Raw genomic sequence first — 143,368 nt, 5'->3', positions numbered from 1 at the left:
TTCTAAGTTCCAATTTTCCTGTTCCAGGGTAATGATCACAGGCAGCATATATATACCGTTAGCAGGAAACAGTCAAATGTCCATATGGCATGCACTTAAATAAATAATATTGAAGAAAAAAAAAGTAAATGGAATGTGTGTATGGATCTATACAAATATTCACCTTCGTTTTCAGGGATTTTCCTATGTAGCTGATCACAACAATTCTGCCAGTTGTTAGTTCTGCCTATGAAGGAACAGTCCCTGCCAGCTGGGGTATTTCCCACTTGCCTCTGGACTATATAAACAAGCCCTTTGCCACACCTATAAAATTGCACTGGAACAGACCACTTTTCCTGAGCTTGCTCTTAATTCCACCTCCCCCTTCTGATGTGTGACAGACATTCAGAGCCACTCACTTGGCCATCTGATTCAGTTCCTCAGCTGCTGGGCACCCTGGCTTTGGCTGGAGATGCTCCTACCCTCCTGGGACTCTGGAGCACCACCCCCAGACAGCAGGGCCCGGGCTGTGCCAGCTCTCAGAGGGAAATCACACACACAGGACAGAAGGCTCCCTGAAACCCATTCGGATTTCTAGTGCACCTATTACTCTTGTTTGGGTTTATCTGCTATTTCCTGCCTATTTTCTTCCCCTTACCACACAAATGCTTTTCCTTCCTCTCTGTGTGATGTGGAAAAGCAAGCTGGCTTTGGAGTTTGCAAAAGCTGCACAGACTCTCTGAACTTAGCTTAGCCCTCATGTTTACCAAGTGTTGTAAAGCAGGAAACCATCCAAATGTGGTTCCTAAATTCTGATTAAAAACACTGCCCTGAAAATTTTTACTTGTTATGAATACATATACATAGATACTACGATTTTCTTTATCTTGAGAAGCCTGCAGTGAAGGTAAGGAAGTCTTAAATTTAGACAAGGACTTTCACTTTGTTTTTCCAGTAATAAAAAATATAGGGTGACAAAATTGATTCATGGGACAGCAGAGCAATAAGTTTTTCCCTGTGAAGGAGATCAGGAAGAAGTTGAATACTCAAGTTAAAATATCAGAGTCAGAATTAAACAGTTCCACCAAATGGGATTTTACTTGCAATGAAGTTATTTTGCAGCTAATGGTGCTGTTCCTTCCTGGACCAAGGTGCTATGGGGTCATGAGCTTTCAGACAGGGGACCAGTGCCAACGTGACATACAAGCATCATGTTATGTGCTTCTCTTTCACCAAATGTCCTACAGCTTGCTGTTGTTCTATCATACATAGTGTGGATAGTAGCCTTGGTTTATTTTAAGAAATAAGACATAGGTTTTTTCTCCAAATTTTTAAAACCTCCATTTTTTTCCCCCTTAACACTAGCCCTAAATCCTGAAGTAGTAATAGGAATTACTTGGGTTTCAATGTTCTCTCCTTTCTAAACAACTGGAAAAGACATAATTAAAAGAGTTTCCATAACCTTCTATCTTATTAAGTATAATTAGATTCTTTAGTATTATTTTTCTCTCTTAAAACTTATTTCACCTGCTTTGTTTTTATAGGTGTTCTTGGGAGAACTGTGTTTTAAGAAATTATTTTCAATAAATCTACTTAAGAAACTCATCAGACAGTTTGAACTACAAAACCAGTAGCAGCAACCACATGAGTCAAATTTCACTTCAAAGAAGCTTTTGAAACCATACTGTGGATTTCTAATCTGTTTTTTGTCCTCAAAATTGAATCTGACTTGAATGCAAATTAAAAATAGCAAACTATATGACTGCAAAGTTCAAAACCTACACCACAGAATTACTAAGTCTTTCTTTCAGATCTATTGTCTCCCTAAATTTAGAAAGAATTGAAAACTTCCTTTTTCCCCACTGAAAACTAGCACTGCCAGTAGATCATCTAGTAAACTTAACATACTGTGAACCTTTACTTCACCTTTCTCATGGCCACAATGATACTAGAAACTCTGGAGTACATGCATGTTGCAGTATAACAACACCAACATTAGGTAATAACACATCCAAACTATCTCCATGTCTCAGATTCAGTAAACTGAAGAGGCAGAAGCTTCTGTTTGCTCTTGCCAGTAGCTCAGGAGGTTCTTCTCTATTTCATAATTCTGGAGATCAGTGCAGGTTTTCTGTTAATTATGGGAGAACATTCTTGTTCTTACCCAGTCTTCACTGCTACCTGCCTCTCAGGTCTCCTGAAAACATGGTTATGCCTATTTTCAGTAAGGAGAGTTTGCTTAAAAATCATCACTGGCACTGTTAGCTAAATTCTGTGCTCTAGGACTGGGGTGAGCACCTGGAGGTCTCTTCAGTTTGGTTAGGTCTGAAAACTGGCAAAATAATTCTCCTGCATTTTTCAGGAATTCCAAATAATTTCCATCTGAATGATGGTTAACTGAAATCTCTGGCCTCCTCACAGCTAGTTTCTGTTTCTCTTCCTGAATTATGGAGCTCTCCAATGTCCCAGAAATGGAAATTATCCTGGGGAAGAAAACTGTGTGTAGGTTTCTGTCTGAACCCATAAAAAAATGTGAAAAATGCTTTCAAGTAACAAAAGGTAGCTTTCTTACAGCAGGAGGCATAGCCACGTATCCCTTCATGGCAGCCTCTTCGTTAAATGATGGATAGTTGGGAGCTATTTGCTACCTGGCACACTGCTGAGCCAGATTTCCTCCCCTATGGAACAAACCACACTGCACTTCTTAAGAAAGTTTAAAAATACATTTTCCTGAGGTTTGTGGCTGAGTTTGAGTATAGGAAATATTCTATTAAAAAAAGAAGAAAAAGAATTTAAAAAGACATCTAAGATGATTCAAAATTACAACAAATGCTTTAAAATTACTGCTTGCCTTTCTCTTATTTCTATCCTCAATATGTTACAAACACAGCCTATATTTAATTCCTGTATACAGCTTCAGAACCATCTCAGTGCCAGCTAAAAACATAGGATTTGTTTACACTGGTCATAAAAACACTGCTCAAAGTACCCAAAACCTCAGTTTGTCAAGAGAACATTAATCTGTTCAATTTTCCACCATGTACATGATCAAAAGAAGCAGAACTCTGCTAGCCCTTCATGCAAATAAAATCATGTGCACAAGGCACACTGTTAGTATTATCACCAGAGACATACTGTGTATTCATATAAGGCTATTTTAATGTGTTTCTGGTGTATCATAGCTTTTTATAGACATGGTTGCCGATTTTAAAACAAAGACATTTGTGTTAGCTTGCTAAAAAACAAACCTAAAGCTCAGAAATATAACTACTATTTCTGTGTATGTATTTTTGGCACAAATACAAATTCTTTTAGGGTACAGTACTTGGTATTCTGCAGATGAAAATGAGCCTGGTCTTTGCATGTTTTCAGCTGACTGGATGCAAATCTTTGAAGATGCAGAAGCTACGTAACAATATTTAAGATGACATTGTGTTTGAAGAGGCAAGTCCACCTCAAGTACAACACCACACTATTTGGAAAGCTTGCAAGACTTATTAACCTGACCACAGCACCGTGTTAAATGTGGCTCTGCCATTTCTTATTTTGTTCTGAACATATTCAGACATGAGACACCCTGGACAGCTACATTTTGAAATCCAGTTGTGAATATACAATGCTCAGATAGAAGGAAGGCATAAACAAATCCACTCTAAGTTGTTGTCTGCTCAGTTTCTACAGTCAACCAACTTCAGCAAAACAAGCAGCAGGGTGAAGCTGCAGAACCTGAACCTGTTCCCTCCTTCTGGAGCACAGTGAAAGGCTGCAGTGACTGCCACGAAGAAGGACTGGAGATATATTTTGAAACTGTTTAGATGCTCATCCTGAATATGCCACAACATAAGGGAGATCTATATAAATTTCTTTCTGGGAAGTAACCACTCTCAGAATAATAAAGGGGTTTTATATACATGTATTTAGAAGCCAGTTTATTTCTGAACAGACACTAGAAGAGCATACTTTTAAATATGAGAAACATCAAAACTAAAAGGGAAGACAGAAGGTAATTTGAGGATGTTCCAAGTATCGCAGCAGAAGCAGCCTTCACGTCCAATCTGGATTTCAAACTCACTTTCCAAGTGCCCACACTGCCCTCTTTCAAACCTTGGGGAAGGGTGATTTTTTAGCTCATCTCCTGTTTTGGCTGCGATTTTGATGTTGTTCTCTTCAGGAACCACCCACCCATGTTTGCTGTGCTATTTCCTTGTTGGATCTTCCATTTATCCTTCTGTCTGCCCTGCTCTTCAGTTTTGAATCCTCCCTTCTCTGATCATGTTCATGAATTTCTGGGGAAGGTGGCAACTCCAGAAGGCAGAGGAAGACCTAGTGTGTGAAGCTAGGACAGGGCAAAGAAACTTCCTTTCCACAGACCTGCCACACACTTTTAAAAGAAATTAACTGACAAACTTCTGATATACTGATATACTCGCCATATAGCCTAAATTTCCTCTAAACCTTATAATAATGCATCTTTAAAACTAAAATTTAAAAAAAAAAAAAAAAATTAAAAATATATCTAAGATGATACAAAATTACAACAAAGCTTAATGTAACTGAGCAAATGTGCCATGACAGTATGTACTGGTACATCTAAGAGATTCCTTCTCAGCTGGAGCACAGAACAAATGGAGTGAATAGGCAGGCAGAAAAAGCAAAGATAACTCATTTCCAAGCATCATTACATTCCTCCTCTCCCCCACACATGTGCACTCTAAAGCAGAGTTTCGTGGGCTGTGCTCATGTCAGGCTCTGAAGGTCTCAAAGTTTTCATGTCTGCATGTCCCACACATGATACCAAGTGCCTGGTGCAGAGGATATTTCTTATGTGCCTCATTCAGCATTTCAGTGGCACCTACTCAGCATTTTGACACATCAGCGCCCTGCTGAGTGCTCTGTTCATGCCATCTGGAGCAAGTCCTAGGTCATACTACCAGGACAAGTCATCTATACCAAGCCCTACAGCTCTGGGCCACGGCTAAAAAAACCCCAAACCCAAATAAAATCTTCAAACCTACTGGAAACCAGCTCAGCTTTACCAGGTGTAAGGACATGGTGGTCTTCAGAACAATGTTCCATGAATAGAAGAGAGCTCATCTGTTTAAGAGCTGTGTTTGAGAAAACTTCTTGTTAAACTGTGTGACTAGGGACCATGTCTGGGGAGAGACTGAGGTTCTGCTTCACACAGCCAGATGCATTTTCTCCACTTGTATTCTGACCAAAGCAAAGCCATCCAGGACTGAAAATAATATAGCTGGTGGATGTGGGCTGATCCTTGCTGCTGAGACAAGCCCTGAGGGGCAGGACTAAATACTGTAAGTGTAGCACTGAGCAGGTATCCACACACACAGACCTGCCTCGCTTCAGGCACAGGTTTGTTGTGGTTCAGCTGGCTCCTGGCACTGACTGAGCACAAATAGCACTGCCTGCTCCCTGAAGGTCATACCCAAAAAGAATTTGGCTTGTTTAACATAGAATAACAAAAGCCAAGAGAACATTTGTCTTCTAAGTATATAAACTATGTAAACTCTGGAGGCAGACATCTGCTTAAGTTTAAAATTAACCTTTGATCAAAGACAGGCATAGTCTGTGCTCAGATAAACTTGGGTATAAACATGTGAACAGTGAGGGTCTGAACCAGCCTTCTGGTGGGAATTGCAGGCAGCTTTGGAGGGGAAGGCAGGAGAGCACAAGAGGAGGACAAAGGTATATTAAAGCTGCCTAGGGACTGTAATTAGGGGTGAATCACAAGCTGTGAAGGAAAAACAAACAACCCAAACCAACCATAAAACCAAGAAGAAAGTAAAAAAGATGGTAATGGTTAAGCTAACAGAATACCAGCCTGTAAACTGTTTACAGTCTGTCTGCTGTAATCAATAGAGAAATTTTGCTGAGATTGGAAGCCTGAAGTCAGAGAGATACAGAACTGGTGATTGCATAAATGTCAGTCTGTGTAAGAGTGTGAGGAGCCAACGACTGTGCAGGGAACAAGTTACTCAGATGCTGCTGCCACTCAGAAAAAAGTAAAGCTTATTTGGCTAAGAGGTAAAGGTGGTGTTTTCTGTGTACACATGATGGTACCAACTATTTCACTCTTCCAAAATCCTTGTTTCTTTTGGTTATTCAGGGTTCTATTCCTTTGAAAATTTTCAGTGGTTAGTTTGCAAATACCTGATTTATGCTTCTTTTTTTTGGTTTGGTCTGGGTTAGGTTGGGTTGGGGTTTGAGGGTTTGGTGGGGTTTGTTTAGTTGGTTGGTTTTGGTTTGGTTTTGTTGTTGTTGATTTTTTTTTTTGAGGTAAAAGCTTGAATTTTGTTGTGTGAGGGAAATAAATCAGTTAGGGTAACAGCACAGCTACTCTGAGAACCTTGTTCTCCCTTACAGTTTTGAGGAGCAGTTAGGAAGATCACCAGCTCTCTCCCAAAGACACAGGACATACACAGGGAAAGAAATTCAGTGGGGATAAATGTGGGGAAGGGATAGCTTCTGCCGTTGCTGTTGTGTTAAGGTTTTACTTGTTTTGGACTTAGTCTTGCTGGTGGTGAGTTCTGGGGTTTGCTGCTTGGAATTTTCTTCTTTGGTTTGACTTTTTGATGAAGCTGCAGCTAGGGAGTGGCAGCCTCTCTATGGCTCACTGGCAGCCAGCTGCTCTTTCTGCAATCTATCACTTTGCAAAGAAATATTCTCTTAGCTGACAAGACAGCTAGACCATTTCCATTGTTTTGAAGAGCCTGTGGAAGCTTGGAAGTGGGCAAAGGCACTTGGTGTGGTCACATGAATGTTTTTATATCACTTATCATACTTTCTGAAGTAGCCTTAAGATAAGTAATGACATCACTGAACTAGCAGAGCTACAAACCTGTCAAGCACTTGGGAGAAGCATGGGAGATGCTTCCCACTTTAGGCTGAGACCTTTTGAGAGTGCAAGTGGGATTTGTCTGAAACAACAAAGAGGAAGAGCTGGAAAGATGGTGCAAATATGCCAACAAACTTGAAGACTTTTTTTGTCTTTGGCCAAATGGTTTGACAGTTTGCACTATGTCTGTGAATGATGAAGTGCTTGGAAAGTCGTTGCTGACCTCTTTCAAGTCTCTCCAAAAATGTGCAAAGGGGTTACCTTTGTAGATGCTCTGTAGTTACCTCTGAAGGCCTCCAGGACATCCCAGTAATCCACCTCCAGCAGGAATAGCGATCCTCAGTGAAGTACACTATATTTGCCTTTCTGTGATGGAAAAACAGATACTCTGTCAGTCCTGCTGACTTCTGCAGTTAACCCAGTGCTTCCTAGATAGTGTTTTGGGGCTTTTTTTCCCCTGAAATATGTTACCATTGTGCATGTCTGTGATAAAATATATTACCCTTGACTGGTCAAGTGGTCCTCTCTGATTCTCTGCAGAGATGTATTGTGACATTGAACCACCAGGTACTGCAGGCGTAGTGCTCAGATACTAGAATGGCAGGGAACTTAAATATCTAGAAAGATCCCTGACAAATGATACACTCTGCAGACAAACCTCTGCCAAATTCTATTCAAATAGCAAAGGGATAATGTGAATATGACTCTAATGAAGGAAGGCTAGAGTTGCCATAATGCATGCAGGTGCAATTGCTCCAAATCTCTCTTAAAATCCATTTTCCTGCCAGTGCTCATTCTTCCTTTAAACAGAAGTTAATACTCTGCTGACATTACTGAACTCCATCATGCTCATTATCTCAGGCTAGCATTTAGATCAGGTTTTTGGAGGTGAAAGACCAATTCATTAACTCTATTGTGTCACTCAATGACATCCTGTGGAGAGATCATAAGTCAGATGGGGGTGTCACTGCTGTAAGATAAAAGACAGCTATAAAGTAGGAAGACAACTGGTATAATTCACAAAAATGAGGGAAAAATTACTCTATAGCCTTTAATTTCTATTCATAATTCAGGTTTTAAGTATGTTATTTAGATAACAGTGCATCTGAGGGATTTTTTTTATGAGTTTCAAATATGGAATGGAAGAGGTTATTGGTTGGTTACTTGTTTTTGGTTTAAAGGAAAAAATAAATAGAGGTAACAAGTAACGCAGTAATCCCTGTTTAAAAAAATAATAATAAAATGGGTGCTTTAAATCCAGATGTGTTGAAATGCCCACATACATTAATTTGTCTTAGCTTAAAGGGGGAAAAAAAAAGTGTTCATAAAATTATTACTTTCTCAAAAAGAAAGTATTATGAAATTGTTTTAACTGTTGATAAAGAAAGAAATGGCTGCCAGGAATCAAAATCCACCTATTTGATTAAAATAAAATCTCCATACTGTTTCTTAAGGTTAAAGAAAATGTTTATTTTTAGAATACTCTCTGGAGTATTCTAAAATAATTTTTCTCTCTGAAAGAGAGAAAAATTCTCTCTGGACTTTTATATAGAAAGTAGTTTCCTACTGCTACTACTTATGACTGAACATGAAGTTTCTTAGTTTGCACATGGGAAATTAACAAGCAAAAATATTTTTTGTGCTTGTAGTCGAGTTTTTCCCAGAAAATTTTCAAACATGAGCTTTTACCAGTGTAATTAACAACTATTTAATGTGAAGAAGCAGGGTCAAATAAGGAACGGCTTTGCCAGAGAGCTCTGGAGCCTCTATTCAGCTTCCCTCTACCTGTTACTCAATAAAACTGTGGGAGATCATAGAATCATGGAATGGTTTGGGTTGGAAGGGACCTTAAAGATCATCTGGTTCCAAACCCCTTGCCATGGGCAGGGACACACTCCATTAGACCAGGTTGCTCAAAACCTCATCCAACCTGGTCTTGAACACTCCCAGGGATGGGGCATCCACAGCTTCTCTGGGAGAAGATGGGCAACCTATTCCAGTGTCTCACCATCCTCACACTCAGGAATTTCTTCCTGAACCTAATCTAAACCTACTCTCTTGCAATTTAAAGCCACCTCCCCTTCTCTTACTGCTACAAGACCACAGCATGTTCTGGTACTTCAATACCTTTTGGTAAACTCCCTCCTTCAGCTGATGGCACTGGGATTTCCAGCAGGTAACACAGGCCGAGGGCTGGGAGCAAACACAAAACCAGCAGCTGTTCATCAGTCACTGCATGAAAAGCAACAGCACCACTCTCACAACTTTTATGGTCTTGAGCTATCCAAAAAAAAAAAAAACCACCCACAACTTGGGAAACCTAAGATGTTCTTCAGTTTCTAATGTATTCACAGAATCACAGAATGGGTCAGGTTGGAAGGGACCACAGTGGGTCAGCAGGTCCAACCTCCCTGCTCAAGCAGGCTCATTCTAGAGCACATGGCACAGGATTGTGTGCAGATGGTTCTTGAGTATGTTCAGTGAGGGAAATTCCACAACCTCTCTGGGCAATCTGTTTCATTGCATGGTAACTCTCACAGTAAAGAAGTTCTTCCTCATACTCAGGTGGAAATTCCTGAGCATCAGTTTCTGTCCATTGTCTCTTGTCCTATTGCTTGGCATCACTGAGAAGAGCCTGGCTCCATCCTCTTGTCACTCTCCCTTCAGATACTCATATATTGATGAGATGCTCAAACCCTCTTACCCCAATAAATCCTGGGATTTGTTTTCCTATTTTCCCCTTCATATTCATTATTGATAAAAATTAGTGCAGTTTCCAAGCTGTACATAAAAGTAGAAATAAGTTTTCCTTTCTCCTAGCTGGTTTGGAAACAGCTACCTTCCCTTCCTCCCCCTGCCCCCACTTCAGCTGACTTCCTTTAATGCTAAGATAAGTGAGAAATCCCTTTTTCAGATCCTTTAAAAATTAAAACCACAGTTGAAAGGAAACATAGAAAAAAAGAAATTCTAAAGTGGTATCAATCTTCCTATTATTAATGCAGTTATTTATTGATCAATTTGGTTCCTCTTTACTGTGTTATCTGGGAGAATCCTTTGTTCTATTTTCGTCTGGATTGAAGCGCTCTTCACAAAACCTTTCTTTATGTTTCATCCATGTTATCTCTTTTGTCCCCCCTCCCCACACCCTGCAACTTTAAGCTGCAGTCATTTGCAATATTTTCTGCTATTAACAGACAGGTTGAATTTTTTTTTTCATCTGGTAGCAGCTCGGTAATTGGAAACCTAAGAGTCACTTAATATAGAGATCACTGAGAATCATAAACCATTTTCTTCTTGACCTTTTCCACCAAAACATTAGCTTCTGAGTCAGCCTGCTTTGAGGCTACAGAATCACTACATATTGTTATGTTGGTTTCTGACTTCAAGCAATTCTTTTCTTTCATTTCCTCCTATTTTTAGCATCTGAAGGCTGAAATTTTACAATATGCTATTGCTCTTTTTTTTCCCGGGAACAAATGTCAGCGCATCAAAAGCTCACCACTTTTGTGTGGTGTCACTTGAGATCACTGGGAAAAAATACTTTGTAAGCCTCCTTTTTGAATCATTAACTGTGGGCGCTACTATGAATAGTTTTCACAAAACTTCTGGGATCAGTTATTTCAGCATCACTTCACTGCTAAGTAAAATCCATAAAGACTCTCAACACTGAACAAGGGGGCAAAAAAATAAACATTATCCCAAAGGGGAAGGGGTATGAGATCAAAACATTTCTCTCGTATGTAGCTTTTGTATGGGTTTTGGTATATGCCTCGTGGTGTTTTTTCTATCAATTACATAGTATTTGCAATGAAAATAACTGTACACATTCACATATGCATATACTTGAGTTGTTCACCTCCTCTCTCTCTGTTTAGATGCCAGTCCTAAATCTTCCAGACCTGAAATGCTTTCTGTAGCAATCCTATCCTCTCACAACCATACAATAGTTGTTAATTAGGAAAAGAACTTTGAATCTCTAGGAAAATGGTTCACATCATCTTTCTGATCTATGGTTATCAAGGCGAGGGGATTGTGGGGCCACTGCAAACACATTTGGCAGATACAGGAGAAGGCCACAGTAGCTCCCCTGTTGCCTTTGGTGTGCTGCCACAGAAATTCACCTTCAGTGTATGTACATAGTTATGTCATGGTCCTGTAGCTGTGGCTGTGGACAGGGTCAATCTCCTCATGGCATACACAGCTGCAACTCCTATACAGCCTTAGCTGCACCAAGTATGTATTAAAGAGCTAGAAGGACCCTTATTTTTTCTTGATAATCAATAATTACCTTTCCTGCCACCTGGCCAGAGGTGTTCACTGAGTGCTCAGAGGCATTCACTGATGACATAATGAATGTCTGGGAGAGGTATGATAAGCAGAAAGACTTCAATATATTTGGCAGGAACAAACAGTACAGGTTTTCCAGAATTCTATTCAATATGTCATTCCTCAAGCTGGTATCTAGAGCAATAAAGAAATTAAATATATTAAACATTTAAAACAGGGCTACTAAATTGCCACCTAGTGGTCTTGTAATGAAGCTAATGTCTCCAGCCTGCTGATCTGGCTGAAAAAATATCAGTGTGAGTTTTGTATTTTTGTCAGGGTCCCGATGTGGCTGTTCACTGGTGCCTTGTACATAGTGTGGTTGGAGCAGAGGGGTGTCAGGGCACAACTTCCAAGCCAACACAAGACAGAACCATTGGGACTGCTGGGGTACCAGGGGCAGCTTGTACAGGATGTAAGACACCAAAAGGGAATCTCTGAGCCACTCAGCCAGCCTGTGCATAGGGTAAAAAATGCTGCCAGGTAGGAGCCTTAGTCTATTATCTGTACTACTTGTTAACTTTTCAAACAAACAAAACAAGTAAACAAACAAAGTAATTAATTTGATATAAAAGGAAATAAAATATTTTCTGACTGTTGGTAAATTAGTTAGGAATTTTGTTCTTCTGAGGCTCAGTTAGCTCCAGAGAGACGGTTGTGGCCTTTCAGTACCTACAGGGGGGTCTGCAAGAGACCTGGAGAGGCACTTCTTACAAGGAGAATGGAAGGACAGAAGAAGGGACAAGAGCTTTAAACTGAAAGTAGGTTTAGGTGAGGTATCAGGAGGAAATTCTCTACTGTGAGGGTGGTGAGGCACTGGAACAAGTTGCCTAGAGAAGCTGCTGATGCCCCATCCCTGGAAGTGTTCAAGACTGGGCTGGATAGGGCTGTGAGCAACCTGGTCTATTGAAAGGTGGCAGAGGGTTTGGAAGTAGTGGATCTTTAAGGTCCCTCCCAACCCTAACCATTCTGTGGTTCTATGATGATTCCAGTGGAAGAAGCACTTTGCTCTGCTGGGGTGTTCTCCCACCTTCTAGTCTCACTCTGCCTGAGCCATATGTTCATCAGCATGTGCTGTTTACACAGAGCCAAGCAGATGAGGAACAACAAAGAAGCACAAGTGGAACAGTAAGTTTTGCAGTTCTGCTTTTGTGATTAATCTGTCCAGAAGCAACTAAGAGAGATTAAAAATAATTTGCAACATGATGAACTGCATAAGCAAATTCTCTGGGGATTAATGCATAGTCAATCATTTTACCAATAATCAGCTGGGGGAGTGCTGGACTGCATGTTGACAAAGCTGATGCTCACAGGAGGTGGAGGAGGCAGAGGCCTCGTGTTAGGAAGCGTCCTGGAGCGGGGGCTGCTGGCTACATCTCTGGGAGGGCACATCAGTTGTTTCACAGATAAGTCAGAGATAAGTCAGTCCATGGCAGCAGAATCCAAATTATTCATCTTCCTCCTCCATGCTGTCACCTGCTGGGACCTAATACAGTTAGTGGCTGAAGAAGAAACATCATACCTGAAAGACAGACTGAGAACACTTACTGCACCTTTATTGAGGTCCTGGGTAGATAAGGTGTCACATGAATATAGCATTGGTCTGAGGATGCTGCATAAACTGGAAGTTTAACCCTGGCCAAAACACATCCCCCTGCAGATCACTTGCGGATCAATACCTTGATTAAGGTGTTGGCAATTCTTGTGTCTCCTCTCCTCTTGTGATGAACTGAGAGCCTTGCAAAGGTCATTGCTTCCCACAGAATATGAGATGAGATAGGTCAGGAAAACTAGATGAAGAGAAAACAAACATGGATGGGGCATAGGGTAGGACTTGGCAGCAATAAAAACAATCAATCACTGACATGGATATTCTCTTCCTACACTTCAGATTTTGTGATTAAAGTACACCTCACCATATAGAGCACCATACATAGTTCTACTTTTCCTCTCATACCACTTTTGGCCTGGTTGATATTAATCTGTTTTAAGATAAGTCTGATTTTTATTTGTGGACATTTTCCCCATCTTTTTTGTTTTGTTTTGTTTTGTTTTGGTTTGGTTTTTTTTGGTTTGTTTTTGCATTCACCTGTAATTTTTGTCATGTTGTACTTTGGTTTTGTCCAGTAGTGATTCAGGGAAATTTGCACCTCATTTCTCCTTGTTTCACAGATTTGATTTGCACACTATTTTGTTTTAAACAAATATCTATCGTTACACTAATGTCTGACCTCACTCCATAAACTTAATCATATTTTAGTCAATTAAGTTCCCTGGACAGTGAATAGCTATCTAAGCTGATTTACTTATTTCCTTTTTTTTTTTTTTTTGTAAGGCCTCAGCTTCCCTTCCTGTAGTTATTATTCCTCTAGTTATTACGGTTATTATGGAAGCACAGTAATAGAGGAAGCTGTAAACACACTCCACACACTGACGTGCCACTAATCTAAACTACGCAGTATAATAAAAAGGCACTCAATTAAAAGTTAGTTTACTTCTTAATGTACTCTAGGTGATTTGATCTTTAAGGAGTATACAATATAAGGTGAAAGGTAATCAATACAGTACTGTCTGAGAAATTGCAGATTTAACTGCATACCTGTTGTCAATAAAATTATCCAGGGACAGAATGCCCTATAAATGCAACCAGCTTTTTCAAAAAATAAATGCTCTGTTCCAAACCTGAGAAGCTGGTAAGCCACAAAATAGAATCCACATGACAATTACTCATTTCAACTTTAATGTGTGCCATGAGTTTCTGTTTCCCCTAACCTTTTCTGAGTTAGTCTCTTCAGGGCTTATTAGGATTGCCTTTGACTGAAGGATTTACCATAGAGTCAGTCTGTCACTGTTCTGCTATCCCAGTAGCTTCCCGAGTTTCCAGATTCTCCTCAAATTGCCATGCCAAATGGCATCCACGTAACTGTAGAAGACATGCCTTTGATTTCTGGGGCCTCATGCCTGCCATAGGTAATACTGAACACCTTCAAATACATCTCTTGACAAGTTTTACACTTCCCAGGTAGGAAGTTCTAGATCCTCCTGTCTTCATCCCCACAAATAACCAGAGTTAATGGCTTGGGAATGTGCTAGATGGATCATTCAGTACAGTACATTTTTTTCTTGATGTTTATACATTTACAAAACCACTGAATGCTTTCAGGAGGAAGAACACATCATCCAGTGTTGCTGTGCCAGCATCGAATAACTGTTCAGTTGCCCTGTGTAGAGAACATGCAGTGGTGAGAACATACTTGTGTTGGCTCTGAAATGGTATCCTGTCTGTCTTGTCTTCATCTTATAGGCTATGCAGTTTTTACTCAGTTCAGAGCAGTCAGACTGAACTGGTGCCTCCCCTAAAATACCTAAGATGTGCTGTAAGGGGCAAGCTACACTTACTGCTCTGGCAGAGAGCTACCTTAAGACTTTAAAAATTGAAGTACAGTCAGGCACTTAAAAATGGACTGTAGTTTTCTCAGCCAGTTGACATATCTCAGGTTAAATGCCAAAATTGGGCCTTCACAGGAATTTCTTCGAGAGATCTTAGAAGACATGAGCAGAATACTCACAGTAACAGAACAGTTGTGATCTGAAATAAGATTGTTCTCTGAATATATGGAATGGTATTCAGTCAAAGTGATGTAAAAGTTGAAGCACCCAGAATGTTGTGAGGTTTTTAAACAATTTTAAATCAAAATTTTGCATGAAACAAGCTTGACCTTCTACAAAGCAAGAATTGCTCTTATTTATTCGTTGTTTATTTTCACTTTGTGTGTGTGTCTGTCACCTCCAGGAATAAAAACACTGATGTCAATTCCCTTCTGCCTTTCTTCATATGGAACTGGTATTTATAATGAGCCTCCAGTCAGCTCTGTCATGTTAAAATGAACTTTCTGAATTATTGTTGTTCGCCTGATTTCACAATCAGCCCTTTGCAACCCACAACACTGTCACTAACAATCTAACCAAAGGCAAAAATTTCTTTAATGTCTAGATCAGTTTATGTTGAATAATCTCAACACCTTTCAGCAGCAGTAGGATTTAAATACAGCTGGAGTGGAACAAAACAGAATATCTGAATTTTTAAAGAGCCTCATGCGTCCATGCTTCTTTCCTTCCTGCTGGAATCGTGTAAGTTATAAATGTTGGGGGCTCTTTTCTTCCTCTTTCTATGTCTTGCTAATACTTGGTGCTTTGCCTTGGGTGTAAAGGTTGAAAGGTCTTTGCCATAGAACATTAGAAAGCCAGTAGATTTATAATGCTATATATAAATTCCATATTTAACAACTCAGGTCAAGAAAAATTATCCATTCATCTAGCAAGTATGTCTCAAAATGCTATCATTTTGATAGATAGAGCAAAAAATCTACTGTCTTTTGGAAGTCCATTTCCACTTAATATATTTTTCTTTACTTTTTCCATGACTATTTTTAGTTACAGTTTTTCAAAGTGAGACAAAAGATAGGTTTGGAGGGGAGTGTGAGGGGGAAGATAGGGAAAGAGATTGCCCATATCCATTCTCTATTCATCATCTTTTCAATCATCTTTTCATCTCCTAAAAAAAATTAAGATCTTCACAAAACACAAGGTAGATTACTCTTCTTCCTATGTGTTTACCTGTTGGGGTAAAGAAAATATTTACACCATCTGGTTCCAATAATTGTGCTAAAAAAAGACTGAAGTATATTCACAACAGGTGATTTTAAGAAAATGTATTAGGTATATAAAACATTAATAAGATTAAGAAAGTAATTTTAAAACTCTTTTAAAAATAATTTTATACATTTTTATCTCTGACAGCAACAGAACTGTTCAACTTCTATGCTCCAGGCTGAGATGAACTTTGAAAAAATGCTAAAGACAGGCCCCTGTGCTTATTACCAGGGTAAATTCTTTCTTTGCTATATAGTCCTCTGTGTTCAATAAAGATACACAGGAATAAATTCTGAATAAGATATGTGTTTTATTTCTAGTCCTATGGTAGAGGAATTAGGAGTAGTATCTGACTTTAACTCTGCTTCAGCACTAGCAGGATTCTTGCCTCTTCCAAGGGCAGTACCGCTCACTCACGGCAGGGCTGCAGGAGCTTTGTAGCTCTTTGAAGCAGCTCTGAATAAAGCCTCACCACTAACCTCAGCCACTTGCCAAAAGTTATCACAACTGCAGGTCGCTGGAAAAGCTCTGTCACTGAGCTGCAAATCAGAGCAGAAGAGAGGCTGCACATCCAACTGATGATTCCCGTTTTTCCAGTACTTTGACTTGCCATAAAGCTTGTGCGCCACCAGAGGGCATTCCATGCCGCAATAAAATGCAGATCGGTAAACAATTGGAAAGCGACGGGAAATTATTGCTCTAGTCTTCTTAGGATGTTGGACATTTCATACTACTAATCAAAAGCTTACTGCAAACTGAACTATCCCAAGCGCAGCGTCTACCAGGTATTTCTCAACTGCTCTTTCATTCCAGTAGCTCCTTTACTGGGAAAAATACTAAATTAATTAGTTCTCACTTGTAAACAAAGAGGGAAGATAAACAATTAGAACCGAAGACATATTTTCCCTTCAAAACAGATGAATATGAGGAAAAACTTAAGATTATTTTGATTTTTCACCTATTAATTGCATAGTTTTAGGTTTCATTTCTCCTAGTGCTTAGCTAACACACTGCAGATTTTTTCTACTTAGTGAGCCATATGTTTATGTGGATTTTGCTTTACTAGCATCAAGTAATACTGAATTTCATCAGCTGAGGAGCCAGCCTTTTGCATATCATTAGTTATAGAAATACGGCACAGCTGGAAGTACATTTGTCCTTTAAAAATTTTATTTTATTTTATTAGAAAAATATGCTTTCATTTTACAAGTCTGAAATCTTATAAAAGGATTCTGAACATTTTTTTCCATCTCAAAGAGCTTAACATGTAGACAGCCTCTAAATTGATACCTATAAATTCTGATTTTCTATAAATCAAGCAGAATGAATAATGTCGCTAAAACTGAAAGAAAATGACCATGGAAAAGACAAAGAAAACAGCATTTCTCATGCTTTTGTGCAGCTTTTCATTGCAATTGCCTTAATGTTTGCATTCTTTTTTTCAAAGTCTGATAATTTTAGCAGCACTTGTAATGATCCCTTAGCTTCACACAAGAAAACAACTTTATTGTCCATCTCGAGATTCAAAACTAAGTTATCTCACAAACTCTTTTTTTACCAAGTAATGACTTGCAACTTCATAATATTATTGCATTTCTGTTCTTCAGGTAGCAATAGGGTCTTCAGGGAAAGCAATACAACAGGAGACTTCACATATTAATGTAGCAATGCATAATTATATCTTTTATATGTTACCAGATACTCTAATAGCCACTTCTTCAGTGGAGCATACTAGCAATTTTCTAGACTGTTCTTAAAAAAACAAAAGAAAGAAATATGATTAAACAATCTTTTTTTATAAATTCAACCTATCAGACAAAGTTTGGAATCATCTATATTTCTGAAATGCAATAAAACGAAAGATTATTGAATAAATTATGTAAAATAATACATTTCTTTTTACAAAAACACTGAATTGTCATTGAGGTCATTGATTAAACTTTGTTACGTAAGAAAAGAAAAAATCTAAACTGTGGATAAATCATCACATAGTAAGACCAGAAAGTATTTTCTTCAGCAGAACACTTATTTTTACACAAGGATGTAAAGAATATAGCAGCCAATGATCTTCATATTATGCAAAGCATCCAGCTTTTCAGGTTTGTAGATGAGTACCTAACTTTAGATGTCAGAATTTAAACATGGTAATTATTTGTGTGTTTACAAGGCTGGCGTGTGCAGTGACTTATAACTATTCCTTGGATAGCAGAAGCCCATTGGATCATTTTCAAGGTGATTTTCAGAATATCATTACAGAGTAGGATGCACTCACTTGCCTGTTCATCCAGTGGGAGTTCGCTTCCTTATCTGAATACTGGCATAGCCAATTACTGGCTTATAGTAATGTCTATATCAGAATTCTACAATTTGAAAGTACAATGTTTACATATCAGTCCAGTCCTAAAATTAAAATATTATTTTGTTCTGCTTCAGTGGATGAGAGGGAAAATGCCTTTCCAAGAGAAGGATAAATGCCCAGAGGCATGTACACAAATGACTCACTGACACTTTCTGTACATTTTCCTTCTGGTTGTTTCAGAACTCAGCAAGACACTTTGTTGGTCACAGATGAGAGAAGTCCTTGTCCAGCTAAGCCTAAAATGATCTCAACTTTTGGCATCACCTAGGCTGCTCTATGAACAGGAAGGACTGTGCCAGGAAGCAAGGGCTAATTTGTCTGGAAAGCAGATGTTCTGATAGGCAGAATATATATTAATTGGAAACTATGGGGCAATATTAATTCAAACTGTAAGGTTAATAAGGACAATATTTGAGATGTGAAAGTCTCTTAACACAAATAAAAAGTGTTTTGAGTTGAAGTACACTGTGATTTCTATCCACAAAGCCTGTAAGTCACTTAACTAGAACTTGGCTCAAAGCCCATTTCTGGATATGGGCCCTGCAGTCCCTTGCTATGGTGCTATAAAACCTTACACAGGTGCTCTGAAATTTGAGCTATCAAAGTCAAGGAGTCTGCTCTCCAGCATTAAAAAAACCCTCTTCTACTTCATTGGAAGGAATGGGTGGCAGAAATCTTTTCAAAACACCTTCTATTTCTTACTACTTTTGCTGGCACTTTTTTTTTTTAATGTCAGCTGTGTATCACAAACACAGCGTAACCCAGCTGGCATGCAAAGAGGTTAATTTGCCACATGTGAGCAGACGTTCTTACGTAAAAACTTCTGCAGAAATTATAAAGAAAGATTATGTATGCATCCATATCTTAAGCAGTAATTAACTTACTGAAAAGATATGCTCTCTGGCCAAAAGGTTGCCTTTCAATGAATGTTTTGAATCATTGTGGTTACTACATGCTTATTGGATCTATGATTTATGAATGTGTTTGTGGTGGCTTTGTCTGTCTTTCATTTAACACTTTTTCTTTTTGATAAACAATAGATAGAAAGGACTTGCTAAGAGTCATCCCAGATTATAGCAGAGCCTGGAAAAAAGAGAAATTTAGCCTCAATGACATGGGGAAAAATATGTTGCCCCTAATACTGGTGCAAAGAATAAAAAGTGCAGGTCAATGGCAGCAGCTGGAGGGAGTCAAAAAAAGAGCGAGCTAAATGGAAGTCACTTGCATGGTCAAGGAAGAGACGCCTCTGTATCAACTTGTAAACAAGTACTTTAATCATGTTTGCTATTTCATTAGCATCTGAACAATTCAGATTGAAATGTGAAAGATGGTTTTATCTCCCTTCTCTTTTATGCAGGCCCTGGACAGCTTTAAGCAAAACACTTCTCATTTGAATGATGAGGATAACAGCAACATTTCTCTGTCTCAAAGGGCTGATTATGAAAATAAATTAGACGCTCAGATGTTATAGCAATGCATCCCAGTAAATTAAAAAGAATTTTCAAAACAAAATAACCACATTTACATTATTTTTTAGATACCTTAATTTCAAAAATTTCTTTTTTGAAATCATAAGCTGTTCGTATGTAAGCAAGGAATATCTGGATGGTTAATCCCAGAAATGTGAAGAACACTTCTTGGGAAATACTTCAGCTAGTTGACAGCAGAATAGGTAAAGAGGAAGCTATTAAATTAATAAATGACCTACACTACTGCTTTGTACATGCAGTTTTGCAGCTGGAGGAGAAGTGACTGCTAGAATGCTTAGTTTGGTGTCTTCAAAATGTCTACAGTGAGGCTATGGTTTGAAAAGTGATTATGTAAAAATAGCACTTCCTACTCAGCAGATCTGTTCTTGTATGCTTTAGTGGGGAGAGAGTAAAAAAAAAAGAAAAAATACCACTGCATGTCTTCGCTGCTGAGCCACCATATCTGGGGGGTGGGGGGGGAGAAACTGCATTATACTCTAGTTTATGCAACTTCATCAAAATCACCAATTTAAAGCTATAATGTACCTAAGCAAAACCCGTCATTTCAAAATTGTGCCCTTTGAAATCAGACCTGCATAACCTCATTACCTTCAGCTGAATGGAAATGAATGAAATGAAAGGAAATAAACCCTTCAGATTGAAAAATCATGACTGGATTTCCTCCAGCTTCCTACCATCACCCAAACTAATCAAGCTATTTTCTCCCCAGGTGGAAAATGAAAAGAAAGAGAGAGGTGATGATGATTCTTTTTTTAAATATTTGGCAGGTAATCTCAGAGCATGAAGCCCATATAAGTTTCAAGAGGCTACATGAGGACTACAGAAGGCTAATACTATGATAACAGCTGCTAGCACAGGGATGTAAGCAATGCAAAAATCAGATTCATGCAGTTTGGCCAGCCTGTTTCCAGGGTTGTCAGACTCCTAAGTGATGGAGTGGGCTTTGCCACTATCAGCTGCTTCCAAAGATCAATATATCACAGCAAATGTTCCTCTTTAAGCTTTTCAAAAGAAGTCTTCTTTGTCAGTGTGGTTTTTTTTCCTGAAGAAGAGCAGATGAAGAGGCTCTTGTAAAAAGAAAAAAAAAAGTAAAATTCAGAACACGGGAAAATACATACTTAGTATCTGTCTAGAGATTTGAAAGGATACTTTGATCATTCTTGCCAATTACATACCTGTTAGAGGAGAGTATATTTACATATTTAATATTCAGCTAATCTCCAAAAACTTTGATCAAAAAGACATGCCATTTATCCTCAAACACTGTGCCAAAATTTCATCTCTAGATAGCCTAATGTGTGAAGTGATGAATTTGTTTTCAAGTCTTTTACAGAATGCCTTCCATTTTTCACTTCAGATTAAAACACCTACCCTTTTAACAAGTGTACTCCCTCTCCTGAACACTATCTTTAAATATAAAAGAAATCATACCACAATGGTTCCCTCAGGGTTTTGCCTTTTGACATTTCTCTACTTAGAAAACATCTCAGAAAGAAAACTAATGGCATTATGCTTGCAGACACAATCCTTTTATAAATGAACAGAAAGGTCTCCATATTTCTTCTTCTCATCTGTGACACATTTTAGTGTGCCTTATAGACACAGATCCTGAGTGACCTTCACTAAGTCCCTGGACAAGAAGCCTGACTAGCTCTAGAACTGCAAGTTCTGAGTGTGGGCTTGTGCTCACATGGAAAATGGAAAGATTACTGCGTAAATTTGCAGAAAACCCCCCACATCAATTCTGACAGAAGACAGTCCAGCAGCAGAGGTTTTGCAACACACTCTGGACTCAGGTCTGTTATGTTAGATGTAGATATAACAAATCCCAATAAAAAGTGCCATTTTTTCTTTTATTTGTGTTCTTATAGAATGCATGCTTTCTAAGCAATGTCTAAGCTTTTAATTTTCTTCTTTGTCTGAACCAAGATTTCTCCTAAATCTCTTAAAACATTCCTTTCCCAAAATAAAAATCATCCCAAGAGTTCTTTATTCAACAAAGAGATAGATGCAAACGCAACATCACAATTCCTTTATTGATTAAGAATGCAGCGTTTGCTTTGAACCTCAGAGTAGATCTTGGAGATGTTTCAAGCATGGTCTACATGTTTACTGAAGTACCAAGTATTCCTCTTCTTACAGTGCCAAGCATTTTAACAGTAGAGTCAAAGACCTCCAGCAAGCAAGATGTACAGTCTGGTAACAAAACTGTAATCTATTTGGAGCCAGTGCCAGAAGAGCACTACTTGTTTACAGTCCTACAATTGAACTACCATGGCACAGTCTCTCATGAAAAAATAACAATTTTATTTTCAAGTCCTACCAGAAATTACTCTAGTATTTAACCAGAATATTCCTTAGTGTTTCCGCTTTAGGGAGCAAGTGTAGGAATGAAGCTTTGTAGGGAGGCAGCTCTGATCTGTCACACCGTGGGAGGCTGGGGTCCACTCTGGCAGTGTGCCTCACTAGTGGGCATTTGGGGCTTGTAGGAAGAACTGATTTTGTACAATTGTTTTCAGGGTTCAAGGTGCAACTGGACAGACATTGAAGCATGGACTGCAAAGCTCACTAACCTACAAGATGAAAAATAGGCAATAAGAATATGGGAGAAAAACATTTTAATATAGAAGAAATTATCTTTCATAGAGTGTAGCAACCTTTTTATCCTCATCTACCACAGAAATATTTTGAAAGTCATAAAACATTTTTTCTTACCAATGATTAGATCAGTAAACAGTAGAGGATATAAATAATAAAATTTACAAAGATAAAATTAAATAGCCTTTAGCAAGAAAACTGTTTTTCTTTCCCCATCACTAGATTTGTTACTGTTTTTCCCTTTGGTCATAAGACTCATTTTCTTTGCAAATGTTTTTTCTACCTGGGACAAATTTGTAGAAACTGATTTACTGAGAAGAATTCTGACACTTTCCTGGCAACTTGCAGTGATGCCTGATGAAAATAGCTAAATTTTGCTGTAGAAGAAAACTGAAAAAACTCATGAAAACAGCTTTTGAACTCATCCAAATATGATCTCCCTAAAGAAAAATCTAAATAGAAATGTCAGGACTGTAATTTTTTACTCACTTCAGGAACCCCATTTGGTATACTGGCTATACAGCTTAATATTAAGGCTGCATTTTGTTTGGTTGGGTTAAAAAAACCAAAACAACACTGCAAGACTTATTTTTCTTGTAAAGCTGCCTAGACTGGATAGCTATCATACAATTTTGCCAGGAGACTGTTTTGCTTCTAGCAATTTCACCTTGAAGTCTACAAAATCTGGTAAAATCTATCAAAGAATAAAAAACCATAAATGCTGGGTATCCCTGTTTTGCCCAACTCCCCATAATCAGACACAAGGAAGCAAAAGTGGGCCCAAAGAAAAACCAAGAGCTCTGTCCCTGCATGCCATTAATCAGAGATCACTCTCCTTCGCCTTGTGAAAAATGTAAGGCTTGTACTGCAAAAGCTACCAGAGGACACTACCAGCATTTTGGGTTCCCTACAACAGCAGGAAACTTGTTCTTATTAAGAACCACAACCTAGGTATTTCTCCTATATAATGACAGTTTGGGCTTTGTTTTGGTAAGCACTCCAGCCATGAGAAGAAAATCCACAAGAAATTTGCATCCAAGCAAGCAGCATGACAGGGACTTAAAATTGTGTATACCTGGCAAAACTCATCATCAGTGCAATGCTTTTTATATCCCGTCTTGGTAGTTAATTTCCTAAATAAACTTTAGAAGCCTCTAATTTAAATTCTTCATGGATATAACCTGTTAAAGGTGCTTCAGATGACAACTTAATAAAGCCTGATCTTGTGAAAACAGAACAGAACAAGATGACAAAAAATTAGAGCGCTATTCTTGGTTTTCCTTATTTTTTTCTACTTCTGAAAATTTTGTTTAACCTTGTTGTACTTCACTGTAATCAAAGGCTAATGATACATGCTTATTCTACAGAGAACTGGGAAAATAATTATCTTTACATTTCAAAGCTATGGGAATGAATAGTATCATTACTTCACTGTTATTTAATTGTATTAAAAATTATCCTTCAACTTCCATTAAAGTCTTCAGTATTTAATAAAACAAGAGAGCAGAAGTAATGAACACCAGAGTCCCTTATTTCTTCTACGGGTAAAGGTATTTATATGAATTGATTGGCAAAGCCAAGTCTTTTTAGAGAAACAGAGCCTATCTTCTTTCTAAAGGAGGAAGAACCCCTATCAAACTTGTATCACCAGTTTAGTTTAGGTTCTTCACAGTCATATCGTAGTCATCAGGTCTGGGAGCTTTTGGTTTCTGTGAACATTACATTGCTGCTCTAGTAATTACACTGCAAAAAAAAAAAAAAAATCTAAAAATTATCTAAAGAAATCAAGCTCTCTGGTGTTAATGTCCCAGATGGGAAGAGAACAACAACAGGAAGCTGACTAAGCACAAATCTCTATATAGAATTTTAGTAAAATTTCCTCAATACGGTGCTGACTTTAATAAGGTATTTCAGAGAATTTCCTGTCAAATAGAAATTTTATTTTATGACAGATCCAAGGGCTCGCTCACTGAAAATTAGTAACAATTATTAATGCCACATAAATTCCCCCTTCCTTTGCACTAACCAATGACTATATTCCTGAAAAGAACTCTTGCAAAATCAGAAGAGTTGTCAGCAGAAAGTTGACAACAACAGTGAGGTCAGAAGCTAAATTATCTACTAAAAGGGAACATTCTGATAGCTGAGCTATATAGGTGAGATGCAGTAATAAACCCATGTAAAGACATCCCCTGTTCCCAAAGAATTTACACTCTGTTTTAGGCAGAGAAATAGTGAAGATATATTGGATGTTATTGTACTTCACAACACCACCATCTTTGGGTGCTACTGACCCCGTGACTATTGGGGGAAAAAAAAAGTGTGCTAGAATAACCCTAAGAATATTTAGAGTTGTTTAAATAGTAACCATCAAGAAAGAAATTTATCAGAGCTAACTTTATATTTTTTAAATTGATATTTAAAGTTTTTATGGCTTTGGATAAAATGTAGGTATTGAGTATGTTGGTTTGAAATTTTTGAAGCTGGTTATAGCAGGTCAGATTTATATCTTAGCATGCTGAAAGGTTTACATCATGACTCACTGAGAAGGCAACATTATTCAAATCCTGGGTCTTCACCTTTATGTGCTTCCATGTATTTTTTTTTTTCCTATGAAATGAAGAGTGTATTTCATCCTCTAACTATAAAATTATTCAGCCATTACAGTTGCCTGCAGCTCCGAGTCACAAAACAAGTATTTATTACAGTCTGGACTCTCGGTATCTGATTGTGTTTTGATTCCCCAGTTCTGATTGCAATGAATGGTGTCACTCTTCTGCAACAGCTAAATTACTTTTAAATAGCCACACAAACCTACAACCATATACTTAGTTTGTCTTTGTTCTGGAAAACTAATTAACATGTGACAAAATAAATTCTAATGTTTGAAGGGGGTCAGTGAATGAATTAAATGAGGGGTCTGTAAGACTTCTCTTACATTTAAACACCAGAATAAAGATGAGTTACGGTTATCGTCTGAAATGATCCTTCTTGGCTGCAGGTGGAAAATCAGAATAAAGAAAGGTAGTACATTGACTTTATTAATGTCAGTGATAGTGCAGATGATACCAAACAAAAGGCAATAAAAAAAGCCTCAGGGTCACTTGGCTAAATGAACTTGTAACAGCAGCATACCCACATTACATGAGAAACTGAAGCTACTCTGACAGTCAAGGTCTAAAGCGCCCAAGAGTTCCAAGTAGAAAATTTCACAGAAATTTTTAAGTGTCTGGGGAAAAGTAGGATTAAGCAGTCAAAAGCTGCTTCTGTGGCAATACAGAGAAGAAAAATCCTAAACTAGAATCCAAGGAAGTGTGACATTTGTAAAATTATTCAGAAAAACTCTTAGGTATCTAGAATGTATTTTCCACTGTGGCTTTCTAAAATCTGTTTCTTGTGAATTATTCCAGAAAGTAAGATGCTTCTACTCTTGCCTTGTCACAGCTGAGGTTCGGGAACTACGGTTTTTTCTTCTTCTTGTATATTCTAAAACTTCATCTAAAGATTCTGGCAACTTTTGGAAGGCAGAATACTATCATAAAAGATATGAAGAGCTATGCAGTAGCCTTCATCTAATTTTTTTAATGTTAAAAGATATGTATGAACAAAATGGAGCAAGATTAAATAGCCTAAGTTCTGCGGGGTGTTTTTGTTTTGCCATTGTATGTATTGTATACCTATTTTTTAAATATATCTATGGAATTTTACTCTACTGATGTGTTTGAAGAATCCCCATGAATCCAGTTGGATACCAAATAATTTCATTTGTCACACAAGTCTGACCTATGTGGTTATTTACACGCTGGGTAGTGCCTAATGACTTCTATTGCTCTAGAGACTTAAAAAATTTGGTTGTAATTCTATTCATAGGTCTTAATTAACAACTTTGTGTACATTATGTGTTCAGTTTTCTATTAAATTCCAAAAATACAAGTAGTTTTATTCAGGTGAAACAAAACACAACAAGAAAAAGCACCAATTATTTTCACCAAATGCATGAGGTTGGAAGGGACCACTGGAGGTCATTTAGTTCAACCGCCCTGCTCAAGCAGGGCCCTCTAAAGCATGTTACTTAGGCTTGTGTCCAGACAGCTATAAAGTATCTCCAGAGAAGGAGACTCCACAACCTCTCTGGGCAGCCTGTTCCATTCTACACTTTTTCACAGAAAGAAAAGTTCTTGAGCTTCATTTTCTATTCTACAGCATCAACCTTCTTTTCGGAGAACAGAAGCGTCAAATCAGCAAAGTTCCGCAATGAGAACTACTTAGAAGCCAAAGTGAGACTTGAGTATAATCTTTCTTCATTGACCTAAGTCGATGCTGGCCCAATCTAAAAAAGCATGTTTACCTGCCACTGCTACATTTACCTGTGATCTAGAGTATGCTTTGAGTTCTACTTTTTCAATAGGAAATAGTTATGTGAAGCACTGAAGCACCCAAAAATTACCTAGATAGAGACTTTAAAAACAGGAGGTCCAACAGAGATAATTAGTGAGCATTCTTTAACAATAACATGTTGCTACCTATACACTGTAAAACATTTTCATGTATGCAGATTCCAATTAATTATACTCTAGAAATTGCAAAAAAGCACATCAGTTACATACAATTCATACCTTGGGGGAAGAAAATGAGGTTTGTATTACCACAGTCTTTTTATCTGCTTCAGTAGCAGGCTATCAAGTCATTCAGAGGCAAACTTAGCATGTAAAACAAAGAATTGTGTTCTTTTTCTTTAATATACTGAGATTTTAATTGTTCCAGGACCAGATTCTGCCACTATTACAATATACAGTATCCTGTTAGCAGAAAACATTTATACTTTTCTCATATGGGGTCCCCTGAAGATTTTCAAGACACTGAAAGGCTCAACACACACTCAAGAAGGAAGGCTATGTAAGGTATACCCTCACACTTGTGTGTTGCCCTGTTGATTTCAGGCTGTTATTTTACTTGAGAAAACACAGACTTTAGCAGAGTAATTTTCACACTGTCTCGTGTTTTTTCAATACTTTTTTTATTATTTTCATGTAATTGTATGGAAAAAATAGATTGGGTAATACAGTTAAAGGTATATAACCCCTATGAAGATTTATAGTTTTTTATTGCCAAATAGTTGATTATTTAGCTTTTTTATTTCTTTAGGTTAGTAGAAAATTGAGAATTGCCAAGAAACAAGATGAAACAAACATAGAACCATGTAATGGTTTGGGTTGGAAGGGAACTTAGAGATCACTTAGTCCAACTTCCCTGGCATGGGCAGGCACACTTCCCACTAGATCAGGTTACTCAGTGCCCCGTCCACCATGGCCCCGAACAGTTCAGGGCATCCACAGCTTCTCCAGGCAACTTCTTCCAGTGTCTCACCGTGATACAATCTTTCACATGATTTAAAGGGTGGAGATTTAGGCACTCATGCAGATCAGCATGCATCAGCATCACTCATGCAGTACAGAATGTTCAGTCCTGTAGTTGCATGCAAGAACGAGTTGGCTTTAACAAGATCTTCCACTATTACCAGTATACACTAAGGGGAAAACATTAGCCTTCAGCATTTGCTCAAGTCTTAGCACAAACTTACTCATCCTTGTCTTGCATATGAAGATATATGCATTAGGCCAAATTAAAAAAATGAGAGACATCACAAATCTATTTCTTATCACAACAGTAAGACATAATTTTTACAAGAGACCAAATGCCTACCTAAGGCTGGTGAAGCTACCAGAAGCTTTTTAACTTGGCATACCTTGAACATGACAAATCAGTACAATCTTGATCTGGTTATTACACCCTGTAATTATGTATTCACTGCAAATTTTGGCCTGCCAAGTTATGTCATTTAAGAGCTCCATTTGGGCTTGATTAGTTGAAAAGCTCAACATCACGGTCTAGTGCACCAAGAGGCTGTAATGGTCCTGATGAGAGTACACTCACAAGCCCTGACCCATGGCCTGAGAAGATTGATTTATCCTCAGGCTGCTCTATCCTATAGGTGTTACCTACCATCCCCATCCCCACATGGTTGTTCTGGCTTGTTGCCTTGCTTTTGCTCTATGATTTCTCCATAAACTCCGTCATTATTACTGCTTTCCTTTACTTCTCCAGCCCAGGTGTGATCAGACTGTGCCCTGGCAATGAGAACACTACTCATCCTCTGCTGTGGCTGCTCTCAGCTCTCGGTTCACCTTTAGCCTTGGAGTTCTTCTCTTGCTGCTGGCTGATACTCAGTGGCCACTGTTCCTGTCAAAAGGGACTCTCTTCGAAGTGAGGCCCCTGAAAGCATTCAGCATATCATGCAAACAGCTCTGCATGGAGCAGCTCAAATCTACCACTCACTGTGAGCATACTCAGTTACAAGATTTGCCTTCAGTATCTTGCATTCTTTTCCCACTCTTTCTTTAGCCACTCTTGCTTTTAAGAACCTTTCCAAAATGTGCTAGCAACTCTTCCTCCAACATGCACATGCACTTGCAGGATGCTTTGCCTGGAATGGGGTAAAACAGCTTGAACTATTCACAAAGCTACCAGTGGTAAATGAAGAAGGGGCATCATACTGCTTCTGGTGTTGAATAAAGCTGAAAGCAGTCTGACTCATCAATCCCAAAATTAAGCACCCTGACAGTGAGATGAAGATGTGGTAGGACTGGTAAAGTACCCAGATAAAGGAATAAACAAGTGATACTACCAACAACTTATCTAAAGCTGCTGAACTGGCACAGCTGGCCTGGAGACATAAGACTGACAGTCACTCTATACTATAAAAACCCAGTCCCAAATTTTAACGGCAGGGTCTTCTAACACATCCCCTCTTGGAGTGTATGAATCACGAGATTCCTCTCGTGAGTGGAGATGTCCCTCAAGGTTACTCCTCCAGGCTGAGCAAAAGAGACTTGCCCACAGTCATTGGTATGGGTGAGTAACATCAATCCCTACTTAATAATTGTTTCTGCTAGTTTTAATACAACTACTTTAATGCAATTGCTTCAATATTTTTATAATGCACTATATTATAATAGTTGTTACAGCTCCTATACTGTGTAGTAAATAATTCTGATTAAGATCTTTTTGTCTAATCATGATCATAATAAATCATATATATTTATATAAATATATCTGTTCTTCCAACCTTAATCTTGCAGGACAAAGTTCAATTACACATATATACTCCTTTAGACATAAACTGTTGACAAAGTCTGGGGCTAAGATTGGATCCAGCCACACCCAGGCTCCTCTCTAAGAAGGAGTTTAGAGAGCAAAGGGGTCCTTTCTGCACCCTCAGAACCCTGTGACTCAACAGGAGGGCTTCTTTAATAAATTTTGTATGAAGCTACCACTGCCCACAACAAAGGGTCTAGCTGTGCTTCAATCTCTATGGGTTTGTATGAGAATAGCTGAAGGCAGAAAAATATCTTGCCCTTAGTGCTAGGGAAAACAGCTGGAGAAATGGCCAAAGAGAGACTCATGTAGCCAAAAAGAGAAATGCATATTGCTTCCCACAGCCATTGTCAATTAACTGATTTCAGTGATGGTATCTTACCTAGCTAACATCTCAAAAATTTTACCTTTCTCACAATTGCTCCAAGAGCCAGGGGATAAAATGGGAGAATACTCAGGCCATTTAATTCCTTTTACTATATACCTAAGCATGTGGTGTACAACTGCAGATGAGGGACTCTAAGAAAGCACTCTAATTAATTGGTTGAGAATAGATCTGCTCTAGAGATCCTTTGCAGCTCTCCTAACAATGACGTTTCATCTTACTTACTAAATAATGTGCTCCTCAGACACAGTTATGAAGTTTCACTTCTAGTGCCCTTGCCATCTGCACATATATTAAAGACTTAATAATAGCCAACTGCATCATCCAAAAAGGCAAAAAGAAGCAAAAAAAAAAAAAAAAAGTGCTAAACCTCTGCCAATTTGGAGAAAAATAGCAATTGTATTTTTTTTCTTGAAAGCATCAGGAGTTTGGACATGGTAAAAAGAGAAGATTATGTTCTGTTAGAGGACTTTTCAAGAGCAATCTGCATGCTGCATCTCAAGCACAAATCTTTTGGTAAGCCTGTTGGATATAATGCATTATTTGTCCATATCTCACAAAAATTACTTAAACTGGAGAATATTATGTAATATGAACTTAATTAATATTATTTATTTTTTAGTGTCTATAAAATAAATTGTTTCTTTGTCTTTTTGGTAGTCTGTTGATAAAGGATGCTTTTATACAACAAAAAGAAGACTAAGTTTATGTCTCTAACAACTCAATCCTACTGATTAAGAGATTTAAATTCTCTCAGGGGAAAAAAATATATATATAAACATAACCTTCTCACTTTGCCAAAATATTAAATGTGTTAGAAGTGGAACTAGAAGCATTTTTTGACACATTTAACAACATGCAGATAACTTTCCTCATCTTTCCTACTTAAAGATAAAAGTTGCATGTAAGAAATAAGAGTGCTTGGAGCCTATTAGATATCTAGTAATCAAGTTGATCTTAAAAGCTTCCAAAATTATGGTACATAGGCCAGCTGACTATCAGTAACAGCACTAGTGTACACTGTATACACTAATATACTACAGTGTATTATCAGGCCAAATACAGAAGAGAGGCTCCACAAGTTAAATTTTAACTCATATAAATTACATTACATATTGTTCCATATTTGATTAACAAAATCAGGCAAAAATAAAGTGAAAACATTTATTATTTTCAGAATAATATTTCTGCTGTATATTTGCTATAAATACAGCAACGTCCCTTAAATATGACTGTGACAATGACTCATTCAAGGGAAGCTCAGAGACTGTCTTTAAAGTATTAACCATGGTGGTATATAATTTTTCTTGGTTTGAAGGACTGTGTTCCTTCTAAAAAAAGAACATTATAAATTTAGAAAGCACCCTATTGATTTAAGAAAAGGATGACATAAAGAGTATGTTGTTGACTCACTGTCAGCTACATCTAGAGACAAATCAACATATTTCCATGGAGAATGTCTCGTGCTTGCAGTTTACAATCAATAAGGAGGACAGAAGTGATAATATATGACACTTTCTGCTTACATATTCGTTTTGTATCCTAATATACCTCTGAGACAAGTTACAAATGGTTTAAAGCAGAAAATACTGAAGGAAGACTTTTTTTTTCCATCACAGGTCATGGAAAAAATAAAAAGTAATATACATGAAATCTAAATACTGACACTTGCCTTAGTACCAAATTCTAGAAGACTTTTTAATATTTGATTGTGTGACTAGATTTTGTATTATGTCGATGGTTATCTAGATGTGCTCTGTTGTATTTACGAGCAACATTTGGTTAAGCACTTAGCAGTGACTACAGGCCACTGGAACCCTTCTGTTGCTACAACCTCAAGCTTGTTCTTAACAGAGGAAAAAAACAGGAAGGCGCACACAGGAAATTGGAAGAGTAATCTAAAGAAGGCTGAACAGCTGATCATGAAAGACCCATCCTTAAGACCAATATCTATGGCCACAGATTCCATTTAATTTCTTTCTTCATTTCATTCACTCATTTACATCTTAAAATTTCATTTCATTGTTTTGGTGTTTTTCTTTTTCTAGTATGTGCTTTCAAGGTTTTAAAATCTGAACCGAGCTCAGCTTATGTTCTGACAAGTAAAATACTTCTAGCTCTGAAACATGCTTTGCCCACTGCCAGAAGCTCTCCCAAAAAACTGCTACAGAGGGGCTGAGAGTGCTAATCCCACCCTAGCAGAGGATGTCACGGCAAGGGAAAAAAGCCTCCTGCACTCTCCTAACCAGTTGTATGAAGGCATATCACTTTTGAAGATTATCACTGCTATTCCTGCCTACTCAGGCATCAAAAGAAGATGTTTTTCCTACCATTGTATCACATTTCTTGTAATAAAGTTGACAAAAGTTGTGACTCCTTAAACGGTATGTGAGAGGTGGAATGCACAGATAGATTACAGGCATCCCAAATAAATATATGTAACTCAAACCCCAATGCATTTTATTTGGTGTGCTTCAGAGGAGTATGATTGTGATGCACAGCATTAAGAACACTGTTCAATTGCTTAATGGAATCCATGTTTGAGAACGGCACATTTCAAAATTTACAGCAATGAAAATCTCTATCCCTAAAAACTCCAAGTGTCTTAGCAAGATTACAGTAATAAACTGCCTCTCTGAAGGGGGCTAGAGAGGAGGAAGGGTGTGCAGATCTCAAAGAAAAAGCAGGAATGCACAATGAAGTAATCTGGCACATAGACAAGGCCTGTAGTAAATGCTGATTTACTCCTTTTAAAGGTGCTTTTAAAGGTGACTGAAAAGTCAGTCACCTAGCTCTGGAGCTTTGGGAAACGTTGTTCTGATCTAAAGCTCAATTAGCATACAACTACTTTTATCTAAGACAGTAATACTGGGTTTGTTTATCCAAACTGCAGATTAACAAGGTCAAAGATGCTATAGACTGTGTATGTAGCTCTCACCAGTTTTACAGGTGGAATCTTTAAGTCTGACCTGTCAAAGCAACATTGTATGAATGTGACTAAACCGCTTTCAGAGCCAGGCCACACCTGAAAGAAGCGCAGCTGCACAGCTGCCGGTTCCAGAGGACCACATCAACAGCCTCTGGATGATGTTTCACCAGGCTGGTGTTTGGCCACTCCTTGGGACTGCAGGTTACACCTTGACCAGTCCATTACATCTTAGCTACGGGTGCGTTCATCCTGTGCATGCAACCTGAAGGGACACAGCTTGGCACTCTCTGGGGGACGATCCAGTTCCCTTCCTGGGAACTTGACCACTACTTACCACAAATCTTTGGAACTGGCATGATGACTGCTGGGATACAGATGAGAGCTGCAGAAGGTACATTCAAACATCAGGGGGCAAAGAATTCAAAAATAAAACTTTTTAAAAATATGAAAGGTAGGCCAAAAATCAAGGACAAGTTAAACTGCTTTCCAAAAGTTATTTCACTCTTTTTTCTTTTGCATTACCTGTGATGTTTTCAATAGTACAGTACTTTTACTCCCTGAGATAATACATTGATGCAGGAAGATCAAGCCTGCAAGACAGGGGAAGCCACTGCATCACTTCTCCATTTCAGATCCTCTTCGTAAAACAAGCTATGCCAATGGAATGTGTGACACAGCGTGAAGAATGTGCTCATTGTCTCCAATTGCCAGAAGTGGTATCTGTTGTAGAGAGCAGAGGACATCATCTGAAAACTGTAACTGCTACTTCTGTAGCACATCTTTTTTTGTTCTACACCTGTAAAACCAATTGGTCAAAGCCTGTCAGGAAAGAAAATCTACCAAAAAGAAAGGAACAGACAGAAGGCAATGAAAAGAAAAATTAAAGAGATAAAGAAAGAGCTCAGTGAATGAAAGGTGTCAGGAAGTTATGAATATGAGGGAGTATACAAAGTAGATATAGTAAATCAACTATAATGTTAAAATGCTTGATAATTAAAGATGAAACAAAAGTACAGAATGAGATTTGTCTGGGGAAAGGAAACCTAGTAAGATTGTGGAAACTAGAGAAAAAAATTAGTTACATGCAAAATGAATCAGAAAAAAAGCGGAATCGGAAAATGATCACTGCTTCAAAAATGACAGTGAGTTATGACTATTTTTTAAAAAGCTGTGTCAACATACAAATGTATGTACCAAAGTGTGAAATAACTAATAAGAAATAGAGATAAGGTGTAAGTCTCTAATATCCTTATCCTTGCATTGAATTTCCAGAGCTAAACAACCAAGTAAAGAAGCTCTTTACTTGGTATGAATAATCCAAACCTTAAGAAATCCTAAAAAACACTGTACTGTCACAGCTTGATTAAAATTAGACTGCACTGCAGAGTATAAAAAAATATTTTAAATGGTATCATCTTAAGCACCACCAAAAATCTTACAAATTTAAGCTTTATTAGATTAAGAAAATGGCATATGTCTAAAAACAAATGCTAAAGAAAAATACTTTAATACTTGTTCTGTATGTTTTCTGTAGCATTTGAAAATATTTAAAAATGCTTATTCAACAACAGAGAACATAAAGTTGAAGCATTCAAATCAAGGTACCTTTAATGCAATGATATATAAATGGTTTTCATTAATTAGAGATGTACAAATGATGCATTATTTTTTAGCTTTATGCCAACAGGATTGCATTCGGGGAACATAATTTGCTCTACTTTGAAGCTATTGCAATTGTTAGGAGGGCCAATATGCTGCTTTAGTCTAAAGGACAACTTTTTTCTACCTAAATAAGAAGTTAAATATGTCTAATAATATGCCTAATCAGTGTTTATGACATGATCTTTACCGGAAAGAGTTTTAATTATAAATTACTGTGTAGATCCAATTTTCTGTTCATTATAGTAACAGTTAAGTCTAAAAACTTTAATGACCCCTGGTAGCAAATTTCAAATTTATCTAAAAAATGGCAGTCTTGAGCACTTTTCTATTAGATATCTGAATGTTATAACCTTCACCAGAAGAACAGAATGAAATTTCACTGGAGTCTTCAACATTGCTCAGACTTTATCTCCGTGATCATGAAAAAGTGACAAAGTAGCAGGACAAAATACTGAAAAAGTAAATTATGCTTAAATCTGCAGTTAAAATAAAACAACTGCAAACTTGCACAGAATAATAAAGTTTTGGGGGAACTTTAGCCTAACCCATTGTTTCATGAGGGTGAAAGGATGCTCACTGTGCTTCAGTTAAGAAGTGGGTTTCATTATTTCAATTTCATTCAGTTAAGAAGTGGGAAGCAAGGGTTTTGAACTCAGCAAGCTTATATGGAGCTTCGATGGGCCTTTTATGGAGCTTTTATGGACCTTTTGATGGGTCACATAATACTTTAGCTTTTTTTGAGAATATCAACTTACATTCAGATGAAAACAAAAGTTGCCCAAATGATGCATGTAGGAACTCAGAGTGCAGGGAATATTTCTCTGCCTGTTTTAAGGGGTTCCACCCCCCTGAACAACACAGCTTTTGACCTCTGTCCGTGGAAAAAACTGCCTACTATTAAAAAAGAACTAGAAACTACACTACTGTAAATTAGGTGATAGAATACTATGTAAGATTGCCCCAGGGTGAAAAATTTAGAGGTCTTGGGTTTGTTAATGTAGTAAATAGATAAAAGCAAAAAACATCAAAATGGAGGATTGTTGCTGTTCTCCAAACTTTCTTCTTCTTTTACTACTCCATATCCTGCAGTAAAAGTAGTTTGGGATGATGGGACAAAGAATGCCGCAGTTCCTGGCTGTGTTACTAAATAATTGGCAGAAAAGTAAAAATAATGTACGTTTTTAGTAACTATTGGTTAATTTATCTTTAAAAGGCTGTGTAAATCTTGATAATTGGGCTTTCTCCTGCATTCTCTGCTTTGTGCTATGTCTGGATCACACTAGTGACTCTTTTTCTCTGATAAGACTTAATAAACAACTATCAAGAAGCAGCAAAGGCTGAGAGTCCCCGTTTGTCTCTCGAACTCCTGGCAAGGACTTTAAAAACTCTCTCCCATCAGGAGAGGTTTGAGTACGGCACAATCAGCGTCAATGCACATCTTGAATTTAAAATAATGGGACAATAAATATCTTTCACATCAAGATGCAGAAGTTACATACTGCATCAGAAAATACCTTACTTCTTTTTTGACAATGGATGGACAGGAGTTAAAACAGATTTGGAGAAACTGCACATGCTCAAGTAGAATTTTCTGCTAGACCTGAATGCCAAAGCTTCTTTTCAGCTCTGAAAGAAGATTGCAGAATGGCCTTCCTAATTGTATGTCCACGTTCACTGCAAATGGAAAAAAAAAAAATAGTATGGTATTTTACAAATTTTTTTATAAATAAGCATGGTAATTTACAAAGCAAAAAAAGCTATCTGAAAAATTTTCTAAAAACTTCATGAGCAAAACTTGGCCATAACTCCTGTCCTGACTGAATACTGATTAAGTGCACCTTGTCTGACAGGTTATGACTACGTGTTGGTCAGGCACAAGAATATCTAGGATGTGATGTAAAGAGAAGGAATTAACACCAGGAAACCCTCATACATACAAAAGACAGGGAATTATACACACTTACTACATCTAACTAAAAATTCTTAACAGAAGCAGACTTTCAATACACAAAGACAGCAAAAATTATTTGTTTACTGATTCCAATGCAAAAATTGAATTTATGTATTTATTCTCCCTTCTATTTCTCTCATTCAAGGAGCCATCAGTTACATCACTAATCGGGTGGCAATTAGTAGCACTATTTGAATCACTCAGTCCAGCTGACAGGAGACTTATTTCTGAGTCCCAGCCTAACAGAAACTCTCCCCCTTATGTGGCCAATTATCTTCACCTCAGTTGTTGCCATCTACAGCCATTGTATGCGCCAGGTATTAACTAATCCTGCCCCCCAAGAGAGTAATAGTTACTCCTAGCCTCCTACAAGCTACACTTTTGTGTTCTTCAATTCTCAAGGCCTTTACTTACAAATCCTGTTCCGCCACTACTCAAATTTTGGCTAAAGCTCAAAACTTTATGCCTCTCAGCTGCATTTCACAAAACACTCAGTGTTTACAACACTCCAGATTAAATTATCATTGTAAATGTCTACAAGTTATCTAATTAGTTTTATTTTAACATCCACTCCAGATCTTCAGGTTTTCATATCCATTAGCCTGAAATCCTTAAATACCACATCTTTTGCCTGATCATTTGGTGAACATAAACTTACTGTTCCTGAAGTGTGAATGTCATTCCTTTTCTGATACTGACCTCAGGCATTTCTCATTCCTTCCCACAATGAAAACAGATTAGCCAAGTTGCTACAAGTCCTGACACCTGTGTAAGTCTTAATTCTCCCAAACACCAGCCAAGCCTACTTTCCCCACTGACTCTCCAAATCTCACATCATTCCTCTCGGCCAAACCAAACACAAGACAATGCCTTAGAAATCTCACAGGAGACCAGGGCTCAGAATGACCCAACACTCTTCATCACCTTGGGCTTCAAATCCACACTGGGGCCTCAGGCTTCCTTGATTTCCACTTATTCATGTCTATTTCCTTCCCAAGTTCTTAGAATCATATAATATCCTGAGTTGAAAGGGACCCACAAGGATCACCGAAGGCCAACTCCCAGCCCTGCAAGAATCACACCATGGGATTTCAGAGTGTTGTCCCAACACTTCTGTCAGGCTTAGTGCCCTAACCACTTCCCTGGGGAGCCTGTTCCAGTTCTCAACAACCCTCAAGGTGAACAATCTTTTCGTGATATCCAAGCTAAACCTCCCCGACATCTTCACGCCATTACCACAGGCTCTTTATCGTCACTGGAAAAAAGAAATCAAGTGGCCGCCCCTCCACTTCCCATGGAAGCTGCGGACTGCTGTGAGGTCTCCTGCCCAGTCTGGTCTCCAGGCTGAACAAGCCAAGTGACCTCAGCTGTTCATGTGGCACCCCTTCTAAACCTTTTACCATCTTTACAGCCCTCCTTTAGACGTTTTCTGACACTTGTAATTATTTCTCTGACCTTTCCCCGTGATCTCTCTTCCTTTCTGTAGTTTTTCAAACTATCTTTCGACAACAAAGCCCAAGGGCCCTTCTCTCGGGGCGTGGGGGGAACTTTCTGACCCCCCTTGGGAGAGGCGCTACGGAAGGGTCCTGCAGAGCCGCCGCGTCCCCCGAGAAAGGCGAGAACGCCACACAGCGCGGAAGCCTGGGGAAAGCGGAGCTATTTCGGACGGGCACCGGGGGCACCTTGCGCATGTTTTTAAATCCGGGCCTCCGGCGTGGCTGCGTGTCCCCCGCCGCCCACACGCGGTGCCGCCGCCGCCGCCGCTCCTCCCCGTGGCTCGGCCCTTCCGCACGAGAACACGGCGCTGTTCTCCATGCTCGGCGGCCCACGAGAGATAAAAGGGCCGAGGACACGGGATTTCCAGGGCTTCCCAGCAGGCGGGAGGGGGAAGAGGAGGGAAAGAGAGGGGGGAGTCAGCGCGCGGGGCCGCCGCGACCCCAGGGCGACTAGTGACGAGCGCCGCGAGCGCCGGCCGCCCATTGGCTGTCGCGCGGGCGCCGAGCGGCCAATCAGGGCCGGGCGCGGAGCAGCGCAGCGCTCGCCCTCACCCCGCCCGGCGGCCCCGCGCGCGGGGGGCGGGGTCACGTGACGCTCTGTTTACATCCTCTCAGCTGTCGGGCCCCGCCTCCCCTGTCCCGTCCCGTCCCGTCCCGTCCTTCGCACCGGCACCGGCCGCCGAACCGACCCGCGAACCCCGGCCCGTGGCTGCCCAGCGCCGCTCTCCGCACGCTCAGCCGTTCGCCCGCGGCCGGCCGGAGTGCCCTCCTGCCTGCAATTCTCGCCCCCCCAGGCGGTCTCGCCGCTGCCGCCCAGCGCAGGGTCCGGGGCCCGCTGCGGAACGGGTGAGTGTTCCGCATTGTAGGGGGGTGGGCAGAACTGCGCTCCGGCCGCGCTGTGCAGCGCGGAGGCCCCGTCGGGTGGCCGGGACGGTGGGTTGTGGCGGGGGAGAGAGGGAGCGCAGCCCGCTGGCCCCTGCCCTCCGGCCCCTGCCCTCCGGCCCCTGCCCTCCGCTGGCGCCCCGGGCGCTCCGGTCCCCATTGTCCGTGGGCCCCGCACGCAGGCGCGGGCGAAGGGGGTGAGGGGGGGGGCCGGTTGTTTTCGCACAGCCGGGATGGGGCGAGGGCTCGCCTTGGGGAGGGACAGGACGGGCTCTGTGCCTACGCCCTCGGCAGCCCCTTCTTTTTCCTCCTCCTTTGCCCGACCCTCGCCACCCCTCGTGCCGTCTGCGTAATAAATAATCTCTGGCCCAAAAAGGGTTGGGAGGAGGAGATGTGGTTGGTGTAGCTGCCGCGGGCCTGGGCAGCTGTGAGAGGACGGGGACAAGAGAGAAGGTTCCAGCCTCGAGATCCAGGCGGGGGGATGGTGGTACGGGCAAGGTGAGGGCAGCACACGTCCCCCGCTGCGGCTCAGCGCCCTGCCTCCCCCCCATGACGGCTGTGGGTTTGCTTTTTGCCTTTGAGGAAATGCAGTGAGAAGTGGAGCCTGCGTTTTGGGGTTGGTTGGTTGTTTCGCTGTCGAGTCTTTACAATCTCAGGGGCTTGTGGGGGCTGCGTCTTCCAGGCCGAGGCATCGTTGGGTGGTGCGTGAAACAACATTTTGTTTTGTTTCAAGAAAAACCCGTGGGCTAATGAAGGATATTTCTCCCTTTGGGAGTGGAGGAGGTGGTGCGGCTGCAGCGAGGGGAAGATACTTTGTTTACATAAACAAAGTGTGTGAAATGCGCGATAACTTCGCCCGCAAGCCAGGGTGAGTCGGTCTGTGAGCATTCCTGGCGGCAGCCGCCGGGGGAAAAGGAGAAGGCTGCCTCTGCCCCCCGCTTTGCCATAAACGCACATTTTTGTCTCTGTTTACATTGTGGTCTCTGTTTTGGCTGGGAGAAGCGTAAGGGGAGGAGCAGGAACTGGCTCCGGGGCTGCCACCTCCTCCCCTCTGTTGTCTTTGTTGTTATCTGCTTGAGGAGGCGTCCTGGGGTCATGTCTGTAGCTGAGCTGCGGTCTGAGGTGTTAATAGGATTCCTCTTGGGCCCGAAACCTCGGGCCGCCTTCTGCAGTGCATGTGCGGGTCTTGTTTGCCCTCCGTCCGCCCTCCTCCCCCCTGCCTCGGCAGTTGTCAGCGGCTCGCACTGAAGTTGCAGGAAGGAGAAGGGAGGGCAGAGGGGGAAGGAATCTTGGCATTTATTTGATACTCGGTCAGCAGCCTGGGCCTGCTTTGTGCAGCTCTGCTGTTAAAAGAAAAAACAAAAACGACACCTGAGGTGGAAGGGTGAGGGGATGTCTGTTTGAAAACAAGGTCTTTATGAAAGTACTAAACTGCTGCAGTGTGTGGAAAATGCTTGTGTCCTTGCAGTACTTGCCAGTGCCAACGTAGTTGGTGTTCTCCTGGGAGATTTTTTTTTTTACTCCTGTCAAGTAAAAGTCAAGCAGAGTGGAACTGCAGACTTTAGTAAGAAAGTAAGGTTTCTTCTCATAAAGAGCAGCAAACTTTGGGACACGCAAAAAAAATACCCAGAATAAGGCTAGTCAGGACTTCGGCAAATTAATGAAGATACCCAATTCCTCTTGACCATATGACCTCTGTGTTGCAGAGAATGCTTTTTAAGATGCAAGACACAAAAATCCAGTGCTTAGAGTTAGTAGATTACAGTAATACGTGATGAGAATGTCTTTGTAACCTTAATCCATTATGCTTGCAAATTAATCATAATGTGTGATGCATTTTTTTCCCTCAACAGGACCATTACCGTACTCTGGGCAGACGATCTCTAGAAGGAATCAGGCTTGGATAAATAGAGCTGTCTTCTGCAGAACTCCTGCCTGATTTGTTGGAAAAGTTTGAAAAGTATTTTGGATGTGTAGGTGGAAAAATGCGTGAAAGATCTATTGGTATTTTAACTGACTTTGGGTGGATAAATATAATGATAGGAATGTGAGAAGTATGTGAGTGAGGTCAGAGAGCCACAATGAGGGCTTTGGAGATGGACTCCTAGCCAGATGTTCTTTACAACAGTCAGTGTCCCTCAGAAATGCTAGAAAATACAATTGGATGTTGTTGGGAGGTCTGCAGTGAGGAGAATATAATGAAATCGCAGAAACAGAAAAAAGTATGTAATACTGAACAGTCCTGGATGGCCAAATTTTATTACTGTCTGTGCAGGGTTAGGTTCCTTCCCTGCATAATCTCTGATCTTCATTCCAGAATTCTTGTAAAAATCTTCTTACCTCTCTAATGGGCCTTCTCTCTGAATTTTCTTCATCTTACCTGTGTCATGACTTGCTTTAGATATGTGACTGGCCAGTTTCAATTTTGCAGTATTCTATTTATATATTATGAACTCTTGCCATTTTTATAATCATAATCTTGACAGTTTGGTGATTTTTATTGCTTAGTCTTCTATTTGCCTGTCAGTGACTGCCCAAGCTGCAGCTCCTTTTGAAGAGGCTTCTGCCTAATAGGAAACCTAAGAATAGGGCCTCAGTATCAGGCATGTATTGTAGTTTTCCATGCCTGTGCTGGACCATACCAGAGCAGTGACTTAGCTGTGTTTCTGTAAACTTGAAACACTTTGAGGTGGGAAGTGTGTATTCTGAAGCTAAAGGTAGGCTTAGGCATGGTACCAGTGCTGGTGGAAGTCTTAAAAGAGCATGTTGCCCGTGATGTTTTTGTTTTAGGCAAACTTAAAAGACATTAGCACAAATGTTTTTTAATGCTAAAAGACATTAGCACAAAATTCCTACTGCAAGACATAATAGTGCATGGTTCTTGTTTTTTCCCCCCAGAACCCGGCAATAAAATGTCCCCCTGCTGTGTCTCAGAAAGGTTTATGTCAGGTGTTTCAAAAGTTCCCCAGAACAAATACATTAAAAGCAATTCTGAAATATTAAGCATTATGGGAATGCTTGTGCCAGTCTTGGGCACATGGGGAGAAACACCTGAGAATACAGTAGTTTTTTTCTGGATGAGAGGTGTCTTTACATGTACCTGTTCTTGTCATTTCCTGCTTTGTTCCCATTTTCAGCAGGAATGACACAGAGATCTGCTATTCTACCCTGCTGAACTGAAAGTGATGTTCTGTAGCTGATGATTAATTAGCTCTCTGTGTAAGAAAAGTACCTTGAAGTCTACAGCTCTTGGTACTCTTGAATGCAGACATGGTTTAATATAATCTCATTTATTTTATCTACTTAGAATGTAAATTCCTCAAAGCAAAAGTGGGTAGAATGTATGTGTGATCATGTTTTGCAAATGAATAATCAGTTATGTGACTGGCCTAAGGCACTCCAGGAATCTTCCGGTAGGGTCAGAAGTGGATCTGCGTGCTTCATCCTTTCCAACCAACAAGGGTGGGTTTTTGGGATGGAGAATTATTTTAGTGTATCTGCCTTGCAGAAAGGGTGATCATGCTGTTCCGCTCCATCATTTATGGAGTTATAGGGACTAAAGTCTAGTAGTTTATATTAAATATTATGGATATAATTGCATGAGAGCATCAGGAAATGACTACTGTGTTCCAATTCCTTTGGGACCTGTTTGTGTGCACTGGATGTTAATGAAAGCCTTCAGGCCTCCTTCGTGCAAGCTGTTAAAGCAGTTTCTACTGCTGTGTTAAGAAATTTGGGCTGGACTTTCGGTCCTTGAAGAAAGGATAGAATTTATAGTAGCTTAGGATGCTGAATGTATTTTTTTTCAGAACTGAAAGATAGCTGGCTGGCATTTAGAAGAGTGGTGTTGGTACTCTGTCCTTTTTGTCCTGGTATGTCACGCCTACTTCATGTTTTAGAATAGTGTTGCAAAGTTGGAAGTGATGTTAACTAACCTGAAGGAGCTTGGAATACTGATGGAATGTATGTTGTGTGCATTCTTGCTGAATCTACTTCTGATCAGAAGCTTGTTGAAAGTAAGACGAAAAGTAAACCATAAGCAAAGATGTCTTTAAAAATGGCAGTTAGTCCAAAGAAACTTATTTTTGGAAAGGAAAAAGGATTGGAAGCTGTAGGATTGGACACTGATCTTGAGAATGACTGCAGGGTCTTTGTCACTTGTACATTGTGAATACAATTAGTATGTGACATATTTCTCAGTAAATTTTATCAGTCCTTTAAATTGAAGTGCAAAAATACAAATTGTCCTTTATTGTGAGGAAAAGACACTGGTTTAGAGGTCATTACAGAGCACTTAAACAAACAAAAACAGACAAAATCTCAAACTCCACAGCCCTGAAAGAGTATAGGCGTGACATGAGGAGTCACCATGGGAACTCAAAGGCTACAGATTCTGGTGTATTCTCATGTGGTGGAGTTCTAGAGTGGGGAATGACTGCAGAACTCCTCTTCTTAGAGGGGCTGTCTTGTGGCAGAAAAATACTGGAGCCTGCTGCTTAGAAAATGTATTTAATGAAGGCTAATTTTGGAGTTCTGGCTTTGTTTTGTGTAATGTTTAGTGAAGAAAGGGTGTGAAGATCTTCCAGGTGCAGAGTATTGAGCTCTGAGTTGCATGCAATTGGAGATTTGAGATACTGGGAGTGTTGTTAAGGTGACATAACAGGGGAGGTTTGGAATGCCTCTCAAGTACTGCATTTTACTTGATTTTTCTCAAAGTAGTATTTGCTGAGTGTACAGTTGCAAAACAAAGTTGGATTTGCTGTGTTTCTAGGGTGTAAAAGAGTACAGTTGGAATTAATGTTGAAAAACTTGTTTGAGGAAATAATTCAGAATTTGACAATAAAACGTTAAAATCAGGGTTAAAAGGTAACAGGCTTAGATCAAGTGGTTTGATAGCAACATGCGGTGTTCTGAATCCTGAATGAAAGACATTTATATGGAGGTGCTGTAGGGCATCTGAGTTGTTAGCATGCTGTTATATATGAGAGGATTTACTGAAGGTCTACATTATTTGAAGTATAAAAAAACCCCCAGATGTCAGACAGGATAAATCTGAAGCAGACGTAGCTGAGCGGTTAGGGAAGAGAGCCCTTGTCTTGGATGCTGACATGCATGTTTTACTGGAGATGGTGTGTGTTTAGAGACACACTTGCACAAAGAGCACGTGGACAACCAACCAATTCTGTGGCAGTGTGGAGACTGTAAACAGGATCCCTGTTCTGAATGTTTTTAGAACCTGGTGATGACAGACTGGTTACAAGTCACTGTCTCCAGGTTTGCTCTTCTGGTCTCTTTTGGCTAATGATGCCTTTTATCTGGTTGCTTTTCCAGTCCCAGCTGTTAGGTTCCTTTCAACGCAGTCTTAAAGCACACAGAAAGAGCAGCTCCTCTGACTTACTTGCTGACAAGCAAAGACAGGATGTGGGCAGAAGAGTTTTCTGTTTTGTTTTTTAGCACTAATTGTTGCTGTAGCACTGGCCAAGTAGCCAATAGTTAGCGTGTGCACCTAAAATAGCACTAGAGGTCTGTGTTTGAGCACTTGAGTCACATCGCAAGTACCAGAAGCTTGCTGTTTTTATTACAAAACCTTTCCTTTGCATGGTTTCTAAATAGATAAGTCTTATTAAAGCTGTCAGTGATCATAATTATTTCTTCCTTTTTTTTTAACAATTGTCTTGTTAAAGTCTTAAGTGATAGGTGCATATTTCTAATGGCAAATTAAGCAATCTTGAAAACTATTTTCAGGATGAATAGTGACAACTTTGTAATGCTGGATAATGTTCCTCCAGGAGGCATCTGTCACTGGGAAGATTTTTCTTCCAGCTGATGTCTACAAATGTCTTTTTAGATTTAGTGGTAAGAGTTAGAGTCAAATCAGAGTTGTTCTAAAATACTGGTTTAAGATGTAGTGAAAGGAAGTATGCAGTAATATTGTAGACACAAAAGGAATGTAACTATTAAAAGCTTGTATTGGTACCATCCTTCAAGCAAAGCAAATAGAATTTGTTATGAGTTGTCTTCAGGAGTGAAAGGGAACTAGATTTTAAAGAGATCATCTCAGAGATGACGTCTTAATTATTTGCTCATATTTTAGAAAGACAGATCTTCTTCTCCAAAAGGAGATTTCTGCAATATGTGGGGTTTTTTTAAGTGAAGTGATAATAATTGGAATTGTTTATAGTAATAGTCAGCTAGTGAATCACAGTCAGTAATTGATATGCCTGTGGCATCCCTGTCCCAAATGAAAGGCTTGATTCCTATAAATGGTTGTTTTAACATTGAGAGGAATTAGGACCATGTGGTTGGCAGAAAATGAGAAGTGATTACTATTTTGAGATTTTATTATTTCCGTAGCAAATGTTTTTAGCAGATATTTGGGAATTAGCATGTGGTTTTCTTGACATATAAAAGAAAAAGCCAAGTAATACTACTCAACCCAGTCAGGATGACTGTACTGTATCATGGTCTGTATATCAGACTTAGAGATGATTGTGGGAACCACTATCCTCGTAATCATATTTGCAGAACAGTTGTTTTTTCTTGATAGGTACGACTGAAATGAATGCAAGTCAGCTTTGCTGAAAGAATGAGCTCCAAAGTTCTCTAAAGGAGATGCTTAATTTTGACAAATGGTTAATATTTCTGTAGTACTAATAAGTTCAAGTAATCAGGAATGCTGTATTTCTACTGGGACATGAGTTTGCCATTACAGAATTTAATTTTCATTTGAAAATTTTTGCCTGACACTCATGAAGTTCTTGTCTACTCTTGAAGTTCTTGTTGGTTTCTGGTGGATGGGGTTTTGCTGGCTATTCTTCTGCTGGGGCATGTGATCCTGCTCTTTATTTGCAAAACTGTCCCCTTTACCGTTTTGGGAATGAACTGTGATTTTCTTTCCATTCAGTGTAGTCCAGTTTGTTAAGCTCTGCTGTATTCTTCCTTCAAGAAACTCTAAATTTGGCATTATTGCAGTCAGAAGGTCAGTGAAACTGGAAGGACAGAGAAAAGTCGAGTTGCTGAGTTTTTGACTTCTGCTGAGCTGAGATCTGCAGTATTATAAAATCCCATAGGCCTTAGTCTCTCATTATTTGCTTCAGTTAATTATGCATTCATCATGACTAAGACTCATTACTGCCAAGTTTCCTGAGATTCTGTGATGTTTTCTGAAGTAATTCAGTTGTCAGAAAAAGTCAGTGTAAAATTTGACTTCTCCATTCTGGCATGCTCTGGATAAACTGGAGTTGTCCATGATATAACTACATCAGGTTGTGTGAGTGTAGCAGCCTCTTGCGTTATATCTGTAAACTACAGTTCTACCAGGTGAAAACCATGTGCTTTGTATGACTGCAAAAAACCTGATACAGTAAAATTGTGGGAGTGATGATTAACTTGAGCTGTGCAAGTGCACAGCTGCTATATGATAAAAGGTTCTCGACTTCCATTTCTTGCTGAAGTATTTGCATGGATATTTTGAAATGGTTACTGGAGCTTTCACAAATGCTCCAAATCCCTTCCAGACGACATCTGCTGTTGTTGGTACTGTAAGTAAATTATAACTTTGGAGTCAAATTTACAGTAGTACTTAATTCATACCTGAAGAGAAAGAAAAACAATAATTCAGAACCATTTTCAAGTTAAAAATGTGTTTATGTTTTGGTTTTAGCTTTTAAAGAAGGCCTATAAGGGGTTTTGTTCAAGTATTTCCAGTTTTTATTTTAGGTGTCTGTGGCCTCAGGTCCAGTGAGTTGTGAGGCTAAGCTGTATTCTCAGTAGCAAACAAACAAATGTATTCAGCGTGTACGTACATAATTTGCTACCACACCAACACAGGAGATGGCATTAATGCAAGCACAAACAGCACCAGTGACCTCATCCTGTTACCTTTTCTGGATGGCCAAGCTGAATGTCTGCAAACACGTGTGTATATATTACAAATCTTTCCAGTTACTGGGTTTAGGCACTTGTTCTGCCCTGGAGCTCTTCCATCCATTTGTGCCACATTGCCTCTTACACACATGCACATGCTCAGCTGCCAGTCCCCCAAACACCACAGATTCTCCAGCAGCTCACCTTGGACCCCTCTTTGTTCCTCCAGCAGCCGAGTCCTTCAGCTGCCTCTCTCAGCCAGTGTGTCCCATCCCAGTTCCAAGGCCACTCTGCTGGTTTGCTGGCCAGTCCAGCTTGGTACTCTGTGTGGTTACACCCAGATGTGCAGAAGCTCATGCCCTGCTTTGCTGGCACCACAGACCCACTGGCCCCTGTGACTCGTGGTCTGACTCCATGTCCTGTAGATACTGATGGACACCAAACAGAGGCCCAAGAGAGAGTTGTAAAAGGAGATTAACAGTCTGACAGGATAGGCAGAGCACAGCTGGACGCACATACTCACCTACAGCCTGCTCACAGGTGACCTGTCCCTCTTGTCATCGTAGCCCTGGCTTTTCCATGCTTGTTTCTCACCAAGACACTGTGATTTTTCCCTTTCCTCACCTCTGGTTCCTCCCCTATGCATCCCGTCACAGGACTTGTGCCATCCCAGAGTCCCTTTCCCCTGAACTCCCTGGGAACTTTTGTAGCCCTGTAAGAGGCACGGTGGTGGTGGGAGTGTGGAGAGAGCCGATGGTAGCCCGGATCACCGTATTCACTTGTGTTTCCCCCATTTGTAAGTGCACCCCTGCTCCTCTGTGTGCAGAACAGCTTTCTATCACATAACCCAACAAGGTTAACTTTGATATGTGCAGGCAAATCATCTGTTTAATCATTTGCAAGCCCTGTGGAAAATTTTAAGGTAGAAGGTACTGACTGACCACAGAGGTGTAAATTAAAGTGATACCGTTACAAAAGCAATACTTTGAAACATTACCTCAAAGTAGGGAGAATAATAAAATATTTGCATGAAGCTTTGTGAAACAGACTTTGGTAACGGTATTAATGCTATAGCCTTTTACATTGTAAATTTAAGTGTTGATTTTTATTTTCCTGGATGACTAGAGACTTTTTGTTAAAATTTTATTCTGGATTTAGTTTGTACTTGATTTGTATGTTTTGAAAGTTTTGATAAATCATCTCTTTTGGTTAGAACTGTGAAAGGAGAGTTGATCTCTCTTTTATATAAAGTAAACATTGAAAATCTTAAGTTAGAGAGATTTATGGACAAAGTCACATCACTTTAGGTTGTGCTGAACACATGGATTTATGGTATGTGTGGAGACTGAGACAAATTATGATCTGAATCCTTAAAGTCTAAAGATTTTGGATATGCAGGATTTGGGGATTAAAAAGAAGAAAGTGAGGTGGATATCCTTTGCTTTCTTTGACAAGATAAAAGTAACTCAGTGTGCAAGTGTTAGTAAACAAGTTACATTTGAAAAAAAATAGTGATTCCAGTATGATGCTTCTGAAGATTGCATCTGTGAAAGAATTTTGTGTCATGGTTCTGAGGAAGAGAAGCAGGAAACAGGAGTAGGCTTTACTCATTCTTCCCTCTTGAGAATTACAGGAGTAAGTAATAAAATAACTTCTCAAAACATATTATTGTATTGCACTGTACTGTTTTAAGAATCAAGCAAAGAAGCGTCAGGATTTATTCTTTCCTTAAACTGTATTTATTTAGTATCTCGTAAGAAGAGGATGCATAGTAAATAAAAGTTCTCAGGCTGTGAAAGAAAACATCCTGATAATACAGTATTTAAGTTATTTATGCTGTGATTATTGCATGCTATTTTGATGCTTTTAGATATATTTCCAAAGATTAGAAACCAAAAAGTTTTAGTGGTAAAGTTGATTGATATTTTTGTTTTTTAATTTGGCCTGGGGTTTTTTTTTGTAGAGACTGAAGTAAATGCATAGCTCCAAGATGAGGTTTCAAGTATCAGGAATGTAACTATCTTCTATTTTTACACTTGACCTCATTTCTGTTTTCTTTTGCTAAAGGCAACAGGCATATGTTGTTCTGTTGCTGCTGGAAGTGAGTTATTTAAATAGCTTGAAATGTTTATGTGCAATAAGTTTTTGAACTTTAGTACTGGCTGAAATAGTGAAAATTTTGTCATGGGCCACATTTTGCCTAGTCAGAGTTATATGAACTGTGACTTGATCTGCTTGAGAACTATAACTTCTGTGGTGAAAGGTTAGAAAAATATGTTTCAGTTCTTGTACAAAACCTACTTTGTATTTAATTATAAAAAAAGATTCTCCCTCCCCATCCCCCAGTTGTTGCTGGTGACTCTGTGAAGGTGATACTCAAAGTAAAGGAGCATCATTTTACTTTGGTTTGTTATGTTCTGGTCACCCAAACTAAATTATTAACCATTTTCTTTCATGAAGAAAAACAAGTTTTGTTTTAAAAATGTTGAGTATTTCAATTGTTCTTTATATATATATGTATATCAAGGTGTCTTAGATGGAAAGTGATCACAATAATATTAAAATTTGCAGAAATGGTTGTGTCACTTTAATGCCTTTTGCCTTTTCAGGCTAAACAAAATTAGATATACCAGAACTAGTTCGTTTTACACATCACTCTACAGCTCTTCTAATGCTTAGCATTTGCCTGTTGTGGCTTATATGAACCTGCTCTCTGTTAAATATTCTTCTGCAAAGCTGTGTATTGTGGCAATGAGTTTTGCAGCCTGGTCACTCTGTAGCCCACTAATTTGTGAAATGTGTGCCCAGACATCAGTTTCTGATCTGCAAAACAGGTGCATGAGACTCAGTGAATATCAGACATATGTATGTATTAAACAAGATTGATTCGTATCCCTTGTGAACTCCTGATATTTTAAGCAGTGAACAAACCACTATTACCTGGTACCTCCTGGCCCTATGGGTCTGTTTGGCCCTTGAGAGAAGCTTTTCGTCTTTCCCCTTTCTCCCATCCAGTCTGTGATAAAGCTCTTTGGCTAGTTCATGCTGGGCAAACTAAAAATAGTTGTGGTCTGGGAATGGACAGAGCTGTAGGCACACCTCTCAGGAGCTGAGACCTTTACAAAACGTGCTAGAAGAGGACTGCCAGCTTCTGCATGGACACTGGTATCAGAGGAAGGATAGGGGATCTTCTGCATGTTAGACGTTAGGTTAAACTGATATCTTTTGCTTAGGAGATCTGTAATGGAACTTTGAAAGGTCACTAAGTCATCTTAGGCTCCCCAGAGACGAGAGTATTTTATGCATTGTCTTAACAACTAAGCAACAGGAAATGTTTTGGACTGGTGTGGGTAGAGAAGCAATATTAATTATTTTGAAGTCTGCAATTGATGGTACACTATACAGACACAGAATCAGGGCAGAGCTAGTGTTCATTCAGTCATAAAGGTATACATATAACCTGTTGAGATGTAATCACCAGTTTGCCTATAGCAATTAGTGAGTCTATGTTTGAAGAAGAAACTGCTCTTGAAGCTTAAGAGGCTCAGCTTTGCAAGAGTTTTTTGTTTGCCCAGATTTTAAGCAATTAGGAGAGCTCAGTCAGGATGTGGGGTTAGCTGCACATTAAAATTTCAGTCCAGGAAGTATGTAGGATTGTTTGTTTTGCTTTGTAATAAAAGGTAATGAATTTTCAAGTCTTTATCAACATATCTGAGAACAGGTCTGGCATACAGAACTGATGTATAGAAAAATGTTCCTTTCAGCATTCAGTCCTTGGTATGGTATGAAGGGGGTAGGTAGAATTTCAGATGAGAAAAACAAATTAAGTACAAGAGAAAGCCCAGACCAAGACAGGAATGTATCCTAGTTCAAAGAAGAGAGAAAAACAATCAAACACAAAAACAACTAACAAAATTCTATGTTGTATTGTTATTTTTTTACTCAAGTTCATGTGAACTGTCTCAATTAAAAAAAAAAAAAAGTTCAGTAGCTACTCAGCAAGTTAGTCCAAAATTATGCCCTTGGGCAGCTACCAAGGTTAAATTCATTTGATCATGTGCTTATATGCTTGTCACTGATCATACATTTGTGGAGTTCCAGAAGTTTCAGTACCTCTTCTGAGAGAAATGCAGTACCATGTCTGCTGTTCAGTGTGTTCAGGTGACTGGAGGTGGAGGAAGAGTGAGAGCAGGCACATACCCAGAATCTTGTATAAACAGCTGTTGAAAGCTCAAACAGGAAGGTCAGGGCTTAAGCTTACATCAGACTTGACAAACATTTTCTGCCCAAGTAGGTCAGTGCAATTCAGGCTAAGTCAGTAGTTGTAGCTGTTTACATTCATTTGACTTAACGCTAATCCTGTAGTCTGTTCTTTGTTCCATTGCTGTATTGCAGAGAACCTCGAAGCATGCTTTGTGGAGTGCACTGCATTGGAGAGCTGACTCTACTTGGTTTTGTACTTCTTTCTGTTTAACTTGAAGGGCTTCTTGAAGTGACCCACTTAACAGTAGGTTGGGAGTGAATGCTTTTAAGTAAGATTAGTCAAGACTATAGACCTCAAAAACGTGCAGTGTTCTCAACAGAGTTTTCCTTAATGCACCAAGTAGGATCATATATCCTAAAAACAACAGGTTTTCTTCTTTCATAGCTGTTAGGAGTGACAAAACAAATAGCTGTGGACGAGAAGGCAGTTCCAGTAGTTGGTTTTCCAAAGCACTTAGACTTTTTGCTGCCTTTAGTATCAGTTTAGCAGCAAGGTGTAGGTACAATTTTTGTTTTAATTGTTTGTGAAGATTTCATTCCAAAATACCTCTGTGTTCCACATTTTATTCTTATTTTTGTGGTCACCTACTACAGTTACTGCCGGCACATACGTCATATTTTGGTTTTCTCCAGTCTTTGCTGGGTGAAGGTAATATTAGAATTATTCTTTCCCTTTCATATCATAATCAATTATACTGTTTATTTTAAAGCTCCTGTTGAAATCTTAAGCTCAGCTCTGCAGTTCGAGGTTGAATTTCCTTGTGTGAGTTGCTGTTACAATACTTGGGAGAAAAAGGGAAACTAAATGGAAAATGGAGTCCTGTGGTTATAGGAGTCATTGCATGGGAGGACAGGTGCAGCATGATCTTGAGTTCATAACAGCTACAGGGGTGTCATTAATTGAGTCTGGACAGAAAGAAGTAAGTCTGATGCTTGATTGGTGGCCTGGGAAACTTTAAATCTCTGCTCATCAGAGCAATGTTGCTGATTTTTGACATGAGTAAACTGAAACTGTTAAATTGAATGAAGTGTTTCAGGCTCTTGTGTGCATTCATGGCTATTCCCTTCTATTGCCAGTCACAGAATATTCCTTTTTGGGGATATTGAACAGCTGAATCATAGTATTAATGTGGAGCTCAGTAATTTGTTGCTGTTTTCTCCCTCTCACAGGTAAGAGGGAACATTGATCAAGCAAGATTGTATTCTCTCTATGAGTTTAAAGTAATGTATCACACTCCTGATTCAGTGTCATGTTTCTCCAAGCCGATGTGTTAGTGAAAATAGTTGTGAGGAGACTTCAAATATGGCTGATTCCATTTATTATTTTATTTTCTATTTTCCATCCTTTGAAACAAAGTGAGGATCAAGTTAGTTGGCTCAATTAGCTTGTATTTCTAAGTAGTTATCTATATGGAGTCAGGTTGTGTCAGTATTACAAGATACCAAATTTTTTAGATACTTGACATCATACAGATTTAGCAGTGTTGATGAGGTTTTGTCTGGCAAATTAACTGGATACCTTGCTAGGACAGTATTTAAACTGTATTTAAGAGAGTGTGCAAGTCCTTAGTGGCCCAGGGAATTAACCTGAAGTGAAATATATTTGTAGAAATTCTGAAACGTGCAAAACTTGTGTCCCTTTAAAAGCTGGCAAGGAAATCTGGTAAACCTTCTACCTCGTTACTAACTTCTCAGCTAAGAGTTTTGCATATCTTATAAAATAGTGAAGAATTAAAATGCACTCAAATTGTTGTCACTTCTTAGCCACATAGCCAAAAAATTGTTCAATTAATGTAAAAATGATTAAAAAAAAAATCAAAAGAACACCCAGAAATACTGAAATTGGTTACTAGTTAGGTCAGAAACAGAGGTGGTGTTACACAGTTGTGTGGATTGTTATGGAAATTGGAAAGTGTGTTTCCATCTCATTTTTATTGTAAATATAAGAAACTTCAAGATAGGGTTCCAACTTCTGAAAATAAATTCATGAGTAGTGTGGAATGAGAAACGAAGATTGTTTTAATTGTAGTTGGTTTTACTAACTGAATGAACCTTATCAAGACTATATTGAAATGTTAACTCCTAAACTGTAATTTCTATTGGCTTCTGTATTCCAAAGATTCCTGAGGCTAAAAGCAGTAGCTGCATTTTGTTATCTTGTCAAACCTTCCTCTGTCTTGTGAAATTGCTGCACCTCTAATAGGCATCAGAATGCTGCTGCTTGTGCTCTTTGTGAACTGTGTGTTTTTCAGTTTTAATATCAGGGAGCTTCACAGGATGTTTTTGGTGAGCATTCAGCTGTGTAGAAAGTTTTGTCATAATGTGCTCTTCTGTTTTTATCTTGGTCCTGTGTCAACTGTCACAAGGAAGATTTGAGTAACTTTCCCTTTTTCTCCAGCTGTGCTAAAATGGCTGCTGAGATGTTTTCTTTTGTGTGTTTAAAATATCTATCATCTCTGTGAGTAGTAGTTTTATTTTGATAAGCAACAGCTTATGAATATAAAAGCATTGGAGGAAAGTGAACTATCAAAAAGTATTTCTCTGCAGCACAAGAGGCCACTTCTCGTGAAAACATCTATTTCTTTCACTTCCTAGGGCATTTTTGGTTTTGAAAAAAATACTTTCCATTTGACCAGCACTTTTTCCTACCTGTAGCTGTGGAGTCCAGAGTAGAGCACTGTAGTTGATTAATGAAAGCAAACCTAAACAAGATACCTAAAAAGCAAACACCATCACTGTCATCTACTTAATATCACCTTCTTCAGACAGGGGCAGTATATCCAGAATGAGATGTAACCTTCAACTGCACTGCCAAATAGCTACACTGTTCTGCTGTCTCATTCTTGAGAGGAGGGACTGTCCATTTCTTGTCTCCCCTACTTCCCACAATGTCACGGTGTCAACCATGCCTTTTCTGTTCTTGGCTTTGAGATTTTGTGTGATAGCTATTACTGAAGTTGAGACACTTGGTGGGTGTCATCAGTAGAAAGTCTTGTGATACTGCAGTAACTTGAGCTGTCACGTAATGCCACGAATACAAAATTACCAAATACCTAAAAAATTCTGTTTCAGTGTTGTGAGTATTGAAAATCAGAAAAATGTTATTTACAGGAAGTAAATATTATGTGAAAGTAGTGAAGACACTTGTTGATGGAAATGCTAATAAAGCTTTACGTTTTCTCATCTGCGGGCTCTGCACATTTGCTGGCGCAGTGCTGATGGCGAGCCGAGTTCTCCATCTGCTGGCGTGAGGTGGAAGGGCTGGAAGCAGCAGTCCCATTTCTCAAATGTAGCAGCTGAGTTTAGTCTTCAGAAAACTCAGTTCTTACCTTTGTGTTTTTATTTAAAATTACTTCCAAACATATCTCAATATAATCATGAACTTTTTAGTATGAAAGATGGCAGAAACTATTGCGTTAGTCACTGTAGATTATTTAACCGAAGTATCATTTGATTCATTGGACCTTGAGGTGTGGTGCAAGTGTAAACAAATGAGTAGGGCTGGAATATTTTTATGAACTACACTTAGTAAAAGTCTCTCTCAGGTTTCATATTTTCTGTCCAAGTTGTCCTGTAATTTTTTCACAAGTAGAAAGAAATAATTCCTGTGCAGTTGAACACACACAGGCCTACTTATCCTGCTGTGGAACACTAGGGTGTTCAGAAGTCTATTTTTTTACTTTAATCGAAGATTTTTTTTTGCTGGATAATTGCACCTGGTGACGCTTTACCTCTTTCCATTCCTGAATGTCAGTGGGAATTGGTTTTGCTTCAGAGGGAAACACACAGCTGGATGGTGAACAGTCATCATTTCACCTCTGATTTACCAGGGCTTTAGCAGCCCTGAACATTGCACCCCCTCCCCAGTAAACTCCCCCCAGTTTATATGACACCCTGTGGGATGGAATATCCCTTTGGACAGTTCAGGTCAGCTGTTCTGGCCATGCTCTCTCCTGGCTCCTTGTGCAGCCTTGCTCATTGGCAGAGTGTGGGAAATGGAAAAGTCCTTGGCTTAGGGTAAACACTACTGAGCAACAACTAAAACTGCAATGTGTTATTTTGATACTCACTGTGTACTCTATTCACCTAGAAGTGGTGCATTAAACTTCCTGTTTTCCTGTCTCCTAGCCTTCTGTTGCTATTTTACTGGTAATTCATGCAACATGAAAAATGTTAACATCTGGATTTTGAGTTTAGTAATTAATAATGAAGTAACTGTAGATAAAACACAGATCTGAAGGAATTATTTTGAAGTTAATATGACTTATCACAATGTGCTGTGTAGAATTACACTTAGGACTTGGCAAGCTGTTGAAAACTTCTAGGTACGTAGGAATTTTTATTCCTCTAGTGAATATGGCAGGTGTTAGGAGGCGCTCAATTACTTGGAGGGCTTTCCTGTTTTGATTCCAGAGCAGAGCAATGTGCCATTGTATCTGCACTAGTGTTCTGTTTCAGCTCAAAAGTGAACATCTGAAAAGCATCTCCATCACCCCTTACTGGGCTTTGTTTCCCCCCATGGGGTGATCTTAGAGCACAGAAACCCAAATTCTTTCAAAATTAGTTAAGGTGGTACATACTCCAACTGCTGTTGGGCATTTAGTTCTCAGGATGGGATTAGAGCTTGCCCAAAGGCAGTTGCTGTCCCATCCATGCCCCCTCAAATATATAACATGGGTGATGGCTTCTTGGCCCTGCAGTGTTTGCAGTGTCTAGTAAGCACTTCAGCATAAGGGTTTGCAGAATGTAGACAGCCCATGTTGATGTATTAAGCTTGTGTTCCTCAGCTTTGAGGTAAAGTGTGAGGGGCAGAATTTTGATTAAATACTAGCTGTCCTGACTCATAGTTCTGCTTCACAAAGTTACCCAGTACTAACAATATTTCATCACCTGCTAATAGTTGTTAATTTCTTTGCCTTTTGAAACTCAAGTTATGTAAATATATCTGTTTTGCAGGATTCACTTGTGATGGCCTTCTGAAAAAAGAACTGAGACTCCATTACATACATACACTTTTGGGAAAACGCTCCTCCTAATGTATTTTGCAAACTAATTGAATTACCGTAGAAGTTCAACATGGGAGGAGCTGTGAGTGCTGGAGAAGACAACGATGACTTAATTGATAACTTGAAAGAAGCTCAGTATATTCGCACCGAGAGTGTGGAGCAAGCCTTCAGAGCAATTGATCGTGGTGATTATTATCTGGAAGGATACAGGGACAATGCTTATAAAGACTTGGCCTGGAAGCATGGAAATATACACTTGTCAGCACCTTGCATTTATTCTGAAGTCATGGAAGCACTGAAACTTCAGCCTGGATTGTCTTTTCTAAATCTGGGTAGTGGAACCGGATACTTGAGTACAATGGTGGGATTAATATTAGGTAATTATTAATATTAGGTAACCTGAATGTTTTTATTCAAATATGGTGGGTTTGCATATTTTAGAAGATTATGCAAGCCCTGTAAAACCTTACTTTTACTTCTTTAACAATGACAGTACCATACTTAAGACTGGCTCTTTGAGATGTGTTGTTCAAATATTGTTGGTTATCTGCAAGCAGTTCACTGGTGCTGTAGTTTGGTGACATTTCGTGGGATGTTTTGAAAGAGGCAATTCTTCCTGCATTCTGTAGTCTACAATTCTCATTTGAAAGAAAACAATCCTTATTTTTGTTTAAAAGGGAAAGGTAGAGTGGAACAATTTTTGAAGACTAAAATTTTCATCTGCATTTGCACTCTATTCGTGCCCTTACTGTAGGTTACTGTTTTGATCTTCAGTTTATGGAAAGGAAAATCTAAATCTAAATTGTAAAGGCTAATTTCTCTTGAAGAAATTTAAATGAAAAGTAAATTTGTATCACTATGCAAACAGTTATTTTAAAATACATTTAATCTTTTTTTAGTGGGAGAATTTTGGGATGTAGACTGATGAGACTGTTTAATCGCGTCTGTAGGTTTTGAAAAGAGTTGAACACACTAGCACTTTTTTCTTGTTTTCAAATACATTTCCTATATGAAAAAAGATGGAATTAAATATTGTTGCCTAAATTAAATTTTAAAACCTGGAGAGAAAAATGCATTAAATTTCCTTTTGCCAAACATGTAGATTACAGAACACATACACCAACAACTAATTTTTTTACAAATTAATTTCACATTAAAATAACTACAGCTGTATTATGTAATGTAGTTTTCATAGATAGTTTTTTTGACCATATTACGTGCAATTTTTCTTTGGTTGCAGAAACCTTGCTGACAGGTAATATACACATTTTGCTTATATTTATTTATATACAAAACTAAGGTGTCAAGAGTTGGTTTTTATTTTTCAATTAATTTAGTTACTTTTTGGCATCAGTTCTTATTTATTGGAAGGAAGAAATTATGGCTAATAGTGCATAACAAACATCATTTGTTGGTATCTGCAGTATCTTTTGTTCTAGTTAATACTAATAAATACAAGAGATTCCACTGTGTTGTGGAAACAGGAATTATGTTCATTCACAGGTAAAAATAAGATAAAGCTATCTACTCTCTTAGAGTGTTGCTTTTCCCTGTTTGGGAGTGTTCCTAATTGAGAGTAGATATTTTAATTTAGATTGTAATATTTTAAATTTGGTATTAAAACTATTACTAAATAGTGCAGCATTTTTTTCTCTAAAGTGTTTTTTCAGGGTAGTGACTAATGGTACTTGTTTATTTCTGTTTTGTGGAAAGCTTTGTTACGTCATTATTCTTTCTTAGCTACTGTCTTAAAAAAAGAAATTTGTTTATTGCACTTAATTGTCTATATTATGCGTATCTCTGTATTTAACCAATTGCAAGTGGCTGTTGAATGCTCCTGGGTTTGACCTCTCCATATCAATCAGAATTCCTGTCCTTCAGAATAATATATGCAGAGTTGAGGAAATCAGACAGGAAAAGACTTGTCTTCTATAGGGGGTGAGATTGGCTGACAGCCTGTGGAACAGCACAGTTACCCTGCAGATGTTCCCAAAAAGGCAGCTCAGGTGCTGATAGGCACTAGCAGGTCTTGTGCAGCCTGGAGTAGCAGCTGCCCAGCTACTTACAAAAGTAGATTTTCCGTGTTTCCAGAGTGCTGTATGCTGTCACCAAAGTCTTAGTGCTGTAATGTGTTTTAAGTTCTAGCCTGAGGCGTGGAAGGTGTAAATGCAATTTGTGCCTTTATTTTCTTACTATACTCCTTCTGATAAAATTAGTTACGTATAATAATTCTACTTCAGTGTTTGTTTTAAATCAGGGAACAGTTGCTTTAACACAGAAAAATAAACAGATGTAATTTTCTGACAAATAAACCATGTTCATTTTTAAAAGGTCAGGTTTTTTTCCAAACAAATTTCAGCATATACTGCAGTGAGGAGCAGAATCATGCGGGTTTTGACAGTAGTTGGGTATCTTTCAATTTGACAGTGTAGTGAGTAACGTTTCTACCACGTTGGTTAAATTATCAAATAATCTGAAATCAGTGATCATTTCTAAGTATAGCAACATGCTTAAAAGACCCTGCACCAATCCACAGAGATTAAATTAACTGTTGCTGATACTGTTAAAATGTAAACGAAGTTCCAGCTAGGTGGTGGAAATGCTAGCTCATTATGCTGAAAGAGGCCAGTGGAGAAGTTGGTTTCACATTTTTATAATAGCTGACTCTGCTTACATGTCCAGCTGTGACATTCCCAGTGAAAGAAGAGCACACATTTCTCATCTTTCCATTTAAATTATGGATACTGTGGTATATAATGATGTGGTAGTGTTTTGCATTCATAGTTTTAATTTCAAGATGTTGGAGCAACTGACATTTGCAGGATGTTTTAGTTGTTTTTAAAGTTAGGTACTTGAAGGAATGTACATGTGAATTTTTGGACAGATGATGTTTATGCATTTTGAATTTACTTTGAGGTTAAAGGAATTTTTGATTAATTTTTAAGTAAAGAAAACATACCTTGAATGCTGCTGTATGCTGTAGAGCTGTTAGAAACATCATAGCTTATTATGGTACAAGAGAATATTAAACAGCTAGAAAGGAATTGCCTATGCCAATGCTTGTCTTAAAGTGACCAATAAGAAAATGAATTTACAGGAAAAATGTCAGCAGGAGGTACATGTTTTCGCAAGTTCTGAGAAGATCTCTTGGATGATAGCTACCTCTTGCCTGTAGTCAGTGAGGTCTTATGAGCACTGCCGGTGGTAACCTTGTGGTTTGGTTTTATTTCACCCAGTAGGAAATGTTCTAAACTATGCTCAGAGTTGCAATTATTGATCAGCTTAATGGTACATAGCTATATGCTATATTTCTATTGCAGTAAAACAGAACCTCTCTTATTAACCCTAGTCTGTTTTGTTAATCTGTAGAAAAGACAAATTGAGTTCTGTTTCACTGGAGTAACATCATGGAGCTAAATATTTAGGAAAGATTTAGAATGCAGTAGAGGATATAAATATAAGTTTTGTCTAATCTTATTGATGTTTACTTTTCCCGTTCCCTCTCCCTTTTCCAATTCTATGCTCCAATGACTAAGGACCCTGGGCTATGAGTGCATGTTAAATTTAGAATCCTCACAGCAAATGTGACTGTCTGATTCAGATTCCTTCCTGATGTGGATAATCCTCATAATACTGTCTCATGATTTCTTGTTCCTGAAATATAGCATTAACTTTTAGCACACAGTATGACTTGGAATTATACTTGGGTTTGATCACAGGAAAGCAATGCAACTGTGATGGGATTGTGATGAGTGAACATAATGTGTGGGCAATTTCACTGTTCTAGATGGAAATTAATTATTATATATAACTAAATCAGCAACAAATTTCTGATTATGCAACCTGCAAAATAGAAGAGCATATAGGGCTAAAGTATATAATCCTCAATCTCTAAATTGTGAGAAGATTAAAAGTTTGCCATAAGAAAGCTTCAAAATTTAAATACAAAATACAGACTAAATTATAATTTTTATTTGTTGTACTCCAAGTAAATAATGTGTTGAAAAAGAGTTTGCTCAGACTGACTTCATCATAGTCAACATTTCCTGCATGTTTACAAAGAAAATTCATTCTGTATTCGTTTTGCTGTAGTTCTGTCCATGTTCTTTTATTGAACCTTTGGCCTTTCACCTTCCTCTTAAGCACCAGTAATGCAGGTGCAAAAAGTAATTTTGTCTAGCAGTATTTGGAGACTTCGGTTTTATGCATTTTTAATGTTTTCACAGTATAGTGCTGTTCCATTCAGTTTTGCTGTGCTTAGAAAAGAAACACCACAAAAGACACCATGCTATTTTTATTTACAGGACCTTTCGGGATAAATCATGGAATAGAGCTTCATTCAGATGTGGTAGAATATGCCAAGGAAAAGTTGGAGAGCTTCATAAAATACAGTGATAGCTTTGATAAGTAAGTATCTAATTTGTCTAGCTTGCTTTGCAATAACATTTTTGGTTTTAAACTCAGTGTGTCATTGCTTATGAGCTTAGGGAGGGGAGAAGAATGGCATCACACAACCAAAACCTAAGACTTCCAGTTTGTGGCTCTACTTCATGAGGTAAGTTGAGGCTTAAGAAAACACACTTTGGAAGTATGGGAGTATTTCTGCTGTGCAGTGCTTAGTGAAATGGATTTCCCTGCATTTTGTCAATGTGTATACATACATGGGCACACATATGTATGTGCATGTACATGCATATATACATTTAGGAGAGTGCCATGATATGTGGGTGTCTTTGCATGTATAGAGCAATTTTTATCCATTAAGTCAGTTTTTATTATGTAATTGTGCATCATCTCTCTCTACAGTATTAACTTTTTTTTCTAATCTACCCCTGTTGATCTGGACACGAAGAAATTTTTCTGATGGTCCTTGTGTTTACTCCCTGAAGAGAAGGACTTAAGAGTAGTCATCTGTGCTTGTAACACTACACATTTTTACTTCTGGGTGTAACTCGGGGTTACAGGGCTTTGAACCTGATTGCTTCTACCTACTCAACAATTTTTTATTATTTTAAGCTGGCCTGTAAGTGTGTTGGGCATCTCTGCCTCTATGGAAGGGAAAGCAAGGTTCTGGCTAGGGCTGTTCTTTGTAAAGACTTCTTTCCTTGCAGGCAATAAATTTTCCAACAGTGATTATGAGGTAGCATCTGGAAATGCAGAAAAGCTTTTGACTTATAGGAGGAGTAGCCTAAAAAATTGCACATTCTATACCTCTTTCTTCCCTAGTGGGCAGTAAAGAAAATTCTTGCTGTCTTTTTACCTGTGTAATGTGCTTTATAACTGCCACATTCTTGATTGTTGGCTGAAGCTCAATCCACTTTTTTTCATACCCCTAACTTCAGGAGCTTGTCTGACCACAAGTCTTTCTCTTCATGTTCCTAAGTAACAGAAAAGTACCATCCTAGTGTTACCTGTGTCTGAAGTCAGTTTTGGAGTTCTGATACTGGTTAGATTATTTTAGTACTGTGTTAACCCAGTAAAATAAATAAAATCATGTAGGAGAAAATGCCTATGTTTAATTACTATTGTGTTAATTTTAATACAAGCATTTATGTTGGCTGAGGTTAATCTATAACACAAGCTAGAACAAATAAAAATGAATTCAGTGAGGAGCTTTATGATGCAATTTATGGGTCTTAAAAAATGTGAAATATGGTCATTTTTGATCAATCCTAATACTGCATTATTGGCTCTGTTAAGTTGGATGTATCTGCTAGCTAGTGAATTCCTGCACATACCTGTACTTGTGCGTTACTGTAGGTGTCTGTACAAGACATACAAAAAAGCTGGTTTTGCTTGGAATGTCTTTCCAACCAGGTGATAGGTTTATATACAGAAATTAAAGGAGATTGGGGTAGCAATGTTTTCTCATTGTTGAAGCAAAATTTGATTAGGACAGTTTAGTAAATGAATAGCAGAACACTGGGGGGGGCTGGTTACACTTTAAAACATGCAAGAACTTGAGACAAGCAAAACAAAACTGTTAAACAATGCAAGCAAATGTTAGTGTTATATGTGTATTGTGTTTCAAAGAAATAAGACTCTCACCAGCATAACAAAAATTATACTTTTATGAAAGTGCTTTTTGATAGAAATCTGCCTGTAATAGCTGCAGTGCAGCTGATACAATAGTGGTTGCCTGGTTGGATTTTGTGTTTTGGGGGGAATTTCCAAGTTGTCTGCATAGCTGATTCTGGCTGACTGCTTTCTTTGTAAATATTCTGTATTTTACTGTATTTAATGAAGATGATGTGTGGTTTTTTCTGTGGTAGGGTTCTTTAGTATTTGTTTCTACTGTAAGTATTAATATAATATACTGAATTTTAAGCAGACTCTCAAAGTAATGTTCTCTGACTCAGTAAGTCTGGTTTTGATTCTTGTTTCAGTAACTTTTTCCTGCATCTTCATTTATAAATGAAAGATTTTTACCCAGAGTTATGGGACTGTGGCATCTGAACTTAACTATTGCTTTGGTCAGCTCAGTATTTGGCTGAAAGACCATCCAGGGAAGAGGTGTGCGGTATCTGTCTGCTGCTGAGCACTGGTGTATACTGAGCAGGAGGTCTCACTGTTTGAAAACAGATTATATGGCAGACTGGTATGAATGAAGTCACTGTCTCAGTGAATGTGTGCGTGAAAAATAACTTTCACTTGACCAGCAGCCTCTAACAAGGCACCCAGAGGACATAAGGAGCACAGAGACCACAATGTGTGTTCCTGGCACTAATGGAGTTATGTGAATGGGAAATTCAGTAAAGCGTTGCTTTGCCACTTCCCTGCATTCTGTCTTTAGTGTATCAAGTTCTACAGTCTGGTCTGACTGTTCTAAGCATTCTGCTTTTGAAACAAAAAACACGGTTTTAAATTTATGGGTAGGTACCTGGAGAGCTTCAGCATGGATAAAGTGTAAATAAACACTTTGTAACTTTGTTCCTTTGCTTGGACCAATAGGCCTTGGTTTTGCATCTGACTTTTGTGTGCAGCTGGGTCATGATCGTTTAGGTGGGTTCTTGCCTAATAAAACAAGATAGAATATTGCTTTGATGCTGTTTGTATGGGAGAATGTTCCAGTGCTGTGTGATACACTATAACTTGCTTTTTTGATTCCTGGTACTAATGTTGTTGAAGTACAATTAAAAATTTGCTTTTCTATGATTCAGGTAAGGTACTTCACCAGAGACCTGATACTATATAATATAAAGTTGTCATGTCCAGAAGGATTTGAGACTCTCTCTCAGACTAAAGGGAGGGTTGTCTATCTGTGGTAGCTGGTCTTATCTCAGTTTTGGCTTCTGGAACTGTTCATTGGAAGAAGACTTCTCAGATACCTGTTTTAAGAAAGGCAAATAATTCCAGTAATTACTTGTATCTGTATCCATATCCCACCAATCTATAAAAACAGTGTTCCTCTAAATGGAGGTGGAGTTGTGCATTCTGAAAGATAAAGTGTGCCTTGATTTACTTGATGATATATGTTTGCCAGTAAAAGCAAAGGAGAAGTTTTTTCTTGAAAACATCTGAAAGTGTCATGATGGTTGAGGTACAAAGATTTTAGGTATAGACTAAAGAAAACTCTTCTAGTCTGAAATGTATGTAAGGCTCTCTTTCATTCTTGAAACCTTCAGAGAATGCATGCCAATTAAGGGGAAAAGAATCATTCCTTAAGAAGGCACTATCTAAAACACGTATGTTCAAGTACGAGGCCCCGCTTCACCTGTTTATTGAAGGGGAATGTGTTGTCTTTTCTGCTCCCATTCAACTTCTAGACCTAGAATATCCAGCTCGGAGAGAGAGCCAAAGGGCAAGGCTAGGTTGCCCATCTTCTAGCACCTTATCAAAACCCAAACCTGGGTAAGCTGGTGAAGTCCCTGCTGTGAAAGAAAATCACCAACCCTTCTCAGGATCAAAAGAAACCACTTCAATGGTAAGTGACAAGAACCCTAGTACTAATTCTGGGATAATTGTTATGGGTGAAACTTCTTCCTGAAGTCCTGTAGTAGATTGTGTTGGCATTGAAGAACAGTAAAGAACGTCTTCCATCAGAGTATTTTTCTTCATTGAAATGGACTCTAAAGGCTCACTTTGTAAATTAAAGTAGATTTGAAAGGCAAGTCCCTTAGTGTACACACAAAGGAGAATAAAGCTCCTTCTTGCTGGTCAGCTGGCTAGTGACTGCAGTAAAAATGTAAGCAGGAACAGCGAATTGTCTCCAAAACTTACTGATGGCTTTCTCAGTTTAAATCTTACTGATAACTTAATTTCAGATAGTGTAAATAATGTTTTTTTAGTGGTGAGTTCGTTCTTGTTGAGATTTAATCTAATCAGAGCAACACAGGTAGTGGGGTTCTTGATGCCAGAGATTGTTAAAGAAAAGGGAAGGAAAACAGGGGTTTGAAACATAGCCTTTTTTTTTTATTTAGGGATATGAGGGAAATACTACTTCTCATTCTTTTATCTTGTAAACCAGAAGGCTCCAAAGACAATTGAATCGCCTCTTACCTGGGGAGGAACTAAACCTGCATTTTCCAAGTATTTTATAGTAACAAAAATATATATTCTTGCCTGTAGAAAAACAAATAAAATACCTTTTAGAAATAAATCCCATGATGGACACTGCCTTTCTTTGGAAATCTTTTATGTCTACAAGTTTGGTAGTACTTAAATTTTTTCTTACAATAAAACAAGTGATGACAATACTTGGTGTGTGGCTCCTATAAAAGCTGTTGTTTCACAGAAATCCACAGTAGAAAATACGACTTCTTCAACCTATAAAGTCATTTTCTGCTTCAGTAAAAATAGAAGGAAAATACTTTTCTAGTTTTTTTTTTAACAGACAAATCTTTCTGTAGACTTTTTCCGTGGGTATATTAGGGCCTTGATAATAAACTGAACTGACAGAAATTTTTTCTTGCTTCCCTATGCTTGTTCACTTTTCTTAAAATTCTCTGTGGAATTGATAAAAAGTACTCCTTCAGTAGTATTTTCAATTTACTACCAAAGTTTAGATATAATATAGTGAAGTTGTATTATTGAGGTTAAATTTTGTAAATCAGTGTTGAAGGAAGAGTATCATTAGTCCATAAGTATTTTTAAGAACCAGTATTGGACTTTTTTTTCAGGAATGTTTGAATAATGTGCTTTGAACCACTCAATGAAACTGATGAGAATATCAGAAATTATGAGCAAGATAGCTAAGGAGCAAGACAGCTTTAGTCAGACATGAAAAATGACAAATACAAGTGAGGTAGAGAGATTCTCACTATCCCTACAGCATTGCCTGGAAGCTGAAAAATTGTTTAAGGCAACATTACTGAATAGAAATTTTGCCAGCATCGCTTTTGGCTATTACTGTTCTAATTGGGTGCAAGGGACTTAAAATGAAGTCAACAATGGGAGCTTCTCAAAGATGTAATGTTTTAATCTGTTTGTTTTCTAGTATTTCTAGTATACATGCAAAAGGTATCAACAATACTAGTAGGTGAAAAATGTGTAACTTTTCAGCAAAACATGCTAGAAATACATAAATATACATTTATACAGAGCCAAAGACTAGTTCAAAAAGCTTGGAAAAATACTTAAAAGAGATGCAATGAACAGTGGAGAAAGAAATAGCGAAAAGGTGATAGAGGAATAGAGGAAAGAGCTTGCCATCTTGTCCTGATATTGCCCCACTTCACGGGAAAAGAATTAACAGTCTTCAAACATTGTTTACCTTTGTATCTGACTGGTGTTAGCTCTAGAGCATTTTTGCAGTCAACTAAAATGAGAGAGACTAATGAGTCATAGAAATCAAAAGCTATTTCATTAATCTGCTTTATGTTCTTGTAGCATGTTATATCACATAAAGCTGTGTGAATATTAATCTTCATCTGTTGTTTTCAAAGAAGAAAAGTTTTAAAACCTGAAAAATTGACTAAATGATTTGAAAACTTCTTCAAAGCTTTTTTCAGTGAATACATTAGTGTTTAAACACTAGGTTCTCGGAATGCTTGGAGTAAGGTTACTGATTTAGGAAATACTTGTTTGATATAGGAAAAGCTCTGAGATTGTATTCTTAATTCAACTGGACAAAGAAGCCACACCTTTCTAGGTTAAATGATGTGTAGCTTTTCGGTCTGTGTCTTCAAATCAGTATGGGAACTCAGTCTGCAACTGCTGTAGCTTCATACACCAGTTTTTGGGTTTGTTTCTCTTCACCAACAAATGTGCCACTACTGGTGGGGGTTTTATTTCCTTCTTTCCTCTCTTTTTCTACCATCCTGAGGAGTCCATTTTTGGAAAGTATGGCTAGCAGTATATTAGAGCTAGGACAAAAGTGCATAAGTATAGGACAAATGTAAGTGTTACTTCCTCATCACAGTAAGCAAAATTGTTTAATGTTTTATCACTTATTTTCAGACTCAACACATTTTGCAGATTCATTTCAATGTCTGGTTATTAATGTATTTGATGGTTTAAGGGTAGTTTGATAGAAAGCTAATTCCATGAGTTCTTATGCTGGATTTACTATTCTGTTATGAAATATTTATTAAGATATGTTATGTTTTGGGGGTTTTTTCCCCACAAAGACTTGAGTGAAATTCTTTCTACTAATGTCGTGTCACTGTAGTTCAAATGACAAATGTTAACAACTTGCCAACCTTTTCTTATACATTATTAAAATAGAACGGTGGTCCTTTGTGCCCTAAATTTAAATAAATTTAAATAAATTTCCCATTAGAAGGGGATTACTTAAAGCAGTTCGGTGGTACTGAATGTGAATTCAGGCTTTTTAGACGTTTGAGTTGACCAACTAAAGGAAATGTGTGGATTGGAAAACAGCATACTAAATTCATGCTGACATGGATTTTCTTTCTATAAGGGCTGTGAACAGTGAGCTGAGAGATATGAGTGTGTTAGTAAATATGGGGATAGGCGGAAGTGTACTGTCAGATGATATTCTGATGTGAATGTAGTAGTTAGGAGGTGTAAAATGTACCTGGAGTGGTGCTGGTTTTAAGAACTAAATAATTCTTCTCTTAGCAAAAACAGTTTTAAGTGGTTCCCCAATATTGCTTTTTTTAAACATCTCATAACATGTTTTACTGTTTCCTTCAGATACAAATCTGTGGATGCTGGCAGGTTTTTTTCCTTCAAATAACTTGTTATTTTTCTCTCCAATTTTATTGAACTTGTTTTTTTTTTTTTCTTTTTAAATCAAGTATGTTTACCATTTAAAACAACAAAAAGGGAGACAATCCATACCTCCTTGCACCTAGTCTCATCTTCACGAGACATCAGCATAACATCCTGCATTCATGGAGGTTGTATATGTAGAAGAGCTTAGCCCAAGAAGTGTCCTGTACATATTCAGAGCTGGAAGTAATTAAAGGTAGGGTTCACGGGTGGGTATCATATTAGGACTAACCAGTGAATCCCCTTGTAAAAAAATCCCTGCTGTTAGGGTGAGTTAGTGCTATACTCTCTTGGTTTTTTTTAATTAGTATTTTGCTATGACACATACACTAGATTGGTGGATATGGATACAAGAGCAACAAACTTTACCTTAGTTCTTTGCTGTAAATGTTTTAAATGGCTGTTTATTTTATTATAGTAGTAATACTTTGCTGTGTTGATATCTATAGGGAATCTGACTTTAAAACATGGGCAGTTACAATCTATTACTTGATCATTTTCTTAAGTTTCTGCAGCAGAGGCAAAAACTCACTTTAAATTCTACAGATTTTTTTTTTTTTTTTTTTAGCTGGAGAAAAAGTACCTTGGCTATGTTGAGTGCAAACTTGAAATGCCTATCCCATGCAAAAGTCTTACACGCTTGAAACTGCGTGGTTATCTTGGGCCATTGCTTCATGTGATCTGTGTGTGCTTAAATTTATTCTGTGGCAAGTGTTTGTTTAATCAGAGATTTTCTGTTGTTATTTTATTTGTAATGGGAACTCTTAATTTCTGTGTTCTTGGCTGTTGGTTCTCTTGTAATCAAGATAGCCAATTCCACTGAAGGACCTGAAGTGACTGAACCTTTCCAGATAGTTACAGAACTTTTTTCCCTTCTTTTTGTTATCTGATGTGTGAAATAAGAGGTTTTCTTCATTTTACCAATATAATGCTCTGTAAAGCCACCCTGGCCACATGGTAGAGGTAAACAAACATTAAAGAACATGGCATTTCTTAGTTCCATTTCAGCTTGGAAATAAACAAAGTATTAAAGTGAAATATTAGCTGTTCTTGATAGTTACTTTGCATGTTTTTCAATACTGCACGTTAAAGCAATAAACAATTTTATTTTCATCAATATTAATAAAAGATAGCTCCATGTAACACAAAATGAAATGTAATATCTGGTCTGTTTTGATACCCCAGATGCAGTAGGAATCAAAGAAACTTTTTGGATGTAGTGACAATTAGTACTAGAAGAATTTGGGTTTGATTGTTTTAAAATGGAACTTGACCTAATATGGTTGGTACTACTTTCCTAATGTAAGACTAACATGCTTGTGTTGCTCTTGGTAGGTACTCTTAATATTGAGTACTTCCTTGTATTTGTAGAACCTTTGTATTTAAATTTTAAGTAATTTTGTGATCAATTGATGGGGTCTCATATACTTGAGTAAAACCAATCTTAAACTTCACTCTTTTTGAAAATTACTTAGGCAAGTTAGTAGAAACAATTTTCAGAATTATACTTCAGTCTGTGTTCAAAGGTCATCTCAAATTACTAGATTGGATAAGTACAAGAAAAAGGTACATACCTTTATCAGCTCTTTCTCATTCAGAGGTGTGTGTATATAATTGTGAAATCGAAATAATTTCAAGATTTGGGGATCTAGGAAAGAGTCTTGCCACATCACTAGTGAGATCTATGTTACATGGGAGTGTGGAGGAACCAGATTCACTGTTCTACAACTTAACTAGTCCATGAAAAGTCCATGGTGCTGTTCTAAGTAGGAATGCAGTATGCTTTTCTTGTATTTCTGGTATATCTGGTATGAGTCACTGCTCAAACCGTAACACGTGAAGCAGTTACTTTAGAATAATTTCATGAGAAGCACGAATGAGGGAATTGGCTTTTGAACAGGCATGTTGCTGTTACCAGAGACAGTTGATCACCTTTTCCTCCCATTTCTTCTACCTACTTTTACCTTTCTGGATAACAGGGAACTACATGTGGCAGTTCCTGAACTAGCAGCACAGCAGCAGCTAGCACACCAATTCAGGCCAGCTGGGGGTGAGCATGGCATGGCCAGGTGAGCTGATTAGACTTCATTTTTTATCTGACATGGATTAAAGAGGTATCTTCAGAATTTACATGTAACCTAGTCCATAAAGTGTTTAGTTTTGCTGTGGGAAATGAGTGTCAGGAAGACCAGCCACTGACAGACTGGGTTGAAACTAGCTGAAAAACTATATAGAGGAAGACAGTATTTTTTGAAGCAAATGGAATAATAAATGAACAGCTGTTTTGGTCATGAGCTTTGTGTGTTCACAAAACTCTGCTAATAGCATGGAGGGAGCACAGTCCCGCTAATTTAAGGTGCCTATAGACAGAGTTGGTCTCTAGTGCTTAACCCATTTTACTCTTATAAATGCATTAAGAAGTTGCTTCTGTGTCTTTATTTGCACTTTGTGCCGTTCTGGTTACAAGCCCTGGAGCTAAATGACAAATTATCTTCAGATTTTACTGTATTAGTGAAGACTGCTGTGGATTTTTGTCCTCAGCTCTTGTATAGAGTATTTTGTGTCTGGGGAATGTTCCGTGGGGTTTTGTTGTGTCTTGTATTTCTTGGACAGTTTGGTGTTCCTCCTTGTTTTAAGAGGCTGTGATCAGTGTATTCTTGAGCTTTTAAGGTGCTTTCTGGTAGAGGAAACAGGATTATCTGGTAATAAATTTGGTGGGTTTTAGAAGAGCGTTCTGAGAAGAAGTTGTAAAAGCTGTGTGGGCAGGCAGGCAGGGAGGCTTGTCTTCATTTTTCTATAACTAACCAGGGACTGTGTCAAGATTTAAAACTGCATTTTGGAAAAGTACCATATTCATTCTCTCCCTGTCCCCTCTCCCTTCCTCCTTTACTTTTTAAATCCACAAAAGTACTTTGCTCAAACTTTCAAATTAAATTGATGCGGTAAAGTTTAATTTAAACTGTAGACAACCTGAAATGAAAACTATAGCATAAACTGCCTGATTGACCTGTATGTGGAATGTAGAAAATGTAGAACATGATAGCACAAGTGCTTACAAAATGAGATTTGCTTCTTCAGCACATTGATCAGTGCCTTGGATTTAATTTTTTTCCCAGCATTTAACCTTGTCTAATGTATTTCTAGATCTTTCTGTGTTAGTCTGGAATTATTTCAACCACAGTTCAGGCCGGTCTAGCTTCACCTTCCCAGTTGTGTGCAACAAGGTAGTTTATCCCTACTCCCTTTCCATCTTGTTTTTTTCTCTTTAATTGACCAGTGTTGTTTGTAGTTTTCTTTTTTTTTCCCCTCATCTGGGTTTGGAAGCGACAACGTGGACTGTTGACCGCAAGAAGTACATGAGAGAGAGCCATTCGGTAGTTTTTAAAAGATTCTGGGTCTCTCTGGACTAATCAAAGAAAGAAGCATTGGAGTATTTTCAAGATCAAGCATCCTATCTTGGAGGAAAAAATATACTTCCAGCAAAAACTTCAATTTCCTGATTTGTTAATGGCAGCCCTCTAGATCAGAAAGTCAGCTAACCCTTACAGGCTTCATCCCTAAGCAGTGAAAGCTGCCAATTTTACTGTAACTGAAAAAAATACTGATTTGAATGTTGTCAGGTGGTGTACTGGGATTTGCTAATGGTAGCCAAGCAAAAAGAAAAATTACTTTCCATTGACAGCTGTAATGTTCATAAAATGGCCACATGTATTTGAAGTTTTCAGAAAAATCATTCCTTCTGGATGATGTTTGAGATGCACTGGACTTTAATACTGCCAGATGAAGTTTATGAACTTCTTCTTGCAACGACAAGGGTGTTAGGTTTTATGTAATATTTTTTTCAAAGAAAACCATAAATCCTTTCTATGAGCTACTTTGTAACCTCTCTTCTTAAATATAAAGTGCCTGGGGAAAATGTACAGCTATTCACGCAAGGAATTTTTTTACAAAATGGTAAATTTTGTTATGGTGTTAACAGCTGAAGCAGTAACATGCTTCAGAGATGTAAAAAATGTCAGAAAATAACAGTGTTATGGAGAATATATGAAGCTTTAGCAATAAAGTACTGCCCTGTACATTTTTCATTGGGTATTCCATGCAGTGAGAGAGAACACTTACAGTCCTTGCAACTTGTGTTACAAATTTAGGTCCACTAAAATGCAGTTGTATAACTTTCATTTGCGGATGAAAATGAGATGTTTCTGAGATAATGAATCTTTATTTTTTTGTCTTGCTTTGTGTGTGTCAAAAAAATGTCAGACTTTTCCATTGAATTCCTTTTGGGGGAAAGTGGATTGGGCTCAAGGTGGAAAATCGGGAGGTAGAGAAAAATGAGTCTTTAAAAAAACCCTAACTTAGAGAAAATGGAGGGGAGCTACTGGGAAATGAAACTTTCAATGTTTAGTCAACAGCCTGGGTATCACTCATTGTTGATAAACATACTGTTTTAGTGGCACTTGTACCATATGTCTTAAGATTTCTTTGGATGAATCTACTTGCTTGTAGTGAGGAAGATGATGTTTCTAAGCTTTCTCTGTTTTGCATAGTACATAATTATAACTGCTTAAGAGTTTTTCTTCAGTGGTCCCTGATGTGGCAGAAAAAAAACAGATTACTTTCAAAGTAATGTCTTAATACAGACTTCTAAGTTGTGTATGTTAATCTTTCCTCATGATATAAGGGAGGATATGAAATACATTTTTCTGTCTTTATCTGGATTTTCTTAAAAATCCTAATTTGAAATGTGTCCCCTCTTTCTTTTTTTCTTCTTCCCCTTAGATTTGAGTTCTGTGAACCTGCCTTTGTGGTCGGTAATTGTTTGGAAATAGCTTCAGACAGCCATCAATATGACCGGATTTACTGTGGAGCTGGAGTCCAGAAAGACCATGAAAACTACATGAAAATTTTATTGAAAGTTGGAGGCATTTTAGTAATGCCTATAGAAGATCAGGTGACTTAGTGACAATTTCCCCTTTTTATCTTCTAGTATGATAAATATGTAATTTAATTTATGCTTTGGAATATATATTTGACTAAGTTAATATTCAACTAACGATACCTTGATTTGGTGTATTGTTGCAATTAAGCAGATACTGATCTTTTTAATGAAGTCTTGAACCTTTTTCCCTTAAATTTGTAGGAAGGCATCAATAACATGCTTTTAACAGTCTGTTTCTTACTATCTCCTGTGTGTTATACCGCCCGAGAACTGCTTTGAAATCTCATGCCACACAGACATTTTCAGTCAGTATTTCAAAACAAAGAAACTAGGAGAATTGATTTCAAAGAATACAAAATAACTGTGATTAGTGGGACATTGTAAGGGGAGGAAAAAAATGAAGGGAAAATACTACTTCATTCCCAGCAGTTTTCAGTGTTGCTTTTCCATGTTGCATTTAACAGACAGGGGCATATTATTTTAATAATGCTTCGCACTTTTATCACTTTTCATCCTTAGACCTCAAAAGCCTTCTCAATGGTAAGTATTATTCTCCCTGTTTTACTTATAGGGAAATTGAGAAAAGTACGTCATGTGACTTAAGTTGATGTTGTCCTAAATACAGATAATTACTAAAGTGCTTGTTGATAAGCATGTTAGTTACTTTACTTTCAAAAAAGAATTCTCACATTATCTACCTGCTTTCTTAAAATACCAAAGGGATTTAAGCATAGCCTCCATGATTCAGTTCCTGGAGTTTCATTAAAAATTTCATTATTTATTCAACTAAGATACTGTCAGTTGAAATTGATGGAATCCAACTTAAAAGTAGTCACAATTTAAGAGAGAAATTGTGACTATTTTTACCTTACATACAAGGTACATAGGGGCTTAGAGCATGTAAAGTATGAGGAGTAGCTATAAGATCTGAGATAATCTAGCTTGCAGAAAAACAATGAAGAAATGTTTGATTCTTGTTGTCTTCCTGAAGGGGTGGAGAATTTACTTGATAGACAGGAGTCCAAGTCTCCTCACAGGTGCACAGCATACTGAAAGAGTGTTACAAATTGGCAGTAAGGGAGCTTTCTGCCTGCAAATAAAGAAAACAGTTTTTCATAGTAAGAATGGTTGAACACTACAGCAGGTTGCCTAGACAGGTGGGAATCTCAGTCCTAGATCTTTTTTCACTTAATCAGAAAACCTTCTAATTTTACTTTGAAGTTGGCCCTGTTCAAGGAAGAGGTAGGACTCCAGAGGTTGCTTCTGATCTAAAGTGTTCTTTGATCTTTTGGAAAAATGAGAAAAAACAAAACTTACCTTAGTTTTTACCTTAGGGCCTTAGTTTTCCAGCTGCATCTCTTCCCGTTACCAAAAAGCCTTATTCAGTACTCCAGTGACCAAGTGATAGCAAGGATTATCAAAGTTCTTTCTGTTGATAAAACAGCCTTAATTTATTAATTTTGAAGCAAAACAAAATAGCAGTGTGTTTGAACACCAATCTGAATAGTACTGAGTATGACAAAATTGTAACCACTGATTTATTTTGGTTTTGTTTTGCAGCTAACACAGATCTTGAGAACAGGACAGAACACATGGGAAAGTAAGAATATCCTTGCTGTTTCATTTGCTCCACTAGTGCAACCAAACAGGAATGACAACGGCAAACATGACACTGTAGGACTGCGTAAGTTTGTGTTCCCTCCCTTTGGCTTGAAGCGATGTTACAGTGCATGATGTTGGAGGTCTGGAAGTTGAGAGGCTGTGGTGTAGAGACATTCCATTTAGCAAAGCAGTAGCTCACTGATCTGTTTTTGTGCTCCTGGTGCATGGTTTGTGTTGCTTCACAGTTAATATTCTGAATTTAAGTGATAGAATGTTTCTACCTTGTTTTTCTGGCCGCCTTTTCCTTTTAGGTTCAGCTTCTCTGTTACAGCAGTATAGATAAAATAGGCAGCTACTATTAGGTCCCTCATAGTGCTAACTTTCTCATGATCTACCAGAGAAAACTTTTTTTCTCTTCCCTCTGAAATGGAAGGAAGAGTCTAAACTGGGGCTGTGGTATGACAGAGTATTAATAAGCCCGAGTGTGCTTTTATGTCTGTCTGCAATGGTTATAGTCATACCTAGCTGTTTGTTATTAGTCATCAGGATTGGCTTTGTAGCTGCAATGCTTTGAGCAGAGGTAGTAAAGGTAATTAGAAAGTCTTTGGAAGTCCGCCTGTTGCCAGGATGGTAAGATAGGATGATAACAGGGAAGGACAAAAAGCTGATAGAGAAAAGCATAGAGTTGAAATTTTCTGTCAGAGTAGTCAGGGCTGGGAGAAGACTAATACAGAGCTTCCGTAGCACATGGGAAATTAAATAAACCAACAAAGAGCCTAAAAGATAACATCTTTTCTCTCCTCTTTTGATCTGTTAACAAGTAACTAAAGAGAACTGTCCCCTTTGTATGTTTCAAGTGCAAGTGTTTTAACTGTGTAAGCCCTTCAGGAGTCCAATCAGCTTGCATTGCCTGTAACTGCTGATCTGGCTTTTAATTTTGAGTGTTTGTGAGCTTGTTATGATAGTTACATTTACATTTTTTTTATACAAAGTATAGAAGAGAATTCCCTTTATGTAATCTGTTCCTTTGCAGAAATAATTAATTTTGGTTGGTTGAACACTTGTTTCAAGCCCTCAGAAATCATTTCCTGAAATTAACTTACTAATACAAGATTATTTTTTCCTCCATTCCGTCCATAATAGGTTGTAACATATCTAGCAATGAAATACAGAGGTGGATAGTCAAACTTTACAATGATTTTATACAGTCTAATTCCCTAGAACAAAAGAGGATTTTCTATCAACATTCCTAAATTTTCAGAATGAGGATTGCGGACTGTGGACATTCAGAGCTGAATGCTAGTACAAGAAAGGTGTTTCCTGTGCTACAATTTCAAAATGACTTTTTAGTGAGAAGAGGAAAAAAATAAGCAAATGTGGTACTGTTCGAACTATTTAAAATAAAAAAGTGTTGGAGACTTGAAGTTGCACTGTAAAATGAGATCAGAGAGATAAGCTTCTTTCCACAGCTCAGGCTGATCTGGTTTTATTTTGAAACTTAAAACATTTGCGTGGGTGTGCTGGGTGTACGTGGAAGAGGTCGGGGGTGTAAAAAGCTTAAGAAATAAAATTTTTAGGTAATTCCTCTTTTATAGTAACATTGTCTATTTGTTTCAAATCCAAAGGCCTATAATTTATCTTAAAAGTTCAAAGTAGTCTAGTGAAAATGCTCCTTCTGTAAACTTTAGCCAGTGGTTGCAAATGTCATTACGAAGTAAACATGGAGTCTGTGCCATACTTTGGACAGCCCTTGAATGCCTTCTGACATATATGTAGTGTTTATATATAACTAAAATAACTCTCATATGTAAAATATCTGTCAGCCATGCTCAAAGTAGAGTCTTTTTTCCTGTAGAAAACTACAGAGGTGGTGTTAAAAGGTTTATCAATGTTTATCATTGTTTTATCAATGTAATTGGTTAGGATGCAGTTCACTGGTAGTAGGTAATTGGAAATACATGCACATTAAATATCCAAAATTTTGCATCCTCTTCCTCTTATTGAAAAATGCTTGCTTTTGTTATAATTGGCATACAATCTGCAATCATGGTTTGTTTCACCTGAACTTATAAACCTGTTCTGGATGGTTAGCTAGGGTTGTTGTTGAATTTTGAACTTTTGAGCTGATTTTATACTAAAGAAATGAGACACTTTTTCACACCCCCCCCCCCCCCTTTCTTTGGCATGACCTGAAATCAGTATTGTCAGTCTTAACATCCTTTCTGTCTCAGATAAATTAATTAGTCTGCAACTGAAGTCATTGTATGTGACAATAGATCTTGTTTCAACTACATTGGGAGCTTTTTTAGCTGAACAAATTTTCTGGAAGTGTAATTTTTGAAATTACTTCTTTACTAACTTGCTCTAGTCCCCATTAAGTGTAGGGTATTTTGTACAGGAAGGAAAGTGACAAGTAAGAAAGTTAAACAAGCTTTAGCTGTGGTTGGTGTGCTTTTTTTGGTTTTGTTTTCCTTGGAATTAGCCATCCATAGCTCATCTAGGGCAGGTGTCGAGTTACCAAGCAGTATTTTATCACCTGCCTGTCATTGGAAAACAAAGTTTTGGCTTTTTCTTGCTTGTTGGTTTGGGGTTTTTTCCCCTTAGGACTTGAGTAATTTTAATTCCTCTTCTGCAAAGATATAGGTGGCTTATCTGGTTGGTCACCTGTGAATTAGACATGTCCTTCCCTCATCAGTTAGATTCAGTAGGAAGTGAGGAAAAGCATGGTGAGCAGAAGGAGGCAGAAGAAAGGCATTTGCCTAAACAAATGTGACACAGAGGTAGAAATTGTTTTCCCACAACAGGATCTTAACAGTGGTAGCAGTAGGTGTCAAGATGTGCCAGGTGCTAAAAAGTGACAGTACTTGTATGATTTCTTATGTTTATTTTAGTGATCTGTACATGCTTTCTACTCCTAGACTGTGCCACAGGGTTTGTCAAGGTGATACTATCTAACCTTGTTTCATTTGCATATTGTATCATTCAGTAAATTTCAATTGAATTGTTTTTGAACATTAGTCTCACCACCTTGCAGCTAGTTTGGGGGTTTTTGCTAGAGGGAAATTTCACTTAGTATAACTTACTTTTCTTTCATTCTAGCTCCATGTGCTGTTAGGAACCTCCAGGACCTAGCTCGAATATATATCAGACGCACTCTTAGAAACTTCATAAATGAGGAGATGAAAGCCAAGGGTATTACTCAGAAGGCTCCTCCAAAACGCAAACGCAGGAGATGTCGTAGACGCAGGATTAACACCTATGTGTTTGTTGGTAATCAGCTCATTCCTCAGCCTCTAGATAGTGAAGAAGATGAAAGAATGGAAGAGGATAACAAAGAGGAGGAGGATAAAGATCACAGTGAGGCCTTGAAGCCAGAAGAGCCTCCTCGAAATCTGTTGAGAGAGAAAATTATGAGTCTACCATTACCTGAATCTTTAAAAGCATACTTGACCTATTACAGAGAAAAATAACTTGTTTTAAGTAGAGATAATGCCTACTGATAGTTCCTTTATTCTTGAAAATGTAGCATTTATTAAGAAGTAGGTGGACAAATTATTATTAGTCTTTCATCAAGACTGAAGTACAGCGATAATGGTAACTTGTCTCTATCTTGTCTTTGCTACAAGGAAGACTTGCATTCGACAGTAGAATCCCTTTTTAAAAATCTATTTTTCTTTAAATTTTGAAAATGCTGTTTTAACTCTGATAGAAATATATATTCCATTATGCAGCACTAATCAATATTTTGCATGGTAAGTCTTTTTTGATCCCTAACAGATTTGTATTGATAAAAGGATGAGTGAAATTTTATATATGCTAAATAATTGGTTAAACATGTGCATCTGACTTGATGAGCAATTTGTCTGTATTTATTACTATTAGGGAAGCATTTTAAACATGCAGACACTTATCCTCTAATGTCCAAATCAGACCCTTTTAAAGTTTATTTTACTATGGCTTTGTTGCAATCATTATTACTATGTTGGTATAGATGTATTCCAACAACACAAGTGCAATAAATGTATACAGACACTGAATGAGCTGGCTTTAGTGAAATACGAAAATTCAAGTTCTGAAATGTCAGATGACCCTGCTACTTCTGTATTTATCTTTTGCCAAAAGATCTTGAGACAACTAACAGCTTCTCTCAGAGCCTTAAAGAAATACCATATTGAATAAGAAGCAAAGCAATGCTTACTTCAGCTCTGCTTATACTTAACTCCATTCTACACTGTCAGTATTTCTAACTAGAGGCAATTCCTCATTTTTGGGAAGTATAGGGCAGTACATTTTATTTCTAAAGCTCACAGCATTGAGTCAAAAGGTTTGGTAATGCAAGATTGTAATTTAGATTTCAGTCATCTATATTTACTGCTTTTAAGTAGAGGTAGAATTTCAACAAAGTTTAGTTTGTATTGCTTATTGGGATAGCTATAATAGTAGAAGTTAGAATTTGTTCAGCAAATGCACTTTAGTAAGTGAATTTTATACTTAACATGCATCTCCAAGAAGGTAGACTTGTGCCAGCCTATATTTTGTTTCTGAGCATGGCTCTTAGCACAAAAATATTTATAAAATCATACGCATCTTTGGAAACCTAAGAGTAGCAGTGCAACTGTGGGGACCCACAATAGTGCTGATTTAAATCCATCAATGATTTTTTTTCCTCTTCTAGTTGTGAAGTTACTTGCAGTTCTCATTTTTAACTTTGCTTTTACCATCTTAATTTCTTCATTCTGTTGTAACATAACCATGAGGGTAAACAGTTTAGTAAGAACTTGGCATGATATGTATTAAAAACCACAATCATTGGAAACATATGCCTGTTACACCCAATGAAAAACATTCCTAGTGAAATATCCCCCATGATACGTTTTATAATACTGGTGACACTTCTTTTTGTGTGAAACAATTAACAAAATAATCACATATTTCTAAAGCAGTAAATGTTCCTATTCCAAATATTTGTAACCAACCAGTGTTCATATGGTCTAGCACTCCAATATTAACTTCAAAATACATTAGCATTTTATTGCATCTGAGAAGGAAGATCAGGCACAATCCCATGACACTGACTCTTTTTGGTGCATTTCATGCTGTAGTCCCTGTTTTTAAGGTACATCATAGTAATGTTTAATTGGAACTTCATGAAGGCCTGTTGTACCAGCATGTGGAGTTACTTTCCGCAATATATTTACTGTATAACTAAGGAAAAGTATTTGAAATAAATATTCTGACTTTATTCTAAAAGCAGGAAAACCTTATAAGAAATAGTTTTCCAAAATAATGATACTAATAAAGTAATTGTGATGCTTCAGCTATAAGAATTGAACATAATCTTGTTTTAAATGGGTTATTTTAGATGGAGGTTAAATAATCTGAAGTTTGAAATGTTTGTCTCTTCTTTTCTTGGAATCTACATCCATAATCTCAAGAATGAGATTACTAAATATTAGTTAAGTACTTCAAGGACTTTATACAGGATGCTTTTTGAGAAAAAATTTCTGCATTCTTTCATGCCTGTATACTTGGAAAAATGGACAGTGGATGACTTGTCATGAATCTTCAGTATGTAAGTTTTTTTTGGAGTCACTGAAAGAGAATGTTTCCTTTGTGTTTTATATGTGGATTTATTTTACACTCTTGAATTTATATTTACATAAATAAAAAAGTAGAAACGCAAAATTAATTAAAATTTAATTTTTGCCATCTCACTTGATGGGGACATTGTTGCAATAAAATGGTTTTTTGTGGTTTCTGCTTGCTTGAATTTCTGTGTTTCTGTGGAAGTATTTTCAGTTATTTGGAAATTCAGGTAGCAGTTGTTTCATAATTAGGTCAGTAATCTCTTAATAAAGGCTGGTTTTGAATTTCAGAAGTACATATTCTTGCTAAATTTTGAATTTTTGCAAAGGTTGAAAGATGAGATGTTATTCATGACACAGGGAAAGCTATTTTGGTCCCACACTACTTTTGAAGTACTCGTGTGGAGAGTTTCCTCTGGAGAGAGCCCAGAAGCTAATATATTGAAGCTATATACTGAAGAATATTTCCATGGTGTGGTTTTTTTTTTCTTAATATTGAGGGGGTGGGTGGTTGTTTTTTTTTTTTTTTATCCTCAACTGAGCAGTTTCCTGGGTCAAAATAAATAAAAACTTGAAGGTAAGAGCCTCAAGGGTGGTGAGCAACAGTGAGTCACACTTCCTACTGCAACTCCTTCAGGATGCAGCTCCATTTTATTGCCAGTTAGAGGAAAGATGCAAGGTGGGTTGGGTAGGCTGATGAGCAGAGTTATAATTGTGGTCACTGTAAGGAAAGATGTGATGAATTGGAACTTCACGGGGGTTTCTCTTCTTTGATCTGGAGGGGGGCCCAAGACCAATGCAGTCTTTTCAAAAGACATGGATTTTTAATCCCATGTCATTCAGGACAAACTGAGCAGCTGCCTCCCAAAAACTTGAAAAGAGCAGTTTTCATTGCAATGAGCCTGAACAGCTGTGCTTGACTGAGCACTCTGTTGCTTGTTCAGGTGCTGGCAACTTAAGTCTGGTTTTTTTTTTAATTCTGTATTTTTTCTTTCTCTAAAGTACTTTTAAAAATGCATCTTTGCCTGTCAATTTGAATACAAATAGGGAATGTAATAAAATGTGCTGTGTTCTGATTAAAGCTGTTTTAACTCATTAAATATTTATCCTTATGTCCTTAAGTGTCTGCTCCCATCGTTCATGTAATTGAGTAAAACTGAAGGCTTTGTGTGATTTACTAATCAATTATAAAAGATAAAGGAGTGGTGGTCTGTGTTCTTCTCAGAGGTGTATATACTGAACTTCACTTTAATTAGCTGCTACTTATTTTGACAACACTTGAATCATGTATGAGGTGTTTTCCATAAACTTGATCTGAGAAGGTCATTGGAGTGTAACTGGAACAGTGAGGCTTTAAAGGTGTGTATTTCTTGAGCTGCTTTAGTAAAACAACTTCTCAGTAAAATCTAGATGACTGGCTTGGTCAATGCCTCTCTTGCTTCTGTAGCTTCACAGTGTATGTGTCAACTTGTTGAGCTACTCTATTTAAGTAAAGCTGGCTTGTTTAGCCACAAGACTTGCACCATGTTTGTGGTCAGTATGGAAGCAAGAATCTAATGCTGATTTATCAGTGCTTTTCAGCATGATGGTAACATTTTCTTTCTAGAGTTTTCTGATTGTCATCCTTTGTATTCTGGAGTGCTTTAAAGAGAATTGTCAGGGGAGCAAAGGGAACTTGCACATCCCTGGTAAAGCTCTGTCCTCTTCTACTGCGAGGGAGGAGTCTATGTAATACCTTGCCAGGATATTTTACAAAATACTGTCATGCTGGAGAGAAGCAAAAGCACTTCATTGTTTTCTCTCACTTTTTCTTCATAAATTCATGACTAGCCATGAATTTAGGATAAAGAGAGAACAGAGAGCAAAATTACAGGTATCAGTACAGGCTAAATGCTGGGTGGTTTGGTTTTTTTTTAATAAGCATTTCCTTTCCATTTTGGTAGCCGTTTTATCCTGGCTGAAAAATAATTGATTAGAGTTTCTAACTGCTCTGCTGCTTACTTGACTGCATTCAATGGATGATCTCAACAAACTGAAAAATGTTTCTTGCAGGCAAATAGACCTGAAGAGTTAAATTGCAGTTCTTTAATACAGTAATACAATTAAAATTGTAGCACATGCTCTTCATTTCTAATCCTCCTCTTGGAGTTATGCTCAGTCTCCCTTTGTTTACCTTGAGTTTTAAATCCACAGCTTGCAACTGCTTGAGAGGGTAACACAGAGTTCTCTGCCTCTGCCGTCTTTTGTGGGCGGAATATTTTGTTCACGCTGATGGTTCCTTCCTACCCTCCTGGGATCTGCATTGGGAGTCATTTGTATGTTGGATAATGTGCTTTTTGTATCTTCATTCGTTGTTCTGCATCTCCAGCTTGTATTCAAGTTACCTGTATGTGGAATCTGCATTATGTTAGATACTGTATTTTGTTGTTTCAGAGACCAGTTTTGTCAAGTTTGGGGTCTGCATATTTTTAAAACTGACTGTTCTAGAGCTGTGCGTAACTTGAATCTCCAGTACCAAGGTGGCCCACACCTGTGTCCCTTTGCTGCTTCCTGTGTCTCCATTTTTCTGCTCCCAGACCACAGCTGTGTTTTCTGCACTATAGCATTGTGTGAGAATGATAAATAGCTTATTCTTAAAATAATATTGACATGCTACTCTTACATGAAACTAAGCTTGTGCCACACAAGTGTAGGAGAGTGAAAGGTTATCTATAGACAACAGGTCAACCAGAGAGACTGAAGTGTTTGTCCTGCCATGGGCAATGTCAGTGCTGTACATATGAGAAAGCTACACAAGCATGAAAAGAAGCTTTCATATCTCGACTCAGTAATTAAAAAGCATTTTTTTCAGGGCTGGAACAGGAGCAGGGATAAAGGAGAGATGGATAATTTGTATGGGGGAAGTTACTGGTAAATAAATGGTAGTGAGAGATCAGTTTATATCATAAAATTAGCTGCAAGTTTTGATTCCTCTTCAAAAATCTTCCATTTCTGCCATTTACCAGGTCTGTACAATCCATAGTCTTTGTATATGTTAGCTTGAAAGGAGATTTTTGCTCTGTGTTTTAACCACTTTAAATACCTGATTTAAATCTTTCTAACCTTATTGTTTGTCTTGGCCTTCAGCTTTCCCTTTACCAAATGGCACAGTGTTATTTTGTGCTGTAGTCAGTAAAAGCAGCCCTCTAAAGCACTGCTTTTGTACTCCGCTCCACGTATCACAAATTCTCTTCGGCTGACTTTCCATAATCTGTTAACAGCAGTGCCCTTTTTAGATCAACAGCCTACTAAACTAAGTTTGTTATTTGTGGCACTTCACTTGTTCTAGCTTGTTTTTCTCCAAACTTGACGTGTCTGTTTTCTACACAGTTAAAAGTTGTACATCTTTGAAAAATGCTTTTTACCTTGCTGAAGAATTTCATCTGAAACCCTGTGTGTAATCAAGGACACCAGAAGAGGGCAGCATTGCCTTTCGGGAACAAAGGCTGGGTGCTGGCACCTGTTAGGAAAGACAAAAAAGTCTACATTGATATTTTTATAGTGAAATATTTCTTTGAGTAACTTGCTTAGATACAAACACACATTTGTAAAATGTAGAGTCAGTCTCAGAAGAGTCTTTATGACTTTTCCAGATAAATTTCTGAAATTCCTGTGTTAGGTGTGTAGTATAAAAGGTTTTTTCTGGGTTGTGCTTTAATGCAATCCGAGACTTTCCAGAAGTGATGGTGTGGATAAAGCCTTTCACTCATAACCATTCAAGGTACCGCACTGCAAAAGGGTCAGTAAGGGTTTGACTAGCTGTGTAATTGGGCATTTGACGCCTTCAGCTGCCAAAGTTATTTTGGACTTCATCCTAATGCCTACTTAAGACCTTTTGTTGAGAACTGGACATCTGGGCAGATGAGGAAAGCACACCTGCGCAGAAAACTGCCATGGCTGACACACCCTGTGTCTGTGCATGACTTACAGACATGTAATGCAGTAGCTGCTGTTCCTGCTGCACAGTGCTGCTGCTCATTTCCTGCTTGGAGCAGAGGCATAGGCTGGGAAGCCAGAGTTGTGAAACAAATACACATTTTATGTTCTGAAGCCTGTAGAACTATAGCCTGGCCCCTGCAGGACATTTCCCTGAGCAGGAGGTGTAATCTGAAGGAAAGTGCCTCAGAGCTGTGCTTGCTGCTGTGCTGCCCAGGGCCCCAGCAAGACTGTTGTGTACCTTCCAGATACTCAAGCTATGCCACAAACAGATCCCAACCCTACCTTCAGCATTTTCAGCAACAGCCAACCTCACTATCCAGCAAGCTGGCAGCTTTTCAGTCCTAAGAGCTTATAGTCTCTGACAGTGGTTGATTTACTTTCTGAAAACTGGGCAAAATATGAAAAGGTGGCCAAAAAAGCAAGTGTCATATTTAAGGCATAAACCCGATCTATCGTACTGTTTCCACAGCTTGTTACCAGTTTTGCTAATGATGCCAGTGCCGAGATGAGCATTGGCAACAATCTTGCTCAGATGCAGTTTCAATTTTTCTTGAAAAAAACAATAAAACCAGCACATTTCTAAACAATTGTAATAGCAGAGGAAGGACATGAATAGTGAATGTTCAAAGGCCAGAGTGGGGATTTGCAGGGGCACAAATGTTGTCAGGCTTGTTAGCCCAAATAGCACAAAGTGCCACTAAACATATGAGATGCGGGAAATGGGTAATGAGCTGTCTCCCTACGAAAACCTCTAGTGCTTCATTCCATGGCTCTTCTTTTCTACTCCCCAAAGTAGGGATGGTATGAATATGTTGTACAAAGGTGTTACAGGATTGCCATTCTAAGTACTGCACTAAGTGACTTCTCCACATTGAGGAACCAGGATTTTAGGTTTTGTTTAATTCTTACTAAATCTTTTTAATTATGACATGCAACTCCAGGACCTTATCTTGCTTCAAGAAATTTGGTTTAAAAATAAAGCAGACTATTTTCCCTTTGAACACAAAGTATATCACATTTTTAATTTTTTTCTCCTTTTTTGTGGAGAAGGCAGTGATAATGATGTGATACTAACTTGAGATTTAAAAATCAGTAGATCATATAGGCAAAGGTCCACAATGGTGTTCAAGTGTCCGGTTGCCTCTTGAGGTACCTCAAGTAAAATATTGTATGTCCATAGCTTCTTAAGTGCTACCTCAAATTCCCACCTGCTTGCTTGGGGGTTTAATGTAACTTAATTGCCACCCAAGTCCCAACAAAGGATCATGGAGCAGCTGTTTCCTGGTTCAGTTTGTCCTGATTATGCCTTTTCCTGGTCTTAAGAGTCAAACATGGTTAGAAGGGAAAAAGGGATTTTACCTCAGTATTTATTTTAAGGACCCTTAGGTGCACCACGTCCAGGCGGAATGCGCCAAAACACACACTGCAATGCACACCCACAATAGATCGGGTATAACATTATAGGTCTTGCTAATTAGCACATCTATCAAAGATTCCCCAGTGAGAGGCTCGAGTGAGCTCCTCCTCCCCGAGGAACCTTCCCCTGGATGGTTCTATCTCAGTTTACGAAATGTGTTCTGGAGAGGACCTTGGGGTCTGGGGCACACTGATCCCTAACTACGAGGCTTCCAAGATGTTTAGTCTCCTAGCTTGACAAGTCCAAGAATGTAGGCAAAAAGCACTAAGAATACAGAAGTTGTAAAAAAAGTATAACAGGGGTATAAAAGAAAAGGCAAAAAATCTTCATGGCATCACTGAAAGCCCAAAACACTCCTGCTGGATTAGGCCTTGGAGAAGGTGAATGAAGCTATTGCAAACAACACCAGATACTGGTGCAAGTGCTTTCACAAAACCAGGAAGACAAAGGTATTCAATGAAAGTTCCCCTGTGACAGGTAAGAAATCTAAATTCCATGTTGGGAGAATTTGTGGAAGTGAATTACAATCATCTTTTGCTCTCTTAGACTTCAATATATGGGGCTGGTTTTATTAGTTCCCATGCCATCATGCTGACTGTTGTGAATCCCATGCTGTCCCCACAAGTTATCTCAGATGTGTGGTGGACAGGTAGCAGGACACCAGGTCTCAGTTCATCTGTTTAACCCTTCTGGGGAAAAGAAGTCCCACTGTGGTCTTGGCATCACACAGCAAAACTTATATTTGCTTGCATGTGCTCTGTGTTAGGTTCAAATCTTACCTTTTTTTTTCCCCTCTCTCCAGAAATTATAGTGTTTGTAAGTGAACTGCCTTTAATGATGCAGCCTTGCTTTGCTGCTAAGCTGTTTGGGGATTTCAGGATCAGTATTAAAAAAGAGATTGAAAAAGCTATTGAAAGTGTTTAGTCACAAACAAGAATGGCAAAAACACCAACTATGCTGCTTTGACAATTCAATTTTTAAAGCTCTGTGTCAAAGCAATTTCCTAATTAGAACTTGGGGATATGGCTAAGAATAGATGATAAAACCTTTAATGAAAATAGCTGAACAGTAAGCTTCTCACTGTATTGTTCTCTGACATCCTAGAAGTAAATATTTTAGAAACTTTCCCTCAGAGTAGAACAGACAGAATAGAAATTTCTGACTTGGATTTTACCTATAACATCAATGATGCGAGCACAAAAAGCAGTAGTCTACTTAGGAGTACCTGAAAAAGATAAAATCCTGATTCCATTCAAGTCAGTAAGGACTCTGCTGTTGCCTCCTGGCTGCAAACAGGTAAAACAGATATGCAGAGATGGGGAGGAAGGAAGGGCTGTGGATGCCCCCAAAAAGGGATTGGAATGAACTCACAGTCACTAAGTGGTGATTTGGCCACCAGTTCCTGCTTTTTATGGGGTCTGGCCAGCCCTTCCCCAGCCAGGGCTCACAGTCTCACCATCACCATCTCACCCCAGTACAGCGTATTTCCCTCAGGGGAGCAGAGAAAATATTAGAAAACTGTTCCTGTAGTAATTCAACTACTGAGGAAAGAAAGTGCTGGCATTTGCACTTTTTTCATGAGAAAGGAGCAGTACAAGCCTCTATCAGGTGAGTGCTCAGCCCCTTCAGTCTCAATGAAGATAAATGGTCAGACACAATGAAATACCCTGCTCCTGGAACTGTAATATTTCAGATCTGCCCTCCAGTCCCACCTTTTCTTCAGCATTTCCTTTTAGCTGAATACAGTCCCTAGCCTTTGCAGTTCCCCTGTGCTTTGGCTCCAGCCTCAGTTTGGGGGCCTTACAGAGGGGAGGGTGCCTGCTTAATGCATATACCATGCATATCCTAAAATCTGCTGTTAAAAGAGCTGACTGGAGGTGGCGAAAGTGCTGCAGTGGAATAGCTCTTTGGTATGAGGCACAACAGCAGTCTGGGAATAAATATAGATGCTCTACGCTGTGATCCAAGGGAACAATATTAATTTCCTCTGAAGATGCCAGTCTATTTCCATGAAAATGCAGAGCTGAAAACAAAGAGCTCGTCTCCAAAATTTTCTTCAAGCTTTTAAATGCTGCCTGGCAATAGGAGCATTTATCATCTGTATGCAAGATGTCCAGAAGTTAGGGAGTACTATGCAATGCTTATGCTAAAACTGAGATCTAAGTTGCTTGGCAGATCTGACCACAAATTTTGAATTCTGTCAGCAGATCTGAGGAAACAGCCTATCTTAGTAAGAGGGATGGAAAAAATCTGAGTGGAATTGAAGATTCCTTTCCTGGTCTGTAGGTTACCATACATGTCATTAGCCCATGCCTCAGTTTACCCATTGGGAAAACATGCATTGTGTCACTTAACCCCTTTGGCAAATGCTTTTACAAGGAGAACTTCTTCCCTATAAAAAGAATTTTGTTATTTAAATGAAACCTTACCCAGCTGGCCCTAGATCCTGGTGCAGGACAAACCAAGTCAGTGATCTGCTTTCCTCCTGGTTTCTTACTGGGAAGGAACAGGGAAAGGCAGCAGTGAAGGAAGAATGAGCAAGAGCAAAAGAGAAGGGAGTAACCTGCCCATTCTACAGAGAATGTGATGTAGCTTTTAGGCTCTGAATCTAGATAGCTTCTTGCTTATCACAGCCTGAGACTGATACTGTCTCTGAGGAATTCTGGAAGCAGACCATATTTGGCAGATTTCCTCTTACAAGACAGTTTGGCATCAGTAATATTTCCTCCTTTTCCTGTAGGCTTGTGCACAGCTGAGTTGTCCAGCCTTGCTTTCATTACTTTCCAGGGGAGGAGAAGCTCTTCCTCTGCTTTCTCTTTCCCTTTAAAAAGTCACAGAAGAACCTTGAAATGCTTGACTTTCTGGATATACCAGCAGTGAAAGTCCAGCAGCTCCAAAGATCCTAGTGCTGGCAGGACTTCTGAGCAGAATAAAAAGCAGCAGCAGGAGGACAAAAAATTGTCTGCTTAACTGAGAAGTGCTTGTTTCCTGCACCACATGGCTGCATCAGGTGCCCTGGCTGAACAAAAAATGTGCTGGATACTTTGCTAGTACAAACAGTAGGTAATGTCCAAGGTAATGTCCTTATGTCTGAGGAAGCTGAAGCATAGCTGATGGCAGGCTTTAGGCCACACAGAGCAGTTGCTGGTGGAGGAGGCTGTTGTGCATTTGAAGGTTTGGGATTTGCTGGCTCTCCTTGCCAGGATACCTTTATCTCTGCTCACAAAACAAGCCTCCCACACTAGTTTTCAGAGCAAACTTCACTGCACAGCCAGTAATGGCAGATGGTTTTCAGCTTGATTACTTCTACTGTCATTTAGTTAAGGTTCCCACATGTAATTTTTTCTCTCCTTATGTTTGTACATTAGAAGGGGATGCTTGGAAATGCTTGTTTTGTGGGAGTGTAATATGAACAAGAAACACTGGATAATGATTACAGCAACATGGGATTATCCAATTACTATTATTTTAGACTGTGTGTTTGTAATCAGTTAGACTTTTGAGCCTGCCACCTCCTTGTGAACTGTTTAAAATCAAAATTAGTTTGATTGTAACTGATTAAAACTATTGTGGTCAAATATGCCTTGTTTTCCTGACCAGTTCTGTGTGTGTGTATGGGATGATCTGAGTCAGGTGTTTGTCTTCAGGAAAGAGTTACAGCGTCTCTGAGAACTTTGTAATCATTTTTCTTGTCTTTATAGCCTTAATAGGGATCTGTCTGATGCTTTTTTGGAGCCTGGGAAGCAAGCTCCAAATAGAAGGGTGAAAAATGGAGGGCAGGAAATTTTAGGGGAATGAAAGAGCTTTGGGTTGGATTTGATCACAATTTAATTAATCTTCTCAAATACAGTATATTACCTGAAGCTGCTAAGCAGTAAGTTTTATAGCCACAACACTGTGTGAAGTTCCTTCAAATTCTCTTTCCTGAAGCTCAGATCAATGAAAATTTCACCCTCTCACACCCACTTACTTCTTCTGAAAAAGAAGAGCAATTTACAGTCATAGCACCTACCTACAGCTAGGTGCTGGAGGCCTTAGTAAAGAAGTGAAGTCATCTGTGGATTATATTGGCATTAAGAGATGAATTACAATATGATTATCAAAAACATTGCTACTGCAGGTACTGGTCGAGTCACTGATCATTCATGAAGGGCCCACATGTTGAGCTCACTGCACAGTCCGTGCACCAGCTGACAGCTTGAAGTCAGACCCTGCCCATCACTCCTGCATGAGGGAGCCTCTTCTGTGGAAATTTCCTATGGAAATTCTGCCTGTGTCTTGAGCAGCACAATTTGCCCTGTCAGAGCCAGGGACCTGGCAAGGTGTTATCCACAAGCTGAAAGAAATGTGGAAATGTGTAGTGCAGGGAGTGGAATAGCACTGGGAAGACACTACATATGATGCAGTATGGAAGAGAATGGGGGAAAAGTCTGTTGAGAAAATCACTGAAATGTTGTTTCCTCAGTGGATGCCTATGAGTGTTTTTTGGTCAAGAGCTGTCACTTGGGAGGGCACCAGCCCCCTCCAGGCTGAGGCATATGAGGAATCTACCACCTACCATAATAATCATCATTGTTGCATACCTTCCACAAGAAGGAACATGGTTTTATCTTGGCAGTGCTTTTTATTATTGGTGCTGTACAATTAATCAGTGCTTTGCACAATATTAATGGGGGATCTTGAAAGATAATTAAGGCTATGTTCCCCATAAAAGGTGGATTACTGTGGTGGCCGATTGACCAGTGGTACAAAAGACAGAGAGAGCTTTTTGGTAAGACAGTCTCTGGTGCCAAAGACATATGGGTTATGGTGAGGGAAAGGAGCCTCTGCCAGGATGCCTTGTTTGGTTATGGTAATGTACCCCAGTTCTGCTTCCCCGCTTGGCTCCTGGTGTTAGCCACACCCCTGTACTTAAGCTCCAGCTGTCACATGTTTGGGGTCATTTGCCTCTAGAAACCTTCTCAAGTTGTAGCAATAAGCTGCTTTCTGTGGAACTCTAAGCAAGGACCCTTCTCAACTCCTTGCTGTCGGCTTAATATTACTGAAGCCATCCCTGCATCTGTGTGCTCATGTATGTGAGCCATGGAGCCACAGGGGACTCAGTAACAGAATACATGTAGGAAATGGAAACCTCTGGGAGCAGAGAGATTTATTTTAAAATATTTAAATTAATTTAATGGTAACAAAGGTTTGCAATGTGTTATAAGAAATGAGTTGAACTCCTACAGTGTGCCATTTTTCAGGCCTGTGACCTGAGAAAAGAAGATAAAAGTGATAAAACCTCTGCTCTGGAACATATCTACTTACCATAAATAAAAAAAAAAAAATCACCCAGCCCTGAAAATATACCCAAAAGCATACTAGGTAAGGGTTGGTATGCGTGTAATTGTCCCTGTTTACTTATTTACTGATTTAAGCTATAACCTTATTCTGTCAGAGTGTACAAAAACTAGGGCTGTTTAAGGATAAGCTAAATAAACTAAAATTAAATGCAAAACTACATCTGCTTGAAATTTTATCCATTATCTTCAGTATTAACCTGGCTACACATACACATTGCATGCAGTATAGTCCCTCAAAGAGCATGAACTCCCATAATAAACTAAGCAATGCCTAAATCTTCTGCTTTTTGCAATGGATCAGAACACTGGAAGATCTAAAAATCTTGGTAATAAACACAGGGGTTTTAGATGCAAAATAGCTGCTTGCTAACAGAGAGTCTAACATTGTCTCAAATGTTTCAGATGAGTGCTCTGCATTGTTGCAATATGTTGTGCAATCCTCTGGTGAATTGTATGGGAATCTGTATAGAAGATAAACACCAACTAAAGAAAAAGTCAAGAAAGTGCAATACGTGGTTGGCATTTGAATGTAGGCAGTGCTTTGTCAGACATAAATTTTAAATACTTATTTGAAAGTTGGGGTTTTTTCCTGTTTTAGGATTCCTTTCATATATTGTAGAATCTCTCCTATGTATTGTATCTCTCACTTGGATTGTGTCAAGTCCATGTTTGATCTATTCCTAGCATGTTTTGCTTGGTGTAGAAATGAAGAGTTTGCCTATTCCTGTGAAGCAATGATACAAAGTGTAAGAAGAGTAAGGATGGTCAAAAAGATGCTTTCCATCTTGAAGAAATAACGTCTTTTTTGTCAATGACAAAATAGGATTTGCTTGAGATTTGAGTTTTCAGTCCAGCTAGAAGTTAACTTTTCCTTAGCAGGAAAGGGCATCAAATATAACTTTGTTTTTCATGTTTCAGATTATATGTCTAAAGTTGTGATCATCTGTTGGGGGGTTTCTTTCTTTTATTTTGTGCTGTTATTCATTGAGCTGGAAACCCTTTCAGTGTGGACAAACATTTTTTTTGTGTGTATGAGCTGAAACTACTCAATTGTAGAAATGTTGTGGGATTGGACCCAATTTGATCCCTGGTTTCTTGCATAGAGTCTGTGTTCTTCATCCATCCCTCTTTACCTGATGTCTTGTCAAATATTCCACTCTCTGATAGCCATTCAAGAATGTATTGGGCATTTTTCAGTCTATTAATTATGTCTAATTACAAACCTTCCTGCAGCTGAGCAATGTCTTGTCACAAGCTTATCTGAACTGACTTTAGAAACAAAGGAAGTGTGGATGGTGTCTATCCAGCCTGAAGGTTTTTGCTTTGCAGTTTACAGTTTGTTATGAACATTCCTGACATCTTACCTCTCTAAATTGAAAGGAAAAAGCAAAGAAGACATGAGAGTTTTATAATAGGAGTTCCCGATGCTCAGGTTTGAGGTCCATCAAAAAGATCAAGTTTGGATTGCAATTGTTTTTTCAAGGGAGCATGCTAACAAAAGTGGCATGGTCTTGTTCTTTCAATGTCTATTTAGTTTTATGGTATCATGTGGCTGCAAAGATTTGCTTTGGTACTGCCAGTGTCCTGGATTGTGGGACAGCTTCTCAGACATCTCTCAGGAGATGTGGGATGCTACGGCAACGCATGCAGAAACTGGTCATGTTTATGCTTAAAACTTCTGTAGGTACCTGCTCAGATCTCATTCTGTAGTTCTTAGCAGTGAGATTTGGCAGAGGAGCAGTTTTGTCTCCCCTCCAACATCCTATGACAATTCTAAGGCTTTCTGAAAGTATTTGTGACGTCAGGTTTAAACTTGGCAATTTTGTTTTAGAGAACTAATAGAGCATTTTGTTAAATATTTCCCTGTACCTTTTAAAAATGTCTTTTTCCAGGGTTTTTGGTTGGTTGGTTGGTTTTGGTTTGGGGATTTTTGTTTGGATTTTTTTTTGGTTTGGGGGTTTCTTTTTGGTTTGGTTTGAGTTTTTTTGCTTTTCTTTGTTGTTTGTTGGTTTTGTTTGTTTGGTTGGTTTTTGTGAGGAATATCCTATTCTTTAGTGTAAGAACAACTAATCTTCAGAATGGTTTTAAATCAACAAGACCTAAGAGGCTCCTGCTCTCATCTTTCCCAAACCATACCTGAAAAATACTGTGGTGCATGCAAGATTTTAATCTACAGATTCAATTTCTGTTCATGAAAATCTAGTCATGCAGGAAACCATTAGAGGAAATTGAGCTACTAGTAATAATGAACCCACTCATACGAGTCAAATTTAAAGAGCATAATATGAATACCTGTGAGGAAACTTGAAGTATACTTCTGTATACCCTTTGCAGGCATTGTGTGCTTCCGAGCTCATGTTAGATTTCCCTAAAAACCTCCACCAATTATAAAAATCAAAGCATCAAGAAATAAAGAGGTTTTTTTTCAAAACAATTTTCAGCAAACAATTCCCTGTTGCAGTGCATGTGGCAGTGGCCCCTGCAGCAGAGCATTCAGAGGACTGGTGGACAGGCCTCCAGAACACAGAGGTCTGATTCTCACCCCGTGGTTACGGCAAGTTCCCATGTTCCTAGTGGTTCTTAGTTTATATGTTTTAAGTTTATTGGGTCAGGAATTCTCCATCAAGTTTTATGCATAAGCTCATGTTTATGCATTTCCCTTAATTGCTTATGTATTAGTTCTGGAAAGTTGTCCCTTCTTCTATGCCCCATTGGTCGGTTCATGTAATTCCCTCCCTTAAGTTATCTCTATTGGATAGTCCTCTGTTAACTCCTCCTCATTCAATCCCCATTGGTCGTTTACCTTTGTTCCACCCCTCTATAAAATGCTGTGCTCTCCCTTCGTTGCTGGTCTTTGTCCCTGGACCATCCACCCGCAATGAATCAGGTGGAACCTATACAGAGATACCTCTGTCATCCTTTGCTTCTGCCAACGCTTTTACACCACCTTTGTTTGGGGCTCGCTCCTTGCAAAGGAACCAGCTTTCCCTCCTTGCTGCAGCTGAAAGCTTTCCTTGCTTCCTGCAGCTGCCAGCTTTCCCTGCTTGCTGCAGCTGACAGCTTTCCCTCCTTGCTGCAGCCGACCCCTGCCTGCAGCAGCAGAAGCCAAGGATGTCTCCAGCTGGACGCTGTGCAGCCCCAACAGTGTCAATTCTCCACTCTCCACTTTAGAGAAGTTTCTTCTTAGTCCTTCCATGTTTCTTAGAAATCTATTTTTCACTCTACTTTTCCCAGGCTGGCAACTTGTTTCCTTAAAAAAGCTGAAGGAATAATCTTCTCCTTCGTCAGTGAGAGCTGGCTGCTTATCATTGCTGCCTTTGAAAAGCCGTGTGGAACAGTCATCTGGTTTGCTGCAGTTGTAGCACTAATGAATGCAGCTGATGCCTGGGATGTGCAGCCTGTCGTTCATGAAGAGCACAGAAAATACTTCCAACATACTCAGCAATGTCACTTTGAAAAGCATTTAATGACACATTTCCTTTTGCAATATATAGCCAGAAAAGTTTCGTGCAAATATGCAGGGAGAGATGGATAGCAGAGGAATCTTGGGACTTTGCAAGAGAATCCTTCCAGTGGAAAAAGAAAAATATTTTAGCAAAACTTTGCAGTTTGACTATTCTTGTAGAGAAATATATTGCATTTTTACACTCTGTTCCTTTCACGTGTACTAAACTGAGAACAGATTTTATTGTATAGAATAGGGAGAAGCATAGTTTATTTTAGTTTTTATACGATTCACTGGAAATTATTTAAAGAATGTTGTTTCAGAGCATCATTCAAAAATTGTCAGTTACAATGACAGCTAGTAATGATCTATAAAATTATAAACTCAGTTTCTGGGTGCCAGTGTTATGTTGTTATGAGCTAACTGTTTAATACGTTCCTCTTTGTCATGACTTTTCTTTATGCTTAGTTTGTTACTGCGTAGCAGTGAATCAGGTCCATGGAATGTATATAAATGAAATAAAGGTTCTTGGAATAATTTTGGGCTGGCTGCTCTTTGGTACAAGAAGAGTGAAAAAAATTTTCATCAGGCTGTTATCCAGCTTCTAAAAATTGACATACGGGTTATCACACTGGTCTTTTATTAGACTTTTTTTTTTTCTTTTTTTATAATACTGGCCCAGTTGTAGATAAATCCTATACTGATTGTACAGTCAGCCTGATGCTACAGGTCTTCCCATTTCGTGTTTCTAAGCCACCTGCAAGCCTTGGCTGATGACTGGGTAGTCATTATCCACTACAGCCAACAGTGAATAACTATGTGCAAACCTCTTCGTCTGCAAAACTAAGGTAAACTGGTTGAATTTGAAGGTTTTTATGGGAATTCACTGAATGGGAGGCACAATAGAGGGTTCTGGTGCTGTCTTGGTGGCTACAGACCTGTTGGGGAGCGGGGGTCGATGGTGCTGCAGATGGGCTCTGGGGTGGTTGAAGGCACAGGTTCTGATGGGAACATTCACCAGGGGGTTGCCAGCAGCTCCATGGGCCATGTCCATGCTGAGCTTCCTCTGAGGCTCAACAGACGACTAAGTAAGTTATTTCGAGAATTGTCCCATCACAAAGCAGTGGAGTTGGATAGTAGTTGTGAAAGATGTTATTCTTGAAGGTTTTCTAATACAATACAAGATTTCTGAGCACGTGCAACAAGTAACAGTAGAGGTTTTTTAACAGTTGCGAGGAATAGTGTTAATGAGTTCACTTTCATTTAGGAAAAAATGAAAAGAAAAACTACGAGAAGAGCGTGCTTTCAAATTTCTAATTGGTTCACTAGCTTGTAAAATATTTCCAGGGTTTTTTCTTTATTGAATAATAATGAAAAAAAACCCCAATCATGTAGAAATTGTCCTAGGTTGTCATCTTTCACTTAATGGGAGATGATCAAAACAGATTTAGTGTAAGTACAGATCTCATAAATGTATGCTGCTGTAATGGTGTCAATGCCTGATAATTCATTCTAGCTTTGAGTAACAGTGCAGCTTACAGCCTGAGGTAATAACTAGCATATTCAGGGATTACAGGAAGGTTTGGGTAGGGTTTGTGGCATTTGTCTCCAAATTAATTTTTTTTTTTTTTTTTGGGTAGAAAATGTGACTATTTTAAGGCAGTTTCTCTTGATAGGCTGGTATTTGTTGTGACTGTCATGCTTACTATTTTATATTTGTTTATATTTACAAATTTCTGTGTTTCTCCAGACTTACTTAACCCATATGGGTAAGTCTGTCCGGAAGGAAATTCTTGGTTTTGAATGAATTTCACATGGCAAAAAGCGGAATGTAGAGAAAAAAGTAAGGAGGGAAATGCAGAGGACACTGCTGGTTCTGTTTCTTTTGATTTCTGGAAAGGGTTAAGTCCCAAGGCCCACCATATCAGTGCTGGTGTGTGCAAAGTGGCCTTGTATTTCACAGCTTTTGGGGTTTTTTTTAAAATACGTGGCCTTATTTCATTGAAAGTGAGGAATCTTTTCTTACTGTCTCTGCCTCCATCGGTTTTCAGCAAGGCCAAGTGCATCATACCTTTGTTGTTCTTCTTGTTTATTTACTCCTGGTGATGGTTTTAATGATCTTTTAGAGTCCAGTTCAGATTTTGGAACAGTAAATATGATGTCAGACTCCTAAAATCTACGTACCAAAGAGCAAATGACTGCTTTGCATAAGCACACAACACAGAGGGCAACATTTCCCCATCTGCAGCTGAAGTTTTTGCTGAAGGCTTTGCAGGTTCACCCTCTGAAAACAAACTCCACCATCAGTTTTGTAGGGGAGGAATGTGGAAGTAAAATAAGATAGACACTGAAGTTTACTGTGGAGAATTTTGCTTGAAGATCTCTTGGACTGAAGCCTGTATTTTCAGTAACCATGAGTACAGACTGTAATTTGTGTGTTTAGACTAACAGTGGGAAATACCTAATGATAGCTGTGTATAAAAAGGCTCAATTTTCTTGAATATTCTTTCATGGGAAAGTTGTGTCTTAAGCAATATTAAAAGAATTTGTTTCACTAGTTTCAGAAAGAAATATTTGGATATACAAAAGAGTAAAGGTGAAGAAAATGTGTCAGTCATCTGGATTTGAAGAGTTAAAAAGTCAAAGGCTGCATGAAACTAGCACTGCTGCAATATTTTCCTTCATTGTTAATAGCAGTCTAATAGGGAGAAGGTGAATTACTGGACTGAATGGATGAATATGGACAGGGAATTAAAAAGTAGATTTGTAAGGTTTCAGCATGGACTGTTTTCTTGAATTACTTAGGAATAACTTGTACATAACACAACCCTAGCAACAAATATTTCCCTTATACATTTGGCAAGAGAGATACTTCAGAGATATGACAGAAAATTTGGCTTCTGTGATACAAGGAATTGTTCCATTTCACTTCCATTTTCTTAACAAAAAGTTCTAATTTAGTGTAGGATGAAGAATTGCTTTTCATTTCAAATTGATAAGTTCTTTTAAAAAAAGTCATAGAACTCTGACTTACTAGCTAGATTGATAAATCAGTTTTCTTGCATAAGCCTATGCAAGAGGTACAGTCTCCAAAGGGTCTTAAAATTATTTTCTCCTATTATTATCCCAAAAGGAAAAAAGTAAAGAAAAAAGCGCCACTAATAAGACACAAGTCTCTTGTGTTTTGTCAAATGGAAACTGTCAGAGGCTAGTAGAAGTCACGCTGGATCCCAAATAGAAAGATGTATGACAGCTTTTATCTCTTCTACATAAACATAGTCCCACTACTAAACATTATGTTAAAAATAAAATACTCACAATCCCTGAGGAGCTCTTACACCCTTTTACATTTCCTCTATTGAGTGCAGTCATGACTGACATGTCATGTACTGCTGAAATGTCAGGTCCAGAGGAGAAAGTTCCTGTGTGCTGCTGCAGCAAACACTGTCTCCAGTGTCCTCCCAGCAGAGGTCCAGGTCCCTCACAGACAACACCTGATGGATTGTGCTATGGCAGCTCGAACAGAACAAAGTGGACATCTCTACACCCCACCTGCTGATGGGCCAGCAAAGCCCCTTTTCGACTGCTTGCCCTAAATGCCAGTCAAGGAATTGGAGTGGCTGAGTGTAGCTGGTCACCTGTGGCACAAACCACATCTGCCAAGTATTTGGGGAATAAAATCTCAGATCACCAGAGTAAGGTCATCAAAGGAACTGCCAGACCCCAAGTAACTCTCAGCAAAAATCTTTATGTCAACAAGGAACACCATCCAGGAATTAAGTGTTTCACTTCCTGGTTTCTGTATGGTATTTGAATGCTAGCTGCTGGTACCAGCATAATTCCTATGGAACTACATTTGTCCAACTTTTCTGGTAATTACTTGGAGGCAGCATGATATCAAAATAAAAAGAAAGAATAATTGGATTATTTCAGCAAAATTTACTCTGCATGTAGTCACTGATATGGAAACAGACTCCATTATTAATTCCTATTTGAAATTATCTGACTGATTAGGAACTGAATTGCAATTTAAACTGCAAAAGAGCAAGGTATGCTGCATTTATCCAATTTAAGTACAATTTTTGGTTCTTTCCAGACATACTTTAATCTACTGCATGACATGAACTTTGTGCAATTTCAATTGCTTCTGCTTTCTTAGGAGTATTTCTGCTACTTTTACAAAGGCTGTTATTGATAATTCTTCCTTGTTATTCATGAAATTCAACACCAAACAGAAAAGCACACCTTATCTCCTGACTTACTTAAATTGTCTCATTAAGTAGACTTAATTGTCTCAAGTAGGATTAGCAGCATTAGTCCATATGGTAGTTCTTTGCAATATTGCAGAGACCTAAAAATGCATTTCATGCAGATTACCTGACTGATAAAAATTGGGTTTTTCAATTTCTTTTTCTTTTTGTTCATTAGGTGCTTATTGGGAAATTCAGATCAGTAACCATACAGAACCCATTTCCACACAGCAATTAAACAGTTGTTAATCTTATTCTTTTTCTGTCTCTGCTCTGCTGTTACTGCCAGTGTGAGAAATCCAGCCATGTTTTACACCACTCAAAAGGCTTACTCTTCTGTAACCTGACAGTTCTCTTAATCAATCAAATTTTAGACAAAGGAAGTAGAAATAATAGTCTAGAAACAATACCTAAATACAATAAATAAATCTTCTGCCAGGGTATTACTATATAAGAAGATGACACCCTAGCTTTATTCATGTATTTTAAAGGTCTTAATGAGGGGACTAGATTGGTTTATACTCTTAAAAGAAACTTCCTAGTATAGACTAAAAATGGAATTTACTAAATTTTAAAATTCTGTGTTGCTGATCACATTGCACAACGAGGGAAGAAGAATCTGGAGCTTTTCCTTCATTGTTGCAGATTCTCCCTGGATGTATTTAAACCAGTGGGTGAACCAACATGCATTGTCCCACTGGGTGCCAGGAAGAAACAAAAGGAAGAAACTACCTGAACGAAAGAATAAGGTGATCAACAGTAGTAAAAATGTTTCCTGGGTTATTTGATTATTTTATTTTTATTTAATTGGGAAACAGAGACTTTAATAAAGAGAATAAGAATTAAAAGCAACAACAAAAAAATACCCCAGTCAATGATATTCCACTCACTCCACCCCCAAGCCCCAAAGTACAAAAAAGTAAGATTTATAAAGCATTTTGGAAGGAGGTGGAAAGTAGAAGATTTTGAAAGCGAGCTGAAGTTGTTGAGAGATAGTTTTATGGTACTGGAAGAAAACAACATATATAGAAGTGCAGCAAATCTATCATGGTAGATTCCTGTGACATCCAGAGATAAGGTCTGACAAAGAAGGTTAAATTTTTGTAAAAAAAAAACCTAGTTAGGCTAAACTGAAGCATTTTTATACTGGAAACATAGTAGTGAATTGGAAGTAAAATAATCTAGAAGCAGAAAGGCATGAGGTGATTACAATTAGAGGCCACAAAAGTAGTGTTTGTGGTTGCACATGGCAAACTTACTTCAGAAATCACAGAATCACAGAATGGTTCAGGTTGGAAAGCACCACAGTGGTTCATGTGGTCCAGCCTCTTTGCTCAAGCAGGGTCATCCTTAAGCACATGGCACAGGATTATGTGCAGATGCTTCTAGAGTATCTCGAGTGAGGGAGACTCCACAGCCTCTCTGGGCAATCTGTTCCAGTGCTTGGTTACGGCACAACAAAGAAGTTCTTCCTCATACTCAGGTGGAACTTCTATGCATCAGCTTCTGCCCATGGCCTCTTGTCCTATTGCTTGGCGCCACTGAGAAAAGCCCGGCTCCATCCTCTTTTCACCTTCCCTTCAGATACTGGCAGACATGGATGAGGTCCCCTCTCAGTTGTCTCTTCTGGAGGCTGAACAGGTCCAAATCTCTCAGCATATCCTTGTGAGAGAGAAGCTCCAGAAATTATTAGAACAAAAGAGAAAAACACAGCCTGAACAGATTTTTTCCACATCTGACTTGGTTTATGATCATTTAACTGTATTTGCCATGACTGATGCCCCTGGAGCACTGGTACTAGATCTGTATCCCAAGTTACTTGTACTTTATTGTATTCTTTTAAACACAGGAAGGGAAAACAACTTTTTGTAGAGATACAGAAAAGATGTTTTCATGTATTCAATCAGTCTTTAGAATTGCTGAATATGAAACAAAGGGGTACATATATGAGAAAAAAATTCATTCCCCTGCTATGCTTTCAAAGTTTTAAGCAATGCAGAGGAAGTGCCGTGTTGTTATTTTTCCAAAAGGCAGCATCTTAAATATTATTTGTTTGGGTATGACTGAATCCAGAAACCTTTCCAATCCACTTCATTTGTAATTCTATCCCTTACTGTCTTTCCTATCACAAGTTTCAAATCATGTCCTTTGTTTGAAAGAGACAGGACTGTTGCCACGGTTTAATTCCATGGTGTATCATTGTAATTAGTGGAAATGCTTTAGTCCTTTTGCCTACATTCTACTGGTGTTAGTAATTCAAAGATCTCTCATTTGCACTTTCTTAAGTTTTACATTTGATTCTATCAGTTACTTGTCCTGTTATTTTCTGGGCGCTTCTGATATTTCAAGTGCAGCCTTTAACATTAGAACTGTCTGCTATGATTTAAAAAAAAAAATTATTTTCATTTTCTGTTTACCTATGTTTCTGGTTCCTATTTTCTTTCTTGTTGATGGAAAAATACCAGTGCCTAACTCCTGTTTCCACCCATCCCTGGTCGCTGTTGAGGTGCCATGAAGCAAATTAATTTTTAATGTGTCATGGTAAGTGTGGCAAAGAATTTTTTCTCTGGGTGAAGGGATTTTTTTGTTTGCAGAATAACAACTGTCAGTCTCTGTGTGTTTGTTTCTTAGTCTCCTTTTCATGTCAAGATCGGGAAGAGAGTTGATGAAAACATGAGTGCAGTAGAGTGAGTAGCTCTGCTCTGCTCATGAGTGGTTTATAAGGTTAAGACAGGGTTATTTGAAGCCCTTTACCAAAAGTACCAGTACAAGGCATGTTAGGGGTTATTTCAGAGACAAAATAATCATTTCTGCTAAGAGAGGAGAGGACTTGCATTGTTTCATGATTGCAGGTTTATTTGGGAGATCAGAGCTGCAGACCTTCTTTCCCAGAGAGAAGTTAGGAGCTCTGAGCACTGGTGGTCATGTAGCCTGGCATGAGAAGAGTCTTCTGACCAGAAGATCCTGGGGCACAGAAACTAAGACCTTGGTCATACTGGGAGAAGACACAGAACAGTGTGTGAGATGGCCTAAAGAACTGGAGAACAGCTTTCCTGGTCCTGTTTCTGACAGCAATACATTTGGCATGGTTGGTAGAGTATATACTTAAACCACCATTTGTTTCTTTCCAAACTGAAAGAGGTAGAATGATAGAAATCAGATTTTTTATTTGTCTGATTGACTTGACAGGGAGTTTTCACAAACAGCACCTCCTTCAAGGTATGTGCCAGTGGCCAATTGCACTCTGTCTTAGAAGCCATGGTTAAAACAAGTTCTTGGTTTGGGAAATCTAATCACTGTAGTACAAAGGCTCTGGGCAGTGAGACCAGCTTGACACTTATAGATTTTCACCCCTGTTACAAAGCCACATATGTTATTCCACATCATTACCAAATTTCTGGCTTGAATTCTATGCTGCCTATTTTCTCCTAAAACCCCCTAGGTGTCTACATATATGTAGGGCTGTTTAAAAATGTGCTATCACGTATGCTATTTTCCTACCTACAATTAGGTAGGAAATTAGTTCCTAGAAATTAATTCCTAGAAAATAGGAAACAGTGATTTTTGTCTATAGTGTGGAACTGAATTGGTTGAAGTTGCAAAGTCTTCTAATTTTTTAAAAAGTAAGGGAAGAAATACTGTCTAAAATAGCTCTGTGTCTAAGCAGAAATTATTTTAATACTTCCCAAATACATTAGTTCTTCTTTAATTCTGTGCGTGTGTGTGTTTTTGTATTTGAAACATCAGATGTAGGATGAAGCACTGAGAGTTTAGGAATAATCCATTATCATCTCTGACTTCTTGATGTAGACATTTAATCTTGTGCAAGCTTCCTTTTTTTTTTCCTGTGTCAGATGGATACTCTGTATTAGGTAAGGTGGTTTTCTTTTTATACATTTAAGTGCTTTTAAGTTTCTTTGTTTATAAACGTGCTGCTCAGGAGCAAAGTCTTTCCTTGTCTCACATACCCAAGTCCCCTCCCCTCCACCTGCTCATTTAAAGCAGCATAAATGCGTGCTGCTGCACTGAGGCGCGGGAGAGCTCCCTCCAGCAGTAATTGTTGACCTACCACAGTTACAGTCAGTGATCAATAGATACTACTTTGCTGCACAGCAACAGCGCAGGGAAATTGTGGACCCCACTGAGAATTTGTTTTCGACATGCAAACCCAGCTGATGGCCTTCAACCGTAACAGATGTCAGAGAGTGACAGGCACCCCAGGGCACCGTGAAAGTACTGCTGGAACCTGACTGGGGAAAAAAGGAATGCTCTCAAATTACTAACTGCGTTCTAACAAATCACATCAAAGCGGAGAAAAAGCCTGAGCTGAAGAAAATTACTACTTTCATTTTCTTTCTTATCTTTGGCTGCAGCACAGTGCGCGCTGCCGTGTGCGATGCTATCAGCCGCGGTGCTAATGAGCGGCTCCGCCGCAGGAGACAGCGCAGCTCTCCCACTGCTGCCCGAGGGGCTGTGTCACAGGGGCAGCTGCGGAGATTAGGAGGAACACGCACTCCTAGGATCATATTAGCTAACTTTGTTACTTCGGCATGTGTAGTTTGTAAATGAATCTTGGCTAATTTTCTCTTCTTACATGACTATTTGAATTCGATGTAATCTAATTACATGCAGACGAAAAAGACTAAAATGTGGAATTTTTTTCCCCTTTGTCTGTTGAGTATGTGTACAATATTTAGCCCATTGGTTTTGTTTATTTGAAATGCCTTCATTCCTGGAGATGTTAATTCAGAGGTAGGGCTTGTCTGAATAGTGTATTTTTAATTCACTGATAGCTTTGGACATGTCTGGTCATGATCTGTAAAACTGAACATGCATTTAACTAAAAAACTAAACATGCATGGGGCCTATTTAGTCCTAAAAAAGACTTCAAGTTCAGTGAGTCAAAAGTATAATAATAGTTGGAGAGACTCTGTCTCCAGAAGGAAAATATAAAGGTAGCTGTCTCTTTGTATTTTTTTTCTGGGTCTTGAAATGGATTACTGTCATGTCACCAAGTGGAATGTCACCTCATGTCACTGAGGTGTATCTTCAAGTTCTCTCATCTTTGAAATACCCCACTGTTGCTTATACTTGTGCACAATCTATGCACTCTTCTCACACATGAAGAGTCTCATTATAGACAATGGAAATAGTTTTGTACTTCAAAGGAATACTATACTACTGACAGTGAAATAAAAAATGTCTCTGGGAAGATGGTTCAGACTTCTACATTTGCACCCTGATGGAGCCTGAGTACCATGGAAGAGACCCTCTCCCAAAAGCAGCTTTCTCAATGGAGGTTTAAAATGGAGTTCCATGGTACCCACCTGATCCTTGTAGGTAGGTCTAGGACACACAGAGCTCACCATTTACCTGGGCTTGGAGTGATTTTTCCTCTGAGCAAAATGAAGAGCACAAATTTTGTGTGTGCAACATGCCTGAGGAGGGCGTGCACTCACTGAGCTCCCCAAACAGGCAGGGCTGGCCCCTGTTCGTCTGCATGCGACACTACAAAGTTCTTCAGAAACAGAGGCAAAACATACAGCTGGACTGAAACCTGGAGGGGCAAGTTTTGATGTTCTTAGAAGAACATTAACAGATAACGCCATGTAAAAATATTTCAGACTGTCATCCCATACAAACTCACACGGCACTATACCTAGATTTTCATTATGATACAATGAGAAGACTGCTTGTTCTCTTTATGAAAACAGTCATATTCTCAGAGAAAATGGAATCCTGTCTTGTTCTTCAGAAAAGTTTGGTGAATGATTTCTGCTAATACTTTTGTTATAACTCTTCCAATATTTTTAAGTATGATGTTACAAGAAACTGACAGTGCCAGTCTTGAGTAGCTGCCGCAAGCCCTCTCCTTCTAGAAGGCCCTTACACTCTGTGTCCTTGGATCTCTTTTCAGAGGTCATAAGGGCAAGACATACATTTTGGGTGGTCAGAGAGGCAAAATGTCCAACAGGGCAACCATAATAGAGACGTCATGTTGCTAAGAATTGGCAGATCATGAGTTGTGTTGTGAAGCAAACAATTATCAGTAAGGAATTCAGACATAGTGTTTATTTAATAAACTGTGTAGTGCAATGCTCAGACCCGTGTTTATGGGGAATGCAAACATGCCTTATATAAATAAATATTTAAAAAATATGGCATACATATAATTTTATCTATCTGTAAAGCAAAGAACTTAGTGTAGGTATAGTGGAAATACTTGGAGTTTAATTCAAGCACTATCATTAGCTTGTGTCTAATTGTACAGAAAAACAAAGAATAGTGTAACCAGAATACTGATACAGAAAAATGTCATGAACAATAGCAATGATACTACTAAATTTGTAACAGATGCTTCTACCCCTTTTCCTAGGGTTATGCTCACCCTTCCCCTACTCCATTGGATCCAAAGGTCAGTGGCTTCACTCTGGGGTTTGGTGTGTGGAGGGGTGTTAGAAGGCATCACTGGTATCTGGAGTCCTTTCCCAGGGGGAATATGGTGTTCACGTTACTGGTTTCTACTCCCATGACCCTCTTGGGATCCATCATTTGTGTATTTGGTAACACTTCTGTATTGTTCTTTTTCTTCATTGCTCCTCATTGCCAGGTTATATCTGGATTTACTGTACATACAAGGTATTCCTTGCCGGTGTTAGATGCTGTTTCTATGTTCTATTTGTTACCCCAAAGACCAGTTCTGTCCAGCTTCGGGTGTTCTTTTTCCTTTTCTTGTATGGTTTGGGGTTTTTTAACTGAAAATTACAGAGACCAGAGCACAGTTGTGGGATCATCTGTACCAAGCACTGGACCCACCTCTTGCCACACCATGTCAGTGTTTGCCACTTCCTGCATCCCCATTTTTCAGGGACTCTGCTCTCATACCAAGGCTGCATCTTCTGCACTACCACACTGTGGGTGAGTCATAAACATCTCCTTCTACCAACAGAGGCCTTTCAAACTCATTAAAAGAATGTGATCTGCTGCTAGTAGTGGCAGTACTCTATTAACAGGGCTACGCAGTTAGAGAAATAAAAGGCTCTTCTGAATGCATGTGGGCATTTTTAACAGGGTGCTTATACTTCTCAAAAGTTCTCCTTGTCACAAAATAACATTGCAGAAAAAAACCCCTGCTTTTTGCCAATGAAAGACTTCAATTTACAATACAGAACAAGAACACTACAACCATATTTAGATATCTTAGCTTGTGGAAAGCTGTTCTCTTTGAAACACCCTCCACCCCCACACACACTCTGATAAACTTTAGCTTTTAAGACTCTCCAGCTGTGCCTCCAGCAATAATTGGGGTCATTAGTCTTTGCCTCCCCAGGCTAATTACCAGCACAATCCAAATGTCATCAGCTAAAGAAATGGAGCTTGAACAGGTTAAATGCTGAAGCCACATGCAGGTAGAAATAAAGGGAAACAGAAAAGATAAGACTGTTTGCCTGTTTGTATTTGGTACTCTATCTTAAACACCAAGCTGTACTTGCTTCTACAGGCACTGTTAACTTTAACAGGCTCCTAAGTGATCATTTGCTGTGAAACAAGCACAGAAGAGATGTTTTTCTCTCCTACCTGTTCACATTTAAATTATGTTCTCCTTAAGTAGAAATGAAGTCCTTTAATTTTGGTCTGAAGGGCACTGCATTTGAACTGCAGTATCCAGTAACTTTAGTTCTCGTATGATGAAAAACTGTTTTCCAAGTTTGAGCAAAGTTAAAATTTTAAACATGGGTTGGAAAAGCCACAAAAATGGCTAATGCGCTCTAGTATTAAGTCTTCTTTTTAAAGGCAAATTTTGAAGCCAATTTATGAAGAATTGTATGTAAAAATACAAATTAAGAGAGAGAGAGAGATGTATCTTTCTTATATGGAAATATTCTAATTTGACCTTAAAGTATAACATGAACATTAAAATTTTATAAATAAATCCTTGAATTCATACTAACATATAGAAAACATCTGTTTAAATGCTTTGCTTTGACAAGTAAGCTCTTTTTGACCTCAGGAAAATTGTATGGTGGAGTGCATTCCTCTGATGAATGGAGGAAAAATAAGTTTTCACCTCAGGTCCAGAATTTTGCTCTAAATTGATGGTTGTGGATTGCATAGTAGGTACTTAGTAATGGGGCAAATCAAAGGTTCTTCCAGTTTCTGAAAGCAATTTTGAGGAAGAGTTCATGATATCACCTCATGTTTCAGATAACTTACAGTCATGCCAATAAGTCAAAAGGATTCTATGAGGAAAAAATGCAAATTAGTGGGTCTCTAGGGCAAGATTGCAGGTATATTTGCATACCTTTAATTAGAGCATGAGATAGCAATGTGCTGTATTGCAATATGTTTTCCCTAGATAAGTATATACAGGGCTCTTCTGCGTAGCTCTTGCTGGGAGCTGAACTTCAGGGCAAGTTTTTTGTTACTGAGGAATGGGTTTGGTGAAGCTGCTTTAGGACCGCTGACAATTTGCTGCATTTGGTCATTCAGAGCTGCAGCTTTTGGAGTATGGGTAGCTTTGTATAGCTGTGTAAGGGAAGGAAAATGGATCTGGCTTTATTGCAGAATGTCTCAGTTTATCCTCGTGTGTCACACGGGCAACAAGAAGAGTTAGCTTTAGGCCTGCTGGTCTGGCTTGCAAGAAAATGTTTTGTAAGGATGCATTCTCAGGAAATGAAGAAGTTCTGTTCACCTAACTCTTATTTTTAGCAATCTCACTTGAGAATTACAGAATGGTCTGAGTTGGATGGGACCCACAAGGATCCTGGAATCCAGTTCTTAAGTGAATGTCCCATACAGGGATTGACCCCACGATCTTGGCATTTTTAGCACTGTGCTCCTACCAACCACTTCTCCATTTGCTTTTATAGCTCTTGCCCAAGTTTTGGATATTTTCAGTTCACACGGTTTTGAACACCCTTCAGGCTGGGCTGTCTCTGGAGGAGAAGGGCAACATTATTTAACAAAATAGCTGCACAGTTGTATGGGAGATATGACAAATTCCCTATCTACTGAGTTCCAGAGCTGGGAACGTATGTAGATTAGGAATAATTTGTAGCTAATGTAGCATATTCACAGCTTGACTGAGTCCTTTATTACAGATTCATGATTACAGCTGAAGCAAACTGCTCTCCTTTGTGATAAAACGTTGCCTGTAACAGAAAGTGTAGACTGTATGGGCAGCAAACACCTGTTTAAGTCTTGTCACTGCTCTAGGTGGCTGAATGGTAATGTTTTCTTAGCTGTAAAATTTTGCTAGAAAATGGTTTCTCAGTAGTTAAAAGGTACCATTTATGACTTGGACCGTTGTTGAAGAAGAACAAAATTTGGGCAGGGAGTTAAGGGGCAAGAGAGGGACAGGAGATCTGCAGGCAGAAGGTGTGGAGTGAAATGTATGGCTTGTTGTGAGCAAGAGCCTCCTGTATTCCCATTGCTGCAGATTATGGGTCTGGAGTGAAAGTTAAAGGAGCAGATTCAAAGTCCAATGAATTCCTGAGAAACCAGGAGTGTTTTGCAAAGATGAGGGCTACAGTCCAGATACCTGTTCCTTGTGTGGGGGGTGGAAAGATGGCAGTGGGTTGAGGGGCCCTGTGAACCTCTACGGCAATTAGGGGAGGGGGATTTTCCCACAGATGTTTTCAGAAGAAAAGCGAAACTGATTAAAAATTTTCTATTGGAATGCTATGCATTAATGCATATTTTCTCAAACTGGAATTTTGATTGAAAATATTGGCTTTTCTCCCCTAAGAAAATTGAAAATTAGATTTTCCAGAATTGTACTGCAGCTGAACTGCAGAGGGAGCAGGATACCTGGCTGTGTCTCTTCTGTGGCTTGGCTGGGGAAATCATCAGGAAATGTGTGAGGCAAGAGTTTTCAGTCTCACTTCTCAAGAAAATAAAATGGAAAAGACAAAAGGTTCTCAAGGTCAGTCAGCTAGTGAGCTTTGAGTTGTGTGTTGCTTCTGCAACATGGGTATTTATGACTAACCCTGTCTGCAGTATGGTTTACAGTTGTTTGGGGTTTTTTTGCTGCTCATGACTCTTTTTGAAAAAACACTGTTTCATTTTAGAACCAGCTGAGATCAAAACTTGCCATGTAGTTTCATGACAAATTACATTTTGTTCATGTTTTAATATCTGACATAACTTATTATGTTTTTTCATAGGTCAATTCATCTGTTTGCCTGAAAAAGCTGTCAGAAAACCTATGTATTTGGTAATGTACTGTATACACTTAGGAGTATTTCACATTTCTTGGTAACAAATTACAAAAGTGCATTTTGAAAGCCAGGTGCAATCGTCTGGAAATTCTTTTTTTTTTTTTCTTTTCCGGTGTGAGTGGAGGTGTGTGTTGAGTTTTGTTTTCCTTCCCTCTTCAGTTTTATTAAATTTAAGTTTGAAAGGCTTTTTTCTGGACTAAGTCTTTTCTATAATTGCAAACTTGAGAAGTGCCAGAACTGATGCTGCTGTCCTACCAATTCAGATAAAAGTTACCTGTCCAGGCATCTCTCTGTATTAGTGTGCTCAGAGTGTGCCACAAATGATTCATTACCTAGAGCAAATTCAATAGTTTTTAACAAAAATAATTTTATTTACAGGCAAACTGAGAGATTGTTCAACAAAAATTATAAAAGTCTTTTTTTTGACTCACTTGAATAAACTGCAACTGGCTACCAGGCTGCAGTTCTGAATGAAGCTGCAAATGGAATATAAATTATGAACATAAACACTATTATCCATTTTTCCAGTTCATTTCTCTTGTGTGGTAAATCTGCCTGTTACCCTTTCTGATTTATTATAAGCTCTGTCAAGAGGAAAAAGAAATTAGAGATCAACAAATGTACAAGGCCTGTGTATGTGTGTGTGCATGCATATGAGACTGGATTTTTGTGAAGTACTGGACCAGAGCACTGGGTTCTTAAAAAGATATCTATGTCTAAATCCTTTGTTGCATCCTCATGTGGCTTCACACCATGAAAACACCAGACTTTTCAAGAAGAAAGGTTTTTCTGTTGCTTCTTTTTTTACTGCAGATAAAGTTATGTCTTTTCAGAATAAAATATTCTATTATGGACTTTCCAATGGAGCCACTACTAAGCCCACCTCACTGAGTGCTGCAGGATTCCCTTTTGGTGAAGGACAAAAGGTAGAAGACTCCCAAGTTGATATTTCTAATGCCTCTTCTATATCACTGTACAAAAATTATGTGTGAGCAGTGTGTACCTAAGCTCTGGTAAATGTTCCTTGATAGAAATGATCTTTGAGATTTCTTTTGACTTAAACAAGGGCCTGGATGCAGTTTAAAGTAGAGCCACTATTTTATCTCTCTTGCTCTGTGCTAGTTGTACAGGGTTTGTTAAAAGTTTGTTTATTTTACCACAGCCTGTGGATGCGGACTTCAATGAGTACTACCCCTATTAGTCAAGGCTGAAAGGACCAAACCCTAAGTTTTTGAATGGTGATGGTCAAAGTTTGATGAATGAACTGAAATTTCCGTATGGTACCAGCTCTCAGCCAGCAGTACAGAAATGCAGCAGGTTTGGGCTCAGTTCATAACAGCTCCTTTCTGCTGCTCTTTACTCTCCACAGCTTTCCTCTGCTCCAGAATGAACTCTCCATCAGCTGCAGTCATTCAGGAATTTCCATTGACTCCAGTGTGGGTCCCCCAGGGGCTGCAGTGGAATCTGGAGCACCCCCTTCCCTTCCTCTCTGGCCTTGGTGTCTTCAGGGCTGTTTCTCATGTTTTTCTCACTCCTCTCTCACTGTGAGTGCAGCATTTTTTACCATCTGAAATACATTACCACAGAGGAGCCAGCAGTGCTGTTGATGGGCTCAGCTGTGCACTGCAGTGGGTCTCCTGGAGATGGCTGTGCCTGGCATGGGACAGCCTTGGCCTCTCCTCACAAAGGCCTCGTCTGCTGCTCCCCACTGCCAGCACCTGAGCACCTGCAGTCAGTATGGGAAGCAGCACAGAGCACATCTGGCATGCATGGGGAATGATCTCCAGATGCCTTGTGCCTCCTCTGCCCTGTCAGGAATATGTCAGGCCCTCACCTACTGTTGTAGCATGAGTTCTAGAGATAAAATTCAGCTGTTTTCATCTGGCTATTAAAAAAAGGTGATAGTGGTATTTTTAACACAACTTATAAATTCAGCAGTGGCTTTGCTTTTTCTTGGGTACTCACAGGTCCCTAAGATCTCTCAAACATGTGAAGAGGTTAGTCAGTAAAAGGATAAATTGGACATTCAACAAGGATGATAAAAATCAGATCCATTTCCTTTCTCTCTTCTATTCCAAAATGGTTTAAAAACAATACTTTTTTTTTCATCCTTTTAGTACCATGAAAACAACAAGAAGATCGGTACTTCTGCTCTGTAACTACAATTCTGTTTTCCTTCTTCTATTAGTGCTGTGTGAAAAAGCCACAAAATCATATGATACCTTTCCTCTTCAGTTCATTTTAAGGTCCTCTTTGGTGTGATAAAGGCAGTAGTTTAAATGTAATTTTACTCATCTTTCATTTCAGAAGCAATTGTTTCTAAAGTAACCACTAATAAGAAAGTATATCTGGTGAATTTGACTGCTCATTTAGCAGGTCTTCCCAAAGTGCCTCTACTGAACACGTTATTGATCGCTGAAGTAAAATTAGGAAAATTTATCACGATTTGTGGAAGCTGTTCTTTTTTTAAGGCACAAATGCTGTCTTAAATCCCAGTGTTCTCGGGCAAAATATATCCTTGGGGTTTTTTTAAAACTATCAGCTTATACCTTACTCTTAATTACTATTGACAGAGCTTTATTCTTGCACAGATATCTTCCTGTTGCTTCTGAAATTTTTGGGTAAGACTTTGAATCCTATGTGGGATTGATCCTGTGGGAAAGCTGTGCTTTTCCTTGCAGAGGGGTGAAGGAGCCTTCTTATTGCACATAAGGTACAAGATGTACAGATATAAGCCCTGTGAAGAGAAATACAGATTTTTTTTAAGGAACTTGGAAAAATATAGTTTATCAAAAAAAGAAATCATATTGGGTTGACAGATACTCTTTTCTTCTCCCATAATTTGTAAAGCCTGGCTTTAGGAAGCTCCCCATTTTTGTGGACCAGGAACATCTACTATTTTAGGAGGAAGAAAAAGACCAGTGAGGGTTTTAACTTCCTCTGTTCTTTACCTAGCTGTAGATGACAAGCTCCAGAAAATTTTAGTGCCATTTATTTGCAAGATAAGTGTTCATCTCATAGGACGTAAGAGGTATAATTTGCATTTAACATTCTTTCTAAACATGTTATATTTTGTCAAACTGTTATTAGACTATGCTAAAAGACTTTCTAAACACATGCAAGAGAATTGAGAAAAAGCCTACACAAAACACTGGCACTAAATTGATACATGGTGGGACACTGCATAGACCTTTTTAGGTAAGCTTCTCATGTTAACCTGCTGCTGCAGTTGACAGAAGTAAAAGCCCTCCTGGTCTGCAGTTCTGACCTATTTTTACTTGTCTGCTTTAGGATGGGATGAATCGCTGGCTGGAAGGAATGTATTCCCGACATGAACTTGAGAGGGGAGCCTGGGGTGACTAGCTCGGATTTAAATGTCTGTGCTATTAGATTAGGGAAGAGAAATCCCATTCCTCTTACCTTATTTCTTCTTGGTACAAGATGGGGAAATTTGACAGGTAGTTGATTCTGTGTGTAGCCATTGAGAATACCACATTTGTGGGCATAAATGCTTTAATTCTATTCCCAGTAATATTTAACAAACTGCAAATAGAGATCGGTAGCTTACAGAAAATGCATATGTTCCTGACAAGTCACCTTCAGGGAAATGAGCTTCCTTACAACCTTAGAAAGAAGAATAGTTTAATGATATACTTCTGCTTGACTGGTTTAATATCCTTGCTTTAAAAGAATAAGTATCATTCTCATCTTCTGGAGGCTGTTGTTCAGATTCTGTTTTACATTTTTACACGGTGCTTGTAAGTACCACGTATTTATCTGCACAAAATCCCTAAAAGAAATGAAAAAGCTACTTTTCCACTTTCTATAAATGGGAATCTTAAGCACAGTCAGACTTTGCCATAGGCCAAGTCCCACAGCAAATCTATCCCAGATGAGGAGACCTGAATATCTCTCTCCCAGGTCCTCAGCTTTAATTAGACCAATCCTTTTCCTCTACAACAGATGTCGATAGGAAACCTCCTCTGTATGAAGTATATGCATGTGATGGTCACAACAACCCCCTGTTTCTCCTGTCAGGGGATTTGTTGTACTAGCATTGATCCAAGTCCTTGCTGATGAAGTTGTGTTTCTTCTTGAATAGGACTCAGTTTATCACTGTGTGCCAGGCCTATAGAAATGTACTTTGCTTTAGAAGCCATTCACACACCTCTAACATAACATTGAACAGTGAACTGAGTCCTAAAAAGAACAACAGGGTGATCTTTAGGGGTTTTTTCCCACAAAGAATCTGTATTTATAGAAGGGCTTGGTTTAATCTGGTTGCAAAGAGACCTTTTAACTTTGATGAGTTAAACCACAGAAAATATTAAAAGATGGGCATATCTACATAAAAATTCCAGTTGTACTGAATTTTAGCTTCCTGCATGCGTTAGTAATTCAAGAAAAAAACCTCAAAACCATGTTACTGGACTGTATGTGTGCATACATGTATATATGCACACATGCAGGATTTAGCACAATGCTGGAGCTTTCCTATTTTTAATCTAGCTGGCTTGGGCACTGGTTTGGGCATAGCTGCAAGACCTGGATCAGCTCTGCCTGCAAGACTTGCTGGAGTAGCAGAGAAAGATTTTGGACTTCTGGTGTGCTCTTAAATTTGTGGCTGAACCTGCAAATATGTTCGAATAAATTAGGTTACACCTGGTTTGTCAATGCTGTGCTACATCTCAAACTCAGCATGCTTTGGACCAGTACATAGTAAGTAAGGGCAGATAAAGTTGTCTGACAGCACATGGTAATATACAATGAAGTTGAACAATTACAGTTACAGTTTTATAGCATCTCTCTGTGTTGATTATGCATGAAGCTGTTTTTGCAGGTAAATGGGAGGTTAAATCCCAAGCAGTTTAGTGGCCAACAGAAAAGAACATATGTCTGTTTATATGATTAAAGTCAAATACTAAATGTCACCATCCTTCCAAGCAAGGAGAAGGAATTCACAGAGTTTGGTTTGTCAGTGGAAAGGTGTTTCAGCCATTGAAGAACCTGCTGCTGAGGAGTGATGGTCTGGCATTTTGTGCCTACCACACAGGCATGGAAGAGCATATTGCAAGTGCTGATCCAACAAAATGACCAGAGCAGGAACGGGTTAACATGAATGTATTTTACTCTTCATCATAACTTAAAATATTATTTTGTAAAGTTCTGTAAAGCAAGTGTAAATTTCCTATTCTTGACCCTACTAAAGTGGCATGTAACTAGTTTTCCTAGGGCAGCAATGTTAGCCCCAGGAGGAGACCTCTGCTGGACTGTGTGTATTGTGTGAGTGCAATATAAAATACTCCTGACCCCAAGCTTCTGTGTGCAAATCTGTGTGGAAAATTCCATTCCAAGTCTGTGAAAGAAGCAGATACCAGCCAAAACACTCCACCTCTCAGAAAAGGTGCTTTAACAAAAAAAAAAATCCATATGGGATATGTGAGACTGCGACTGAGCCTCTGTTAAAATATTTTCCCACTTGCCTGACAAGTTCTTTAATTTCTAGACTAAAAATTAGACCAGAGTGGAAGTTGCTCCTCTCAGGCCTTCCTCCCTATCCAACATGCAGAGGTACATGTTGTCTGGTAGTCTCAGCGTGGGAGCTTGTCAGCTCAGACATTCACCATGACTGCTCCATCTCTTTTTCTCTAGCCCTGGGAATAACTGGGTATTTTATAAAAGGCAGAACACTTCAGCTGCGAACTGGAAGGGGACATGCCTCAGACGTGTCTGTGTTTCTGAGAACAGTCAAGTTCCTCACTCCTGTTTTTACTCTCTTCCAGAGTGGCCAGTAAAATGATAACTGACTGAAAGTTCGGTGTAAAAACTGATATATTTTGTCAAAAGTTTTAGTATCCATGCAAAAATTGTCTCCGGGGGAAAGAGAAGAAAGGAGAAGAAAGGAGAAGAAAAGAGAAGAAAAGAAAAGAGAAGCAAAAAGAGAAAAGAAAAGGAAAAGGAAAAGGAAAAGAAAAGAGAAAAGAGAAAAGAGAAAAGAGAAAAGGAGAATTCCCAGCCAGCTCTAATTCCTATGCACAGGAGCATTTCCATTAGCTTCATAGGGATGGACTTGTGGGTAAGATCCACTCCCACAATTAACAGTGTTGCAGAACTGAGTCTTAAATCAATGCTTTTCTTTTCCAACAGCCAGACACCCTGAGGAGTGAGAAAATAGAGCCTGAGGAAAAATTGATAGGATAGATTTCTACACTAGAAACAAATGCTTTAATTTGTGTTTATAGCAAAAATGTGCTGTCTAGTGCAAAGCAGGTTTGTTCATTAATGCTATATCCTCTTGCCAACACTCTCCAGCAAATAATGACCAGGTTTCCCTTCAGTTTTGAAATGCTTCCAGGCTACTGTTATCTTCCTAATTTGTTTTTTTGTTTGTTTTTTCTTTTTTCCTAATAACTGTTAGTACTAGAATTTATTGACAAAATAAAGCAAGGTAAATTCTATAAACCAGGAGTTTATGCAGTTTTAGTGTTATGCTTTTAACTTTCTGGTGCTACTACATGAAGTACAGAATGTACTGCAGTATGTTTTGGGACATAATTTTTAATTTTTTTTTATCATATTTTTGTGCATTCTGTATTTTCCCCTCTGAGCTTTATGGATAATATAACTTGTTTTTCTATTCTTAGATTTTTTTTTTTTCTCCACAAAGGATTGTTGAGACTTTGCTGGGTTTCCTTTCAAGAGACTAGATAATCAAACAGGAGTCAATGGTCTGAGGTAAAACATATTGTGTCTGTTTGAATTCTTGTTGAATCCTTGTAATGAAACCAGATTGACGAGTTGAAAAAACTTGTGTGGATAGCCAATGAAATTAAAGATGAGGGGGAAAGCTGAAAAGCAGTGGGAAACTACAGAAATCCTAGCTGTGTTGACTCAGATGACTCAGATCCTGCAGGAGAGTGTCTCACCAGCAGTTGCTTGAAGTTTTGTACCTAGGGACCATAACCTGCTGCACTGAAACCGGAGTCCTGAAATCCTGGATCACTACAGAGAGCTCAGGTAGCTGCCATTTCCTCTGCTCAAAGCAGGAGCAGCTGCTAGGAAGTCGTGATCAATATTCATCTCTGGTGTTTCAGAAATGGAGCTAAGGGGTGGTTAACATAAATTACAACCTTTTTTTCCCTTTTCTTTCTTTTTTCCTTCTCAAGGTAACATTAACAAAAGGCTGAAACTAAATAACATTGGGACAGCTTGAATTTGAACGTGAACTGGTAAGTGGGACCTTGAGACCATGATCTAACAGCACTCTTTGATGAACAGTGTGCCTGGGTCCTCTCTCTGAGATGAAATGTTTCTTAAACACTTGCAGATGTCTTGGTAGCAGAGGTAGACTCGCTGCCTGAAGAAACAGAGGAAAGTAATCATTCCCTACTAGCTCATACTGAAAAATATTAATCAGGCAAATGTTGCAGCTCAGCAGGAGCACAGCATAGATCCTTGAATTAACTTCTAATAAGCATGGGAACAGCTGAGCTTATTAGCTTATGTACCTCACCTTAAAAACATAGCCTTATAGTTTTTGGAATGTGTTACTGGGGGCTTCATGGGGCTGAATAGCATGGTCTGCATGTATTTTCATTCAGCATATGCTCAGGGATTTTTGAACTTTGTCTCTACATGAAATAAAATCCCTAGAGAAATCAGCTATCTTCATTTATCCTGTCCCACTCCCCAGCTGAGTCACCAAAACAGTTTGAAACAAAAAATTTTGGCATGAGGACAGTTCTGCATGTGCAAGGAGCGTAGAGTAGGCATTCAGAAGATAAATGTTATTTTGCTCCCTTACTCCCAGAGGAGAGATACTTCTTTTGTCTCATGGCAGAGCATACAGGGAGATGAAAAATAAATGCACGTAGTGACACTGACTGCTAGTGACACTTTTTAAAAAATTATATTTTCCAGTTGTGGAATAAGCCTGCTAGTCTTGGCGACCAATCCCAGATTCCCAAAGGAAATTTGGATAGGAATTTTGACTAGCAAGTGGTAAGGAGAACCTGGTGAACGCAGGACAGTAGTTTGTCCCCAGTGTAAGAACCAAGGACTGCAGAGATTCTTCAGAAAATAGGGCTCTTGCTGAAGAGTTAAAACATAGGTTTAGAGCTGAAGATTTAAATGGTTGGTCTCATCTTGTGAAATTTAGGTTACTGTGTGTCTTAAGAACCTATTTCCTAAGCAGCTGTTTTTTCAGCATTGTTTTGCTCAGGTGCAGAACAGGTGGGGGCAATTTTTGGAGACACCAGACTCTCTTGGCAGAGGTGAAGGATTCCATCCCAAAAGGCACTCGTGCAGCTATGTGGTGCAGGTAGCTGCGCACTGTCAGACCCAGCTGCTCACTGTAGATTTTGGCCATTAGGGTTACAGCCCTCCATGAGGTCACCTGGTACATGATTAGGGTTTCTAAAGAAGTTGTACTTCACATGCACCAGGGAACATTTTCTAAGGTTCCCTTCCAATTTTAGTATAAATTATTTCTCCTCTAAGAAGTATTCTGTCCTTGTGACCGAGCACATTCGTGAACATGGTCTGTTGGCAGTGTTTGTTCACTGTTATACTCTTATTTATGTTCTCAGTTTTGCCCACAGGTTGAAAATGTTCAGCTGTACTCCACAGAATGGTTCAAAGGCCATTGAGGAAATAATCAAGGATATGAAGCATTCTTCTTCTGTCCACTCAGTCTGTGCAGCAGCTCAGTGGCTATTGAAATGCCACTTGAAATATAGATTTAAATTTTGTACAGGAACTACTAAAGCTCTCCTCATTCCCAGCAATTTGAGAAGCTCAACACAGCAGGCTCTGACCTCTAGTACTGCTTCAAAATGCTGTTTTCTCTTTACTGCTAGCACAAGGCTTCAGAAGAGACACCAGTAAAGACTATAGAGAATTGAATGTTAGAAAACCTATGGAGACTTATTAGCATTTGTTGACTTTTTTGCCCTGTTTCACAGTGAATGACTCCATATTATTCAGCTCATCTAAGTACAATGAAGGAAGGAGCTCAGCTGTTCCTTTTCTACTTCATTTTCTGTCCTTGACTTTCTTCCCGTATGTTAAATGAATAGAGACAGGAAAAATGTCAGTGGTGACATGATCAGTTCCATTATTAACCTTCCCATAAACAGTCACGACTCCCATGCAGTCTCCCTTTATATCCATCATTCACAGAGTACCTTGCTAACAAGCTTGCCAAAAAAGACTTGTGCAAACAAAAATGAGAAATCAATTATCCTAAAACATGTTCCTGAGATGTCTCTTGTTTGCAGTGATTTAAAGCTGTATACTCTGGGGAGGGATCCTGCACAGTAAGGACACATCCATCCATATACACATACATATATATATAATGTCTCTTTGTTGGAACTGTAAACACACAAGGATGAATCTGAAGCTGTTTAATCTTGTACATGCCATTTTTGAGTTATGTGACTCCTTAAATTCAAAGATGGATCCTGATGAGCTCTGGATCGAAGGGCTGTCTGCAGCCACCCCCTGCCTCTCCGGCAAGGTCAGCCCATTGCCTCCCTTAATGAAGTTTCCCTCTGTAGTTTGTGCTCCTTTCCATTTGCATAAGGGAAGTAATGGACACTTGAGGTTAAGCAAATGTAATTAAGGTATATGTTGCAGTTACTGTAATTCCCTTTGGGGCTTGGGTTCTGCTGCTTTTTTTGCAGTACGCTATAAACCCAAGAGGTTTCCAGATCTGCTTCCAGTGAATAATCATTAGTTCTATTAAAGAAACATAAAATTTAGGGTTCTAAGCTTATGTTGCTAACCAAGAGATTTCTCCATTGCACCTGTATCATGTCTGCAAATAAAATAGTGAGTCTGATTCCCTAATATTATCCCCCCAACTCCCTCCCCACCCCAAACAAATAACAACAAAAAAATACAAAGTAACAAAACCAAACCCTCGAAACCCAGACTGGCTATTTAATTATTTACCTTTGCTTATTCAGAGACCTGAGCTTTGCTCCAGGTCTTTCTTTTCAAGTATGTGGTAATGTCAGCTTCTGATAATGTATATGGTGGCAATCCCAGTTTTAAATTCTATATACTGTTATCTTTTCTGCACATTTTAGAATCACACTAGCATCTTCCTGAGGCTTTTCTTAACTAAGCTACCTGTCTTCCCAGTGCATAATATAAATGTTGCAGTCTCTACCCATGGCAGACAATGATGGGATTTCAGATCCTGGTGCCAGATCTCAGGAAGCTGTGTGCTCTGTAAAGTGATGCTGTTCAATTTGAGACCACATTGCCAACTCCCCTTACCAGGGAGCTCAGTAATTATCCTAGGCAAGGTGAGCAAGGACTGCTAGGGATCCCTGCAGCTAGGCCAGAGTTGCGTGGTTTGAATGACAGCAGATGTAGCTGGGGAACTAACTGGAACTATACTGACCAGAGGTTTAGATTCCTCTTCTTTTCATGGGGTGGTGTGTGGGAAGACACCTTAGCCATATTTTTCTGGTTTTCTTGCTCCTGTGTGTACTGACCACAAAACACATGTAAGATGTACATTTGAAACAACAGAACATACTACACAGACTACTGGAGTTATAGGAGGATAAAATAGGCTTAGAAAACAATTGCTGTTTGCAGTTTGAGTTCTGTTGATGAGAGAATCTGTCTAAGTGGTGTTGTCTGATCCCTGTTGTCTGATCCCTGTTGCTTCAGAAGTCAAGAGTGAGCAGTCTCCTTCCCAGGAATCTTTTGGTTACCATCCTGTTGCTCCCTGCAGGGCAAGGTTTGTGTTCTGCTTTTCTGTTAGCAGAGAAGTTTCTTTCCCTGATGACAGTACTGTTGCTTTCCTAAGTCACAGGGTTGAAAACTTGTTTCTTTTCTTTGACAGGGTCAAAAATGTTGGGAAAGACAGAGGATTTTTTGGTTTTTCTCTCTAGATTGTGGTTGAAGGGTGTGTGTTCCTGTGTGGGGTGGTTTTGAGCTCAAGACTTCAAACCTGTGTGAAATTTTTTGATTTTTTGTTGTTTCTGTGACTGCCCTCTTTCAAGTGGGACTGTCAGAAATAAACAAGAAGTTGTCAAGGTGGCAAAACTCTTTTAATGCCATTTTCTCTGTCAGGTATACCCTGTACCTGTGTCTATGTCCTGGTTCTGGCCAGGACAAGGTTCATTTTTGCAATAGGCAGGAGGGGATATGGCTGAGACCCAGAGTCTATTCTCTACCCCCTCACTTCATTTTACAGGGCAGGTGGAAAGGATCTCTCCCAGACTGGGGGAGTGTGGTGACAGTCGGCTCAGACTCTGCCGTGACCATTTGCATGTGAATTGCTCGTCTCTCTCTTGTACACTTTTTTTATTCATATTGCTGCTGTTGCTGTTTGCTTTCTTATCTCATTGCTTTTTCCAGTAAATTTTCATATTCCAATCCATGATCTTCAGCTTTTCTGCCTCCAATTCTCCTCTCCATCCAGCTGCAGGGAAGAGGGAGAGGGAGGGAGGAATGAGCACGCGGCGCATGGTTTGGAGTGGTTTCATTGTGAACACCACATTGGGGAGCACCATTCCTAAACCACAACAGTCAGTGGCCATTCTGGTTTAGCCAAGATTCTCAGTTTAGAATACAATATTTATTTCTGTTTTATTTCATCTTCCTACGCTGCAATCCCAGTGGTACAAACAATGCCTTTCAGGCTTTCTGGCAGGAAATGCCTGTGAATGAACCCGTTGGCATAAAGTGCTTATGTGTTGAACAAACATCATTTTCCCCTTCTCAGAGCCAAGTGTGTCACCTGTGATGTGTCTAATTGCTCTGAAACCCAGGCTTTGTACCCTTTGGAAGAGCATCTACAATGAAACACGTTTTCATGAGCTAAGGCAACTCTGTTATACAGTGCTGTATATGCCAGTTGGTACAGAGTAAACACTTTCCCGGGAGTCAAAGAGATAACAAAATATTGCTCCAAATGCAGGGAAGTATGCCTGGAAGAGTCCACTGAAGTAATTTATTTCCATTTCAGAAGATTTTTTTTCTTTCTGTCCTCCATGTGCATTAGTTCATGGCTTATCTGCTACAGAAAGCTAAAAGTAGTTAATAATTTCTTGTGACCCATTTAAAAATTACTGTAGCTGAATCAGTTCTGCTTTCCAACTCTACCTTACTAGTGGACTTGCTAACTTTAAGCATCAAAGAATTAGATTAAATTGTAGGATTTAAATTAGATTTAAATTATCTGACTGTTGGTGAACATATTTTGGATGACTTTACGCATTTTCCAATTTTTGAGATTAACATATATCTATGTAATGGTATACGTGAATTATGTTCTCAGTTTTTAATTGATAATCAAGAAAATATTTTTGGTATCACTAAAGAAATAGTAATTTGTTTGTGCATGAATGTGGTCACATAATAGGAAATATAAGAATATCATCATCATTATCATCATCATGGGCACCTTGATATTTCTGTGACGAATGATATTGTAGATACTATAAGCCTTGTAGCAAGAACACTTCAAGGTAAGATTTCTAACTTGTATTTTGCGTATTTAAATGGTGAGTGCAACTGTATCTGCTGCATGTCTGGTCTATAGCAGGCATGACAGTTTCAAAAATACTTCCTATTAAGTCAAAAGTTATAGTCATACTTTGCCAAACCCTGGTCAAGCTTCTTTCTTTTTATCTTTACTTGAAAATATTCACAATGCAAAGTAGTTTGAAAATGAGCCTACAATAAAGTATACAAGCCCCATTAAAATTTATGTTAATTCTACTAATGGTATATTTTTTTTACTCTTCTTTTTGGCTGATATGTCCTTCAACTTCTAATTACCACTTTTGGATTTTGGTTTTTTACTTTAGGATCTGTTGATCTAGGAAAAGAACTCTTAATAGAAAATGAAGCTTGCATATATGTTCTTTACTGGATCAAAACTAGATATCAAGGTTTGGGGGCCTTTTTTTGTTGTTGTTTTTGGGTTTTTTGTGGAAACAAAACCTCTGAAGATAACCCAAAGTAACGGATTCATTAGATTAATAGAAGTGTTTTTCAATTTAACTTGGTCAATATTTTTTAATATGAATGAAAGACTGGAGTAGAGTTAAGGGGTATAGAGTTTTATTTTCTCTGTTGTTATGGCTATTTTTCTTTGGATGGTTGGTTGGTTGAATTGTTTAGGTTGTTCAGTGACCACCAAAATGTTCATGGTCTCTGCAGTGTACCTCTTGATTTATTTGGATTTAAAGTCTCCTTAGTCTTTTTTAAAAATCAAATTATGAGGCCTGGGCATGAAAAATCTACTGAGACTGTCATTTTTTACTACCATCTGTGAGTTGCATTTCTTTAAAAACTGCCTTCTCCTGCTTGTTTCAGGTAATGAATCAGGATATTAAATTAGGTGCTACTTGAAGGATTAAGATACTACTGAAACTTGTAATAAATTTACACAGTCACCATGGTGAGAATACTTGGCAAATTTAGAGCTGATCTTGTATTCCTGTTATCTTCAAGGATGATTCCCATATTCCTCTATTCAAGCAGAGAAAGCAAGTCTCTTCTCTAAAGATACACTTATGTATGCATGAATGAATGCTTCCAGGAGCCCAGAAACATTTGCATGTCAGCTTTCTGCATTGGCACACAAGTGTTGAGACAGTAGGAAATGGCAGTGCTTTTTATCACAACAGCACAGGTGGATGGCCTTTGTTAACAATTAACAGTGGGATGTTAGATGATTCCTTAATATCTCAGAAATACATTGTTATTACAAAGTTCTGAAAGCAAGCTAGTGGTATAAGCCCTGAGCTTTGGCCAAGCTAATGTATTCTGTGTATAGCCAGATCTGTTACAGCTAAAATGTTTCCTTTACATCCCTCCAGTATTTGTTTTCTCTCCTTACTTAACCTTTCTTCTCAGAGCACAGCTCACCCTGATTTTTATTTTGCTATTGCCTGCTTTATTCGTCAGCTGTTTTCTTCCCTTCATTTCTGTTTGTCTCCTAAGGAAATGACAAACCAGAAACAGTTGAGTGGTCAAGTGTATCAGAAATAAAGCAAGCTGATGCATGGGGCATGGTTCAGTGGATGGAGCACTTCATTCTGCATCTGAAAAAATCTCTGCCACTCTTTTTATTTTTCTTTTTGTGGTGCTGAACAAGATATTTCATCTTAATTTAGGCAGCAATGGGACAGGCTACGTGCCTGCTTTTGAGAACTTTGAAATTCAAGTTTTTAACATACTTTTTGGTATTGATGTACCTTTTACTAATTGTGGGAGGAGAACTGAGTAGGTCTGTTTATGCGTGGCTGGCATAAAGTGGAAAGACCAGCTAACAATGCAGTCTATTTTTCTGGAACCATTTCCCCATGGAATATACTCTTGTCTTTGATCTGTAATAGCTCAAGTGTGTCATCTTCTTCAGATCATCTCCCAAAGAACATCTGAAAATACATGATAATTGAGGATGGAGATCACGGAGTGTGCAGAACCTTGCACCTGCTGCAGAAATGCTGTGTTATTCATGCCCTTTTTCCTGCTGTCAGAAGGGCAATCCCATGAGGTAAATGCTCTCTATGGGACAGCACTGCAAAATAATGCCAGCACTGGTGCCACCACTGATGCCTGTCCTGCTGTAGTTGCAGGCTTCTCACCAGCTTCAGGCAATACTCCATTTCACAGGCAGAGTGATGCAGCTACATCCAAGTGACCCTACCTGAAGCCAGTGGGCATCTGGATGGGCTTATCCAGCCTGGTCTTGTTGCTATGACCCAGCCCACTGCAGGGCTGGGGCAGCGAGATGCCAGTCAACCCCGGACCCTCCTGTGGATCGAGTTTCCCCAAGACACAGACTCAGAGGGTGGGTCGAGGGGCGGCTCAGAAGCCTAAACTGCATCGCCCCAGGGCTGTGCCCGGGTCCAAGCTGCCTCCCCCCGTTCGGGAAAAATCCCAGTTACTCGGTTGTTCACTGGTTCTTTGTTATAACTCCCGCCTCTCGGTTTCCCCCATTGGTTCTTGTTGAATTGTATCCTCCCCCTGGCTTGTAACTCATTGGTTGTTTTCCCCGTTCCCCGCGGTTTTCAAACCCCCTATAAAACTGAGGGAGAAGCCTCTCGGCGGGATCCCAGATTAAGATCATTGCCATGTTCTGGTTGCTAAACTTCTGACAATAAACCTGTTGGAAGCCAGACCAGAACAGCCTCTCTCTTCCTTTACCTCCAAACTAATGTGAGCCGATCCCATCCGCTCCTGCCATGTTTCCTTTGCAAAGAAGCCAGCGAGCTCAGCCAGCAGCACTTTTCCTGATGCCGAAGTCGCTTCTGCAACGCACAGAAGTAACACAGATGGACTCTCTGATCGAGGGCACACCAAAGCTCGTGCAACGAGCACAGAGCTGCGTTATGGTCTAGCACAGCATCTGTCACGCCTGACCTGAGCTGGTTTCAGCAGAGCCACTGGTGCTGTGGTACTGCCTGGCCCAGCAATGAAGAGAAATGCAATAAGGCTCTGAAGTGACCTGCAGGCAGCCAGTCCAGCAGGGCTTGATGATTGTAGCAGTTTAGGAGTGACAAGAACTGCACTGACATGGTGCTCCTCCTGGTCTGGTGAATCCAGCAGGACTGGAGCACCTGAGCCTGCTTCAAGTTTGCAATGAGGGCTGCTGGCAATGATATATAAGAGATATATAAGTTGATATATGAGACTGTCATCCACACGCCATTTAAGCTGTCACTGTAGTAGTTGTGACACTGAGGGTGCCAACACAACCAAAATTTGGGGTTCTCTGAGTTTATTTTTTATTGAGTACATGGTTGGCTTGGGAAAAATAAAGCAAGCAACAGATAAGCTTTGGGGCAGGGTCCATTGCTCTCCCCTTTTCTCAACCAAAAAACCCCCAAACCAAACCATGTCTTTCCATAAATCCAAGATAAAATCTGCTTAGGCAAAAAGATATTATGCTGATAAAGCAGAGTGCTTGAAAGAAATGTATTCATTATTTTTAGAACAAATGGAGATCAGCAAGAAAGTTTTAATGGACTACAAAACCTGTAAAGTTTTTTGAATTCGTGATTATACTGTCTTGTAAAATTCATAATTGCCTCAAAGAGTAATGAGTGGGCCTCAAACATATTCACATTGGTAGAACTGTGCACTGAATTTAATAGACCCTGAGTCAGAATTAACTTGGATATGTTGGATTTTAATGTTAAACAATGCTTCTCATAAAACACTTCAAAAGCAGAAAGTTTAAGTCTGAAGAGACAAAGCCACAGAAACAAAGCAGGTCTCTGGTAGCTATTAATTTGTGAGATAGCACTTAGAGAATACTTCCTTGTAGACTCACCATGAAAATAAAGTGAAAAAAATGGACTCAAAGTTGCAGGACTGCAATGTAATGCACACTATGATTCATATGTATTGTTATGAAGGTGCTGGAATAAAATAAAGGAACTGAATGTTCTCATTGGAATTCCCCTGGTACATGAACAGGCAAATGGTTGTCTAAGTAAAGGATGGTATCAGAAAAGAAATGCAATAAAGCATCAGATCTTTTCCACTGAGCCATCCTTTTATCTTGTAGATAGTTAGAAAAAAAGTGAGGTCATACATTAGAAATGTGGTTTTTATTCTCCCTTTGTTCTAAAGGAAATATCAGCAGATATAAAATCCAGAATAGTTCTCAATTCTTTTTGTTCCATCTCTAGGTGGCTATGAGAAAGCATTTACCTTATGAAGGATTTTTTCTTTGTTATATGATACTACCTGGCTTGGGACTTCTGGCACCATTCTGGCAGATTTTCATGAAAATGCTTGTAAGACTAATTAGCAATTTCTCCTCTTGTCTGAACAAAGGCAGCAACTGGTGATAGTTGTGCTCAGAGCAGCTGAGGAAGGAGGTAGACTTAAAGCTGCTCAGTGGTGCAGCATTAGATATCTCTGGCCACCTGCACACCAGTAAGCAGTAAGTGAATTTTCCTCATCGAAACTGGACCATTAGATTTTGGGAGATGCTTTGCTTATTCTTTGGCTTGTATTGGCCTCTGCCAGGGCTCTTGAGTGCTGTTTCTGTGGCTGTCTGAAGTTGGTGTTCCTGGCCCTGTTCTAGGTTGGGAAAGTGCAAGCACATCCTGGGCCTGTTTCTGTTCCCCACTGGTCATTAATCAAAGAATCATCAAAAATATTCTGATATGTCTAGATGACTCAGTATCTAAAAAAAAAAAAAAAAAGGAAGCTGCCCATGGAGAGGATGATAGCTAATTAGCCTTGGCATAAGCATACCTACCTTAACACTCCATGTGTATTTTTTGGCTTTTTGATTTTTATAGAGATGAAAATATAGTAAACTGTTCAAGAGAACTTCCATTAACTTGATGATATTGATATGTGGCCACTTCCCAGGGAAGCCTGTTCCAGTTCCCAAACACCATCTGAGTAAAGAACCTCTTCCTAATATCTAACCTAAACCTTCCTTGACAGAGCTTCATGCCTTTGTTTTAATTAATATAATAGCATGTAAATTATGTATTTATGCAGAACAGCTTGTTGAGAGACTTTGGCTTAACAATTCACTTTCCTGATATCTCACAGAATCATAGGATCATTTAGGTTGAAAAAGACCTTTAAGATTATTGAGTCCAACCACGAACAAAGCACCACTATGTTCACCACTAAGCTGCATCCCCAAGTGCCACATGCACACCCAGTACTGTCACTGCTTTTAAAGCTTGCAAAGCTGACATTTATTTTGATAATTCTGTGCATCTTGGATTGCAGTGAAACACAAAACTGCTCTTTATAAAAAGATAATGAATAATTTCCTTTAGGATACCTGTAAAATAATTTTCAAATTTCCTAGAGAAGTAGATAACTCAAGTCTGTAGGATACTGTGTAAATGGACAGAAGAAAACCAGGTTCTTTGAAGACCAACTAGTATGCAGAAAGAATAGAAAAGAGCTGTAAAGATGATCAGTAGGAGGAGGAATTATGTAAGATTCCTAAAGTAAAAATAAATTACTCTTCTAGAAAAGAAATTCTTTGGCTATAATATATAAAGATAGCTAGTAAGGAGAAGGTATTTAGGTGTGAGTGACCTGGAAACATTTGAGTGGTTCCTCTCATCAAGAATTCTTAATGTTTCGCGTTGGGCATTGCACCAAAAAGCCTAGTAACAGGTGTAGAATGAGATTAACACCACAGCTGCTTCAAGTAAATGCAAAGTTCTGCTTTTTTAAACAGGAAATTCTACAGCTGCTGAATGTCGCTGGCCTCCACCAGTGTTTCATTCCCATTGCTTCTGTCATTACCACCAAGGATAACAACTTTCTGGAAGGCTTGCAGCTTAAACTGCCTCTATCTTAGAGTCCACTTTAGCCCCTTGAAGAGTTTAGATCAAGCTAGGAACTTAGTATTCATCTGATATTCATTATATAACAAGGAAAACTATTAATGTTGGCTTCTTTCTGTATGTGTTGGTTGTATGTGTGCAATTCAAGTAGCAGAATCAGGATTTCTTCCCCCTGGAAGAGTGAGGAGCTGCTGAACAGGATGCAGAGAGAATAGAGCTTTGTGCAGCTCACTGGGAACCCACTGCAGCATGTGTATGTCACAAGGTGCAAGTGAAGAGCAGTGACCCAGAATCATGTTTCTTCCCTCCTGCCTTTGGGGAAAAAATAAAAACAAACACCTTGACATGCCTGTTAGGTCAATTTTATTTTCTGCAGGGATTCAGCCTGCAGCATGTGAGCTAAAGCATGAACTAAAGCATTTGAAAAAACTCAGTTCAATGAACTTTGAACATGCTCTTGAAATCAAAATTAAGTAAGTGGATTAGATATAAGAAGAGCTACATAAAATGCAGCCCATTGAAGAGAAAAGGATCCTCTCCTTTCTACAAGTTTCATCATGGTATCTTCAAGAATATATTAATATGAGCCAGCAGTAGTGCTGCTAGGATCCCAAGAGGCAGCTGTCAAGTAACATCTGCCAAAAAGGGACTTGCTTCATTACTTTCAAACCTTTCCATTGCTCATTAGGTGTCACCAGATGGGGATTCAGTATTTTGAAGTCAGTCACCCTGTATGAAGTCATTTGTTCATGACACTGATGAACAATCATCTACCTGTACAGTTGGGACTTCTATGCTGTTTATTTCAACTGAGGGTCACTACAGGGCACAACTTGAGCATCTGATGATAAAAAAAATTGAAATACAGAGGGTCAGTTTGGCTGAATGGGTGCATGAATCAGATTGAAACTTTTGTATAAGAATTCTGTCATTAATTTCCCTGTAACAGAATCTGTTGTAATAATCCCTTGTAAGACTTTGCTACGTGATTTTGTTTATTTTACTCTTCAAGTACAGGAAAATACTAATTATAAGTTCAAAAATGTTGTTCCAACCCATCCAGTAGAAGATTAACTGCTGTGCATAATAACTGTTGTATTTCTGTTGGTTGATAAATGTTTAATGGTTTCTTAGGAAACTAATTGTCAGTTTAAATCAGGAGAGTGACAATAATTAACTCACTTAAATATTCACATTGTCACCTGCAAAGGCAGCTATAAACATAATTCATTCTAATTTCTGTATATAGTTGGTGGGTACAAATATATGGCAATCCTTTTGAAAAAAAATTCTAGTCTCTATTGTAATGTTTCTTTTGTATTTTCTGTTCTTCACAATTCTTGTTATAAATAGAATAAACCAAAACATTCCCCTGTGCATCATGTGAATAACTCACCTGTGGGGTTTTGTATTGATGACTTTATGTAGCATCAGAGTTTAAAAGTAATTAAAACCCTTGAATGAAAATTTAAGCCATCTTTACTTTCCCACATCTTACAAATAAATCAAACCACATAGGCAAATGTGGGAAAAACATGTGTCTATAGATGTACATACACACATATACCTCTGCTGGTATACACACACAAGACACTGAGAGTGGAAATAGTTTTTAAAAAAACAAAATCAAGCCAAATTAAAATAATTTCCTCTAATATTAAAAATACTCATACTTCCAGACCTGATGTCTCATTCTCTTTGCTGAATTCTCAGTGAACTGTATTTTCTTTGACTTGAAAAGGAGACTTTAGCAGATAACCCTGAAGTATCTGGGTCACCATGGGCAGAAAGAGGCAAGCAAAGTTTTCAATGAAAGTGTAGGTGTAACATAATTGTAAACACCATTTTGGAAAATGTACGGGTGTAATTAATTAGGGCAGCAGTACACTGAAATTTTTAAGGTCCTTTCTTGCCCACAATGACAAAACTAGAAGAGAACACTGTGCCAAAAGCTTTCTTATCCCTTGATGGCATGGCTGGCCAGCATTTTCTTTCAGTAGTTGTCACAGTGACTGCTACTGACCACGGCCCAGGCTAGTTCCAGCAGTGTGTGACAGGAGTGGGGAGCAGCCGGAGGCACAGATCATTGAAGCTGCTCCTCTGAAGCCTTCGCTCTACCTTGGGGAGAAAAGGTTCCAGGAACTGTAGCAGTTAGCAGCCCTCGAGGAAGGGAAAGATAAAAAGTAGCAGGGAGGCTTGCCACTAGATATAATCCAAGACACCTTGAAGGGCATCTGCAGTGAACAAGAGACAGTTGCAGGGTGACCATACCTTATAAAGGGGGGGTTGAACAGGGGGAGTAACCCGACTAGGGACCAATAGGAGGATTAGGAGGAAGGGGCGCCAGGGGGGAGGACCTACACCTGATCCAATGGTCTTGGTGGGCGGAGGGAGAGGGGTCACATGCCCCAATGGGCATCGAGGTTTAGGGGATTTCAAAGAGGGGAGATATCCGAGGGGGCAGGGTATCGGGGGATTGACAGGGACCATATTAGGGTAATTAGGGAGGGTTTGGGTGACGGGCACAGGACAATCCAGAACTCCAGGAGGGGTTTGGGCGATTGGCAGGGAAGGTGCCGGAACAAAGGGAGGGGATAACCATATGTCCTGGGTTGCAGTGTATTCTATTACCATCCCCATGAGCTGTTGAAATCAGGTGGGGCAGTGTTTCCTTGCCTCCTCTCCCCAGACTATCTTTCTGTTAATTGCCCATCATTGTCCTGCCGCCTGACTCAGAGATAACTCCCTCCGGACTATCTTCTGTTAATGAGCCTAATCAACACTTTGCCTCATGACTCGTTACCCCATTGTGAGATGCTCCACCCAGAGGGAGGAACCAAGCATCCCATTGTGGATATAATCTGAGACTGAACACCAGAGACAATCCTTCCACTGGATTTCCAGAGGACAGGAGCTACATAGCCACCACTGGACCTTCTGAGGAGGAGCAGACCCTTTTTCTACAGGATCGCCACTTCGGGAGGACTGCAGCCACCATTCTACCAGACTGCTACCACCACCCTGACTAACAGGGTGCCAGGTTGTATCTTGACTCTGTCAGTTTAACCCAGTGTTATCTGCTTTTATTGTTTTTTCTTTCCCCCTCCTTTTATTTCCCTATTAAATTGTTATTCTGACTTGGTGTCTCCCACTAGTTTGTTTTCAAACTACTACACCATATTGGGAGCACTGGGGGAGCGGCTTGGATATGGGGCAACCCAACTGGGAATAGAAGTGGGGGAGATAGGGATGAACCATTGGGGTACAAAGAACATACAAAATACAATAAAACATTGCACCACCACAAGTAGTAGATGGATTTGCACACTCATTAATGCCCCTTTTCAGGAACTTTTCAATTGACTGCATAGCAAAAAGTGGGGTAAGGCTTCCCTTGTCTTACAGTATGGTGAGAACTGAGGCCGATGTATTAAAAATGAAACTGTCAACTTTCTCCCTTGTTTTCCAAGTAGCTTGGAGAACCTACAATAAAAATCTTGTTTTGCAGTTTTACTCTGAGCACGTGTTCAGTAGAAACTTTTTTTCATTTCTTTTTTCCCCCTCTTACGTGCTTACCTAACCAACCCTGATGCCTTTGCTATTGAAGAACAGATTTTGTGGTCTGAAGGGAAAGAGCAAAATCTCTATTTAAGGTTGTGGAATTAAATAGTTTATTACAAATCTTGGTAATAATAATAAATGTTCTTTTCCTTAAGGAACTGTGAGTTCAATTGAGGTTTTAAATTTAAATCATCCCGGAACTGCTGGGGAAACACATCTTTCCAGCAAAATTTCTCTCTTACAGACAAGGTATTTTGGTATGGTTAGCTAGTATGAGTATATTGCTGCAAACATACAGGAAACTTAGAAGTAATTTTAGAGCAAAGTCTGAATAACTTGACCCTGATCATCTCTCTGAAACATGATGGAAGTTCTTCTCCAGTTTAAGTCAGCAGGAATTTCCCACACATTTCCTGAAGTTCCAAGGTCAACATAGTTCTTAGTATACAATACGTAGTAGAGTATTAGTATATAAAGTAAAAATAAAAAGGATTGTTTGTCACATCACAGAGCCACAGAATCACCGAACCACAGAACCTGTAAAGTTGGAAGGGACCCACAAGGATCACTGACATACAGATTGACAGAGACAGATTTACCTCTTTTGCAAAAGAGGTAAAAAGCAGTATCAGCAGAAAAAAAATCAGTGTAAATCGGTAGCACAGGGAAAACACACTGAAGTGGAATGGAAAAAGATAGTACAGGTTGACAGATGGCAAGTCTTGCCTTACCTTCCAGTGGAGAAGAGATCCGTGTTTGACAACTCCTAGAGGAACTAGGAGCAAGAACTGTGTGTAATAGCCCCTTACAATTGGCATGTGGACTAAAAGATGATTCTTTAGGTACTGTTAAGTAAGTGCAAAAAATGCATCTTTCAATCTTCGTGTATTACTCTCAACTCCTTAGTGCATTATTCTTGGCAGGTTATAGCCTTGTAATTTTTCCAAAGTGGTGGAGTGACAACTCTTCTGCCTTAATGGTGAGGTCTAGTAAATTGAGGCCCTGCAGATTACTTGTACTGCCTCAGGATCATACAAGGACTTAATTTCATCAGTAGTAGTAACACTTTATAGCTATGCCATTTTAAGGGTGGCAGTACAAGCCATAAACTGACTTCCACAACCATCAAAAAGCAGGATGAGTTATTCCAGGCAAGAAGTGTGTGGTAGTGTATTGGTAATGTCTGTCATTTTTGTTTCTTCTGCACCAGTATGCTTCATTGTTCCATATACTGAAGGAAGGAAGGTTGGTGGACCTGACTGCAAGACCAAGGTCAAATATAAGAGCTAAATTCCATGTTTCTACAGGTCAGTGACAGGCTCTGAATTTCAGTGGATTCTGGTGGTTTCTGCTGCAGAACCAACAAATGTGCATTTCGACATCTATTCTAAAAAAAATTTTATGCCTGTAATGGTAGTAGAATATTTTTGAGAATGTGTGCTCCCTCTATTCAGAACTAATTTTAAAAATATGTGTGCTTGTGCACATTTGAAAACTGACCATCTTGAGCAGCAGAGACATCTTGTGCATACTTGCATAAAAGTGGAACATCAATATTTCTACACTTAATTTACTGTCGCGGGTTGGGTTTGTAACCGGGCAGAAACACCAATTTAGTGTAGTGGTTTGGTCCAAAATACTCATTACTGTTTATCTGCTGTGAGATAAGAATTAGGAGAAATGCAAAGCAGGCACCAAACTTGAAAGAATATAAAGAAGTTTATTAACAGACCTAAAAGAAGGGAGAAAAAAAAAAAAAATTATACCACCTTCAGAACTCTCCTCCTCCCCCCACCTTCCTCCCTTCTCCCACTGACAATGTTCAAAGACAACCCTTCAGATGTTCAGTCTGTTTACCATGTCCATAATAACCTTGTTCAGTCCATTTAGAAAGAGAAGTCTCTTCTTGCTCATGCTATGAAAACATTATCACAACGAGACAGCCGCCCACTTCCAAATATTGTTCAGTCCATTTAGGAAGAGGAGTCTCTCTGCTCGCATGTGAGTCCCTTCCCCTGACTTGCAGCTTTTCCCGCAACTGCTTTCGAGGGTTCACTCTTGAAGTTTTTTGGGGTACAATTTTAAGGTTGAGCCGTTCAGAAACAAGAACAGAGGCCCTTCTCCTTCCCTGGGAGCAAAGGGTCTTCATCATCATTAGGACTATCTCTGGGAGCATCTCTAGGAACTGAGGTTTCTCCTTTCCCATTTGGAGCAAAAGTCCTCATCTGGTCCATCTCTCCCTGTCCAAACTTCTCATGAAATTACAGCTGCGTCAGCATCTGCCTATCTCAGCGCAGGTGCTTTTGGTTACGAGTTGAACGCTCCACCCCCCCATATCTTCATGAAATTACAACAGGATACTCTGATATATCATAGCTTCACAACAGAATTTCAGCTTTAAGCATCTCCTCTCTCTCTTCCCTCAGGTTTTCAGCTCTTCACAGCAATAAAAGGGTTAACCTCACCTAGGCCTTGCAGCTTTGCAGCTGGAATGTTGAATTTTTCTTATCGCAGTGGAGAGGGGGGAGAGCCGAGCCGCTCCGGCTGCCCACGGCAAGGCAGTGGGGGGGGTTCCATGGCTGGAACAGGTCCATCGGCTCCAGGATGGCTGTGGCCCAGCCCGGCCTGGCCTGAGCAGGGCCTGGCCGGGCCCGCTGGCCCCCACTCGGGCCCCGCAGCCGCCTGTCCCAGCGCCGGAAACGAGAGAGAGCTTGGGGGGGAGTTTGTCTATTCTTAAGTGTGGATCACAGAGGTGATCACAACTTTAAGTGGCTTAGAGAATTGTCCATATTCAAACTGGCCAGCTGATAGGTTCTATCAGTTCCCAGAGGAAACTGTAAGCACCCCTTAGCAAGGACATCCCTTCCGGGACTATGGCTGTTAACCTCTGACATTTACTTTTGTTGACAAACCTTACCTAAAACACGATACTCGTTTGGTGGCTCTCAGAGGCTCTTTTACTCAAGTTAGATTGCAGGTTGCTGAGTACTGTTAGCTTAAGACATGGTCTTCCCAGGCAAAGGTGAAACAAAAAGCTGTTCTCATTTCTCATCTGCATGCCAAAAGTCATTTATAGCAGCAGTTTAAAATTTTTTTTAAGCATTTAGCTAAACATTTTTACTTGATTTTTATAATAAAGTGTTCCTTGATTAAAATGCAGGCTGTGAGCTCTGGCAGTTTTACTAGCAATTTGTGACACTTGCCTTTTTTTTCTCCCGTGGCTAGACTGTTTCATGTATAATTTATTGTGACAAAACACTGTCCCTACTTATCATCTATAAATACAGGCCCATTAGAAACATGTCTGAGGTGTAGCTTTTTAATGTCTGCATAATGTTCTCGGACCTGCAGTTAATGGAATAGTAAACAACTTTTTGGTTGCAAAGGCAGTGAAGCAGAAGCGTTCCTCCATAAAATTAGTTTATTGTAGATGTATGGATATTTCATGACAAGAACAGTGATTTGTGTCTACTTACAGAAAAATGTGAATTTTTCTCATCTCAGTCATATGAATATTTTTGAAGGTGTTAGGCTCATCTTATGATGAGCATGATTCGTCTGTGTACACTTGCTGCATAAAGAGTAAAGGTTGTCACTGTAGTGAGCCTCTATGAAACTGTCAGTAGTGTCTCAAGATGTGAATTAGACAGATTTTGATAAATACAGATGGTTTCCTTCCCATACACGGAGCATGGAAAAAAACACCTACAGCATATGAGTGAGTAGGAGGTAGATAAATATGCAACACTCAAGAAGAATCCATAGTTTATGAAAAGAATCCAATATAATTTACTGGCTTTTTACCTTGTCTTAATTACAGACCTACAAAGTTAAGAAGTGTAAAATAAGCACAGTGAAAAGTCAGGTGTGCTAAAGAGATCACTCCAATTGAGATAACACTTAAAAGGAAGAAAGCGTGAGCTTACTTGCCTTTTAGCAAATATTATAATCAATACAAAAGAAAACCAAATCAGAATATATTTCATATCTCTCAAGCATAAATCCCATCAGAAGAATATTCACCTACTCTCCATGTTTCTATATGCTTTGAAAAACAATTTATCTAGTCTAGATCATAAAATGGTAAGGATTAGAAGGGATATTAAAGATCATTTAGTCCCAACCTCACCTGACAGGAGCAGGGACACATTCCCCCAGACCAGGTTGCTTAAGGCTTTATCCAACCTGGCTTTGAACACTGCTAGGGCTGGGGCATCCACAACCTCCCTGGGCAACTGGTTCCAGTTTCTCATCACCTTCACAGTAAAGAATTTTTTCTTAATACCTAACCTAAATCTGCCCTCTTTCAAGCTGTACCCATTAGTCCTTGTCCTATCATTACAGTTCCTGAAGAAGAGTCCCTCTCTGGCTTCTCTGTAGGACCTTTTCAGACACTGGAAAGTTTCTATGAGGTCTCCACATAACTTTTTCTTCTCCAGGTTGAACAGCCCCAACTGTCTCAGCCTCTCTTTTTAAGGGAGGTTCTCTGGTCCTCTTATCAACTTTTTGGCCTTCCTCTGGACTTGCTCCACCAGTTCCATGTCCTTCTGCTGGGGACATCAGAACAGAATGCAACACTCCAGGTGGGGTCTCACAAGAGCAGACTAGAAGGGAAGAATCACATCCTTCAACCTGCTTGGCCATGATCCTTTGGATGCAGCCCAGGATTCCATTGGCTTTCTGGGCCGTGAGTTCATACTGCTGGCTCATGTCGAGTTTTCCACCAACCACATACCCACATCCTTCTTCTCAGGGCTGCTCTCAATCACTTCTCTGCCCAGCCTGTAGGTGTGTCTGAGATTGCCACAATCCAGGTGTAGGACCTTGCACTTTGCTTCGTTGAACCTCACAAGGTTTGCATCAGCCCACCCCTCAAGTGTGTCAAGGTCCCTCTGGATGGCATCCTTTCCCTCCAGTTTGTGACTTGTTATAACTCTCTGGTTTTGTGATAAAAGCAGAAGATGTTTGGGGTTTATTTTGAACTTAAACAGTTGATTATTCCTAAAAGAATGCATTATTCTAAACTCCAGTTGCAGGTCCAAAATTTGTGCAACTTCTTGGCAAAGTCATTAAGTCATGTGATACATTTCCCTACACAGCCATTTCACTAAAATTGGAATTTTTTCTGTTTTCACATTCACTTCATGCTAATGGCACTTAGTTTCATGCTTGCCTTATTGAGCTTTGTACCATTTCAGAAGTTTTTCCACACTTACATCCCTCAGCCCTGTATTAAAAATGAACAGCAATTCAAAAAGGAGATGATTACTAGCTTCTGAGCTGGTGAAACTACACAGCTACTGCATCAGCTTTTAGAAGGGCTGTTATTTACAAGCCTTCTCCTTTTGGGCCATCTGCGAGGCTTTGCAAAAAGTCCTCCTTTTGTTATTCAGTGGAATTTAAAGAGCTTGTGATACATAAATATGTCTAATGTTTCAGTGATATAGTTTAGTGGGCTGAATAAAGCAGAAACCAAGCAAGATAGGGATCAAATTATCCACTAAAGGAGATTATATATTGGTTGCCAAGTTTTAGCAACCTCACCATCTCCTTCTAAGTCTTCAAGAAGCGCTTGAAAATATATCTGTGTTAGGAAGCCTCAGAAGTCAGTTGTTATCAGTGCAATTAACTTCCTTAGCTGACAGCATCACTTTCAATGCTGAACGTCTTTAGTGTAGCTAATAAAAGTGAGCTGCAAGCATTGCTTCTGAACTGAACTCATCTGTTCTCCAGTTCACTATCTGGTTGTTGAAGAAGAGAACTTTTTTTCACTGTGACAATACAATTTCAAGGTGGAAATAAATCTGTGTGATAAATAGTACTTTATATAGAGAAGTCTCATAAGCATGTTTTTATCATGGCTCTGGAGCTATATACTAATGTACAAAAGTATTAGTTGGACTGGACCTGGGGATAATGAATACTGTTAGATCTCTGTATGTATAACAGACAACCACAGAACCGATATTCCTGTTCAGAAAAGATTATATTTTTATAAGTGTTCTGACTTCTGAAACAATGTACAACTTTTTTTGGAAAAAGAATTTTTTTTTAAAAAAAAACCTTAATGAATTTTTTCATTTTTATTTATTTATTGTGTTAGAAGTATAGCTGCCTTTGAAATATCAGTGAAAAAATTGAGATAATCAAGTTTAGTTTGACAACATTGAATTTTCAAAGGAATTTGGAACTTTTCATGTTCAGTTGGGAATATGCAAAAAGTACTTTGAGGCTTAGAGGAGAAAGGAGATTGGAAGGAGAGTGAAATAGAATTGCATAGAACTTCATGGACACAAATTACATCTGCTGCAATTGAAAAAGGACAAATAACTGAACTATGAAATTGGCAGATTCATCAAGTAATATTCCTTTCAAGCTTTAGCAGATTTGTTTTAGTCTCATGAAATGTAAAATTTTCTTTCGTTGGCAATAAAACCCCCTGGTGCTTGCAAATACAAATAAGTGCAAAGAATGCCCTCTGAGGTTATGGTGTGTTTACTTTATTGTTACTGCAATAGCATCAGAGTGGAAAACCAGAATTTTGTTGGCAGTCTAAAAGGTTTAATGGGGCAAAATCAAGAGGACGGGGTTCATTTTGCATTTTGTTGTTTGGGATTTTTTCTTCTCATTCCTCTTCTTTCATTAGTTGCAAGCTATGTTTGATTCTAGTAAGATTTGCAGCCAGACCAGCTACCTGGAAGGTATGAATAGAAACATTGTCATTTGGCTGTGATAGAGGTACTGTTACTGAAAGCCATCTGAGTTATTGTCTACTGAAAACAAAAGCTCTATGAAACAGATTTATCCCTCAAAAAAGTATATTATGCAGCATTAAAATACCATTTCAAATGTATTAATAAAATAGACTTCTATAAGATACTGTTGCATTGCACTGATTGAAATATTTCCAAACACATTGCTTGAATTTCTATACTAATATTTCTGAAAATATATGTCAGTTATCAAAGGTATGAGGAATGTAAGTTGCACTTACATTACATTACATTCTAGTTTAGTACATCTGTTGCTTAATTTTCTAGCTTTTGAATAATGGTGATTAGAGTGTTTCAGAAAGCATCATGTTCTGATGAAGTTAATTGAACTAAAAGTTACCTCTTTTAGTGGTATCACAACTTTACTTTGCCCCCTTTAATGGTTTTATATTAATAATTTGGTATTTTGTTGCAGTCAGTTTGAAAACTGTGCAAATAATTATTCTCCCAATTCCACATTTATAATTCCCGCTGATGCCAAGGACAGTATGTGTATTTGTTTTAATCTCTAGTGGCTCTTTTAGTTTTCATTTTAACATTAGACATATTTCAACTGATCCTACTGTATTTTAAAAGACCATATAGTGATTTCTGATCTCTGCTGGATGACAAAGCAAACTTTGGAATAGTCTCTTCTGACAGAAACACTAATCACTGCAAGTTGTCTGAACTGATTCACCATGATGTTGGGGCCCTCCCCGTGCCATGTGGTCCTGGGAGAGGGGCCCTGGGGGGGGAGGCACGGGGTTTCCCTGCCCCTGGTTAGCCCCATTCCCCATTGATTGTTTTGTGTTCCCCTGTGCGGGCAAGGACCCTCGGGTCCCATAATTGCCTCAGTTCCTCGGCAGAGCTCCGGCCATGCGGCTGGAGAAATAAACATCTCTGAAATATCTATCAAGAATCGGTCCATATATATTTCTTTTCCATGGGCCTCATTGTCTGATACATGTGTTGCAGTTTCCCCACTGTGACATATGGTGGATAATGCAGGCAGAACGATCCCTGATCCCTAAGGACAGCGACTGATTTGTGAGTAAACTCTGGATTTCTCTTCTTGTTTTTGTTTTGCTGTTCCATCTCTAAATTGTGGAGGAACCGTGGAAAGACTCTTGGCTCTCAGAGCCACATATGGACATTTATCTTAAACTTGAAAAGATTCTTGAACAACGATTTCTAAATTTTAGCTTAATTCAAGCTCAAAAAGAACTGAAACATTTCCTTTCATCGTTGTTTAAGAACTTTTTCTACATTTCTTGGCATTTGATTCTTACCAAAGACTTTTGGAACACTGTTTGGACACATTTAATTTCTGAGTCAAAATATATGCCAATGGAAGAATATTTTCGTGAATATTATTTAATTACCGAGACTGTTTAGCAATGTCAGCTGTGTCTTGGTGAAGGGAAGCCTGCCTCAGTGACCCTGCGGCCTTGCCCACGTGGACCGAGCGCTCTCGAGCAGCAGGGAGGCAGTTCCCACACATGGGCGGAGCAACGCGAGCTGCAGTGTTGGCAGCGGAGCGAGGCGTAGCAGGAGCCTGCCCGGCCCCGCGCAGCGCATGGTGGAGCGAGCTCTGTGAGAGGAGCAGCACACGGGTGGCGGTGGTGGTGGAGTGGAGCCGTGCCCAGCCGAAACGCGCGCTGGAGAAGGGTGCTGGGGGGGTTGTCACTCGGGGGCCTGGCAGAGACGTGGGCGCAGCCCCAGGCGGCGGCAGCGCAACTGAGAGCAGAGGCAGCGCAGCTGAAAGCAGAGGCGGAGGTGTGTGGGGAGCTGAGCGGCGCGTCCCGGCCCAGCCCGTGTGACCCCAAATGTGACCCTGGGAAGAGCACACAGGCGCGAGCAGCCCCGACGGCCCCGGCAGCACTGACAACCCTGGCAGTTCCAACATGGGAGCAAGCGAAAGAGAAAGAGAAAGCAAAAACTCAGCGAGACAGAAAACAGCAACCACTCGAAAAAAGGAAAAAATCACCGTAGCTAAGGTTTTAGGAATAGTAAAATGGTATAATGTTAAACAAAATTAGGGTTTTATAACACGATGTGACAGCCAAGAAGACATATTCGTTCATAGAACTGCTATTAAAAAGAATAACCCTGAAGAATGCATCCCAAGCTTGGGAGATGGAGAAGTAGTAGAGTTCAAAATTGTGCAAGGTAAAAAAGGGTTACAAGCAGCAGAGGTCACTGGGCCTGATGGTGTTTTTGTGAAAGGCAGTATATATGCTAAAAATCATAGTCATGTTAGGCAATATCTCCATTATAAGCCCCCCCTACAGTCTCCCTTTCCTAATCCCACCTTTCCCTTTTATCCTATATCCTATTACCCCCAGTGTATTCCCAATCTGTTTTTTCACCCATGGTTTCCCTCACAAAACCATGCCTTTGCCAATTGTTTCCCCAAAAATCCCTTTCCAATGCTGAGTGGGGGATGAAGAGGGGGAGGGAAGAAATTAACTATTGTTGTTTAGAGTTCCAACAGATACAAATGGAAGAAACCCTCTCCTGCCTCAGTTTCCCCACAAAGCATGCTCGGAGAGTCCTGTCTCCCTTCTGTCAGCCTTAAGATGTTCCACAGAATCTGTTTGGACATTTAAAGACTCAGGAGGGTGGCTTGTTTTGTTTTGAAACTGTTCTTGTTATGTTTATCCAGTTGTTTTCAATGTTAAGTTTTAAATCTTTTTGTTAAAAATAAATGGGTGAAATGTCTGGGTCCCTCCCCCCTGCCATGTAGCCCTGGGAGAGGGGCCCTGAGGGGACATACAGGGTTTCCCTGCCCCTGGTCAGCCTCATTCCCCATTGGTTGTTTTGTGTTTCCCTGCTGTCATAGGTTAGCAAGCATAGTCCCGGAAGGGACGTCCTTGCTAAGGGGTGCTTACAGTTTCCTCTGGGAACTGATAGAACCTATCAGCTGGCCAGTTTGAATATGGACAATTCTCTAAGCCACTTAAAGTTGAGATCACCTCTGTGATCCACATTTAAGAATAGACAAACTCCCCCTCCAAGCTCTCTCTCGTTTCCGGCGCTGGCACAGGTGGCTGCAGGGCCCGAGCAGGGCCCAGTGGGCCCGGCCAGGCCCTGCTTGGGCCAGGCCGGGCTGGGCCACGGCCATCCTGAAGCCATGGACCTGTTCCAGCCGTGGAACCCCCCCCACTGCCTTGCCGTGGGCAGCCGGAGCGGCTCGGCTCTCCCCCCTCTCCACTGCGATAAGAAAAATTCAACATTCCAGCTGCAAAGCTGCAAGGCCGAGGTGAGATTAACCCTTTTTATTGCTGTGAAGAGCTGAAAACCTGAGGGAAGAGAGAGAGGAGATGCTTAAAGCTGAAATTCTGTTGTGAAGCTATGATATATCAGAGTATCCTGTTGTAATTTCATGAAGATATGGGGGGTGGAGTGTTCAACTCGTAAGCAAAAGCACCTGCGCTGAGATAGGCAGATGCTGATGCAGCTGTAATTTCATGAGAAGTTTGGACAGGGAGAGATGAACCAGATGAGGACTTTTGCTCCAAACGGGAAAGGAGAAAACCTCAGTCCCTAGAGATGAACCAGATGAGGACTTTTGCTCCAAATGGGAAAGGAGAAAACCTCAGTTCCTAGAGATGCTCCCAGAGATAGTCCTAAAGATGAAGATGATGAAGACCCTTTGCTCCCAGGGAAGGAGAAGGGCCTCTGTTTTTGTTTCTGAACGGCTCAACCTTAAATTTGTACCCCAAAAAACTTCAAGAGTGGACCCTCGAAAGCAGTTGCGGGAAAAGCTGCAAGTTGGGGGAAAGGACTCACACGCAGGCAGAGAGACTCCTCTTCCTAAATGGACTGAACAATATTTGGAAGTGGGCGGCTGTCTCGTTGTGATGATGTTTTCATAGCATGAGCAAGAAGAGACTTCTCTTTCTAAATGGACTGAACAAGGTTATTATGGAAGTGGTAAACAGACTGAACATCTGAAGGGTTGTCTTTGAACATTGTCAGTGGGAGAAGGGAGGAAGGTGGGGGGAGGAGGAGAGTTCTGAAGGTGGTATAATTTTTTTTTTTTTCTTCTTTTAGGTCTGTTAATAAACTTCTTTATATTCTTTCAAGTTTGGTACCTGCTTTGCATTTCTCCTAATTCTTATCTCACAGAAGATAAACAGTAATGAGTATTTTGGACCAAACCACTACACTAAATTGGTGTTTCTGCCCGGTTAAAACCGAACCCGCGACACCTGCACAGGCAAGGACCCTCGGGTCCCATGATTGCCTCAGTTCCTCGGCAGAGCCCTGGCCATGTGGCTGGAGAAATAAACATCTCTGAAACAGCTATCAAGAATCGGTCCATATATATTTCTTTTCCATGGGCCTCGTTGATTGATACGCGTGTTGCAGTTTCCCCACTGTGACACCATGACTGGCAGCTTTTCAAACCACCAACTTTTCTACAGTTTCAGTGCAGTAACCTTCATTTATCATGTATTTATTGCTTATTGAGATGTTTCAGGAGGAAATAATCTCTGAGGATGAAAATGAAGATGGTGTAAATAAAATGGTTATAACACATACATAAATTCTTAATGGAACAGCTATAACTAACTTGTCATAATACTGCATAGCATTCTCTATTACATTTTACCTCAGCCTTGCTTTAATATATAGTCATTTGTTAACCTCATCTTGAATTAAATTCCTTTCTGTTTTCTGTTTTTACTTTGTTGGGAAAGTATTTCAGTAATGTCTAAACTAGTAGTTATTTCCAAAATTGTTAATTGCCAACCAAAAAACTCTACTAGTTTCCTAAGTATGTCCTAAGTGACAAACTGCCTAGCTGCAAAGATGTTAGGTGATGTTATTGGGGCTATGTGAGGAAGAGACTTTGTTTCCTGGAAGCCCAGCCTTTGCTATCAGTCTGTCAGGCAAGATTTTGTTGGGCCCTTTTCTTCAGGCTGGGATGGATTCACCCAGAGAAGTTGCCAATGCCCCACCCCTGGAAGTGTTCAAGGCCAGGTGGGATGGGGGCTCTGTGCAACCTTGTCTAGTGGAAGGTGTCCTAGCCCATGGCAGGGGAGTCAATAGTTCGTAAAAGATGATCTTTAAGGTCCCTTCCAAGCCAAGACTTTCTATGACTCCATGAATTTGAGTGGGAGTATGCTCTGGCAAAATGGGTCCATGTATGCTGACTACCTGACTGCCATAAACTCAGGATAATTAATTCTTGTTGTAATGAACCTCTTTATATAATGTGTAGATCTTCCATAGAGATGCATCAGTTTCTAATGAGACATAAAAAACCCCTCTTATGTGCTTGAAATCTTTTCTGAAAGGTTTTAATTAAGCTTCTACTTATAAGCTTTGTATGGTTTAAAAAAATATCATTTATATTCAGTATACAGAAAGTGGGATGCAGCTAGAAGCTACCTCATACTAAAAAAAATTTAATTGTTCTCTAGAAAGAAAAAATTAGACCAAATATTTACACTTTTTTTATTGTTAACTTTTTTTTTTAACACCTAGTTTTCTTGCTAGAACTTTTTTGAAGTACTGTTACAATGACACAGATATTTCATACCAGTAACCAAAGCCAGACAGGTCTTAGGATAAGCACTGCATTTTGAATTGGCGGTCCTGTTGAAGTTGGTTATCCTTGGTTAAAGTAACCTTGGCATGATATAACTCAGTGTAGTTTTCTTGTGTGCCATGAACAGTGTCTTGCTTAGCATGAAAATGAAGTTTTGGGTTTTAACAAAATATTTTTGGAAAAAACAGCAGAAGGACAGCTAAACTTTGGGGAAAAGAAAAAGGTGAGGATGGTGGGCTCAGGAATATAGATAAACTTATAAACCTGATGGGTATTTCTGTCATTTTCAGAATTGAATCCAGAATAGCAAAACAAATTTAAACAAATTTGTTGTTCACTAGTGATACAAGTCTGTTTTTATAGTCCTAGGAAAGTTATTAACTAGTCTTTAGTAGAAATGAGTTGTATTGCCAAGTGGCTAATTAATATTTAATTTCTATTTATTTATTTATAGAAGAGCTGGTTTTTAGAAAAAATGCTGCCATCGTGGTTTCTGGCTATAGAACAAAACTGGTTTAACTATCTGTTACAATGTAGTAATTGGATTCAACACTTGTAATTGAAAAAAAAAAGTGCAAATTTATTATAATTGTCTTCATTAATTATTTCTACTTGTGGAGCTTTGTGCATCGTTTTACTCGCAATAAGCTGCTGGAACAGCTGAGAACTGCCCTTTACAGTTCATTGCTTGAGACCTGGTACAGTGTGCAGCGGTTTTGTAGCCATTACAAATGGAAAGCTTTCAGGTGGTGCAGCTAGAGAAATTACTGAGAAACTGGAGAAATGATTCATGAGTCATGACCTATCCAAGCGTGCCTTATCTGACCACCTAACCCTGCTTGAGAAAGACCCAGGTTTCCAGTAAGTCTTTGGTCTGATCTCTGGGAATGCCTGGGATGCTCATAATGGCACTTGTCACCTATGGTTAGGTATGAGACTCACACTTTGGCTATGTGGGGAAGAGCATCTCTTCAGTGGCTGTATGTAACAAGTTGTATAACAGAAAAGGGGCAATATTAGGACCCGCCACAATGAAGATCATCCCAGAGGGTTCCCAGAGGGTTGTGTCTGATCCCTAAACGAGGTCCTTGCCCATCCATGATGTGTCTATCTAGCTCTGTGCTGGACATTTTATCCAGGAAGATACTGTGAGAGACATTGTGGTAAGTTTTGCTGAAACCCAAAAACATTACATCAACTGGCTTCCCTTGATTGGCTAGGTGGGTTGCCTTGCCATAAAAGAAAATCAGCTTTGATAAGCAGGACTTTCCCCTCATGAAGATGTTCTGGCTGTGACCAATGACTGTGTTGTCTTTCAGGCGTTTTTCAATACCTCCCAGAATAATCTTGTCCAGGCACTGAAGTGAGA

General features: G+C 39.1%; 1 protein-coding gene and 1 long non-coding RNA gene across 5 annotated transcripts; one reads left to right on the top strand and one right to left on the bottom strand.

Moving 5' to 3' along the window:
* Nucleotides 1–21,945: 21,945 nt before the first annotated feature.
* Nucleotides 21,946–38,375, bottom strand: LOC109144788. Its single transcript, XR_002045776.3, has 2 exons — nucleotides 35,909–38,375; nucleotides 21,946–33,447 (listed from the first exon to the last, which is right to left on the bottom strand). It is a non-coding gene; the product is annotated as an uncharacterized LOC109144788 (long non-coding RNA).
* Nucleotides 38,376–38,436: 61 nt separating this feature from the next.
* PCMTD1 (protein-L-isoaspartate (D-aspartate) O-methyltransferase domain containing 1) lies at nucleotides 38,437–79,450 on the top strand. Of its 4 annotated transcripts, XM_039548544.1 has the most exons (8): nucleotides 38,437–38,682; nucleotides 39,452–39,586; nucleotides 55,804–56,230; nucleotides 60,158–60,260; nucleotides 71,808–71,979; nucleotides 72,487–72,507; nucleotides 73,528–73,651; nucleotides 76,669–79,450. In XM_039548544.1, the coding sequence occupies exons 3-8, from the start codon at nucleotides 55,924–55,926 to the stop codon at nucleotides 77,037–77,039; spliced, it is 1,098 nt and encodes a 365-aa protein (XP_039404478.1). In that variant the 5' UTR covers nucleotides 38,437–38,682; nucleotides 39,452–39,586; nucleotides 55,804–55,923; the 3' UTR covers nucleotides 77,040–79,450. The 4 variants fall into 4 exon arrangements, with proteins under 4 accessions (XP_039404478.1, XP_039404477.1, XP_039404480.1 ...); XM_039548543.1 differs by lacking the exon at nucleotides 39,452–39,586; XM_039548545.1 differs by lacking the exons at nucleotides 38,437–38,682; nucleotides 39,452–39,586 and adding an exon at nucleotides 39,111–39,216.
* Nucleotides 79,451–143,368: the final 63,918 nt, after the last annotated feature.

The sequence above is a fragment of the Corvus cornix genome, chromosome 2, assembly GCF_000738735.6.
Source record: "Corvus cornix cornix isolate S_Up_H32 chromosome 2, ASM73873v5, whole genome shotgun sequence".
Classification (NCBI taxonomy): Eukaryota; Metazoa; Chordata; class Aves; order Passeriformes; family Corvidae; genus Corvus; species Corvus cornix.
Note: the sequence above shows the minus strand (reverse complement) of the source record. Positions and strands in the feature narration are given on the sequence as shown.

What these genes read in the sequence shown, in the direction of transcription:
- PCMTD1 (XM_039548543.1), top strand. Translation starts at nt 55,924, where the DNA reads ATGGGAGGAGCTGTGAGTGCTGGAGAAGACAACGATGACTTAATTGAT. An exon ending in AATGGTGGGATTAATATTAG is followed by an intron (nt 56,231 to 60,157) that starts GTAATTATTAAT and finishes TTTTATTTACAG; the next exon opens with GACCTTTCGGGATAAATCAT. An exon ending in TAATGCCTATAGAAGATCAG is followed by an intron (nt 71,980 to 72,486) that starts GTGACTTAGTGA and finishes TTTCATCCTTAG; the next exon opens with ACCTCAAAAGCCTTCTCAAT.